The sequence below is a fragment of the Dipodomys spectabilis genome, unplaced genomic scaffold (assembly GCF_019054845.1).
Source record: "Dipodomys spectabilis isolate Male_0828 unplaced genomic scaffold, ASM1905484v1 ptg000178l, whole genome shotgun sequence".
Lineage (NCBI taxonomy): Eukaryota > Metazoa > Chordata > Mammalia > Rodentia > Heteromyidae > Dipodomys > Dipodomys spectabilis.
Genome location: NW_024870855.1, coordinates 11,288,515 through 11,432,693, shown reverse-complemented (window position 1 = coordinate 11,432,693; position 144,179 = coordinate 11,288,515). Strand labels below are relative to the sequence as shown.

The 144,179-nt window shown below is 42.4% G+C and overlaps 1 protein-coding gene across 1 annotated transcript; it reads left to right on the top strand.

Moving 5' to 3' along the window:
* Positions 1–32,390: 32,390 nt before the first annotated feature.
* Positions 32,391–128,429, top strand: Npsr1 (neuropeptide S receptor 1). Its single transcript, XM_042695134.1, has 9 exons — positions 32,391–32,537; positions 52,833–52,965; positions 88,128–88,231; positions 103,561–103,654; positions 105,391–105,592; positions 112,181–112,257; positions 123,340–123,426; positions 127,227–127,407; positions 128,339–128,429. The coding sequence occupies exons 1-9, from the start codon at positions 32,391–32,393 to the stop codon at positions 128,427–128,429; spliced, it is 1,116 nt and encodes a 371-aa protein (XP_042551068.1).
* Positions 128,430–144,179: the final 15,750 nt, after the last annotated feature.

Below are 144,179 nucleotides of genomic sequence, written 5' to 3'. Positions count from 1 at the left end.
ACTTATATACCATATATGTGGTCAGTAGCATAGTAATGATTCAACCAAATGAGTGGGAGTCCTTTGTTTCTCCAATCTTGTTTACTTTGTCGTATCTCCTCACTTTTGGGATTTAACATCTACTTATCAGGGAGACCATGTGCCATTTGTCTCTTTGCTCTTGGCTTACCTCACTCAACATGATTTTTTCCAGTTCCATCCATTTCCCTGTGAATGCCATTATTTTGTCCATTCTAATGGCTGCATAATATTCCATCGTATATAAGTACCACAGTTTGGGATCTATTCATCTGTAGTGGGGCATCTGGGTGTTTCCATATCCTAGCTATTGTAAACAGTGCTGCAATGAACATGCAGGTGCATGTGTCATTGTATCCTGGTTCTTGTTGTTCAGGCTAGATGCCTAGAAGTGGTATGGTTGGGTCATAGGGAGGTCTAGATTTAGTTTCTGAGGACCCTCCAGACTGCTTTCCAAAGTGGTTGTATAAGTGTACATTCCCACCAGCAGTGTAATAGGGTTCCTCTTTCTCTGCATCCCCTCCAGTATTTGTCATTGGCTGACTTGAGGATGTGGGCCATTCTGACTGGGGTAAGGTGGTATCTCAGGGTTGCTTTTATTTGCATTTCCTTTACAACCAGTGACGGTGAACATTTCCTCATGTGTTTCATTGCCATTTTTATTTCTTCTTCTGAGAAGTCTCTCTTTAGTTCCCTTGCCCATTTAGTAATTGGTTTGTTAGGTTTGGGAGGGATTAGTTTCTTGAGTTATCTGTATACACTGGATATTAGCCCCTTGTCTGATATATTGCTGGTAAATATTTTTTCCCAGTTAGTTGGCTGTCTTTTGGTTTGGTTTAGTTGCTATGTCTTTAGTTGTGCAGAAACTTTTTATTTTAAGGTAGTCCCATTTGTCGAGTCTCTCTTCAATTTGTTATGACCCTGGAACTCTGTTCAGGAAGTTCCTGCCTGTGCCTATAAGTTCAAGTGTCCCTCCTTCTCCGTCCTGCAGTAGTTTCAGAGTTTCAGGTTTGATGTTAAGGTCTTTAATCCATTTTGAGTTGATGCTAGTGCATGGTGACAGGCTGGGGTCCACTTTTAGTTTCCACAGCACTTTAAATGAGCCCAAGGAGCAATTTCTGTACAAATCATAGCTCACAAGCACGTTAAGGTAAGTCCAAAGCCAGCTTCTACATCAGTATTAGGGAAAGTAAATTCTATATCAGTGGTAAGAAGAAAATTAAATGCATTTGGGTAGAAGAAACAAGCAAGTATTGTTGAAGAAAACCAAAGAAGTACAATCCCTGAGCCGATTTCTCACTTTACATTTTTCTCCTGCATGTTTACTTTTTTTTTTTTTCCCAATAAGCTGGTTCTTAAATCTATCTCATTAAGATATGGGAAATCCTGGGCTAAAGGAAAGTACAAACCACAGCGAGAGTCAAGAAAACATGAACAGAATGTCAACAGTGAGAGCTTCCATGAGGGGTCTCTCAAAGACCTCTTCTTCCCAGCATTAACAAAGGTAAGCTTTCAGTGGCGTGAGGGAAAATACTGTCACCCCAGGATAACAGGTGGCAAAAGGGAAGTACACCAAGGTGAAAAACCAGAGACGCACACAACTGGTTGGTAGCAGAACCATGCAAGGCTCGATGCATGAGGTAATTTATTTCAACTCATTGAACTATTTTTGTATGGTAGAGAGAAGCCTATAATTAATTTTTTTAAAAGACCACATTAATTACCTCAGAAGATTGTAACTGAGGTGTAAAACGTGAGAGCCAGTCTCGGAGGACAGGGCCAGATGCCATCCGGGCTACAGGAGGAAGTGAGTAACTGAGGCAGAACTAATTTTTATTCATTTGGAAGTCATGAATAAACGAGTTTGAGATGTTGGGACAGCAAGAAGTTATAGGGATGGTTTTTCCCCTTTATTCTTTCATTAGGACAAGATTCCTTCCACTTCTTCCAACCTATTTTTTAAAAATAAATGGTAACTCAGAGGACTGCCTGTGACATTTCTATTTTGTCAGATCAGGAAGACTGTGCAACTTTTCCATCCTCCCTTTCCAGCACATGAAAATTAAAGCTTTAAGAATTGTATTAACAGCCAGGCACTTGTGGCTTACGCCTGTAATCCTACCTACTCAGGAGGCTGAGATCTGAGGGTCGTGGTTCATAGCCAGCCTGGCTATGAACTCTTATCTCCAATAAGCCACCAGAAAACCAGAATTGGCGCTGTGGCTCAAGTGGTAGAGTGCTTGCCTTGAGCTGAAGAGCTGAGGGACAGTGCCCGGGCCCAGAGTTCAAGCCCCACGACCACAAAAACAAAAAAAGAAAAAAAAAGAATCTTATTAACACCTATCAACTATACATGTTAATGAGATTCTGTATGGTATTTTAACACAAGCTCACAGGGTGCACTGTTCAACTCTTACTTCCCCCCCATCCCCTTCCCTCTTTCTCAGCCTCTAGTCAATCAGTGCTGTACATCCAGGCTGACCTTTTTGAACTTCCACCTAGGAGAGATAAGGTGATCCTTCTCTTTTTGTGTCTGTCTGTTTGATCTCAACAGACACTCTTCAACAGACACTCTTCCTTTCCATGCATTTTACTGCTAATAACAAGATTTTATTTTTCTTCATGCTGAAGAACATAATCTTCTAATAGAAGTACATACCACTCTTTCTTTCCTTCCTTCCTTCCTTCCTTCCTTCCTTCCTTCCTTCCTTCCTTCCTTCCTTCCTTCCTTCCTTTCTTTCTCTTTCTTTCTTTCTTTCTTCTTCTTTCTTTCTTTCTTTCTTTCTTTCTTTCTTTCTTCTTTCTTTCTTTCTTTCTTTCTTTCTTTCTTTCTTTCTTTCTTTTCCTTCCTTCCCTCCTTCCTTCCTTTCTTCTCTCCCTCCCTCCTTCCTTTATTTTTTTCTTTCTTCTTTCTTTTCCAGTGTTATTGGGGATTGAACTCAAGGCTTCATACTTGCTAGGCACTCTACCACTTGAACCTTGCTGCCAATCCTTTTGTCCCTGACTATTTTGGGGGTTGGATTACAATCTTCCTGTTTATCATCTCCACCACAGTTGGGATGACAGGTAGATGGTGCCACCACAGCTAGTTGTTGTTTTTTCTGTTTACAATGGGTATTGTAAATTTTTTGGCTGATGCTGGCTATGAACCATGATCCTTCCAATCTCAGCCTCCCATAAAAAATAATGCCAAGCATTAAGCACAAACACCTAGAACATACTTCATTTTCTCTATTCACCTGTTAATGGACACCTAAGTTGACTGCACTTCTTATCATGTCTAAAGAGTGAAGTGATAAACATGAATATGCTGATTTCCTTTCTTTTGGATATATTCCCAGAAATAGAGTAGCTAGAGCACATGGCACATCTTTTTTGGGGGGGAAGGGGAGGGTCCGGTCGTGGGGCCTGAACTCTGTGCCTGGGTGCTGTCCCTCAGCTCTTCAGCTCAAGGCTAGCACGCTACCACTTGAGCCATAGCACCACTTCTGGCTTTTTTTTCTGCTTATGTGGTGCTGAGGAATCCCAGGGCCTCAGGCATGCAAGGCAAGCGCTCTACCACTGAGCCACCTTCCCAGCCCACAGGCACATCTATTTTTAAAGGACTTCTACACTGTTCTTCATACTGGCTGCCACAGCAGTATATTTTCGACTTCCTTGTTTACATTTGTTAATTTTGATGTGTTTTGTTTGTGTGTTTGTCAATTCTTGATTTTCATAATAACCATTTATCTGAGGTAAGATGAAAGAAACATCACTGTAGTTTTGATTGGTGTTTTCCTGATGGCTAAGGATATTAAGCATTTCTCAGATATTTCTTTGATTGGGACAGAGCCATTCAGATCAATTTCTACTTTTAAAATTATATTGCTTAGTTTCATGTTTTCTTCTTGAGTTCCTTCTATGTCCTGGATGTTAATCTCTGGTCACATTCATAGTTGGCAAATATTTTTTCCTCTTCTGCACATCCCCTCTTACATCATTGGTCATTTCCTTTTCTGTGCAGAAGCCTTTTCCTTCCCTGCAATCCCACTCGACTCCTTTGGCTTCAGCTTCATATGCTCTTGAAGTCATAGCCAAAAATTATTTCCTAGCCACTATCATGAAGTATTTTTTCCCGTTTTCTTTCCAGTGTTTCATAGTTCCAGGTCTTATAAAAAAGACCTCTGATGCCTTTTGAGTTGTTTTATTTTGTGAATTTCAGTCTCCTATCTGTGGAGATCCCATTTTCCCAGCTCCATTTTGGAAGAGTCTATCCTCTCTCCATTTCGGGGTTCTGGAGCCTGTCTCCAGAATCCATTGTCTGAGAAGTGGGCTTGTTTCTGGAATCTCAGTTCTGTTCTGTTGGCCTGTGTGTCTGTTTCGTGCCAGTGCAATGCTGCTGTGTCTACTCTGGCTCTGTAGGCTGTCTTGAAATCAAGCATGGTGACGATTCTACTATTCTTTCTATTCAAATTGACTTCACTATTTGGGGTCTTAATTTTAGCATTTATTAGAAAATAGAGGAGCCAAGAGATAGCACCACCGGGAAACAATGAGAATTTGGGAGGGCTGTACAAGATAGTTGGCCTGTGCTCATCAACAAGGACAAAATCATGGGAGCAGGGACGGGCATAGATTTAAAGAAAGTAAAGAGTTTATAGCCTCAGGAATAAAAATTTCTTGGTGTTTAGGTGGTCATTTCTGCTTAGAAGCTACATCATAGACTCTAGTACCAGCAGAGTCATCAGAACTAAAGTTGAAGAAGTCTAGTGACCAAACATTAGATCAAAGTCAAAGCCATGAGAGCTCTCAGGAGGTGAGCATCATCAGACGGAATGGTATCTGAGCACTCAGAGTACCACTTAGCAACGGAGAAGGTAGCCGGCCTGCATAACCTCTGTGTGCACCATCTATAGGGGGGGAAGTGTGCAGGGAGCTGCTGTGTCTCCTGCCAATGCTCCCACTGCAGTCTAGTTTACATTTCACAGGCATCCTGTGCCTTTCCTCACAGTGTGATGTAGAGCTTAAGGACTGCCTTTCCCCTCCAGCTAAAAATAGCTGGCTGCAGCCACGTGGGCTCCAAACACAGAAACAAAGTTCACATTCCATGGCTGCAAAAGAATTATTAAATACAGAACACTCTGCAAATTAATAAAGGAAAAAAACTGCAAAATACCTAGAGACAAAGAGGAAAAGACAACCATTTAAAATGCATGACTCAGCGAAAAAATCATAGCTACAGGTTATAACAATTGCATACTTTTTTCATTAGCTCATGGTACTGTCAAATCATAGTGTAGGACTTTAAGACGTCTTTAAAAATACAAAAAAATAACCAATAATTGTTCACATCTTATCAGATCAAATGGGATTAAACTAGAAATGAAGAAGAGAAGAAACTACAATTTTGTTTGCTTGTTTGTTTGAAAACTTTGTAGCCCAGGTTGGCTTTGAACTCATTAGGTACCCCAAAGTGGCCTCAAAGCCACAATCATCCAACCTCAGCTTCACACCAAGTCCTAGGATTACAAGTGAATGAATTCCAGAAAGCTCACAAACAGCACACACTTGAATGATCAGCGAGTCCTTGGGGGAATTGGAGACGAAATTTCAAATTTCCTAGAATCAAAGAAGAATAGAAATACAACCATTCAGAAAATGAAGAGTCAAACAAAGATAGCTTTTAAGAGGAAGGCTTATAACCATCAGTGCTTACCTTTAGAAAATCAAAGTTCTTATAGACCCATTTCTTTGATGAACATTGATGCAAAACTTCTCAACAAAATTTTGGCCAACCGACTTCAACAATTCATCCAAAAAATCATACACCACGATCAAACAGGATTCATTTCAGGGATGCAAAGCTGGTTCAATATACGCAAATCAATTAATATTATTCATCACATCAACAGGAGCAAGAATAAGAACCACATGGTTATCTCAATAGACGCAGAAAAAGCATTCGACAAGATCCAACACCCCTTTATGATGAAGGTTTTGGAAAAATTAGGAATCCATGGAACATTCCTCAATACAATAAAGGCTGTATATGACAAACCTACAGCCAGCATTATACTCAATGGTGAAAAACTAAAGCCATTTCCTCTTAACTCAGGAACAAGACAAGGATGCCCACTCTCTCCACTTCTCTTCAATCTAGTATTAGAATGCCTAGCTACAGCAATAAGACAAGATGCAGACATAAAGGGGATCCAAATAGGGAAAGAAGAAATAAAACTCTCCCTCTTTGCAGATGACATGATCTTGTATTTAAAGAATCCCATAGACTCCACTCCCAAATTACTCAAGCTGATTCAAAACTTTGGCAAAGTAGCAGGTTATAAAATTAACCCCCAAAAATCAATGGCTTTTCTGTATGCCAACAATGAGAAAAGTGTGGCTGAAATTAGGAAAGCAACTCCATTTGTAATAGCCCCACAAAAAATAAAATACCTAGGAATTAACTTAACTAAAGAAGTGAAGGACCTCTATGATGAAAACTTTAAAATCTTGAAAAAGGAAATCAACACAGAACTTAAAAAATGGCAAAACCTCCCATGCTCCTGGATTGGAAAGATTAACATCGTGAAAATGGCAATACTCCCCAAGGCTATCTACAAATTCAACGCAATACCTATCAAAATTCCACCCTCATTCTTCAAGGAAATAGAAGAGGCAATCCAAAAATTCATATGGAACAATAAAAGACCCCGAATAGCAAAAACGCTCCTCAACGGAAAGAACACTGCTGGAGGAATATCAGTACCAAATTTCAAACTCTACTATAAAGCCATAGTAATCAAAACAGCTTGGTATTGGCATAAGAACAGACCTCAGGACCAATGGAATAGAATTGAAAACCCAGAAATGAACCTACAGACCTATAGCCATCTAATCTTCGATAAGGGAGCTAAAACAATAGAATGGAAGACAGACAGCCTCTTCAGTAAATGGTGCTGGCAAAACTGGTTAACTACATGTAGAAAACTAAAGCTAGATCCTTATATATCACCCTGCACCAGAATCAACTCCAAATGGATCAAAGACCTTGAACTCAAAGCAGACACTCTGAAAACATTACAGGATGGAATAGGAGAAACCCTGGGTCTCCTTGGCACAGGCCGAAATTTTCTGAATAAAGACCCGGAAACACAACAAATCAAAGAAAGGCTGGACAAATGGGATTGTATAAGGTTGCAGAGCTTCTGCAGGGCAAATGACATAGCTAGCAAGATCAATAGAAAGCCCACGGACTGGGAGAAGATCTTTACTAGCCATACAACGGACAAGGGTCTCATATCTAAAATATACTTGGAACTCAAAAAATTAAACCACCCAACAACAAATCCTCAAAGAAACAACTGCCCAATAAGTAAGTGGGCGAAAGACTTAAAGAGAAGCTTCTCTGAAGAAGAAAGAAGGATGGCCAATAGACACATGAAGAAATGTTCAACATCCCTAGCCATAAAAGAAATGCAAATCAAAACAACATTGAGATATCACCTCACTCCAGTTAGAACAGCAAAAATCAAGAACTCTAACAACAACAGATGCTGGAGGGGATGTGGACAGAAAGGAACCTTACTTCATTGTTGGTGGGAATGTAAACTTGTTCAACCACTTTGGAAAGCAGTATGGAGGTTCCTCAAAAGACTCCACATAGAGCTCCCCAATGACCCAGCAATCCCACTTTTGGGCATTTACCCAAATGATCACAAACAAGGCCACACTAAAGCTACCAGCACAACTATGTTTATTGCAGCATTATTTACCATAGCTAAGACATGGAACCAACCCAGATGCCCCTCAGTAGATGAATGGATCAAGAAGATGTGGTATATATACACAATGGAATTCTATGCCTCCATCAGAAAGAATGACATTTCCCCATTTGTTAGGAAATGGAAAGGCTTGGAAAAAATTATATTAAGTGAAGTAAGCCAGGCCCAAAGAAACATAGGTCCCATGGTTTCCCTTGTTTGCAATATCTAGTATAGGTATGAGTCAAGCGGAAAAAGTCAAATAATGTGATGTTAGGAAAACGAAACCTCAAATATGTATTTTAATGTTTTTGTTTCTTTCATGCATGTGTTTCTAACGCATTTATAATATTATCTCTTTGTTGCTTTGTATGTCCCTCCCCCACAGTGTAACCCCCGCTTTCACTATATTTGATGTCAGTATAACATGTGGAGGAGATGGGGACAAACAAGTCGTTTAAGGATTCAGGTGGACCTGTTGCAACAATGAGAAGTACAAAATGTCATGTCAAAACCAGCTTTACAATGTCGGGGGGGGGGGAGGGGGGGTATGATTGGGTGGGAGGGAGGGGGGAGGCTGGGAAGGGAGGTGAAGGGTAAACAAAGGAGGAGGCTGCAATGCTTGGTAAGAAATGTATGCATTATCCTGCCCATGTAATTGTAACCCCTCTGTACAGTATGTTCTCAAATAAAATAAAATTAAATTAAAAAATAAAAAAAAAAAAAAAGAAAATCAAAGTTCTCAGATAAATAACTCAATGATAGATCTAACTACTTTTAAAGTAGAAGTAATGCAAAACCAGAAGAAGGAAAGAAATAAATATGAAACATGAAGTTAATAAGATTGACACTAAGAGAATGCTACACAGAATGACAGAATAAAGAGACAGAAAAGATAGAAAAGATAAACAAGATGGCCAACCCTTGGACAAACTACCAAAACAAGGAGGTGGAGGAGAGAGAGAAGGAGAGAGAGAAGACCCTAATTAGTAGAATTAGAGATAAAAAGGGAGAAATATCATGACAAATATCTCTGAAATCCAGATAACCACTAAGATATGTTTTGAACATTTATACTCCCATAAATTGGAAAATCTAGAATAGATGCATTTCTAGACACATATCCAATCAAAGTGAACCAAGATGATACAAAAATTCTAAGCATACCCATAACAAGTTATGAGATTGATGCAACAGTCACAAGTGTCCCAAGAAGAAAATTCTGGAACCAGACCAGTTCACAGATGAATTTTACCAGAGCTTTAAAGAACTGAAACTAATTCTTCTCAATCTGTTCCATAAAACATAAAAGGAAGGGTCACTACCAAGCAAATTCTATGTGGCTTGTATTACTCTGATACCAAAACTAGGTAAAAATTTGATAACACAAGAAAAGCAAACTATAAAGATTCTTGATGAGCTTGGCACCAGTGGTTCACAGCCGTAACCCTAGCTACTCAGGAAGCTGAGATCTGAGAATCAATGTTAGAAGCCAGCATGGGCAGACAAGTCCATGAGGACTTAACAGGCAAAAAAGACAGAAGTGTAAGCACAGCTCACATGGTAGAGCACCAACCAGATAAGAAAAACCTAAGTGAGAATCCTGAATTCAAGCTCCTGTGCTGGCATATATATATATGTATATATATATATATATATATATATATATATATATATATATATATATATATATATATACACACACACACACACACACACACACATACATATATATACACACATATATGTATATATATATATATATATTTGATGAATATGGATGCAGATTTAATTCTTTGCAATTCAGAAGACAGTAGGAAAGCATGGGAAATGAATTCAAGAATTTGAGATGAGACAGGTCTGAAGCCGCTTTATGTGGGAATTTACAGATGAGGAAAACATACTCATGATGTACTTGAGTAAAAAATAGGTTATTCAAGATGTATGCTGTCTAACCAGACAAACATACATCTATATGAAAGCACAGAAAAAAGTGTCTGGCAAATACACACTAGAAAATTGGTGTTCACATTGTCTGGATAATAGGGCCTTAAGCTTATCTGTATCTTGCAGTCATTCTAATATAAACATATGTCACTAGTAGCTTTCTGTCTTTTGTTGGTTGTGGGGCTTGAACTCAGGACCTGGGAGCTACCCTTGAGCCTTTATGTGTTCGAGATTGGTGCTCTACCACTTGAGCCACAGCACCACTTACAGTTTTTGAGTGGTTAATTGGAGATAAGAGTCTCATGAGGATTTTTCTTCCCAGGCTGGTTTTGAACTACGATCCTCAGATCTCAGCCTTCTGATTAGCTAGGATTACAGCTACTGGCATCCAGTTATCACTAGTAGCTTTAAACAATAAAAGAATAATTATGCATCTGTGTTTAAGAAAATAAGAACTAGATTGTTGCTCCTCAAATGTAGAATATAAAATAAGCTATAATTCTCATGTTTAGAGCTTTTATTTTAAAGTAAAAAATAACTTAAAAATTTGGCCAAGAATAGTGTCTCATCCCTGTAATCCCTGCTTCTTGGGAAAAAGGGATGATGAGGATCCCAGCTCAATGCCAGCTTGAGCAAAGAGTTAGTAAGATCCCATTTCAACAAACAAACTGGGTCTGGCAGTGTATATGTGTAATCCTAACTTTGAAAGAGGTGTAAATAAGAGACTTGTGGTCAAAGACCAGCCTGAAAACAAACTTCAAGGCAATACTTGGGGGGGGGGGGGCGGGGGAATGACTAAAGCACAAAAAGCACAAAGTTACTAAAGCAGTAGAAAGCTTTCCTAGCAAGTACAAGGCTCTGAGTTCAAATCTCAGTGCCACCAAAACAACAACAAAAAGATTTAAATTTGTCCTCCAATATGAAATATACATAGGCATCTGTTAAAGCCAGCCATGAGACAAAATGCTCAATGCTTTTACTTTTGCTCTCTGTATAATTGAAATGAAAAGTCATATTACATCTGCTTCTTTTTCATCTCCTTAAATAATATATTATGAACCATGTCCTTGAATGATTGCTTTCTTTTATTATTTTGTTAACGTTTCTAGTTTACTGACAGTTTTACTTTATGACTTTCATAGTTCAATATATTTTACTTTGTAACAGGTATTTGTAAGTTTTTCTTCTTTTACTTTTCTAAACACTGCTTATGGAACTTGAGTAATATTACAGTGTACATCTTGTTTGTGACAATTGTTTGGATGTCATCTTGAAAGGAATTTTTAAAAAGTTGGCCTGCCTTCCTTCCTTCCTTTCTTTCTTTCTTTTTCTTATTTTGTTGTTGGTCCTGGGCCTGAACTCTGTCCCTCAGTTCTTCAGCTTGAGGCTAGCTCTCTACCACTGGAGCCACAGCACCACTTCCTACCCATCCTTTCTTTCTCCTTCCTTCCTTTCTTCCTTCCTTCCTTTCTTCCTTCCTTCCTTCCATCCATCCTTCCCTTCTTCCTTTCCTTCCTTCCTTTGTTCCTTCCTTCCTTCCCTTCCTTTCCCTTCCTTCCCTTCCTTTCCCTTCCTTCCTTCCTTCCTTCCTCCCTCCCTCCCTCCCTCCCTCCCTCCCTCCCTTCTTTCTTTCTTTCTTTCTTTCTTATTTTGTTGTTGGTCCTGGGCCTGAACTCTGTCCCTCAGTTCTTCAGCTCGAGGCTAGTTCTCTACCACTGGAGCCACAGCACCACTTCCCACCCATCCTTTCTTTCTCCTTCCTTCTTTCCTTCCTTCCTTCCTTCCATCCTTCCCTTCTTCCTTTCCTTCCTTCCTTCCTTCCTTCTCTTCCTTTCCCTTCCTTCCTTCCTTTCCCTTCCTTCCTTCCTTCCTTCCTTCCTTCCTCCCTCCCTCCCTCCCTCCCTCCCTCCTTTCTTTCTTTCTTTCTTTCTTTTTCTTTCTCTTTCCTCCCTCCCTCCCTCCCTCCCTTCCTCCTTCCCTCCCTCTCTCCCTTCTTCCTTCTTTCCTTCTTTCCTTTCTTCCTTCCTTCCTTCCTTCCTTCCTTCTTTCCTTCTTTTTTTTCTGGTCATGGAGCTTGAACTGAGGGTCTGGGCACTGTCTCTGAACTCATTTTGATGGCTCTCTACTACTTGAACACAGCACCACTTCCGGCTGTTTCTTTGATTAATTGGAGATAAGAGTTTCATAGACTTTCCTGCCCAGTCTGGCTTCAAACGACATCATCAGATCTCAGCCTCCTGAGCAGCTAGGATTATAGGTGTTATCCTAGCTGGAGCCCCCAATACCCAGCTAACCCTTATTTCTTTATGGTTATCCATCTCAGCTTATCCCAGTCAGTATCTGGCCAAGAGAGAATTTAATGTGAAGAACAATTAATCCAGACTGTGAAGGTTAAATATACAAATACGTGGCTATGAGGTATTACAGAGAGTCTATAACTGTAAGAAGTAGACAGTACTCCAGGGTTGAGAGGACAAAAGGACAAAGGGAAGATGAGGCCTTCTGGATGGGCACTCACCATCTGGCTGGTGCTGGTAAGAGGCTCTGGGTGGAGCTGACTTGAGGCTTTGAGTAGCCACTACCCAGCCTTGCTAGTGCTCACAAGGCTGGTCCTGATGACCAGGTCAATAGCCACTGCTGCCAGGACTTACTGTGCCCCATGGTGATCACCCACTGCCATGCTGTAGCTGAGATGACCAGGAAGCAGACCTCAAAGAGACAAGTCCTTTCTCCCAGTTCACCTGCCCATCCACCCTCCATCTCCCCCTAGTGGCCAAGCTTACAAGGACCTCCTGCTAAAATAAAACCAGAGTTGGCTGCCTTCTAGCCGAGGGACCAATACTGGATATAGAAGAATGTTTTGGAGCTGAGAGATAATAGAATATTACTTAGATTATTTAGCTATTAGAATATTACTTAGATTAATATTAGATATTAGATATTACAGCAGATATCAAGAGGGCACTTGACTCTGCCTACTGACAGCATGCAGGAAGACTGGGGACCAAAGAAGAGTGGAGTCTTAGGAATGAGACTTAGAACTTATTTTCCTAATGAGCCAGTGCTCAAGCAAAGCAAGTCGTGGGCTGTCTGATCCCTAGAGAACTTCATCCTCCACTACCACATCCATTTGGCTGACTACAGCTGAACTGGCCACTCCTGGGCATTCTTGCCTCATTTCCTATTATTAGTCCCCTTTGGACCAGATAATGAGATTGCATTTCTGAATTCTGATCCTCAAACTCTCTTTCAGGTACAACAGATAGCTAGGTAGATGGATAGATAGATAGGTAGGCAGGTAGGTAGGTAGATAGGTAGATAGATAGATAGATAGATAGATAGATAGATAGATAGATAGATAGATAGATAGATAGATAGATAGATAGATAGATAGATAGATAGATAGATAGATAGATAGATAGATAGATAGATAGATAGATAGATAGATGGATAGATAGATAGATAGATAGATAGATAGATAGATAGATAGATAGATAGATAAGAGAGACAGATAGATGATAGATAATCTATCGATATATATGCAAATTAATATATAGATGTAGATACTTAATATATTTACACTCTAATCTTTTAAGTGGTATCTCTGTCCAATAACTCAGTGTCCCATAATAATCCACTTTTAATTCACCCATTTCTACAAATCTTAGAGAGCCCAGTCTTAGAGAGCCCAGTCCATGCAGCCATTCATCAACAAGGATTTCCTTAGCATCTTCAGTAGTGGGCATTATTCTAAATTCTGAGGAAATGCAGTACACAGAACAGACTGGACTTTGTTCTGATGAAGTTTATATTCCAACAGGAAGACAGTCGGAGATTCAGGAAAAAGGCAACCAATGCAAAATCTTGTACATGTTAAAGGTTCCAGAATAATGAGTTCTATAGGGAACCAAAGGGGGAGAAGGGGAGACATGGGGGATTGGCAAGTAATGGGAAAGAATTCTGAAAAAGTAGTTCTGGAATAGAAATAAAAATGGCTTGAGTCTGAAAAATGACCCTGCAAAGTAATTCTGGGTCAAGGAAGGAAAGACTGAGAGGGAAGGAAGGAGAGAATGAGCAAAAGCCTACTTAGCATGTTGGAGAACAAAACCAAAAACAAAGGAAACAGGAAGATGCTGGCATGGGGTCAGATGGAAGGCTGAAGACCACCCAGCACGTCAGGGTAAGGACCTGCAGAATCCTCCACATAAAGCAAGAAGCTACTTAAATGAGTTACACAGAAGGAAAAAAAATCATTTTTTTTAAAAAAATCACCCTGGTTACTATGTAGGTAATGATTCATAGACTCTGAGAACAAATCAATTAGAAGAGACCTTATTATACCATGAAGAAATGAGTAGCGCTGTTAATTAAACCACAAAAAGGCTTTCTCAAGACTCAGGAAATATTTATCCTTGTCAAATGAACTGTTTTACATTCATCCAGTCACAGAATTATATTATCTGTCACTCATGTGCAAATGTAAAGGAAAATAAAGATAAAAATAATTGGCTGAAGAATGCTAAGCCTTCTACATATTAGGAATCCAGCGATTCCAAAATTGCTTTCAATTCAAAGCCACAAAGGAAGCAACACGGTCACTCATCCATCAATTGACTCCCTCCCCCATTTTCCCATCTATCCATTCAACAGGTGCAATTCAGCTCACATGACATGTTGAAACTATAAGAGAGGTGACCACTAAATCACCTGTCCTACAGTACAGTGAGACACAGAGTCAGAAAGAAACAAGGCAGTAAAGAGAGGAGAAGGTGCCCCCTGTAAATGCCCATCATCAGACAGCTTTATTTATGACATGAACTTAAGGTCAGCAAAACCGGGTGTGAATCCTGTCCTCCTTTAGCTATTTATCGGTTCTTCAATAAATTAATCACTTTGGTTATTGATTTCCTCCTAATAATATCTACCTTCTAGAGTTGTTTGGAGAAAAACAAAATTATATATATATATATATATATATATATATATATATATAAATTTTAGCAGAGAATTGTCTCAAATTATAGAATGTATTTTTAGTACATGAGCATGTATGTTCTTTTATGTTAAAATGTCTGCTATGAAACTCTCAGTCTCTGAAACCAACTTTACACTCATTCACAAACTGGGGAGAGACACAATAAAGAGAACTAGAGACCTAACACTTCAAAGAGAGACAGATAGACACACACACACACACACACACACACACACACAACCAATATAATGTTGATGATAGAATTGGAAAAGCTCATACACCATGACCAGGTTAGTTTCATTGCAGATATACAAGGTTAGTTCAACATATGTAAGTCAATAAAAGTAATATACTGTGGTGACAGAATTAAGGACAAGAATTAGATAATCATCTCAACTGAGTCAGGAAAGGCCTCTGATAAAATTCAACATCATTCTATGATAGGAGCTCTGTAGAAATTTGCAATTGGAGGAATAAATATTAACACAATAAAACCTATGTGCAACACACCTACAGCCAACATCATACTAAATGGGAAAAATTAAGATAATAACATCTGAAATCAGGAATGCTTTTTTCAGTACATTATTCAAATTCTTCACCAGAGCAATAAGATGGGAGAAAGAAATAAGAAGGGATTCAAACAGGAAAGGAAGAAGTCAAGTTGTTCTTATGGCAGATGACATGAATCTAAACATAAAAGACCCTGAAGTTGCCGGGCACTGGTGGTTCACACCTGTAATCCTAACTGCTCAGGAATCTGAGATCTGAGGATTGCAGTTCAAAGCTAGCCCAAACAGAAAAGTCTGTGAGACTCTTTTCTCCAATTAACCAGAAAACCAGAAGTGGCACTGTAGCTCAAAGTGGTAGAGTGCTAGTCCTGAAGACAAAAGATCAGGGACAGCACCCCCTGAGTTCAAGACCCACAACTAATAAAAAAAAAAAAAAGACCGGGGGGGGGGGGGAGGGGGCATTGATGTAGTTATCATAGTACTGGACTTCATATTACAGTACAGAGCCATCAGAACAAAAACAGCACAGTTCTGGCACAAAATAAATAGACCCAAAGACCAGTGGAACAGATGAGAAGATCTAGAAATGAATCCACACACCTATAGTCATCTGATATTCAACAAAGGAGCACAAAGTATACATCGGAGAAAAGATAGCTAGGGAAACTGTAATTTCTTGAATAGGAATTAGAATAACAGCAAATAAAATGGGATTGCCTCAAACTAAAAAGTTCCTATGTAGCAAATGATGTCGGCATCAGGCTGAAAAGACAGCTGATAGAATGGGAGAAAATATTGACCTGCTATCTATCTTACCTGATGAGGCCTGGTAACCAGAATATACAATGAGCTTTAAAAACTAAGCTCCTGATGGAAGTATAGAATTCCATTGTTTTATATATATATATCACATTTTCTTGATCCATTCATCTATTGAGGGGCATCTGGGTTGGTTTCATATCTTAGCTATGGTGAATAATGTGATAAACATAGTTGTGAAAAAATCATGTTAAGTGAAGTAAGTCAAACACAAAGAAACATAGGTCCCATGGTTTCCCTTATTTGCAGTAATTAGTATACGTCTAGGATAATCTTAGAAGATGAGCAAAATAGCTCAGTAGCTATGTACATATGACCATATAAGCTGATGCTAAGTAAAATGAACTCCGAGACATGGACACAAGAGGTTTTTCTTTGGTGTTGTTTTTAATGTACTATGTGACTTTTTGTTTCTTTTGTATGTTCTTCCCCTATAGCATATCCCCTGTCATCGCTGTCTTTGATTTTGGTATCCTGGTATTGTATATACTTTTATCTGAATTAGGGAAGGAAAGGGGAACAACAGAATGGTGAGACAAAGGACAAGGGGGACCATGAAACACCGATATACACGTGGAAACGATCTGTACTTGGGGGGGGTAGGAGGAGGGAAAGTAGGAGAAAATTGAGGGAAGGGGTAACAAGGTTGACAAGAAATGTACTCATTACCTTACTTATGTAACTGAAACCCCTCTGTACATCACCTTGACAATTAAAAAAACTAAACTCCCCAAGAATCAACAATGCAATTAGTAAGCGGACAAATGAAGTAGGAAATACTTCTCAAGAAGTACCAATGGCTTGAAATACTATCATTATCTATCTGTGCTAAGCATTGCAAACACCTGAACAAGTTAAAGAAAGTACAGACCTAGGTACATGCAGGAGGTTCCCCCCCACACCCCCGCCCACCCCTGCCCCGTGTGAAGCCAGATCCCCTGGGCATGTCTCCCGTAAGTACTTCTCTGTCAAATCTCTGATGGCCCTGAGCACACTTGTGGTGACCTCTTCATGACCCTGCGTTTTGTTATTTTCCTACCAAGATATTGGTGGTCTGGCCAACTGCTGGCCACCTGGTCAGAGAACTCATTTACATCTTCAATGATGCAATCTGTGTGTAGACATTTTCTTGGCAAAGCTTCTTCTACAGAAAGTGTATAATTTATCTCCAAAATGTAGCTCTATTCTCTTTACCTTTTACACTTTAGAGCTGTGGCATCTGGCTCAAGGGTAGGAATTCCCAAAAGGCTGCATTTATGAATTAGAAACACCTTGTGCATGTGCCCTTGTGCTAACATGGTGACTGTGATCAGCAATATCTCCACTTGGGTGGAAGGTTTCCCCTCCTCTCTGGAAGGGGGCTAGACAGCAGTTCTCTACCAGGTGTATGAAAATCTTGCCTCCTTTCCACCAATACTCTCACGCGCAGAGCAGGAAGGTGGCTAGGCACCAGATAAGAAAACAGAGCTCCAAAACAATTATAAAACCATAAAATGCCCTTGGGGTTCTTTGTGTACTTTAAAATAAAGGCTAAACAGGTAGGATTTGAATGGCTCTCTCCCCAAAGATATTCTAATTGCAACAAGCAAATGAGGCCATCAGAATATAGACAATAGTCACAAAGGGTTAATGATGCGAGACCCATTCAAGGCAAATCACTGAAAAACCATGAAGACATGAATGAATTCTCAGCCAAGACTCAGATGGTCTGCAGCTACACCAGACACAGGAATTTGTTCTCTGTTTATAAATTTCTAATTTATCGAATGGCTCCAAGCGGCTCAAATTAATTTTCAGCATATGTTGCTTCTTAGAACACACAGCATTTCATTTTATTTCCACAAAATAAATTTTCTTTCCACTTGAAGTTTTAATTGATGTGGATAATTGATTGTCAGCCATGGACAGGAGCTCATTTCACCCAAATTATGGCTAACATCATTCTAACTCACTGGTGTTTATTTCTTGTAGAAGTCTCCCTTCATCCTACTTTTTGCACAGTTCCGTTTGAAACCTCATCTATTTTATAGATAATTTTCCTCCATATTCTAATTTCCCAAAATTAACCATGGAGCCAGAATGGGGAGGGGGCATGAGGTTCCCTTGTGATTTACCCTCTCCCCTGAAACTTTCCATGTTCCCTGGGTTCGGTCTTAAGGATGATGGTGATTGGTGGTGACACCAACAGGACATTTCCTTCAACCAATAACATCCAATGGCCTTCACTCTAATCCCACCCTCTCTCCTTTCCCCTTTCACACAATATCATTTCACAACATTGCAGTGATTGAGGACTGGTGCTCAAATAGTAGCTGGACCTCCCTAATCCACAGCATACATGCTTTCCAGGGGACATTTCAGTGGATTGACTAATAACATCAGTTTCCCATTCTTCTTAGCGAAGTGAATGCAATTTTAGATACACAGCCTCAGCTTCTCTCTGAATTTGTTTTCTTATTAGCAAGATGTCAATAACATATAACTTACAATACAACAGGCATACAAATCTTGGTTCACTCCCAAGCTTGCAGTAAGTAGCTCAGAAGAGTCTACACTGAGTTCATGGCCCTTGTTTCCTGTATGCAATTTCCTCCTTCCCAGCAGGGTAAAGTCACCACTCACTGCAAACAGGACAATTGATGAGAGAGAGCAGATGAAACAAAAATACTTACAGTGTCTAATGATTAACACTGCTTATGCACTAGAACTGTTGGTTGTAACGTGCTTAATATATGAAGCTAAGTACTCTTGTTATTTCCTTTTATTTTTTGTTGAACTCAGGTTTAAATTCAGGACTTGGTGCTTGCTAGATAGACAGACCCTCTTCTATACCCCTTCTTGTTTTTCAGGTTGCACAGGCCAACCTCAAACAGTGACCTTGCTATAGGACTTTCGTGAAGCTGCGGTAATAAACGTACTCTAGCGTGTCTGGCTTTTGTGTTGAGACAGAATCTGCCAAACTTTTTGCCTAGGCTGGCTTCAAACAGTGATCCTCTTGATTGCCACCTCCCAAGTAGTGGGGAGCCACCACACCCAGTCTATTATTTCCATTTTATACATGAAAAAATGGGAGTGTGGTTACATTAAGTATCTTTCCAATATCATGCAACTTGAACCAACAAATATTGAACTTGAACCACTAAATCTTATCCCAGAGTCCTCTCAGTGCAGCAATCCCAAGGCCTGCTATGACCATGGAATGTGTATGGAATAATGCAGCCAAGAGCACTGAACAGCACAGCCAGTGTTCACAGAAAAGATGTGGTCAGCCGCGTGCATGGAGCAATTAGACTTCTCTTATATAGGTGACAGGAGACTGGGTTCAGGCTACTGGAAACTCTTGCAGAAAATGTACCAGAGCATTTTTAGTATGACAATGTAGAGCATGATATTTGGATGGGAGACTGCCATATATATATATATATAATGGACAGCCATGGACAGGAGCTCATTTCACCCAAATATAACGGGAGAAGAAGAAAGGCTGGAAGTAGCCAGTAAGATCACATGACTGAGAGGCTTTTACATGACTGAGAGTGGAGATGGAGATCATTGGCACACGAGAGCACTGGGAGGCCTGTACTCTGGGACCGAAGCTCCCCCTCCATGCCTGGCCTCACTCCATCGGCCAGGGCTGGAGATACAAACCTTCCCTGTCTGACTTTGCCCTAGCCCTGCAGTAGCAGCTGTCAGACTTTCCCACATAGGAGCTGACATGGCTGCCTTGGGGCAGCAATAGCTCTCTTGTCACAGACCCTAGTGAATGCATTCCTAAGGACAATTTGGGGCGGGGCCAGTGCTGGAGTTGGAACTCAAGATGTACTCAGTAGACAGGCACTCTACCACTTGACCTCCGGGTACCCCACCAGGCTTTGTTGCTTTTGTTGTCTTTCAGATGGGGTCTCAAGGTTTTCCCCCTTGGGCCAGCCTGGACTTGATCCCTTGTGTACCTGGAATGACAGGTAAGCACACTCATATTTTATAATGAGATAAGACTTTCCCTAACTTTTGCCACATGAAGGTCCTCAAACTTTATCCTTCTGACCTCTGCCTTCCTAAGAGCTGAAATTACAAGTGTAAACCACCATGTCCATTCCCCAGGGACATCTCGGGCATAGCCCCTGGAGGCTGTATCTAATCATGATGTTCTCTTACTAAAGTGCTGTGTATCTTTCCTAAGCGATAGGGTGCTGGGTCACAGGATGGGGAAATAACATGAGCCTCGAGAAATTTGTTCTTAATGTTGACTTTTGTATAATCAATGTATGGTAATAAAAAAAAAATACGAGAGAGAAAAAAAATAGAAAACCAACTTAGCCTTAAAAACAAAATGCAAGAATTTTAGGCAGACCAAAACTGTTATTGATATGTGCTGCTAAATTTTACAGCACAGATAATCAGAAAAATCCCCAGACTTAGGGACTAAAATACGTTATACAATTAAAGTCTCAAGTACTTATGAATTACTGTTCTACATTATTATGCTTCAGACTGCAACTTTTGTTTGCTATGTATAATACAGCCCAATGACCAAAAAAAAAAAGGTGAAATCAAAACATAATAGATTAAGAAATTTCTACCACACATAATTTTGTGTCACAGTAGACTTAATATAAAAATGTACACATGGGGGCAGAGCAATATTCTGACTTCCTTGCACACAGAAGAGACACTATCTATCTCCAAGGCCCAGACAATAAAATGGAAGTGGAAGCTGAGGTCAAAGGGCAAGCAGCTAGTCCCTTGTTCACTTTTCACCCTTCCTTCTTTAGATGGCCTGCTAACCTGATAGGCTGGATCGTCCATCCGTTAGCCATGGCAGGAGGGCACAGGGGCCTGGGCACGGTACCAGCAGTGGTACCACATCACCCTTCATCTTCCATACCTTCCCCATGCAGGTTGGGGGAGGAAGATTCTTTCTCAGGTTTTTGTTACCTAGTGCCCAATGGAATTCTTTCTCTCTTTTATTCAGTGGTACTGAGGCTTGAACTCAGGTCCTTGTGGTTGCTAACAGGTACTCTACCATTTGACCCACACTTTAAGTCCATTTTTGTCTTATTTATTGTTTTCAAGTTAGGTCTTGTGGTCTTGCACAGGATGGCCTATATCACGTTTCTACCATTTACTTGTAGCTGGGATGTCAGGCATGTGCCACTACACCAGACTTAAGATTGAGACAAGGACTCACTAACTTTGTGCAGTCTGGCCTCAATTGACCATCCTCCCAATTTCTGCCTCCTGCATAGCTGTACTTAGCCTTGTAATTCTCCATCAATACCAAACTACAATATAAAAAAGCCAGAAATAAAGATGAAAAAAATGACTGTGACAGAGAATTGTTATATCATTCACCATGAATATGCATGACATCAATCTTTCTGTGAAAATAATTCTATCAAAATGTTTGGAGTAGGAATGCAAGCAGACATACAATCTCAAACTATAACAGGAAACATAAACTTCTCTTTATGGTGCACTAGTGCCTTGAACGCAGGCCCTTATCATTTGATTTTTTCCCTCAAGGCTGGTGCTCTACCCCTTAAGCCACAATTCTGGCTTTTTGCATATGAATTAGGGGCTAGAGTCCCTTGGATTTATCTGACTGGTGCTGGCCTTGAGATTTGATCCTCATATCTCAGCCTCCTGAGTATCTAGGATTACAGGCAAGCCACCACGACCTGGCATGAACTTGTTGGGCTCACAAATCAAATACACAAACACTAACAGCTAAGGAAGTGAGTCCCTAAAAATACAGTGACATGAGCAAGTTTCTTCATCAATGTGCAAATGGAACACTTGTGCATGTGTGCAATTTTCTTATAACTAAACCTCCAGGCAACTAAAGTAAGTGTAAATTTATACACACACACACACACACACACACACACACACACACACACACACACACACACACACACACACACACACACCTTATCTTCAAAGTGTTAAAAGCCAACTGAATCATGACACTGACTTGACATGAACAAGAATATAAAACTTTGAAGGCACTAATTCTTTAGTCTAAGAAGGAATCAAACACATACTTCATTTGTGGTAGGTATTAGTAGCAATAAGGATATTGTATGTCAGAAGTTGTAATACACAGCTAAAGTAGAGTCAGAAGGAAAGTCATAGCCTTAAACACTCCAATTTCTAACTTGCAGGATGACCACAAATATAAAGCATCTTACCCAAGAATTCACAGTAAAAAAAAAAAGGCAAAATTAACAAAAATGTATCTGAGAGAAAGAGAACAGTTCTGCCTCAAGAAAGACTCAGGCTGGGAATGTGGCTTAGTGGTAGACTGCTTGTCTAGCATGTATGAAGCCCTGGGTTTGACTCCTCAGTACCACATGAACAGAAAAAGCCAGAAGTGGTGCTGTGGTTCAAGTGGTAGAGTGCTAGCCTTGAGCCAAAGAAGCTCAAGGACAGTGCCCAGGCCCTTAGTTCAAGCCATGGAGGAAAAAAAAGAAAAAAAAAAAAAGACTTCGAGAAAATGCTTGTACAAATCTCAGATATGTGATCACTGCTGTTTCTGAAAAAGCACAGGTAATGGCTATTATGGGATGGTGAAATAAATTATGGTGCCTCACACCATATTAGAACAACAACTACAATGAAATAACAGTTTATTTCTTGTTAGAAAAAATAACTTAGGTGAGAGCAAAATTGAAAGGGCATGATGGTCACAGAGGAGCATTGATTCTACTAAAGCAACTGGTATCTATGCAAGTTCAGGTATTTATTTAGAGTAGGCATATTTTACTGCACTAATTAGAAAAAATACAACTCTCAAAGTGTGAACTTCTAAATCATATTTCTTCCAATGTCCTCTTTCCTGTAGAACATTGAATTCCATTTATTCAAAGAATGGATTGCTTAATCACTGTAATATCTGTGGCCTCTTGTGTAAGCAGTATGAGCAATTAGTATCTCTAATACGCTTTTATTGCTTTGCAGGGATCCAAAGCATTTCTTTCCCCTTTCAAAGTAATTTTCTATAGCTATGAGCAGAGATACTTATATTTCGTGCTAATGATTTAGAGCTCCCTTGACCACATCAGATTGCCAGGCCAAAAACCAGAAACAAAGAAAAGTTTCAAGGAAAAGTTAACCAGCAAGCCAGCATTAAGAATCAATTAATCAAGAATTAATTCTTCCAAGTTCTCTCCTAAGAGCTATTGTATCTTTAAATGAGACAGCAAACACCCTCTTTGAGAGAATGTTCTGTGACACCTGTCAGGTTGTCAGCTAGCTCAATGGTGCAATGGAACTCCCCCTTTTCTCCCCTCAACTACCTGCTGCTACTTTATAACAAATCTCCCCAGCCTGTCCACCTTTCCATCACTTCTAGAAGATGCCCTTATACCGTGTTGTGGCTATTTTGAAGTCAAAATACTTCATTACTTTGAAGGAGAAGTCAGGGTGAGGTGTCTGAGAAACTTAATCTCAGCTGCTCATGTATATTTGATCCAAAGATCAAAACTCAGCAGAAGTTAAGGAAGTCCCTTTGAGCCACACCTACCCACTTTCCCACAGATGAGAAAGTGGAGACCTTCACTCAAAGCAGCTAAACACTCCCCCAGTTTAAATGGCAGAACTCCACTCTGCTCCCTCTCTGTTGATCACTGCTCAGATTATCCAGACTGCCATTGCCTCTGGCTGCCATTTTGCTATTTTACTTTCCTGTTACCTCACAAGTTGGTTTTCCCCAGGCAAACCAGGGATCTGTTCTCCGACACAAATTCTTTATCTCACAGTGGTTTTATTACACAGTGATGATTTAATTTTTAAATAATAACACATTCGGACTCAATATGACATACAGTTTTTAGGTACTCAGAGGTGTCACAAAACAGCTCAAGAAAAAACTTAGTGAGACCACATCTCAATCAACAAGCCAGACTTGGTGACAGGTGACTGCCATCTCAATTCCCCAGGAGGTCACAGGTAGGAGGATCTTGGTGTGAGGTTGGCCCTAGACAAAAACTTGAGACCTTACCTGAAAAACAACTAAAGCAAAAAGCATCAGGGGCTGTAGCTCAAGTGGCAGAACACCTACCTAGCAAGTGTAAGGCCTTGAGAGTCCAAACGCCAATAGCGCCAATATAAATATATATGTATTTGTGTGTTTGTATAAATACACATATATATTTGTGTGTATCTATATGTTTTACATATATTACCTGTACATATGTCTTTATATACATACCTGTTTATATGTATACATATGTGTCTGTATGCATGTTTATATATCCAAAACAAGTTCAAATGTTTTGCCAATATTTTTTAATCCCAAAGTGTCTGAGCTCTTTCCCTTTGAGCCCTATGAAAAGCAATGCATTTTTAAAAAGATGTATATAGGGTAACCAGTATGTCCATAATTAATGCATGAAGCAGGAAGCTGGGGGGAATCAAGTAATCTCTTCCAAGTCCCTCCATGGAGTCTGTTTGCTAAAATAAAAATAAATGACTGTGTCAGGGGAAAGGATTTCCATCCCACCACATTACCTCAGGACATTTGTGGCTGAGAAGAGACTAATTTTAAGCAGAAGATTTTCTTGTGGAAATGAAGAAGCAAGCCAGGACCAGAGCTGAGGTGTGGGACCTCCGTCATACTTGGAGGACAGGGTATGTGCATCCTTACATCTCTCAACAGCTGCTAAAGGATGAAGCAATGAAGAAGGAGGTAGCCATGTCTGTGAGTACCTCAAGTCGCTTCAACTCATGATGGGCAAATACAGGAGATGCAAGACACAAGGGAGGAATCATTTAGGACACCCCAGGAATGCATATCCTTCTCACATACACAGCGTATCTCCTCATCCTGATAACCCTAGCTCTTAGCTTCTGTTAAATGCTCCAAAGTCCAGGCTGTGCACCTGGGGTCCAAAACAAGTTTACTCCCAAACTACAGTAGCCTGTATCCACACAGCTCAGACAAGCCCATTCCAGAAGGGAAAAGATACCGCAAAGAAGGACAATGTGCAAGTCCCATTTCTAAGAAGACAGACATCAGGTCTTAAAGGTGACAACCATAGTTCAGTCCAGTGCCCCCTTCTGACACATGGCAGTAGGTTTGGGCCCCTAAGGTCCTGAGAAGCCCCCAGTTCATCTGCAGGGCCAACCTGGGAAAACAGCCATGTGGGCTGAGCTCTTCACAGCTGGAATTACACTTACCAAACTTGTTCCTCATTTTCATGAGGGCTGCAGGGTCTAGCCCAGGTTGCATTCTCATATAAAGGATGACATCACCTTGTCGATTTCTATTGAGAATCTTGATTGGATTGAGACTAGAAGTTCCTTGAATCTATGGAGCAACTTGACTTGAATTGACGACCCTAACAATACAAAGTCTGACAGTTCCCGGACAGATGGGCCTCTCTATTTTCTCAATGTCTTCATGCATTCCTTTCAGCAGTCCTTCATGGAGTGTTGGTTTGTTTGCTTGTTTTTCCTCTTTTGCTCCATGCCAGATAAGGAATTTTTTTTTTTTTGGCCACAGAACCACTTCTGGTTTTTTTCTGTGATTAATTGAAAATAAGTCTTTCCTGCCTGAGCTGGCTTCCAACCATGATCCTCAGATCTCAGCTTCCTGAGTAGCTAGGATTATAGGTATGAGCCACCAGAGCCCAGAAAGAATTTTTAATCCCTAAACTTACAAACTTCCCCTAAATTGTCCAGTGAGATTCTTTCATAAATTTCATTTCCCCATGTTGGTAATACTCCCTCCTCCGACTCCGGGGACTCATTACATCTATGTTCACACATTTCTACTGTGTGTATTCCTTAACCATTCTCCTCTCACTCTTCTCATGATCACACAAACTTTACAATCTCCTCTGCGTTTTCCACCAGCCTTTTAGCCCATTGTTTCTTCCTGCCGTTCACCAGGTGTATTTAAGTTCTTATTCCCAGTGACTTGTTTTTACAAATAAATTTACTGTATCCAAATGTATCCCTTAAGCTGTTTGCTCTGGTTTACTCTGGCCTCCTAAGCTCCTCTCCCAGTTGTAAATGCCTGGCCATGGTGTGGAAGGACCAGAGACTCACACCTTCCTGTAATCCCCTCCTGTTGGGGATGGACAAGTTCTGGGTCTTGATTCTCTTTCCCATGCTGTAAGAACTTCTTCGTATTGTTACCTGAGAAAGGTGTAGTGGCGAGCTTGCGTGATGTCATACCTCTGAGGACATAACTCAGTAGTTTCTGCTGGCTCACTCTCCAGCTTGCTCTACTATGGAGTTAAACCACATCTCTTGCATATATGTCAATACAAAGAAATCACTGATCAGCTGCATTGCAGGCTTGGGTGCTGCCACCAAACCCCAAAGCCAGTGCAGAATGCCAGCCACGACCTGGGAGAAGCGGTGGTCATGCAGCCCCAGTGGACACACGGCCTTTGTGCCTTTATCAGAGGCTCATTTCCTTTCAAGTAACACAAAGTGTTGTTCACACTGCTGAGGTGCTGGATTAAGGGATAAATGCATCAAATCCATAGAAGCAATAAGATTCGTGATTCTTCTGCCAGAATTCGGTGATGGATAACTTTGAAGTCCTGTTTTTAGCCGGTAATAAGTTTTAATTCCCTGGTTGATGGCAGGACAACTATCTTATCTTGCTCACTGGGTATGCTGTGTGGCAGTGCAAGGTGCTGACCCCAGACAGGGAGTTCTGATTCTAAATGGCTCAGGAGCGTGTGGGAACTTAAGAAAGCTTCTCAAACTCTCTGAGCCTCAGTTCCTCCTCCCTTCTCCCCCGGAGAACTAGAAGTTCGGTGCTCTCAGCCAGTCTTTAGTGAACACACAATTCATCTCTTTTTATTTCAATTTCCCATTTGTCCAAACAAAAGGAAACAGAAACAAAGCAGACTAAAAGGCAAGTTCCTCCAATATCAAAGCAATTAGCAGAAGCCAGTAAAGAAAAGCAAGGAATTCCCTGGGCTTGAATGAAACAGGATGCTCGGGAAAGACCCTCAAGTACACAGGTATAAGAAAGAACCAAATAGAAAAGGACTCGTGTTGGAGAGGACCCCAGATGGAATGGCGCAAAAATCAATCAAATGAAATGCCATCAAGGTCACAGCTGGCCAAGCCTGCAAACTCCTCAGTTCAGCCCGGCCCTCATGTCCCTCTTCCTGTTCTGGGAGAGGAGGAATGCGATTATGTCAGACCATTGCACTCACCATGTCAGAACTCACACCCTGTGCTGGCTTTGAGGATACAGGCTTACATGAGTGCCTAGCTACACACAAGAAATGCTGTCAATGACCTGATAGAAACTAGAGGTAGATATTTTTTTTTTCTTTCCCAGTGGAGCTTCTGATGAGACTCTAATCCCAGCTGAACACCTCCACTACAGCCTGCCAGAGATGGGCAGGAAGAAATGCTGACAGGTACAGCTGTCCATCTGTGTATGATGTCCACCCCTCCTGCAGCATCCTCACCCAACCTGGCCAGGCTCCAGACTTGCTGCTACTGTTTCTATGCTGTTTCACCACTGTCCAAGCACGGATACACCTGGGAACTGCGTGCAGAGAAAAGGAACTCAACCACAAAGCACTCTCTCAGCCTATCTCCTGCTCCTGGCCTACTCCAGGCGGCCTTTGCCCCTCTGCCCACCTCCAATCTCGTCACCTGGTACCCCCACTGGCCTTTGGTGGTCTCTGCAGTCTTCCCTCAGCTTCTATTTCACAAGCACAGAAGCAAAGCGTGCGACTGGGGGCTGTCTTTCCAAACAGAACACCCTCACGGAGATACCACCCCAGTCTAGAAACAGGCCACCACCATGGATCTCCATACTGTGCGCTTGCCATCCATTGATTTCCTTTTCCTCTTTTCTGTTGGTGAATGTTATGTATTGTTTCTGGTTGGGGGTAACCATGAACATGGATAACTCTATTCACTGTCACCTTTTTGGTGGATTTTTGTGCTCATTCACACACAAGGTGTTATTTATACCAGCAGTGAGGTTGCTGGCTCCAAAGTTCTTGTGCCCAATTATGTCCCTGCCTTTTTCCTTAGCATATGTTAATTGTTCGACACCAGGGGTTTTGCAGTGACAGTTCTACATGTGTGTTCAGTGTGCTATTAGTTCATTTATGCCCCTGCTACCTTTCTTCACTTCCTTCCCTCTTTCTCCTTCCACAGCCCTAAAATCCCCCTTGTACTTTATCTCTCCTCCCCACCCCCACAGATGCCACAATGAGATGTCACCTGGCATGCTTGTCTTTCCAATTAATGCCACTCAGCCTGATGGGCTCCAGTTCCATCCAGTTCCCAGCAAATGACATCATCCTATTCCTTATAAAACTCCTCATCTTCTGGAGCCATTCTTCAGCTGTTCTGCGAACACCTAGCTGTCTCTATAGCTGGGCTTTTGTGAACAGTGTGGTCACAGGCAAGGGTATCCCGGTGTCTCTACAGTAAGCTGATCCCCTGGTGTACATACCAGGAGCAGTTATAGTTTTAGTTTGTTGGGGAGCTCCACACAGTGTTTGGAACAAATTTCTGTGCATAAAAGATATGGGAGCGCCTCTTCACACACATGCTGAGCAACACAGCAGCATCCTCCCCGGCATATAGATAAAGAGCTGCCTCTTGTACTTATTTCATTAACACCTTGCCAAGGAGAGGAGCGACAAGCCATGTACATGCATCAAACTTTCCAAGGAAAACAGAAACAATAGAGTTTGACACTGGTGTTTGGGACTCATGAGATTTAAGGCCAGAAAATCCCAACACCCCAGATTGGATGGGTCAGGAGGGACTCCTCCCCTGCAAGAGGATCAGTCTTCTGTTCTGTCCATGTCTCAAGTTGAGAGAATGAGGCCCACGGTAGAGAGGATGCCTGCTTGTCCCAGCTGACCAATTCAAACATTACTGCATTCAAATCCACCCTCCCAGACATACCCAGACCATAGGTATACCCTACAGTGAGCTAAACTGACACAAAAAATGATCTTTTATTAGCTGAGTGTCAGTGGCTCATATCTAAAATCCTAGAGGCTGAGATCTGGAGGATTGCAATTCATGCCCAGGTAGAAAAGGTAAGGAGAATCTATCTCCAACTAATCAGCAAAAAGCAGGACTGGAAGTGTGATTCAAGTGATAGAGCACTAGCCAAACAAGCTTCAGTCTCTGAGTTCAAGCTCAGTATTGATGAGAGAAACATATAAATGAACTATTGAACCATGTTAGTTTGTTACCCAGTCTGCAACCATTCCTTTTAACTATTGCATGGTATTCTATTGTGTGTCCACACATAATACATTTAAGCTTTTTTTTTTTTTTTTTGGTCAGTCATGGGGCTTGAACTCTGGGCCTGGGCACTGTCCCTGAGCTCTTCGGCTCAAGGCAAGCGCTCTACCACTTGAGCCACAGCACCACTTCCAGTTTTCTAGTGGTTTATTGGAGATAAGAGTCTCAGGGACTTTCCTCCCCGGGCTGGCTTTGAACTGTGATCCTCAGATCTCAGCCTCCTGAGTAGCTAGGATTATAGGCTGAGCCATCGGTGCCCAGCTACCTTTAGGCTTTATAAAAAAGAAAACAAGTATTTGTGTTACTCTGCTCAGCACTATGTTTATGAGCTTCATCCATGTGTTGTTTGTGATTGCAGGTCTTCTGTTCTCCATCCATGGTTGTGGAAAGTTACTCACCCAGTTAACAGGTGTGGGGTACTAACTCCTTACAGGTATCTTCACAAATGTGTGCTTTGCATCCTGTATGTCTGCAGGCAGTGTTGCAGCAGTATCTTTGGGGAGTGTAGAACAACAGCTTGAAATCACGGCTTTGGGCTTTTAAGGCAGGCGCTCTATTACTTAAAGCATGCCTCTGGTCCTTTTGCTCTAGTGACTTTTGAGATAATGCCTTGATTTTTGTCCAGGCTGGTCTGGAACACCCATCTCTCCTTCCTGCCATACCTGAAATGACTGGTGTATAGTGACACACCCGGCTTTTGCTGTTAACTTATGGACATTTTTGCCCTGGCTAGCCTGGATCCTAACCTCTCTTGTAGTGAGATGACAGGTACACATCACCACACCCAGCTATTGGTTGGGATGAGGTCTTATCAACCTTCTCTTCTGGGTTGAGGAGACATTCTCTTGGGGAGCCACAGGTCAAGCCATTGTTTGCTTGGGCTCTGAGTGGAGTGCTGAGTGGAGAGGCCTGTGTGGAGAGGCCTGTATGGATTGACAGTCCTGCATGGAGAAGGCCCACTCTACCCATTTTCTTTCTCTTTACTTCACCGCTCTATGACTTGTTTCTGCCATCTCCCAAAAGTTTCCTTTTTCTTTTCTTTGTTTTTCACAGACTATAATTTCTAAATATATTTGAGGGAACACAGCCCCACAGAAAAGTGTAAACATTTCAAGAGTTCCAGTAGAATGAATTTTCCCCCAAATTAGACACAAGGAAATAACCCAGAGAGAGATGGAAAATTACTGGCCACCAGAGATGAGAGGATGCTTTAGAGTACATATCATTCCGGTTTGATTAGAGCTGCCCGATTGCTCTTCGCCGTAACCAGGCCAACTGGCTCCCGGCAGAATTGAGACATATGTCTGCTTTGCCTTGATCATGTCACCACGCTGTCCCTTCCTAGCTTTCCCTATGCTCAGTGTTCTTTTCCTTAACTGATGGCGTGGTGGATCATCTGACTGTGTGTATAGGCCAGTGGCAATACTTGCCCACTGGAGTTATTTTACTATTTTGTTCTTTTGCTGTTGTTGGTTTTTTTCAGAGGAGCTACTACTGGGTTTGAACTTGGGACCTCAGGCTTGCTAGGCAGGCACCTCAACACTCAAGCCACACCCTTTGTTTTTTCTTTTCAATTATTTTTCAGATAATTTTTGCCCAAGGTTGGTCTCAGATCACAATCTTCTTACCTGTGTCCCCCACAGAGCTAAGATTATAGGTGTGAATGACCACAACTGTGTGTTGAATTAGAACCTCAGTATCTTTTGTGCCCTGGCTGGCCATGAGCCACCATCTTCCTGATCTCCATCTTCTGACTAGCAGGGATTATAGATGTGAGCCACCAGGACACCAGGCCCAATGTTGTGTTTAGACTCTGCCCTCATGAACTCATACTTAACACAGCTCTCTCCTCTCAGCTGCATTCATGACAAACTCCATGTCCTTCTGTTGGAGTGCACTGACCGCTGCCTTGGCCTGGATGGATCACGGGACATCTTTCTCCAGAGAGTTCATGAGCTCTTTCTGCTGATTTCAACACCTGCTACCTCCTAGGTATCAGGGACAATGAACTGCAACACCAGCCATTGGCCTGTTGGCTTACATGATGTTTTCAATGCAAGCCATCAGGCTCTGTAACTGGCACAGGATACAAGCAACTTAGTGCCTGTGGATTCACACCTGGCCAAGAACATGAGACTCAATGTGAATCAGTCTGTGGTATGGGAATTCAACATGGTTACCACAGCAACTCACCCTGGTGCAGGAACTCACGCCATCTGGGAAACTCAGAGCCCTCCTGGAGTCTGGGGGGGAAAAGGGGCAGAAGTCATGGCCCTCCTCAAAGGTGAACATGCAAAGGGGAAATGCAGAGCCTTCCCTGTCCACTGTGGAGCTGTCCTGGAAATCAAAGGAAAAAGAGCGAAGGCACCATATGAATTAATGAAGTACATGCTGATGTTATTTTCCTTGCCAACCCTTCTGCAAATGCCCACTGCACCTGTGCCCCGAGTGAGGCCTCTGGATCCTGTCTAGCTGTGTGGCGTTGCTGACAGACACAGACCCATGACTTTTCTGCAAACCCTCCTGTGCAGGCTGAGGTTAGAAACGTGGATATGAAATGAGTATGTGCTACTCCACTGCAGTGGCAAAAATAATGTGCGTGCTCCCAGTGATCTCCTGCCCAGGAAAAAAATGCTAGGTCTGAAAGCAACCTCGGCCCTGACAAATGTGTAATTATGATTGATTTCAAGGATGTAAACATGATCTGAATTAATAAACCCTCTGAGTCATCCAGATCCTCCTGTTGAAGTGGGAGCAGATGTGGGGCTTTCTAAGGTAGGCAAAGTGGGGAGATCCTGCCAGGAAGCCCCATGGGGGTGGCTCACTCTTGGGGTACAGCTGTAGCCCAGGCCAACGGCAGGGTGAGGAGGGCTGGGCTGGCTCCCGCACTGTGACAGTGCACGTGGCTCTTCCCTGTCATCAGATAGAGCTTTCAGCAAGGTGGGCTCCGGGCAGGCTCCTAGTCACAGCCTCCGCTCAGCCCAGCTCCAGCAAGAAGCTCTGGTTAAGAAGATGAGGTGCAGGCAGGGGCCGTAACTGCCCTGTGCTCAGGACGCTGGCTGGCCTCTCCTCTCCCCAGCTGCAGGTACAGGCACAGCCAGGTCCCTTCCTGCTCCAGCTATGCCAGCCAGCTTCCCAGAGGGCAGCTCCTTGTCCACCTGGACGGTGCCAGGCCCAGATCCTTCCTTGATGGCTTGCACCGGGACAGTGGCCTTCACAGAGGAGGTGGAACATGAGGAAGGGGGCTCCATCTACTCCTCCTTTAGGGTAAGTATCCCAGCTCCCATCCCAAATCCTGACTTTAAAGTCAGGAGCAGGTAGCACAGAGAAGACCCTGTTGTGTCATAGGTGGTTGTGTGGTGAGTGGCTGTCATTCATTTTCTTTATGGGAAAAAAAAGGAGGAAAAGCCTCTAACCTGATGAGCTTAAGCATTAAGATGTTCAGTGAACAGGTGTGTTTATTTTCTGCTATTATTATTTGCTGGTGAATCGCGGGAAATGTTTAAGAGTGAGTGGTTCTGGTTTTTCATTTTACTTTTGTTCTGTTTTAATGTTAGGTGGAAGAAATTTTAGTTAACACTGTAACTCTGTAGTGGAATTTGAAATGTCTACTTCTAACAGAAATGGTAACTTTACTACAGCAGCCATTTCCAGTTACTCTCTGCTTGCTCACTGGTACAGCTAGGGATTTCCAGCTAGGATGGGGAAGTGTGGACAGCTCACATGCTCTGGGGACCGAGACAGATGTCCTGAGAGTCTTGGTGTGGAGTGAGGCAGGAGGTGCTATTGATTGTGGACACTTCTCAGGGAACATTCCTGAGAATTCTACCACTCACTGCAGTAGTTGGAGCCAGAGTTTGCAACAAGTTGCCTCCCAGAACAAATGAAAACTATCAGCTCTGTACCGAACATCTCATTGATCCTCACAAAGTCTTTCTGGCTTTACAAAAAGACCTGGTGGATGGAAACAAATCAGGTATCTAGAAAAGCCAAGATTCCTGCTTCTTGCATGGAAAGTTGGGTAGCCAAGTTATTGGACATGCTGCTAGCCTCATCCAGTGTTGAGTCATTGGACTGAGACATCACTCTCAAACTGGCCCTTTTGGCACCAGGGGAGATAAGGCATGCAGAATCCCATTGTCTCTCAGTTGATACGGTTTTTTAATTCTCTGGGTATTCTTGAAATGATGGGGATTTTACACAAAAGGTAGAATGACTGTAAGATCCATCTGTTTTCTGTAGGTTTGCAGCTGCTCGGCAAATAACTTTGAATAAAACTTTCACCAAGGAGCTAGTTGTGTGGTGAGCCAGCTTCACACTCAGGGGCGGAGAGGCCCTGCAGTAAGACAGGATCTGAACAAATCATTGTTGCCAGCTTCTCTCAAAGTCCCCTCGTCAAGCATGCACAGACACAGCCCGGCTACCGGGCTCCAAGACACAGCACAGAAAATAAAACAGGACTTACTGTGGACTGAATAATTCTCTTTATGAAATCATACTCTGAGATTCTACCTTGGCAGGCTTTGTGCAGGCAGGAAACACCAGTGCTACTCAGCTACCATCTCTGTCGCCTTTGATACTTGTGAAATGTGACTGTGAAGAAGGAGAAGAGAGACTAGCCTTACAAAATAGATCATCATCATTAAGATAGCTGTTGCTTACTCTGAGACTCAGGCAATAATTGCTCTCAGCCCAAGCTTTTACTAGTTGTTGTTGTTTTTTAATCACCACCCGATGGGATGTTTTGAATACACAAACAAACAACAAAGCCTTGCTCTGGCTGGCACTCATGTTTGCACTTTGGGTCCCAGCCATGACCTCTCTGGGCACTAAAGAGAATCCCATTGTCTGTCATCTGCATCTCTTTCTTGCCCTTGAGTTTGTCACAAAACAGGATGAAGAAAAGCAGAGAGCAGAATTATGTCTCAACGGAAGCTTTAAATGTTTAGATTTGTTTGCTAAGCGATCCATTCATTGAGAATGAAGCAGAGGTTTTTAGATACACAGCAATCAGTGGTAGAGTCCAGATGATATTTCTTAGTGAGACTTTTCCCCCGTGATCTCCTGTGAGTGAAGCAGTTTGCATGCAGTGTTGATACCGACCTCTTCCCAAGCAAACCACAGGTCACTGTGACTCCTTTTATCTAAAGCTCTTCTGAAGGAAAATATCAAAGCTGTTCCCCCTTTACTATTTCCCAAGTGAGTCCTATAACTTCCCATCACCTTTGTAAACAGAAGGAAAAGTCACACACACACCGGTGAAAGTAGCAGAAGTCATTTGTGGTGGATTATTTTTGCCAAGAGCTCACTGTGTGACTTAGGTAAAACGTCTTATTTAATTCTCAGGATGTTCCTTCTTTCTTCACCTTTATCTAAGTCATTTCAATGTTTTTTTTTTTTAATTTTTGGTGATGCTATTGAACCTGACGCATGCTGTTTGATAGGGAGGTACTCTACTACGTGGGTCACACCCAAGAACAGCGATATGCACAATCAAGTTGATGACTATAACCTGGAAAAATCACCCAGTATAACCCACTAAATACCCGGCAGTTGAACCATGTTGGTAGGATGAGGGTGAGGGGCAAGGGCAAGGAGAGGATTTTGATGAATGGAAAGAGAAGATAAATATAGTCATACTGTTCCAATGGGAGAAAGGAAGAGGGAAATCTGAGGTGACTGGTGGGGGAAGGGATAGACAGTAGTAGGGAATGATGGAAGGAATGATTCTGAGACATTGGACATAAAAACTGGCATGGTGAATTGTGACCCCCCCCCCCCAGCCTCTATAACCATTTGTAGATTTAAAAATATATTATAAAATAACAAGTATTTGTTGTTTATGCCTAAAACTAGAGCCACTATTATAAAGCTGGTGTGTGTGTGTGTGTGTGTGTGTGTGTGTGTGTATTCAGAACATATCTCATCAAATAAATCGCATTAGGGGACGTCTGTGAAATAAAACCTGCTAAAAATCATATAAGGGATCCTCTATAAGCATGAACTTCTCAAAAGACATGTTTGGAGCCAGCAGAAGCTGCCATCCTTGCCTCTACTTACACAGAAGGACTCAGCCAACACCAGAATTTCCCCTTCCAAGAATCTCCTGGAGGGCCTTTCATGTCAACCAGCCATCTGCTTTCTATTTCTTTATATATGCTTTTATAGTTCTTTAAAATCTCTTGGCTTTGGTTATTGTTTGGATTCTTTGGCTCACATGACTCCACTTGGATTTTGACACCTTTGCTTGCTTTTCTGAGCAGTTTTCCTCTAAACGGTTTGTCTCTGAAGTCTCCTCTGCCGATGCGGCTGCTGAGCTACCCCACAGATTAGCCTTTGCCCAGATGGGCTAGTCTAGTCTCAGGCCCATGGGGGAGGAATAAGCCCCGTGCACTTCAGTGCCAGTAAGACTCTTTGGGCCAAATTTAGGGCAACAAAGAGATTTAGGAAAAAGTGGCTGTTGTGTTGAGCTTTCCTGACACTTTTGTTAAGTTTAATTCTGTCTTCCTGTAGGAGCCATCCCAGTGTCTCAAAAATGCGGCTCAGGTTGCTGCTGTTAGAAGCTGTACACTTGTGCAGAATGTCCACAGACAACAACTTGGAAGTTTTACTAGAAAAAAAAATACCAAATAAAAGCAACACAAGAAAATATTTAACAATATTTGGCAAGTCAGGACTTGCCAAGATTCATTTTCCCTGGGTCTGATCACAAAGGCTTCAGCAGTATCACACTGTAGGTAGCAAAATCTTTAGAAGCACCATGGTTAAAAGTGTGAATCAACAGCCTAACCGTCAACAGACCCTCTCATGTATCTTACACGTGGGACTCCCAGGAAATCAGAAAGGAGATCTGTGTGAGTTCAGGTGTCCTGAGCTCTAGCGACGGCTTTGTATAATTGGCCTCGTGGGGTTGTGGTTCACTACTCCCCACAGAGGCTTTGGTTTGCTTCATCACTTCTGATTTCTGCTTTCAAGTTGACTCACTGTATGAAAAATACACTGACCTATCAAGATCTGAATGGTTCATGTGGCCTTGCACAACCACATGCCTGGTGAGAAGACGCACGTAGGGCACGTTGCCTGCCTCCTGTAGGCAGGCCTCTCCCTAGGCTCTTCATTGGCTGAGCACTGTGGGTGCACAGTCTTCAGGATGTTGCCTAAGTGCCCCTGGTTTTTAACAAGGCCTTCTTCTGTCGCTCTTGATTCCTTGGTCACAAGAAGCCTAGTGGAAAGTCAAGGGGAGGAGATCATCTGTGGCGAAGGAAATTACCTCAGTGATAAAAGACTACAAATGCAGCTCAGGCTTGTTACTCCTAGATAAGGAGAGAATGAAAACTGAGAATGCCAAGTGTCCTAATCATGATTTCACTCTGAATTGACTGCAGGGGGTGGTGAAGAGCGATCCACCAGGAGAAGAGCTATTATTTATATGTAAATGTTTGCTTTTAGGTGCTAGGGGGTGATTGGACACAGCGTGTTCCCTTTGTTTGAAGGGCCTTCCTGCCGTGCTGTGCACTGTTCGCTTTCTAAACACACTCTGCTCCATGGATATAACCAAGGCAAACTTCAGCTCCCCTGGAACCCACTTATCTCCCACAAAGCTTGTCCAAGAGCTCAGTTCAAGCAGCTCTGGATGCATGCATAGACATGTGCACACGTATAGACAATGCGTTCCTAAGACCTCGCTGTACCTCCTCTCCCGTGTGCTGGTCTTCTCACCTCTGATCATCGACTCTTCTCCACCCAGGTACTTGCTTTCTTCGACCCCAGCCTTCACCCTCATGGTTCTGCAGGACTTTCTGGCCTGCCTTTCTGCCCCAGTACCCAGACTGAGTGGTGCCTTTGCAAGGATCAGAAGCCTACTCCCTGCCCTTTGTGGTGAAAGGTCTTCATTTACATTGAAGGCTTTAGTCTCTTATTGGTTTCACTCCCTCTGTAATGTGCAGTTCTGCAGTTGAATCCTACAGCCTTTCCTAAAGGCCTTCCTCATTCCAATGCTTATTAAAGGTTGAATCCCTTCCTGGGTCCTTCTGCTTTTCAGAGCTCAGTCCTCCAGAGGGTGAACTCCATCCGCTCAGCAACACATCTGTCTCACTCTGTGCTGCTGACACAGGCGCCAGCCATAGTTCATTGGCTTCACAGGGATAATGAACAATCTCCAAGCTATGTATGAGTATGAAAAAAAAGTAATGTTGCTCAATCACTTTCCCTCTGTATTACTAACACATAGGGGGCCAAGAGACACCGTCATTGCTCAGTCAGCATGGTCATGCAGTTGTTCAGGATAGGCAGGCTTTCCTGTGGGCTTAGTGGGCTTTCCTGTGGACCCCTAGTTCTAGGAGCCAGGACTCTGTTGCAGTAATCTGTGTGTGTGTGTGTGTGTGTGTGTGTGTGTGTGTGTATGTGTGGGGGGGGGGGGAATTCTGCTGGCAGGGGTAGGTAAATGGGTATCAACTGTAACCAAGAGTCCTACCTGCATCTCACAAGGAGGCATCCTAGATCTGTGCCCTGTCCAAACCCCCAACTGTCCCAGGGCAGTCCTGAGCTACTTTCTGCAGAAGGGTCCCTTTGTCACAGTCCAAGTCACAATCCTGGAGTCTCCCTATCTCCTTTTCTCTATGCTGCCTAATATTCCACATCCTCACTGGAAATGGAAATTGTGTCAGCTTGCTGGGCTGTGTCTCAGGTTCTATCACCCCCATGTAGTCTTCTAGACAGCGCAACTCCTGCAACATGATGATACCTAGAAAAATCTGGAGCCGGCCATCCCCTGGTCTCTACCCAGCAAATGGACCATGGCAGCCAGATAAACTTGTCATCCCAGGGACTCTTTCTTTTTGGAGAGAGAGAGAGAGAGAGCTCGAGAGAGGAGGGGGAGAGAGAATACAATACTTTCCTGTCCCTGTCCAAGTTTCCCATCTCCACTGTTATACCATTGAAAGTTCCCCATGGCCCTTAGTATCTTTTCTGCCATGGGAAATCGCTACACTGGGCTCTTCAGATTTGCTATTTTTGCTATGAATGCTCAAAAGATGAATCTTCATATGATGGTAGCTCTTGCATCCCTTCAAGTTACATACAAGAATAATCTTTGTGATGGAATGCAAGCTCAGACTAGGCTCACTTCTGGCTCTCTGAATGGAGGCAATCAAAATTGTTCCCTGAGCACAGTACGGGACAGCACCAGATTGTCCAGGATGGAGAAGAGTTTATGGAGTAGATGGAAAGAAGTGCAAATGGAAAGTTTATCGTTCGTGTTTGAAAATGTCACATTGTCACCAGGAGATGACTTCCTGTGTGTGTGTGCCATGTAAGAATGTGTTCATGTGCATCCACAATATCTTTGTTTTTCTTTAGCTAAACTTAGTTTCTCTCCTAGTCCCCGGGATGGCAGAAAGAAGTACTTGGTTACCACCAGGTGAAGAAAGTGCTCCTTTTTTTTCTACCCTTTCATTGGGGTGCTGGGGCTCATAGCATGTTCCTGAGGCTGCTTCCCAAGGCCTACCCACCCCCATGACTAACTACACCACTACATTCGCTATCCAATTAGTGACGATCTCATTGATGGTCTTGCCAAAGGTAGTTGTGTAAAGCTGAATGACAAAATGCTTTTGTCAGAGTGGGGTCAGCTCTATGTTCAAGAGGTCTACAGACCAGTTTCATGATATGATTAGCCTTCTGGGAAAGCATCATTGTACTCTTCCCTTGAGACCATACACTTGGATATGAGGACACACTGTCATCCACATGGGAGTGGTTCTGGGGTGCTGGGAGAAGACACCACTGCAGGTTCAAACACCTGGGGACAGATTTTCTACCCATTTTGGCAGACAATGGTGGTGAATTGAGTTGTTCCTTTGCTTATTGTCTTTACTCAGACAACCAAAGAAAAAAAGAACATAAGCTTTTAAGAAAGCTTTCTTTTTTTCCTCTCTTATTGTATCATCATAGTAATACATCTAACGTTTATCCAGGCCCACCTAATGGTCCATTCCATGGAGGGCTATTTGCAGAGATAAGAAATTAGACTCCATTTAGAGAAAGAACAGATGTAACAGGATAGAAGGACTTTGCAGATTAAAGGAGAGCAAACCACTGAAGGTCATGATGCAGTGGGTTCTTGTTATCCCCTTCAGCAGTATTGATGTTTGCTTAAAAATAACAGGCCTCGCTGGGTGCTGGTGGCTCACACCAGTAATCCTAGATACTCAGAAGGTGGAGACTTGGATGAGCATAATGCAAAAGTCTTCAAGATTTCATTTCCAATTAACCAGCAAAAATAGGTCTAGAGATATAGCTCAAGTGGTAGAAGCCAGTCAAGCAAGTAAGACAAGTGAGTATAAGTTCAAATCCCAGACTATGAGTAAGTCTGTGTGTGAATAGTGCTATTTGAAATCCCTGGAAACTAAAGGAAAAATACCAAAATTCCCCAGGATAGGAAAGAAAGAAACCTTAATACATCCATACAATGGGCTATTACCCATCAGTGAAAAGAGAATAGGTTTCGTTCTTCACAACATGAATTTCAAATACCTTGAAAGGTGGTATTCTCATAATGCTATTTACTATAGTAATTTCACTTATATGTTGTTGTGGGTTTTTTTTTCCTGAGGCCAAACTTCTAACAACAGAAAACAAACCAGTGGTCACTGTGCGTTGGAAGTGAGGGACAGAATTTGGCCAGGAAAGTCTCCAGGAGAACCATCTTGAATGACAGAACCATTCTATGCTCTGACTGCAAAGATAATGACAGCCATTCAAGGTCACAAACTGTACCCTAAAAGGCTGAATGTTCCTCTGTAGAAATCATACCTCAATAAAAAGTTATTCTATAGAGATTTCCATCATAAGTTTTATTTCCAAGCAAGCATGCTTCATGTAAAGCCCTACTTTCTAGGTGACAGCACCGCGGAGGTATAGATGGGGCCTTGAACCCTGTCTCAGTAGAGTGGCACAAAACAGAGTGACAAGGGCCTCATTTCTGATGGGTGATACCCAAATGTCACTTCCTCAATCCTCCACTGCCATGTCACGCTTGCTCTCTTCTTGTAGCATCTGGGAACCGAACTCCAAGAAGACAGGAGGTGGACCTCACCCCAAGTGTCCCCCACCTCCTGCACTGGTGCAGACCAGAGTCTCTTAGAGTCTGGAGGTGGGCAGAGTCCTCTCTCTGCTGAGCTAGGCTCAGTACACACTGACATGGAATTCACAGTGTCACACTGCAGTTTTCTGCAGAATTCTCTCCATGGTTCTTTTCAGCACAAGCTGGCCAATGCTCATGGATGGTGAATCTCCACCTCGGTGTTGTTTTGGTAAGGAATGATGCGAATGCTACCAAAGTTTGGAATCTGTCATCAGGATCAGGGAGCAGCTGGAGGCCTCCTTCCTCCAGAGAAGCTGCTGTGTTGACCCAGCTGTTAACCCGGACTCCTAGTCTTCCAGCTCACTCCTCCCAGACCTAGATTCCTTCACAGTCAAAGGTGAAACATGGTCTGAGAAATCTGATTAGAAGTCTCTGGTAAAAATCTTCTTGTTCTTTTTGCTTGTCTGTTTGTTTGTTTTCCTTTCCTTGTAAAGTAGAAATATGACTAGCATTATACTCCCTTCTCCCTCTTGCTCCCTTGAACTCAGAAACAATGCATGGAGTTTCAGCAGCCATTCTGCCATTACAAGAGAATAACCAAAAGCAATGCCAGTGAATGCAGTTCCGCAGCAATCTAGCTTCAGGTTTGTTATCAGATCTGTATTTGTTTACACTATTTGTTAGTGGGCTTTTTAAAAAAAATGTTTGAGCTTAACTGATGTGAATTCGAAATGTAATGGGGATGCTAGAAGTTCCAAAAGACAAATCACAGAGGGCCAGGCAGGACTTCCCATCGCGTGGCCTTGGAGCTGAGAAGCTGGCCCCACCAGTGGATTTGTCCTGATGTTATCTGGGTTATAAAAGGATTGACTACTTTCCCTAAATACTGTTGGAGCCTAGATACTTTGTTCTGAGTGAGTGGCAGGGAAGGTGACTACCTCTCCTGTCCCCAAAGAGAAGGACTTTTTCCCATGAGTCTCAGTCTAGATAACAACAGTGTTATGTACTTACATAATGCAATGGAAAAATACAAAAAAAAGCACTTTAAAAATATTAACTCCAAAAAGTACCTAAAACACTGGCCCAGTAGTTTATTCCATTATAGCTCAAGACGTTTATAGCTCAATGGTTTTGTTTTGTGTCTTTCTTAGAACTTACCTTGAAAACAGCGGAAGTGTGACACCTCCAGGTGTGTGACCTGGAGCACAGGCCACAGCACCTCTGCCACAGCAGCTCTGATCCATGGCTCTGTCCCATGGCTCTGTGGAGAAAAGCAGGATGGTGAAGTCAGGGTGGGGGTCGGCTCTGGGTTCAAGGCCACACAGTGGGTAGGAGGAAGGAGGGTCCTGGGGGAGCCGCTCCCCAGTCTCCTGTGTCCCTTGACTTAGAGCACTGGGAGGAAATGAGCTCAGGGTGTCCTTGGCTCCTCAGGGACCAGCCTCACACAACCACCTAGGAAACATCAGCGCCCATGGCTACAGAGGAGACCACCAGCCTCCTCCCCATTTTCAGCCCTCAATTTGCAGGGGGAATGAGTGTTTGGAAAGGAACAAGAAGTGAGACTGACCTTCAGACTCCCAGGACCCCAGCTAAGACCTCCTGCCCCTCACAGAAGGAGGATGGGTGGAGGGGAAGGAAGGAGGGGAAAGCAGTAAAGAGGAGGGAGAGGAAGGGGGGGGGGGAGAAGGGGAGGAGAAAAAGAGGAGGAGGAGGATGGAAGAGTGGGAGGAAGGGAAGGAAGGGAAGGAAGGAGCAGGGAGGGAGAAGAGGAAAGGAGAAATAGTAAGAGGGGGAGATAGACATGAGGGAGAAGAGGAGGGAAGAGGAGGGGAGGAGAGGAGAGGGGGCAGAGGGGAGGGGAAGCGGAAGAAGAAAGGAGGGGGCAAGAGGAGGGGGAGGATGGGGAGAGAAAGAGGGAAGGAAGAAGATGAAGAGGATGAAAAGGAGGAGGAAGAGGAGGGGGAGGAAAAGGAGGAGGAGGAGGAGGAGGAGGAGGAGGAGGAGGAAGAGGAGGGACTTGAGAATCTGTGGGCTTTGGTATGGAAGCAGTGGTCCTGAAGCCAGTTCTCTGCTTGTTGTGAAAGATGGCTGTTCTTTAGTTTCTACTAAATTGTAGAGATTGGACCTAATTTATCCAAATATTAGTTCTTTATTATCTCAAGAGTCTAGAGCTTAAATAGCAATTTAAATGTTAATCCAAGTTCGTGGCTATCTAGAATTCACTTCATTTGTTTATTCAGCATTATTAATTACTCCACAGACTGGCAGTCTGGGGGTGGGGGGCAGGTTTCAGATGGTTTCCAACAGCTGTGGCCTGGCATAGTCTGGGAATTAAATGAAATCTCAAAATACATGGTCTCAAACCTCCCAGGATGTGTGGTGAATCCTGTGATCCAGGAGTCCCAAGAAAGAACTCGTGCTGGAATGAGTGGCACATTGGCCCTTCGCTTCTGGGTGGAGACTTGACTGTTCCCAAGAAGCTGAGCCCCAGTGTCAACAGTGCAACCCACAGTCCTCACTGACACCAGGGCCATGAGACAGTGGGAAATGATCATCGCGAATTCACTATCATGACTGGCATGAAGTAAAAACACTGCAGACCTCAGCCTGGCGTGTCTGGGCCAAGGAGACATGGGTGACACAGGGCACTGCACAGAGCTACTGTAAGCAGTGGCTCAGAGACTGTTGAAGTGCTATCTTGTCTTCTGGAGGAGAGTCTCAGACCACAGTGTGTGATGAAGGTGTCCCATGGCGGGCAAGGCAATGAAGACATAATAACAGAGGGCCTAAGACAGGGATCTTTCTTCCAGGCAGCAAGATCTTCTAATTCAGGGTGATGATCCAGGGGAGAACATGTCCCAGTTTTGAAAGGGCTGCTTTGCAGAGCCCCACACCTCTTTCTCATGGTTAACCTTCCTCTGCTGGGCCATCCTCTGCCATTCTTCCTCTCTTTCTCTGCCATTAGGCGTGACCACACCCACTGGGCTTCATGGCCTTCACTTTTGGCCTTCATTCTTCTACTTCTTTGCTTGGCTAATTCTACTCCATATTTCAGACTCAATTCACACATCTATTTCTCTGGGATTTACCCTTTGATCAACCACTGGCAGCCCCTAATACATATTACATGTCTTTTAAAATATAGATTCTACGGTATATCTCCTTTATAGAAGTCCCTAGTGGCTTTTGTTGTTGTGTTTGTTGTCATTTGTGTACCCGCGTTGTCCATCTGACTATTAATGATAAAGTTAGTTGAACTTTTCTCGACATCTCAAAAAATACGGACTGAGCTTGATCGTGCAGACTATAAATCAATTTAATCGTGTTTATAAATCTTTGATTTTCTGAGTTTCCCACTTCTGGCTTGAGTCACATTTCTACTCTGCTATGTGCCAGCCACAGCTCCCCACACAGGATAAATGCCACCTTACCCTACAAGAGGGCTCAAAGCACGACTCGAAGCTCACAACTGCTTGAGACAGGGGTGTCCCACAGCCCTGCTATCCACCTGAACAGCTCTAGGTTTCAACCTAGAGCTCCCACTGTGCTCCACTCCTTCTTCTTCTTGCAGGAGATCTCCTGCCAGCCTATCTAGCCAGCCCTGGGACAGAGATTACAGAGCGTACAGCATCCATTCCTGCTCTGGACCCCTGTGAAAGTAACAAGGAAAGACTTCCAAAGGAACAGAATAAACACACACACACACACACATGTATGTATACATAGCTCTGTCAAGGTATACTAGGTTTTGTTTTCTTCGCTGATTACAGTATTAGTAATAAAGACTGGCTGGGGGTAATCTGAAGTAGACTCCAGAGAAATGCTAGAATCTGCAGCTGCAGAGGCATGGCTGTGGTGTGGGGCACACCGTCACCCTGGATTTGCAGGGTGTCTCCCACTGGGCTGCTGGAAGGAATTCAGACTTCCCTTGCTGAGGAGAAGGAAAATGTTCTAAAAGGGACAGCTTTCAGAAGGAGTGAGCCCATCCTACCTCTGTGGCCCCCGTGGGCCTGTCCTGGCAGGGCTCTGCAGCAGTAGGTGTGGTAAGAGGTGGAGGGATGTGGGAAGAACTGCTGGGTGAGCAGTTGCTAATTGCCTAGTAGCTGCCCACAGCCTCTAGAGCTTTTAGCAGATCTCTCCTTTCAAGTTTAATTATGAAACCACAGCTTTGCAGGCTGTGTCTTCTCCCATCTTACCTGGACTGGCAGGCTATGGTGTGGTGTGGTGGTGGTGGTGGCGTGTGTGTGTGTGTGTGTGTGTGTGTGTGTGTGTGTCTGTATTGCACTGCATGACACATCCTGGGAACTGAACTGACTCATTGGGCCTTTTCTTTTTGAGACTTTATTTCCTATCTTGGAAAGTGACAGATATTTGCTCCTTCCTGTATTTGAGATGGCTATCTTTAAACATCACACAAATAACAGTAGTCACAAAATTAAAACATGGCAATTTCAGGGTACAGAAAGCTCTGTGACTCCCCTCCCTTGCTCTGCACTGGGATTTATGATGTAGCTGCAACTTCTGTGACATTTGTGTGACATTTGGGATTACTGTTGTGTGGAAGTGGCTTAATGGCAGAGAGTCTGACACGGGCAATCAGCGCCGACGTGGGTTCCCAGCAGAGGATGAAGTCAACTCTGACTCAGCCTGGAAACCCAGATCCACCCAAGCTCTTACACAGCAAGGAAAAATGGAGACGTGTTTCCCTTTTTAAAATTGAAGAAGTAAATACGATCACTTCACTATCTCAGACATGGCAGAAGCCCATTTCAGTGAGCAGGGCATGGATTTTTCAGACAAACAGAGCTGTGTCCACATCTTGATTACCATCATCTCTGAGCTGCGTAACTGAGTAACCTCACTCAGCCTTGTCCCTTACTTACAGCCCTGAGAATAGACATACCTCAGCAGTCAGGTTGTAACAGTGAGTGGCCAACTGGGAAGACCTGTCACGTGACTCCTGTCATGTGACTGCCAATTTATTGTCTCCCCACTGTTCATGACAAGCTAAGGGATCCACCCCACCAATTTAGTTCTCATTCCCCTTATAGATCTGAAAAAAAACAACTCACGCACGCGAGCATGCGCGCGCGTGCGTGCGTGAGTGCGCGCGCCCATACACACACACACACACACACACACACACACACACACACACACTATAGGAGTTTTGTCTTCCAGCTTCCAAGCCAGTACTTCACTGGGAAAATTAATTCCTCCTTAGAAAAGTTGTCTCTTCCACTTCAAGAAAGCCTAACAAACCCTACTAGAGTACATGAATGTCTTGAATCCCCTGAGCTCTTTCTCCTTTCAAATGAGATTCTCTGGGATCCTTGTAAGTTTCTTTTCCTTGTCAATCACTACACATCATCCAAGCAACACTGGTTAAACATTTTCTGTGGGCCAACCAGCTGTCAAGGAACGGAGCTACTGGTCCAGAACACTATAGGCTTTTTGATGGTTGAAAAACTTCTAAATCCAGTTGTTATTTCAACCTAGCATTTGGCTGGGTCTTGTCTCCCAAAACCACCAGGGAGCAGTAATCCTCAAAGGATTACTGCAATAGATTTGAGAATCGTGTAGGGTAGCCATGTATGGTGGAAGGCGTGGCGGGTGTCGAAGTGGGGTTCCTATTAGGCTTAGGTGACACTGAGTATACTGTTACCTTAACTTAGGAAGAGCAAGGTTACATCAAGATCATGGTGGAAAGGTAGCAGACCACATCTCATGCTCCAACAGAAAACAGAAAAGGTGGACCCGCTTGCTTGTCCACTGGAGGGATTTCTCCTTCTAAGGCAGGGTGGGCAGATCCCCGAGTATCTCACTGGAAACAGAGTCTCCCTGGGAATTAGAGGAGTTGGCCCCTGAGAGCCCCCAAAGTACTGATCAGCACTTGAGGCTGGGAGCTCCAGGAGGCAGATTTCTGTAGGAAATGCAGCACTCACAGAAGAACATGGCTTCCTCCAACCAAGGAACAAGGACACCCCCGGAGTAGCTCTCAGTCAGGGCTGTGGTGCTGAAGTGGACAGCTCTCCTTACCTAAACCTGCTGGATCACTCTCACCGCCCCCCACCCCAATCCTGCCATCTAAGTTTCCTTTCCTGAAGCTAAAAGTGTTCAACGAATCACTCCTGGACAAGTGAAGAAAACGCTCACTTCTCATCATTCCCCAGGCTGGGCACGCACACAACTGTATAATTTGCTAAACACATAGCTTGAGGTTATCAGAATGTCTCTTCCTAGGAAAGTGATTTCCAGGTGTGTGGAGGAGAAGGAGGAGGAGGAGGAGGACGAGAAGGAGGAGGAGGAAGGAAGGAGAAGGAAGGAAGGAAGGAAGGAAGGAAGGAAGGAAGGAAGGAAGGAAGGAAGGAAGGAAGGAAGGAAGGAAGGAAGGAAGGAAGGGAGGGAGGGAGGGAGGGAGGGAGGGAGGGGAGCAAGGGAGAGGAGGAAGAGAAGAAGAAAATTAAAAGAATAGAAGGAAATCTCGGAGATACTCTTGTATCAACAGAGCCAGAAGGGACATTTTGTTAAAAAAAAAAAAAACATATTGTTTTATCATGAAAATACCATTGCTTCAAGGAATTGAGAATTAAAAAGATAACTCGGTTGGTGCACTGTCAGACTACTTAAGAAATTCTCGAAAACTCACAGTGATTAATGGCAGGTTAAACAAAAAACAAACAGAAAGGAGAAATGCAGAAAAATTCCATGAGATTCATACCAGCAAAGAGTGAAAGCAAGAGGTGGGAGAAGGAGAAAACAAAAACAATAAGAGAAGATAGCATATCTGGCTTTTCAATAGAATCTCGTCAGGCAAAAAGAAATCACAGTAAAAGAAGATCTAACCCAAATAACTTTGTATCTAAATTACCAGACTATTGAAGGGGGAAATGCCAATAACCTAACCAGAAAAACATCTTACAGGTATCAGAGGCCACATCTATGGCATGTCTGCAGAACTGAAGTAAAAAACAAAACAAAAAAAAAAAAAACAAAAAAAAAAAACACATTCCAAAGACTAAACATTGTACTATTGTAGAGCACAACAGAATTTCCCCCGCCTTGCAAATATTCAGAACCCATTCGAAAATAAAAACAAATGTGAGGGGCTGGGAAGGTGGCTCAGTGGTGGAGCACTTGCCTTGCATGCATGAGGCCCTGGGTTCGATTCCTCAGCACCATATAAGCAAAAAGAAAAAAGCCGGAAGTGGCACTGTGGCTCAAGTGGTAGAGCGCTAGCTTTGAGCTGAAGAGCTGAGGGACAGCGCCCAGGCCCAGAGTTCAGGCCCCACGACTGGGAAAAAAAAAAAAAAAAAACAAATGTGAATGCTCTGCTATGGGTAGGAATTCAGCCACCCAAAACCTTGAGCATGAAAGAGATGAGGGAAGGTGTGACTTGATGATGGCCAGGCTGACTAGGGAAAGATAAAATCTTGATGTTGTTTTGATTTGCATGTATTTGATGGCCTGTAACGTTGGACCCTTCCTCTTACTTTCAAACATAAAGTGTCTATTCAGTTTATTCACTGTCCATTGGTTAATGGTCTTGTTGATTCTTTGGGACTTGAGTTTTTTGAGCTCCCTGACTGCTGAGTAGCTGTCAAAGATTTTCTCCCATTCTGAGGGCTGTCCCCTCAGTCCACTGGCTGTCCCCTGGGCATGCAGTAGCTCATTAACCTGCCTAAACATTGTAGAAATGCATATGTGAATGGAGAAAACTAAACAAAGGTTGGTGGAAGATGTTGAAAACCGGATAGTGTTGGGGAGTAAGAGTAAAAGAGAGTTAAAGTACTGGCTATCGACGTGTGAAACATTAAGCTGAAATTGTTTTAATGACAAGAATACAAAACAGGCCTGTCCGGGGTGTGGTTACTAGGGAAGGGTAGAGGGAGGCCAAATGTAGATGGTGAAGGGGGTGAATATGGTCAGAATTCTCTATGCACATGCGTGAAAATGGACCAGTGCAGCTTGTGGAGACTGGATTGGGAGGGGACATGGAGTGGAGGAGATTGGAGATTGGATTTGGGTAGAGGAGGGTGAAGGAGAGGTGAAGTCTGATCAGGTACATTGTGCATAGATCTGTCACAAGGAAACCTCTGTGTACAGCTGACTGTGCTTTTAAAAGTGTGGGGAGGGAGATATTATATAACATAATTAATAGCTTCTTGGAGCCATGCTTATAAAACTTGAATGTGGTGGTAAAAAAAAAAATCACTCTTAGGAGGAAAACCACATTATATTAAAATTTACTAGTAATCTGAATTTCAAACACCATAGTTTGTTTCCGCAGAGCCCAGGGACTTGAGAGGAAATGAAAGAAAAAGAATTTACACATCGGGTTGCTTCAAATAGACACATGAAGGCAAGTTACTTTCATAGACACCAACAATCAGTTGGGAAAATTTAATGGAGTTAATAAAAGGCACCATTTATAACAGCAAAGTGTAATTATATATAAACTATCTCTGTAATTTAGACTATCTACAAATGAACAATGTGAAGGGATTGAAATTTTACACTCAGACAACCAAGAAAGTTTTTGGGTATTATCTGGTCAATGGAAGATGTGTTGCTGGTTAGTCCCAGAACGTTTAGGCTAGAAATAGACTGAGAATACTGTGAGCATTGTTTTGCGTAGCTCCAAACCTGACACCATTCAAAAGTTCATCCAGGCAAATGAGATATATGAATTGGAAGATCATCACACAATGGAATATTATAACAGGAATGAAATTTAAAAAAAGAAAACTACAGCTCTATTCAACAGTATGGGAGATTCTGAGACTCTGACACCACAGAAAAAGATGTTACAGTTTGGATAGAGGTGGTTTGAATGTGACCACCGGACACAGGGAAGTTAGGCTCCATACATATTCATATATGTATGGGTGTGTATATGCGTACATGCATGTGCATATATGTCTATATACATATAAATGTTTATGTTGTATATACACACATAACATATATGGTACATTTTTGTTGCATATTGTGTAGGCAAATATCACAAAACAAAACACAGTTGAAACAAATTTGATAGATCAAATCATGGTTGTTGATGTTACTAGGAGATTATATCCTGTACATGAAAATGATCCTTTAGAAACACATCTAAAATAATGACAAAGTGGCCTGTGTTTCTAAATATATAGTTTATAACCTAAGAAATGGTCAGTAACTAGATGCACAGAGTAATTTGTTATAAGAGTGTTATGAACGTTTGCCACTCGACCAAGAAGCCATTTTTTTTTAAAAAGTAGCCCTGTTATTCTGAGAGTATAGATGCTCATTAATACTCATTGCATGTGCTGGTAGTGTGGGTAAGAGCTGGCCTGCACATTGCTCAGTAGAAATCAATATGGCTGCAAGAGCATCACGATCTATCTACATCCTCAACTTCATCCTTTCACATCTAGGAATTTTTACTCAGAAACGAGTCAGATATGGACCATGCGTGTTTGCCACAGTGTTATTTAAGATTAAAAAAATTACTAGCTGGGTAGGACTGCTCATCCCTACAGTCTCAGTACTCAAGGTGCGAGATTGGGAGGATCGCAGTTCAAAGATCTCATTGTAAGTAACAAGCCAGGAATGGTGGCTCACACCTGTAATCCAGACTTTGTGAGAAGCATCAGGTAGAAGCATTGTAGTACAGGGCAACTTAGGCAACACCAGGAGATTGAACTGAAAGTAAAATACTAAAAGGCAAAAGAGGGCTAGGATGTGTCACAAGTGATAGAGTGATAGAGAGCCTATCTAGCAAGTGTAAGGTCTTGAATCCAAATACCAGCACCACCAAAAAAAATAAAATAAAGTAATAAGTAGCTGGAATCCCATGTCCCAAAAGGAAGTGTCAGTTCAATAGTTTATGGATACTCAAATACTGGAAAGCAGTAACTTTCTGCATGAAAATGCTGGCTTCATTCTGATCACCAGTAACCATACAGGCTGGAGAAATACCTTTGAGAATGTTGTTGCATCTCAGGGAAGGTTCTGGTCACTACCTGAGTATCTAGTATATAGTATCTGCCAAGAGTATACAGTTAGGAAGCCACAAGCCAAGAGAACCTGAGCCACCTCATCAGCCCTCTGCTCCTCCATTTCTTTCCTCATCCTTTCTGCCCCTGCCTGTATCCCGATCTGCTAGCTTTAACTCATTTCTTGCAACCGAAGCATTTTACTGTTCTATGAAATATTCTTCTAATTGATTTAAAACGAAACAAAACACAGAGCTATAAACATGCTGAGGATAGTAAATAAAATAATCTAATATTCACACAAAATACTATTTGATCTGAATTTGAAGGATATATATCATCATCAAAATTATATTACTTTCTAGAATAAGGAGTTGACAAAGATGGAGAGATGGCCAGAGAGCATTTGGCCTTACTTACATTGTTGTAGTTTCATGTGATTCCGAATTAATACATTACAGTAGAAAAGGTGACACTGTTACTGTGGTAGGTACTTGGGAAATGTATGCCCAAGAGCTCTCCAGAGATGCAGAAGCAATCGGAATACATATGCACACATATGTATTCGCACATGTGCATGTGTACACAGATAGGTAGATAATACTAGATAGATAGATAGATAGATAGATAGATAGATAGATAGATAGATAGATAGATAGATAGATAGATAGATAGATAGATAGCAGTCCCTGCCTTAATAGTGATTCAGTTCCAAATACTTTGACTTTACAAGGGGTCAAAAGAAAATGCCTTCATTTGCGGAGGAGAAGGGAAAAAACAAATTGTTTAAGCAGGGATACAGGTTGACCCATTACAACAATGAGATGTACAAGATGCTATGTTGAAAAATGAACTTTACAATTTAGGTGGCGGGGGTTGGGGGGTGGGAGAGTGGAGGGGGGTGTAGCTGTAGAGATGGGAGGGGAAAAACAAAGGAGGAGGCAACAATGCTTGATAAGAAATGTACTCATTACCTTGCTCATGTAATTGTAACCCCTCTGTACAGTATTTTCATAATAAAACCTTACTTAAAAAAAAGAAAATGCCTTCAAGATAAACCATACTTCAAATTTCAAATTTCAGTCTTTCCCAGGCTAGCTCAACATGCAGTACAATATTCTCCTGTGATGCTAGGCAGAGACACTGAATCAAAATTCCAGTCAGCTACACAATCAAAGCCAAACTGATATTCTGTGTTGAGCCTTGTCTCCACCATAGTCAATAAATTACCTGAGATAGCACACTTGGTTCTAGCAAGACAGAGTGTTACTTACTTTTGTCTAGGTGTGGGTTAATGTAAGCATTCTGAGCACATGAAGGTTGGCTAAGCTAACTATGATATTCCATTTGTCAGATGTATTAAGTATAATGATGACACAATATTTTCCATTTAGAGTATTGCAGATGAGCAGGAGGTTAATTCATTATAATGGCATTCTCCACATCATAGAGGATAGTCTGCTTCACTTAAAAGAAACTGATAACGGCCTTCCCTGAGCCATCTTGGACCAGCGCTCAATGGAATACATGAATCCATAGCCTGCCTAGATTGCACACCACACCAGTCAGCACAGGATTTCTTCAAGCTCCCTTTCTTACCTGTGTGGAGGAGAGGCTCAGAGCTCACACCTGTACATCTTTTAGGGCCTGGTGTATACCTCCGGGGCTGAGGACTCTGTAGGGCCTGTGTAGGGCTTTGTATTTCAAGCTTTCCCTGCACTGCACTGAGTATGGCTTATGGCTTCTCCCAATGTCCTGGATCTCTGCTTATTCTGTGCCCTGGATATCAAACAGACACAGAGCTCCAGTTGAAGCAATTGTGGAAAAGATTGTTTTTTTTTATAATTTCAGATGAGTGGTATTCCTGCTCTTTTCTGTTTCTTGCTAATTATATATTATTCAGCAGAACTTTAATATTGCCATCTTATGAAATTCTGTCAAAGAAGAAAGAGAAAAGATAACCCATAATCATCCTACCCTAAAATAACCAGTTTTAACATTTGGGTGCCCTGCTGTCTTTTTCCTCCACGTGTAATTTGGCAGAGCTGTAATCATACCCAGTACACCATTGTACAGTGCCTCCTCCTCTGACTCTTTCACAGTATTTTTAATGTTACTACATAGTCTTCATGACTTTAATATTCATCGCTGCACAATAGTTCACCGAGTTCGAGTGTTTGATGTACTGAAGTATCTTGTGATCTTTAGACAATTTCCAGTTTCTCTTGGCAACAAGTATGCATGTTTTTGTGGCGATAGTAGATTTTTTTTTCACACCTTGAAGTCTCATCTAGATGTCAACTTAGTCAGCTGAGGTTAAGACTTCTTGTTTTGTCTCAACATCTGTTTTTGAATGTAACTAGGTTTAGGGAGTGCATCTATTCACTCTGCTTCTGGTGTGAGTGAAGAGAGTTGAACTCCTTCAAGTGGAGAAAGGAACCAGGAGGACTCAGCCCTGGTTCTCACCTGCTCAACTGTCCTACGTTGCTGTGTGTCTTACAGACGGAGCAGCTGCTAACCCTGTGGGTGCTGTTTATCATCACCATCGTGGGGAACTCTGTAGTGCTGTACTCCACGTGGAGGAAGAAGAGGAAGTCCAGGATGACCTTCTTCGTGACTCAGCTGGCCATCACAGGTAGGCCACTGTTCAGGTGGGAGGGAAGGCATTCTGTGCAAAATCACTTAGGGCTCCTGCCTTCAATTTTCCCACCCACAGAAATGTGGTCTCCGCAATTCAAAAGCATCATCAGCAAATTTAGGGGTCATTTCTACAGGGACCTACAACTCACACCTGAATATTTACATGTACCCCCCATGAAATCCCATTATAAAAACAACAGCTTACAGACTCGGAAACATCATTCTCCTCAGTATAACTGTGTGCTTCTGTAGGGTTTTCCTGCCCTTCTACACAATGGCCTCCAGGTTTGCTGAGGTCATGGAACCATGACCATGTTCAGAGCTTAAAGAATATCTCCTAACAACAGACCAGAACCATCTATATTCAGTCATAAAATGTGGAGCCTCAAGTTCTTGCAAGCTCACCTCTGTGGACATTGCTTTCCAAATGCTCATGAGGTATAACCCTTCTGCTAGAGGGAGCCTAAGAAAGTGATGGGTAATTCAGGATTTGGATGTTTCAGTGTGAGCTAAGGAATGGCTGATGCAGCTGTATGAGCCCAGCACATCTGGAAGGAGACTGGAGAGATTACAGATAGACAGACCAATGACAGATGGAAGGGAGGAAGGGAAGAAGGAAGGAAGGAAGGGAGGAAGGGAGGAAGGGAAGAAGGAAAGAAGGAGGGAGGGAAGGAAGAAAGGAAGGAAGGAAGGAGAGAAGGAAGGAAGGAAGGAAGAAAGGAAGGAGAGAAGGAAGGAAGGAGGGAAGGAAGGAGGGAAGGAAGAAAGGAGGGAAGGAAGGAAGGAGGGAAGGAAGGCAGGAAGGAAGGAAGGAGGGAGGGAGGGAGGGAGAGAGGAAGGCAGGAAGGCAGGAAGGAAGGAAGGGAGGAAGGGAGGAAGGAAGGAAGAAAGGAGGGAAGAAAGGATGGAAGAAGGGAAGGAGAGAAGGGACACTCGATGGAGCCCATGTTCAGAAGAAAAACATAGCCAGAGAGAAAGCACAGAAGGCAAAGGGGGAGCACAAAGAATCCAGCCTAAGCCAGGACAGGAGTCCTAAGCCCTGGGTCTAAGATGGCTGCTTTGAGCATTTAGTCTTGAGCTACAATAACATGACATGAACTTACAAGAGAATCTTGACTAAACCTTGATAACTTGCAATCTCCTTGGCTGTCCCTAACAACAGGTAGCTCTGTCTGACCTGTGGCAAGAAAAGGGTCCATTGTAAAACATGTATATGTATATGTGTACATATGCGTAAATGTGCACGTGCATATAAATGTGTGTGCATGTATGTGTATGTAAATGTGCATGTGTGTATATATGTATATGTGCATATTATGTATTATGCACATATGTGTATATGTAAATGTGTGTAAATGCTTATGTAAATGTATGTATGTATCCATCTGCCTAAGAATATGTGTATGTAAATGTCATGTGTATATGATTATGCATATATGTAAATGTATAGGTAGAGGTATTATAAATATATGTGTGTATGTATAAGTGTATCTTCCAGAGTCATAGGGTATGGCCAGTGGTGGGGAAGCTCCTCCAATCTCTCCTACAAACAGGACCCTCACTTCCCTCCCTTATGGTGGGTGACAGGAATAGAGGCTAACCACTGCCTTCACAAATGCTGAGGTACAAAAATCTTGACCGAGGGCATCCTAGCTTCTTTTATCCTATTTCTTTGATTACTACTTTCCATGGAACTATGAATTCTATTCAGCATATGAGAAGTTAGAGATCATAAGGATCTCAACTTGGAATTGAAATTTTTGCCCCAGAAAATAAATAATTGATGGAAGCTTCATTTTTTTGCCACCAATAACAAATGAATAATTGAAATTCTATTATCTAATGTCAGAGAGAAAAGTGGCATGGTCTATTTTTATTCATAATCTAATTAACCTGCATTTAACTTCTCACAAATGTTCCAGATAGAAGGTTGCTACTTGTTGATAACTTTCTGGATAAACTGAAGGAGTCAGGTCAGAAGTATTTCAGGTGAAGTATACTTCTTCATGAGAGAGGTATTAATAGGGCTGAGAGTCAGGGAGCTAAAATTAGACTCCTACAAGATATCAAAATGTCTTGCATACACATTTCCCCAGGGCCTCGGGTCTCATGGTGAGGTAGGAGATGATACATATAGAAGCTGGAAAATGCTAATAAAATAATTCAACATCGGTCTGTTCATTGAGATTTACATACATCTGGTTTGAGCCCCTAGTCCCTACCTACGGTGGTTTCAATCTTTCTGGGCTCTATATTCTTATCGCTTCAGGTTCTTGCTTTCTGCTATGGGACTATGAGTTCTCTTAAGAATGTGAGAACTTGGAGATAGAAAAGGATAACAATTTAAAATATTATTTTCAGTAAAACTTTAAACTTCTTTGGGAACGTTTATGCTCCTGGCTGTGGCAGTTTCCATTCGGTGGTTGATTTCACCTCCAAACTCCATGGCAAATTTTCCTCTTTTATTCAGGATGTGGCTCAGGTGTGATTTGGCTTTGGAGCAGTGCTTTTATAGAACGACCAACTTTTTTTTTTATCCAATGTATTGTTGAAGTAGTTCAGAACACCCAGCTTGGGAATATTGACTAGAGCCAAAGGTCCTATAAAAGCAGCGTCTGAACAAGAGGTTTTCTCTCAGCTGCTCTTATCTGCCTAAAGGCAGATCCTCCAGGAAGAACTTGGCTGCCGAAATCCCCTCCCTGGGATCTCATTAACCCGAGGAGATTGATTCTAATCCCCAGGAGAGAATGCAAGTTGCCACCACACCCAGGTAAATGATTTCAATCTCCCATCTATCCTTCTAAGGGCCCCTTGAGACATCCCCAAATCCCTTATTCTCCCCTCAGTGGCCATATCAGCTCTCCCTCTCTCCCCTAAGATAGCATGCAAGCTCTCAAATCCCACTGCTTCTGGACATAATTAGTCACTCCAGTCCCCATCTCAAAAATAGCTAAAGCAAGAAGAGCTGTAAGCATGGCTCAAGTGGTAGAGTAACAGCCTATTAAGTGTGGTACTCTGAATTCAAGCCACAATACCACACACACACACACACACACACACACACACAAGCAATTAACTTGCATACTTTTTCTCCTATTGATCTGCCAAATACATAACCTAGCTATTGAATCTGGGCAGTCTTTCCTTCTTTAGCTTCTGAAATCACCAGATGCAACTGCAGTCATCAGTGACTGGATCTGGAAAGCTAATGTCCAAGCAAAGTTGTTCCTGCTTCCTCCTCTCTTCCCTCTCCCCCTTCCCCTCCTCCCTCTCCTCTTCCTCTCTCTCCTCTTCCTCCCCCTCCTTCTTCTCCACCTCCTCCTCTTCCTCCTCATCCTCTTCATTATTATTGTGGTAGTACTCAGGATTTCAAGCTTTCACTTGGCTTTTTATTTTTAACTGAAGGCTAGCACTCTACCATTTGAGCCACAGCTCTATTTCCAGTCTTTTGCTGATTGACTGAAGATAAAAGTCTCATGAACTGTTCTGCCAGGGTAGCTTTGAACTCAAATTCTTAGCTTTGAACTCAAATACTGCCATCTGAGTAGCTAGGATGATAGGTGTGAGCCACCAGTGCTCAGTATCCCTGGCTCTTTTAGGGGTGGTGTGGGGGAGGAAGGCAGAAAGCCTTCTAAGATGTTGTCAAATAAGGCCAGACTAAGTAAATTCTCCATTAGATAGCATTTGCTACCTTGTCAGCCATCTTGAAAACAATCTCCTACTTATATACTGAAAGTTTTGAATGATTCTTTTTTAGTGTGTGCCAGTCCTGGGACTTGAACTCAGGGCCTGAGCACTGTCCCTGAGCTTCTTTTGCTCAAGGCTAGCACTCTACCACTTGAGCCACAGCACCACTTCTGGCTTCTTCTGTTTATGTGGTGCTGAGGAATTGAACCCAGGACTTCATGCATGATAGGCAAGCACTCTACTGAGTGATTCTTTTTTTTAGGGGGGGGGGGCGTCCGGTCATGGGGCCTGAACTCTGGGCCTGGGTGCTGTCCCTCAGCTCTTCAGCTCAAGGCTAGCGCTTTACCACTTGAGCCACAGTGCCACTTCCGGCTTCTTTCTTTTTTGCTTATGTGGTGCTGAGGAATCGAACCCAGGGCCTCATGCATGCAAGGCAAGCGCTCTACCACTGAGCTGCCTTCCCAGCCCTACTGAGTGATTCTTTAAAAACACTTTACTTCCATTTTGTCTTTTCTGTATTTTTTTTGGCATGTCAGTTGGAGTCAGGTTCAGTTGCACATGAATAAAATCTAGATAAAAAAGGCTTACATTTATGAGGATTTATTTTTATCTTATGTAAAGTTCAGAGCTAGCTAAACCAGAGCTCGACTTTTCTTATCATGGAAGAACAGGCTCCTTTATAATTCTATTCTATTAAAGGACTTTCACCCTCAAAGTCATCCCCTCCTGGGATGTATGGTTGGATCTTGGCTTGAGACAGCTGTTAGAATTCCTGCCATTTCAACATGTCCAAATTCTAGTCAGTAAGGAAGGAAGCGGGGAGGGGCTCAAGGCAGCCACCAGTCCTGTTTTTTTGTTTTTTTTTTGTTGTTGTTTTTTTTTTTGGGTCTGGTCATGGGGCCTGAACTCTGGGCCTGGGCGCTGTCCCTCAGCTCTTCAGCTCAAGGCTAGCGCTCTACCACTTGAGCCACAGCGCCACTTCCGGCTTTTTTCTTTTTGCTTATGTGGTGCTGAGGAATTGAACCCAGGGCCTCTGGCATGCAAGGCATGCGCTCTACCACTGAGCCACCTTCCCAGCCCACCAGTCCTGTTTTTAACTGGTATTCCCATCTAGAGGTTACCTAAAGGCAGGCAACCATCTTTTAACCATAAGCATACGAATAGACAGATCACTTTAAAGATGGAAAGGACTTCAGCAGCCACATGCCAGGAAACAGGACAGGAACTGAATAACTATGTATTTGTATTTCAAAAGCACAATTGTGCTCTCTCTCCTCCTAAGCTGTTATCTTGGCTGTTATCTATATTCCATGGCTAGTTCTTTAGGGAGAAAACTTCCTATGTTACTATGTTTTTGTTACCCAGCAGTAGGCTATCTACAGTTCTTCAATGAACATTGTCATAAGTAATTTTTGGTTCATATTCTTTCTTATTTGTTTAGACAATCGTATGAAAGGGGATTTACAACATCAAAGAAAGAAACACACCTAATTTTCAAATTGGCCTAGGTCCTTATAGGTCAGGCAAGTTGAAAAGCATCTACTAGAAACCTTGGCTGTTAGCACAATCTTCAACTTGGAAGGAAAACAGAAGATCTTAAAGCTGCTATTTGGACTCGTTTTTGTTGTTTGGGTTTTGGGGAGTTTTTTTGCCACTTTTTGTACATCCATCCTAATAACTTTCTGGGTGAATTTAATGACTATTTGTATTTTAGGAACTAAAGTGCTAATTAAAGTTTACTAGTCATTTATCATCTTCACCGTTTATTTGTCTGTGTTGCTCAGATGCACCAGAGAAGAAAAGCTAATGCGTTACTCTCATTGAGTGCTCAACCAAGGGAAGAAGGAAAACATTTTTTTTGGCATGCTTTCAAAAAAAATCTTTTTTGAATAGGATTGAATTCTCTACATATTGGAAGAGGACATTCATTAGAGAGCAATTTACTCCTAAATTTAGGTTTTCTCTACCTTTTCTCCCCTGCCTGAGAGCAAACTGTGAGTTTCAAAAGCAAGAGAGTTAACAGGCACAGAGTACTGAAGTATCCTGGGACATTGGGGGAGTCGGTGCTGGGTTTGGTGTTTCTTTGTTGGTGTCACATTTGCTGGATTTCTGGTTATCTGGGTAGCCTTGTGGTGGTGTCCACACATTTAAAGGAGCAAAAACTCCTTGACATCTTTAGACTCTGAAGAATGATTTCAACAAGTTAAAGTCTTTTCCTGTTTGGTCTCTGGATGTTGAGATTTCCTCTGCCTCTGCCCTCCAGTTGTGTGGGCTTGGATGGGGATGGTGTGGGTTCATGCTGGATTTGCAGTGGGGACCAATTCCTAGTTTTCTAGGCAGGCACACAGACCCCCTATTACCCAGGGGTTTCAGTCAGACTCTTTAGTAACAGCTGAGACAGACAGGCAAGCAAACCCAAGAGTTCCTTGGACAAGGGAGTGTCTCTAGGATTGCAGAAGAAAAGGACTAGTGCCACCCCACCCCAAGACAGCTGCAGGATGAGGTGGGGAGGAGGCTGGGCACCAGGTGCTATGATATAGACAGGTAGGTGTTCAAGGCTTCCTGCAGACAGGACAGTCTCCTGGGGTGTGGCCGTCAGGGTCTGCTGGGGAAGGAAGCTCACAATTCTAATCTTGGGGCTCAGACGTGGCCCTCGTCAGTTCTCTCTGCATATCAGAGCTGATCCTGAACTCTGGCCAGAGCAGGGAAAAGCCAAGATGGAGCCCTTTGAGCATCTACTGTGGGACAAAGGCCTGCCAGCCTGCTCTGCTGGCATGATTGCCTGGGTTTCTCTCTCTGGGCTCTATGAGAGTCCTGAGCATGGACGGTGGCTATAGGAGGCAGGGTTTGAGTTCAGGTTAACCCTGGGCCTTCTGCTTAGATGGAAGGTGGCAGGAGGCAGGCCTGACTGCAGGCGGTGCGCACAGCTTCTACTGGATAGCTCAATCGATAGTGCCCCGGCGGAATCAATGCTCCCTGAAGTCAAAGCCAGGCACTTCGGGAACTGGGGCAGTTTCTGAGTTTGAACTTCAATGTCTCTTCACACCAAATGACCCTCCTGCCCTGGGCAACACTCAGGCCCCCAAACACCCACTGAGAGACTCTTGTCTGTGGTGACTGCACAACATGTGTGTTTGTCAGGGAAACATGGTATGATCTGTCATCATCCTAATAGCTCTATTGCTTTTCATTGTTTCAAAAGTATCTTAAGATTTGCTTTGGCTGGACAAGTTTCAAAACATTCTTTCTCTGTATTATCTAGAAGCTTTTTTGTTTCTTTCTCTTTTTTTTCTGGTCATGGGGCTTGAACTCTGGGTTTGGATGCTGTCCTTGCGCTCTTCAGCTCAAGGCGAGAGCGCTACCACTTGAGCCACAGCACCACATCCAGTTTTCTAGTGGTTTATTGGAGATAAGAGTCTCATGGACTTTCCTGCCCTGGCTGGCTTTGAATCACGATGCTCAGATCTCAGCCTCCTGAGTAGCTAGGATTACAGGCGTGAGCCACTGGCACCCAATTTAGAAGCTATTCTCCCAGCTTCTCTGTACATCTTTTTCAAAACTTAGTGTCATATTATTTTGTCTTTCACCTTTTATTTCATAATGTCAAAACATTCCCCCAAGTGTAAAAAAAAATGAAAAAAAACCCCAGAAAATTCCTGAAATTTAAGTTCCTTAAAGTTTTTTGGAATGAATGCATATTCTTTTTGCTCATAGGCCTGTGTCCTTTCCTACAAATGTAAAACTATAAAATTTCTCTGTCATATCACTTGATCATTTCACCAGAGGCATTTTAATTGGCTAACATTTGAATAAGGAGGCAGAATTTAGGTAATTCGTAGAATAGTACAACACCATCATCATTGTCTACTTGAAGAAGAGCTGGTCTAGTGTCACAAAGAAAATTACCTTTTCTCAAGCAGGAAAAAGAAAAAGAGATTTTTTTTCCTGCCACTGTAGAAATAATGTAATTAAAAGATGCAAACTCTTCCCTTAGTAAAGATTTTCTTCTTTAGCAAAATTGAACCTTGGTTCCAGGTTAGGAAGTGTGTGGGTAAAGTGGGGAGGGGCATTTCCCCTAGGTAGGCAGGGGCCTGGGGGAGGCCTGGCTCTGCAGGTCCTAATCTGAGTTTTAGGGCTGGAGTGCAAGCACTCACATTGTCCCAGAAATCATCCCCCATTCTCACCTTCATCCAGGGTCCATTTTTCCATTATGACTCAGCTGCATTTCTCCACACCCTAGCCTCAAAATCCTTCACAATATTACATTTTATATATATATAATAATATATAATACAAAATGTTTAAGGTGGTATAATATATAAGTAAGCATATAAAGGCAGTAATATTTCCCAAGCCAGTGGTGTTCTTCAAATAAGCAGATAGGATTGTAATTCTAGAAAGTTCTTCTTAAGAGTATTACTACATTCATTTCCTGAACTTCTCTCCTGGGTGAGATCATTAAGATGTGTTTAGGCCAAATATATATAAATAGATTATATGTTAACATTATAAAATAGTAATACTATGTGTTACATATCACTGTATTATAATGTCTCTATATTATAATATTAAATTACACATTATATTATGATTATTATGTAATACAATAATCATATAATTATATAGTACAACAATTAATTCTAATTATGCTTGTTATATTATATATCATTATATATTATTATATCACTATTGTATTATATATAATAATACAATTATATTGTTATCTAATTATAATTATAACAACATAACATATTATCTTCTTATATAATTTGTTATATATCTATTATATTGTAATCATCATACTATATTGTTATAATTATTAACATAGTTTAAATTATTGTAGCATAGTATAATTATACATTGTGATACTAATTATTATATTATATCTCATATACCTATTGTGTATTATGTAGCTTTTACAGATGTGCAATGATGTAATTACCATAGTACACCTTTGACTTTTGCACATGAGTTTTGATGTTGAGCACATACAATGTTTCCTGATGATGGAAAGAGGGACGACCAGTTATGAGCTTCTACCTCCAAGCAGCTGAAGGCCGGGGTCAGAGCATCCAGGACCCCCCAGCAACAGGACTCAGAATGTAATAAAAGAGGATTCTGGATCATCTCTGGAATCTCTGAGCAGAGGAGCAAACTGAACAGAGACATGTTCAAGCTTATAAGTCAAAATACCACTTGTGGATTTAGGAGCTAGACTTAATTACTTCTTAGAAAACTCCTTTATTCCTCTCTCAACAAGCTTATGTAATCATCTTGGATCTGTCTCTGCTTTCCTTCCTTCCATAATTATTTTTCTCATTTACTTTTCCTGATAGTCTTATACTCACTTGGGTATCTGTCAAAAGGCTACGTTTGAGTATATTAAATCATGCTGAATGGTGGGGCTTGAATTCCATCTGCTAGTTTTATGAAAATCTAACCAGAAAAAAGAAAAAAAAATCCTTTTCCATTATGTAGGCGATTTGTGTGCGTGGCCTGGCCCCATGAGCTATGAGCTGGGGCAGATTTTAAATTGCAGGGTTGTGGGGACCCAACCCCTGGGTGCTGGTTAGAAAGATCACAGACAGGGCGACAGAGGCGCTACCTGGATCAGTGGGCATTATTGCTGTTCCCTCAGTGAAGAGAATTTTGACAGAGCCACTCGGTGCAGTGATAATGCAGACAACTGAACTGATGCAGGAATATTTAGGCCTACCACAGCAGGGCTGAGCTCCCAGCTGAACCTAATGTTAAACTTACCCTGTGGGATCCATAGGGTTATATCCACTCCGTGCAGTCAAATGCTGTCCCGCCCCAGGGGTGTGTTGAGGAGAGCCATAGATTGTTAAATTATTTAGAGAGGTATAAGACCACATATTCACATCTAAGAAATTATTCACAAGCCAGGGGCTGGGGGCTCACACCTCTCAGAATGCTGAGATCTGAGGGTCATGGTTCAAAGACAGCCTGGGCAGAAAAGTCCATGAGACAACCAACAAAAATAAAAAAGTGGGGGTGTAGGCTCAAGTGGTAGAGCCCCAATCTTGAGCAGAAAAGTGAAAGAATGAGCCCCTGAGTTCAAGCTCCAGTATCAGGATACAAACATGTGCACATGCGTGTGTATGTGCGCGCGCGCACACACACACACACACACACATACCACAAACATCCCCAAACCAAAAAAAAAAAAAAAAGGAAAAAAAAGGAAGACACAAAGGGAATAGAATAGAATAGAATACTGTGCCCAACTCCCACATCTCCCTTCTCAGGCTGGCAGCAGAGATCTCTGAAAAGAGTTATTATCAGGGCATTGCAGGCTGATAAAATTTTAAAGATTTAGATATGTGCTGAGATGCACAAATGACAGTGCGTTGTATGCCCTGATCCCAGGGAGGTTCATGGAGGGTGTCCAGTGTGCGAGAGAGCAGGAAGGAGGCAGGTGTCCACAGCAGCAGGACCTCCTCTACTTAGTTGATGCTGCAGAGCACCGCAGGTACCATGGCTGCTTGAAAGGGAGTGAAGAAAGAACATTAAATTTATTATAGCCAGGAAGCACATGCATGTAAAGACAGTGATATTTCCCAAGCCAGTGGAGCTCTTCAAATAAGCAGATAGGATTGTTATTATGCTAGTAAGTTCTTCTCCTAAAGAAATCTTAAGAGTGTTACTACATTCCTTTCCTGAACTTCTCTCCTGAGTGAAGTCATTGAGATGTGTTCAGGCCAAAGAAATGGGACTAGCCTTAATTGGCAGAGCCCATTTCTTTGGGCTCAAGCCTGTAATCCTAACTACTCATAAGACTGAGATCTGGAGGATCAAAGTCCAAAGCCAGCTTGAGCAAATGAATCTGACACAATCTGTCTCCAAAATAACCAGCAAATAGGTTGGAGGCATGGTTCAAGTGGTAGAGTGCCAGCCAAGCAAGCAAGCTAGGTGGTTGTGAGGTTCTGGGTTCAAACCCCAGTACCACCAAAACTTTACTATTTAAGTCGAGATAGGAGTCTCTGTGGATGTTTCTTACCTAGCTGGCTTTCAACTATGATCCTCAGATCTCAGCCTCCTGGTTAGATAGGGTTCCAGGTAGAGCCACAGGTGCTCAGCCCAGAGGCAGTTTTTATGACAGAGCAAACCTGGCCCTTTCCTGATCTAGCTCACTCTCTTTTTCTCTCTTTCTCTCTCTGTCTCTCTCTCTTTCTCTCTCTGGCCACCTGCTGCTTTTGCACAAGCACCCCACTGTGTGACCTCATCCACTATTTTGTGACAAAGCCTGAAATCCTTCCTGGATGCACCCAAGCAATCTTCCATGGAGAACTGTGAGCCAAAACAAACCTTCGTTCTTGTATAATGCACCCAGGCTCAGGTGGGTTGATGTGGCAACACACCATAGTCTAAGTCAATATACAAGTTGTACATGAATGCTTATCTCCTACTGTTGCATGTGGGAGATTTATACAAGTGGATAACAGAATTTTGGTTTGGCTGTTGTGGAAGGGGCAAATAGAATGACAGCTTGTCTCCCTCCTCCCTCCCTCCCCCTTCCATCTCTTCCTCTCCCTCTCTGTCTCTTTCTGTTCCTCTCTGTTTCTCTGTCTCTCTTTTTTTCTCTCTCTCTGTTTTGTGCAAGCTATACCTCAAAGTGAAAGATGAGAGGGAAACCTCGTTCTCTATTTCCATTGAGATGCTAATTACTTATCAAATGCTTTTCTCTCTCAGGACTTGGTCAGAGAAAGAAAGGAGGGGGGTCAGCATGCCAGATTGTTGGGGCCTTGATGAAGCAGCAGGTGACCTAGAAAAGATTATTCCTCAGAGAAGAAAAAGCCCAGCACAGTGTCCCTGGATAATGATGACATTCTGTTGCTATGCACTGTTAAGGAGTTTCAAAATTGTTGGTAGAAATCAGAAAGGACTTTCTCATCCAGCTGACAGCTTGCTAAATAAATGTAGATAGATTTCATACCTGTCCATTTTAATGAGCATTCAAAATATAGTCAGGTATGGCTGCCAGTGTGTCCCTAAATTGCTTTCCATTCTCAAATGCAAATAGGTGGATGGACTTCCAGTTCATGGCCATCTCTGGCTAACAGCCCTCAATGCAACCTGTCCCATTTTCTCACTTTAAAAATGTGAAGGGACGGGGGCGGGAGGAGGAGGGAAAGGGGGGAAGAAGGAAAACTCTCATTACTGCAGGCAACCACCAGTGATAGACAATGGAACCTCAGCATCAGAGAGGAACTGGCAGTAATTACAAGGCAGATGGGCGAGCATTCAGAAACTGGGAGAGCCCCGTAGCCTGGAGCCACGCCCAACTTCGAGTCACAAAACACAGCCAGAAAAAGGTTAGGCACCAAACACAGCCAGAAAAATGTTGGCGCAGGGGGGCAGGAGGGGTGCTGCCAGGTACCTATGCTGGCACCTAAATCACCGACAAGGGGCCCCTAATCCTTTGATGTTATATCCACAATTAGTGTGTGTGTGTCTGTGTGTGTGTGTGTGTGTGTGTGTGTGTGTGTGTGTGTGTGTGTGTGTGTGTGTGTGTGTGAATCAAGAGAAGGAAAGAACAAGACAAATGGGAGAAAACATTTGCTAACAACGATTATCCAAGATATACACAGAACTCTTAAACGTATCTAAATTTTCTTAGGAGTATCTTCATTTCCCCTTCAGTTTTAAAAGACAACGTTGCTGGGCATACAATTTGGAATTGGTAGGGTGAGTTTTGTTTTTGTTGTTGTTCAGTACTTTAAATATATGGCACCCTTGCCTTCTACCCTTCAGGACATCTCAAGAGAAACTTGTGGTTCATCTTCTGGCTGTCTCCTGTAATGTGCTAGGTCATTTCTGATTGCTTTCAATATTCTTAGCCTTTGTCTTTTTTTAAAAAAAAGGGTAAATATAATATGTTCATTTGTTTATTTAGATGAATTTCATTGCATTAGATTGCATTCATGTACACTGGCATTTTCTTTTAAATCTGGCTAGGTTTTTTTTCTTCTTTCTTTCTTTATTTTTAATTGTGAAAATACCATACAGAGGGGTTACAATTACATGAGCAAGGTAATGAGTACATTTCTTATCAAGCATTGTTGCCTCCTCCTTTGTTTCCCCTTCCCATCCCCTCGCACCCCCCACCCCTCACCTCCCCCATCTACTCACCCCCCAAAGTCTGGGACGGTTTTGAGCATTATTTCTTCAAACATTCTTTCTGTCTCTTCTCTCTCTGAGATATGTAGAGGTGAAAACCTGGAACCTTTTTATACTTTTTCCTTTTTAAAAATCTTTTTAAAAAATTGTATTTTATTATCTCTCTTTTTTTTGTGTGTGGGGCTTGCTTGAACTCTGGACCTAGGCATTGTCCCTGAGTTCTTTTGCTCAAGACTAGAGCTCTACCACTTTTAGCCACAATGCCACTTGCTTTTATCAATCTCTTTTGTACAAAAGAGTTACCATTCAACAAATCAGTTGATAAATATAATGCATCTTGATGGGTGTCACTCCTTCCATGGTCCTCCCTTTTCCCTCCCAGTTCAACCCCTCCCCTCATCTTTCTCAACTGTGACTGCATTCTTCCAACTCTGAGCCTTCCTAGGAACTCATCCACCTGGGCACACAGATGCTTCAGAGTCAGCATCCATGCACATATCTTCTTCCCCAACCTCATCCACCCAGGACTTTTTGACTTATTGTTTTTTATGATAGCTATCCCTTGCTCAGACATCTATGATCAGTTCTTTGGCCTTTATGGATTGGGGGGGGGGGCAGGTGAAACAAAGGCATGGTTTGCAGCAGTCCTTCGGACTCGAAACCTTTGAAATTAAGGTCTATGTTTTCTCCACTGGATCAGTCGCATAGTGTCCTTTTACTGTGTCTTCCTGGGTGTATTGACTTGAGAGAGAGTGTGGCAAGAAGGCAAAGTAAAACACCATAACATTGTCTTGCTGCAGTGCAGATCTTTTTTTTCCTACAATAAGCTTTCCTGCTATTATCGAAAACCTCAACTACATCCCACAGTTCTATGAAACTTAATTCTGGCAAGATTGGGGGTTTTTTGCTTTAGGGTTGTTTTTTTTTTTTGACAGTTTATGACTTCTACCTCTTCTGACCTGTTTAAATTAGGGGCTTTGGTGCTTTATTTTCACATTTTTTTCTTTTCTATCATTTAGGGCCCATAAAGTGTTTCTCAAGGTTTCTTTAACTTCATCTCACTAGTTCTGATGTGGTATTTTCATTACCACTATAATAATTATAGATTCATGAGTCATAGATAATAACCATAGTACCATTATGATTCATTAATCTATTGTTTTGCATTATGATTTCTTTGGTGACCAGTTCAGAAATTTTCTTTTTTTTTTGGAGGGTGGGGGTCCGGTCATGGGGCCTGAACTCTGGGCCTGGGCGCTGTCCCTCAGCTTTTCAGCTCAAGGCTAGCACTCTACCACTTGAGCCACAGCACCACTTCCAGCTTTTTTCTTTTTCTGCTTATGTGGTGTTGAAGAATCAAACCCAGGGCCTCATGCATGCAAGGCAAGCGCTCTACTACTGAGCCACCTTCCCAGCCCCGGAAGTTCAGAAATTTTCTTTAAAAAGAAAAATTCAAATGTCCTACGCTTCCTGAGTTCTGCTTTTATAATTATTTTCTCTAACTTCTCTGCTTGTCTTAGATTTCCTATAACTCAATATATTATTTAATCTGTAATGTTTTTAGGCTTCTCCACTGGTCCTTGAAAATAGGTGTTTTCCAGATTTGAGAAGTATTATTTTATATATTTGCATTAGATCAAGTTTGTTTACTGTGTGGATCAAATCTTTCTTAACCTTACTGATTTTCTTTTCAGTTTAGTTGATCTATAAATAGCTAGGAGAATTTGCTAAGCCTGCAGTTATGGTATTGGATTTGTGCAGCTTTTCTTCTAGGTTTATTAATTTTTTTCCCTTTATTTACTCACAGGTTAAGAATAGCTACAGCTTCCTGGTGAATTACACTTTTAATCAATAATCAGTAACCATCTTTCTCTCTCATAATGCTTTTTTAACTTTAGAGACTATTTTATCATCTTATAGTAATATGTTCACACCAATCTTCCTTTATTTAATGCTTGGCTGGTATTTCTTTTTTAGAAATTTTTATATTTTAGGCCTTAAGTTTTAGGTGCTTTGGTTTTTGTTCTTTATCAGAGCAAGCATTTATGTGTCTGTTCCTGTGTCCAGCTGACTATTGACTACAAAGGTGGCCATAGGCCTCAAGTCAGGAGCTGGAGGAGAGCAGAAGAGACAGAAGCAGCTCAGAGGCCCTTCAGGCATGGGTCCAGGGACAGCAGCTGTCCTCTGAGCTGTCAGACTGTCACAGTCAGCTTCTTCAGAAGCCCGTGGAATCTTCCTGTATCTTCCTTATACTTGAAGCTGCCAGTGACCCACTGGGAAGCCTTGTGCTCCTAAGGAAGTCACCATGGGCTCATGCCCAACAACAATGTCCATCATGCCTTTGAAGTCATCTCCTCATCCCAAAGCTGTCATATCAGATACTGAAGCCAGCACTTGGTCATGTTCCCTGTATCTGTATATTATTATAGAAAATTCATAGTCACTACCTAATGCTTCTTTTTCTTTCTCTCCAGGAGCTCCCAATGAGATTTTTTTTTAATTTTCTCATTGCAAGCTTCTTAACTTCCCTCTGATCTGCCTTTTTCTTTTCTCTTGCTTGCCTCTGGGTAATATCTTCTACCCAATATTCGAATTTACCAATTCTTTTTTTTTCTTTTTAAATCTGGTTCCAATCTTCTAATTAACATGTTTATTGAAGGTCTAATTTTACTTACGATATAATTTTTCTTAATTTTTAAAAACTTTTTCATTCTCTTTTATTACTTATATCTGGTAAATTAGAGACATCTTTTACCACCCTCAAGTTTATAGTCCCCTTTCTTGTAGTATATTTTGAAATATGAACAAACTTTGTTCACGTAGCATTCCCAGCGCATGGAATCCATGTGCCTGGAATCTGTGTGCACCAGTGTTTGTGTTTGCTTAGGAGTTTCTCAAAGACCTCAGTTTATTCATAAGAGAATAGAAGTGAAAAGGGTAAACTGAATCTTAGTACTGTCATGACAATAGTTTTGACCCAACAGAGCCAAAGTGTCAATGATCCAGAGAGTTGGTCCAACCGCATTTGGACCATCCATGCATGTGATGGATTACTGGTTGCCAGTCTTGGGAAATACTGGGAAAATGAAAAGTCAATTCATTTTCCACAAGGCTGCATCTCCTGTGCAAAATTAAGAAGACAGAAAGCAATTTAAAAAAAAACCCTTCAGATAGCCATATAATACTTTTACTGATTAGCCAACATGCTCCCCTTCTCAGTGAGCATTTCTGTCACTGGGACATCTGCATCACAGGCTTTAATGGCCACAAGCACATTAATTAAGGAAGGGGGCGGGGAGAGAGAGAGAGAAGCTGATTACTCAGTTTTTGAGTTTCAAGTAATTTGGATGAAAACAGGAAAAGCCAGACTGCCTGGATCTAAGAATGAAAAGGCCAAAGGGCATGCAAGGAGGAGACAGATGTTCCCAGAGCCTGGTAGACATGGAGCAGGATAGGGGCCTGGGATTGGAACAAGTCAGGAGCCAAGGAGTTCCTACCAACATGGTACAGAAAGCAAAGAAGAAATTTACCTCCTGCCCCTTCCAAAGCTAAAGCAAAGGCTAATGCATGAGTCTTAAAGGGTCCACAGCACATGCAAGGACCCACATATCACCCACCTTCTAGTGTCCCAAGACCTAAGTATCTCTGGAAGAGAAGCCAGCCTGACCACTATGCCATCACCAAGTTCTCTGACTGCTAATCCACCATAGTGAAGGAAACACTCACGGTCACTGTGGATGTTAGGGTCAGGCAGTGGTCACTGTGGATGTCAGGGTCAGGCAGTGGGTCAAGCCAGCAGTGGAGAAACTCTTTGTCATTGGCATGGCCAGGTTCAATACTCCAATGAATAATAATGTTTAACCAGCTCCTGACTTATAATGCTTTGAGTCCAGCTGAGTAATACTAAATATATATTTTTGAAACATTAAAAACAAAAGAAAGAGCCAAAGGACAAAGGTATCCGTAATCCTCTCTGTCCATTTCCTCAAGAGACAGTACTGGAGATGAATGAGGCAGGTCCCCCCTCCCTCCACCCCTGACCATCAGAGGGGAGGACAGTGTGAGGGGGGCAGCACAAGACGAACTGTACATTGGGCTCTGGGCTCTGCAGGCTGGTGTGGAGACCAGGTAAATAGACATAGGTTTGCAGTGGAGCCAGCATGTGGCCTGGAGAGGTCCTGGCCTGGGAAGATGCCAGGTGATCAGAAGACAGCTGCAGGCATGCTTGGGTCACAGGCTTCTCCTTGGACACCCACGTGATGACTGTCCCATGTGCTCATGTGCACACAAACACACACACACACACACACACACACACACACACACACACACAATTGGATCCAGATCTTTCCAGAGCTTAAAGAGGAGAAGAGTAAACACTTAATTGACTGTAGGTAAGTTTCTGCTATCCAGCAGAGTAGAAAGGCATACTAGCAATTTATTTTAGTTTGAGAACAATACAGCACATTGTTTTTCTGGTACAACAGCACAACTGTAGTGAGTGCTTAGATTCCAAGATGACTGAGCTGGGGGACAGGCAGGACGAGGTGACAGAGGGATGGGAAGGAACAATCTAGGTACCAATGTCCTACCACCCTCTTTTGGTCAGGACCACATCACAAACGAGGCCTGTCATGGCCCCGGGCATGTTTACTGCCTAGTTCTGTGTAGTGAAGCTCCTGGTCGGAGAGAATAATTGATGTGCACAGAGTTGGAGCTCTTGCCAGTTTGTGGAGAAAGGACCTCTAATTCAGAGAAAAGAGTTGGGCCTCTGCCAGTCAAACACCTTTTAGGCTTTCATACAGGCATCAATCAGACCCTGATTTCAGTCTGACAAACGAGGGAAAATAAAACTGTCAGAATGGAGGCCAGCTCTTTACTGGGGCAGTTAGCCTGGTAATGGAGGAGAATATTACTGCTTCAGGCATTTGCATAGTATCTACTGATCAGACCTCTCCAAGGTTCTGTTTGTGCCAGACCCTGGCAGGGAGGAAAGTCTGTCTCGTCATCTCTTTTTGTTAAATTAACACTTTTAATTAAGATTTGTTATTAGCATATATTGGTTGTTCAAGGGAGGAGAGCTCACTGTGACATTACCGTATATAAATATGATGCTGCCCATCAACCTTGCCCCCTGTGCCCGTCTCCTTTATCCTCTCCACCTCCTTCATTTCAACAGGTTTCATTGTTCTGTTTTCCTACAAGCATAGACTAAAGTGCTTTGGCCACATGCACTCTCATTCAGCCTGCCCTGTCCAGATGCCTGCCTCCAGACTGAGTCTGGTCTACTCTCCTGTCATTTATTTCTTGTTAGTGTATGTTCACAGTACCAAGGGATTTCACCCTGGCCCTTCATAGGTACCCATATTATATTTTAACCTGAATGACCCTCTCCATTGCTCTCTTTTTCCTCATTCCCACAACCTCTACGATCCCACTCTAACTAGGCCATTCATACAGCCTCAGCTTCAAGCAGGGGCAAGATGAAACTGGAGAAGCTGGGTTTCATTCACACCTTGCCGTGCCACCCAGGCAAGCTGCCATCCCATTCTCTTCCTCGCTGCATTCCATACTACCTTACTGTCACTCAGGGACCAAGGTCAGATGTCCCCATTAAAATGAAAATGCAGCCAGGAGACTAAGTGACTTTTCATCATCAGCTCTGAAGAATTAGCTCATCAGTGAGATTTCCTTTACACCTGAGAGCTGCTCATTTTGGTGAAATGGTACTGGGAGAAACTTTACCAGCAATCAGAGAATCTCCTGCTAGGAGGGAGGGAAGGAGAGAAGTAAGCAAGTAGGGAGGGGGGAGGGAGGGAGAGAGAGAGGCAAAGCCAAATCAATCATTGTAGAATCCTACAACAGATAGACTTGGGTGACCCAGCACAGGTCACCACATCCTTCTTCCCCCAGTGCCAAATCCCTGAGAATGGGCCCAGGCTCTTTGCTTAATCACATCTAGGGTTGAGGAAACAGCCTCCTTCTTAGATAAACTACTTAGAATTTCCAAGACACCACTGGGAAAATACCCTAAGTCCAGTCCCATGGAAGTCCGAAGTCTAGCCTCTTCCTGGGGAACAGGCACTGTGCCCAGATCTTCCCCTGTGTCTCATAGATGATGTCCACTCGTTTCTCTGCAACATGTGCAGATGTGGAGCATAGCTTCTTCTCCTGGGGATGGTCCTAGTCTGACAAGGAGCTTGTGGATAAAAACTCCAAATTCCGTTTTAATCCCTAGGAATGGGGGGAATTTTGAAAAGCTGAATGGAACATGCACCAAAGCAAACTCCTCTATGAATTCCATGTAGCTCCCAACAAGACTCCCTCAGTTGCTCAAAACGCTTCATTTATCTACTAGGCTCTTTCTGCCCCCCACCCAAAATATCTACTTTAAACTTCTCAGGAAAAGAGGAAGGAAGTAGAAAAGAAAGGGAGGAGAAAAAGGAGGGAGAACTTGGGAAGCAATCATGTTCCAAGCCCTTCCAATATTTAATGCTAACAAATAAGACTACTAACCATAGTTTGCTAAGGTGGCAGTCAATATCCAAGATGTCTAAGAAAGGTCACAGAATAATGACAAGGCCAACAATTGCTTCCGATGGTAACAATTTCTCAGGCCAGGCCAGGTAACCCTCACAATAGTTCCTATCTTCCTGAGAAGCAAGACTGGTGACTGACCCAGGGACTGGCTGTGAAATATGGCAGAAAAGCACAGAACAGACATTGGCTCTGATTGTAACAAAGGCTACAATGGAAATACAGGTTCAGACCCCTGGAAGCGTCCTTGATAGCTCAAGTCTGGCAGGATGTTCCCATTCTATACATGAGATCCTGTTGGATGTCTGAGCCTCAGGCACAAAAGTAGCATGGCACTGGCACAAAAACCCACACACCTTACAACTATCTCACTTTTTTTTTTGACAAAGGAGTCCCAAAAATGGTGCTGAAAAAACTGGATCCCACGAGCACCTGCAAGTGGACTCTAGCTTTCACACTCTGTTAAAACCAGTTCTGGGGGGATCAAGTACCTCCTCCCCACCCCCACAAATTGCAGTCACCCATCCCCAGACAGCCAGCCCTGAGACACAGATACATGTCCCATCTTTTTCACATCTCAACAAATGCAGTCTCACAGTGGATGTGATTTTCGCATCTGGCTTCTTTTGCTCACATGGAGCTCATGAGATTCTTCACCATCATTCGCCATAGTTGTAGACTATTTCCTGTCCTAATCGACTGGCCAGCCTCCCGCTGCAAGCATATATCACACAATTGATTTCTCCATTTGGCTGTTCAGAGCATCTCTAGTTTATTATGAACAGGACTGTCTCTAACATTCCAGCACACGTAGTTTCCTGAGATGCCTGCTTTTATAGTTTGTGCTACTTGAGTTCTGTAGAGTGTGCCTGAGTTATCTTTTTGTATAAGTCTTAAATATGTTACCTAGGATTTTTAAACTAGAACCAGAGACTTCACTCCTTCCCTGCTGACATGTAGGCAGAAAAAGAAAATAATAGTACAGTACGAGCTAATATTTATTGAATGCTCTCTGAGTCAACTCTTTAGGGGGGGACAAAAAACTCTTTTCATATATCTTCTCATTTGACCTTCAAATTATCCAGAGCTCTAGGTGGACTCATTATTCCCACGTTAGACTTATGGGAACTGAAACTGAGAAAGGTTAAATCATGTCACCCGGGTAGACCTGTAGAGAACCGAGGAACAGACACAGATCTCTAATCTAAAGCTTATCCCTCCTACCTCCAGCTGCGCAGCTTCCTATTAGCCAGTGCCACTGCACATGAGGATGGAGGAGCTCAGCCCAGCCCAATGGCAATGATTATTTCTATTCCTTATTCTTCTCCTAATTAATCAAATCCTCTTGAACATGAAAGGGAGTGAGATTGGATTTTTGATAAGCTAAGTGAAAAGAATCCGTTCCCATCTGGTGCCTCCAAAACTCTCCCATTTAAGCCAACAGGAGCCCCCTCCATGCCTCCTGCCTGGCATTTTAATAATTCTCCAATAATACTAGAAGAGTTGATAGTGTCACCACTAATGTATGTCCAAGGGTGCTTGAATAATAGAAAGTGCAAGGTCAAAGTGCAAGAGCAAAGGCAGGCCAACTTTCTTCACAGCTAGCTCACTATTAAGCATTTTAAGCTTTGAGGGGGGCATACACATGTCCTGTCCTGATTCTTCCACTCTGCCACTGTTCCCAGACAACATAGCAGGGACAATAGGAAGATGTATGAATATGGCTATGTTCTAATAAAACTTTATTTGTAGACATTGAAAGTTGAGTTTCTTTTAATTTTCAGGCACCAAGAAATGTTTTTTTTTTTTTTTTTTTAATCTCATGCTATTCTTTTCAACCAGAGAAACATGTAAGAGTCTGTCTTAGCTTGAAAGTTATACAAAAGTAGGACGAAGAGTCTAGGGACCTGGGTTTAAAATCCTGGCTCTGCTACTTCTGATTTCTGTGGTTTTCAACAATTACTTAATTTCTCCAATTTCTCTTCTGTCAATGAAACAAAGCTGGTTACTATAGACAAAGTCCTTCCTCATGGCTGGTATTGAGGCAGAGGTTTTTTATGTTATACTTAATCATTATTATGACCACAAGAAGCTAATTGGTTGGTGATAAAGCTCAGTGGTAGTGAGAGTGCTTAGCATTCAAAACTCTGGGTGGCAAAGAACGGAGGGAACAACTATTAGAGGTGGAACTTACTCAGGAGGCTGACATCCGAGGACCATGGTTCAAGGTTAGCCCAGGCAGGAAAGTCCGTAAGACTCATATCCAATTAACCACCAGAAAGCGGAGAGTGGTGCTGTGGCTCAAAGTAATAGAGCACTAGACTTGAGCAAAAAGAACTCAGGGACAGTGTCCAGGCCCTGAGTTCAAGCCCCATGGTTGACAAAAAGGGGGGGGGCTGAACTTACAATATTGATTTTCTCTGGGAAGTCACCTTGATTTAGAGTCCATACATACTTGTATCTTATCTGGTTTTCCTTGTTCGATGAAGTTGATTCTTTGTATTGTATAAACACTCTAGGTTGTTCCAGAGTGTTCCTCCTTCTTCTAAATGCTCTGATATTTTTTATAGTACATGGATTTGTAGTTCAGTTAGAGTGCATCATTATCTAATTATACTACTCTATTCAATTAGAATTACATAGAAATCCAATATACACTCCAGGTTTCAGTGAATTAGATGGGGAATGCACATTCTGAATGGCCACTCCTTCTATTTGTGTGCAGAATGGACACCTTGGCCACTCGTTCAAAACACTCAATGAGACCTTATGTGTTAAGTGCCTAGCATAGAGCCTAACACTCAGCTGTCAGCTAGCCTTTGCTCCTGCCTGCCTTAGTGCTGAATATGAGACTTAGAAGGAGACTTGGAGAGAGGTGGGTGTTCCCTGGAAAGATGTGGCATTGTGAGGCACACAGGAACAAACCAACTTTTCCAAGGAAACAAATCTATACTTCCCTGTGTGTTGTTTCCAGCGCTGAAGCTCCCAGTATGGTTACCCCATTTCTGCCTTAATCACTCACTAGGCTTAACAACGCTCCCTCTCCGTCTCCATCTCCGTCTCTGTCTCCTTCCCTGTCTCTCCCTCTCCCTCTATCTCTCCCTCGCCTTCTCCCTCCCTCTGATGACTGGAGATTCTGTCCTGACTCAAGTCCCCCAGCATTATTTTAGTAGTGTAATTTCATGTCGTCATTCTGTTCTGCATACCCCTCTACTGTTGCTGTTTCCCATGACAGGGATTTCCTCCCCTCAACATGGACAACGTGCTCTGTCCTTAAATGTCATAGCAACTCAGACCCTTCTAGACAACTCCCTACCTAGAAACCTCAGCATGCTTTATAAGAACTTTCTGGAAAGAATAGTTTCACTTCAGAGCCCCTTAAGAGACAGAGCTGTAGAACTGTGAAGACACAATCTGGCCTTCTTGAGTGCTCAACAGTCTGTCTACACCTCTGTTTCTTCATGGTAAGGGGGTGGGGGGACATAATAACACCATTTATCTCATAAGATTGTAGTAGCACTTAATTTACTGTTTCTAAATCAAATGTTCAGAGAAATACCCAACACCTTGTGAGAACTGTTTGCTGTTGCAATTGGCTTTTAATAGCTTCTGCCTTGCTTGGTCCTAGATCTTCCCACCACCAGAGTATGAAGTTGGAACAACTATTAGCCTACAGGTAAAATATCTCTCGGAATAATTAACTAACATGTTCATAGCACAGTAGCATGTCAGGACAAACTACACTGAGAATGAGGAGAAAGTCAGCAAACAATTCTAAGACTCACTTTAATTATAACAACACTTTTTTTTTCTTGGCTTGGTTCCCATATCTCCAATGCTGTGTAGAACCCATAGAAATTGCATCCTGCCAGCCCTACACCTGGGGGTGGAGTAGCCATGTCACCAGAACAAATTTTAGCTTGATGTTTTGGTATAATTTTAGGCTTAGAAGAAATCAAGGATAGTAAAAAGTATCCCCATGTATGTTGTACTCATATGCCTGAAATACTGTATTTTTCCATATTTGCTGCATCATAATCTCAATTTGTACAACTATCCATCCATCCACCCTTCCGTCCATCTATCCACCTGTTCATCCATCTACCCATCTATCCACCTAGCCACCTATTCATTCACCTATCTGTGTACCCATCCATCCATCCACTAACCCAACCATCTATCCATCTATCCATCATCCATCTAACTATCCATCTACCCACCCATCCTTGTACCCATCCAGCCATCTATACACCTATCCCATCTATCTACCCTTTCATCTACTCATCCATCCATCTATCTGCCCATCCATCCTTCTATCCACCCACCATCTATCTATCCATTCATCCATCTATCCACCCACCCATCCATCCATCCAAATACAACTAGTATATAATCTCCAGATTTGCTTTATGTTTCACCAGTTGTCCCAAGTACATTTTTATAGAAGAGAATCTTGAGTCGTACATTGTATTGAGTCATTATGGATCTATAGTGCCTTTTCATTTGGAACAGTTTCCTTGGTCTTTGTGTTTTTTAACATAAATATCTTAAAATAGTGCAGCGTGGGTAGTAGGTTATCTTTCTTCCAGTCTGAGTTTATATGGTGCCTTCTGTTGATTGAGTTTAGCTTACATTTAGAGATGCACCACAAAGTGATGCCAAGTTCTTCTTAGTGAAGAGACCAGCAGGCACTGGATCTCAATTTGCTCCCTTACTAATGATATTGCCTTCATATTGTTCCACTCCAACTATACTATTTTCCCTGTGAAAAGAATAAGCATTATAAAATGACATGATTTTCCCATTATTCCTTACAACCAGGCTTCTACAGCAGATTTTTATCTGAGTCAATGCTATAAAGATTTCCAGATGATGATTTTCTAATTACATTATTCCTTACACATTTATTAGTTGGACATCAAGCTTAAGGGATCAATCCTTTGCCCTACATTTATTTATTTGGCTTCAATATAGCAATATGGGTTCTTAATTTATTCAATAGAATAACTTTCACTATGATTATTTTCATGCTCAGATTGTTAATTATCCAGGAAGAAGTTAGGCTCCTGTTCTTATCTGAAATGTTTCTCAGCATTCATTAGGCACCTTCTTAATTTACAATACAGTATAATGTTCCAGGCTTACCTTGCCCTTTTCCCAGTCATTGCCTGAGATCAGCCACTGATCCAGAGTCACATAGACCAGGACATGTTTGAGTGGGAGAACCACAGGTGAGTTGTGACTGATAGAAATGAGCTATTCTGGGAGCCCAGGTCATATTCTCAATCAGCCTCTAGATGTCCTGCACACTTGTGTGGTTTTGAACCACAGACAGTCCTAAAGTGGGGCTGTTTAAAGCCATCAAAAGATTGGTGTACTTATCAAACTTAACCAGAAATACCAAATTTCTTGCAGTATTTAAGACCATCAGGGCAAAGAATTGACCCCTCCCTCCCAAAAAAGCACAAATAGCCGTCAATCCCCTGAACCACTCTTAAATTCTGTTTCTCCAAGGATAGATTTGAGCCTTTCTACTTTGTCAGTTTATTTACTTACCACTGTTTCCTAGTGGAGGCTAAATGACTTGGATCAAGTAGCATGCATCATCACGAATCAAGCAACCAATCTTTACTCTGTGTCTATGGAAGCAGAGCCTCTACCTCTTATTTACCATGTTTTTCAGAAATTGTGTAGGAAACTGAGCCATCCTCAACTCACATGGCCCTGGGCCTCATCATCAGTCCTACAACTTGCCTTAACACCAAAAATCCCCAAGATTTCTAAGCACTGTGCCTGTATTTAAGCTTTAAAATAACCCTATATTGAGTGTCTCATTATCCTGATTGTACAAAAAGCCAGGATTCAGGGAGGTCACTAAGGTCCCCAAAACTGCACAGCAGAGTCAGCATTCAACGTTCCACTGTCAGATTCCAGCACCCAACTGGCATATACCTCCTCCTCGTGTAAAAACAGCCTAAGAAAATGAAAAACAGAAAATGAATTAGGATGCTCATGGAAAACATAGGACCCTATTTATGCACTGAGTCCCTGCAAAGTCAGATTTCCTGATGAAGAAATCAATTCTATATACAGGACTTCCACGTGGCAGTAAAATGTGCTGAGCAATGTCCCCACAATACGAGAGCCAGTGATTCGTACAGGCTTTGCAGAAGCCCAAGCACTGTGCCCAAGCACGGACATGGAGACTGTATGGCAGATAGGTTCTGCCTACCAATTGTGGTGACACAGTACTTGCCAGCCTCCTGGAAGCTTTTCCCAATGGCTTTATTCTATATTTTTACTAATATATTCATTTGGGGCAGTATTGAACTCAGGGCCTTAGGTTTGCTAGGCAGACGACACTATACTATTTGAGCCATATTCCCAATCCTTTCCTTTGGTTCTTCTTTTGTTGTACTTTTTGCTCAGACCAGCTTAGACCATGATTCTCCTATTTAGTTTTCCCTCTGTAGCTGGAATGACAGGTGCATGCCTGGCAGCTTTGGGGTTTGAACTCAGCGTCTATCTGTCTCTCTTTCTTTCTGTTGTTCGGTCAGCTGGCACTCTAACCACTTAAGCCATGCCTCCAGCCTTACTTTTTGCTGGTTATTTTGGAGAGAAAGTCTTGTGGGCTTTCTTGCCAGGGCTGGCCTTACTACCGTCCAAATCTCAGGCTCCTGAGTGACTCAGATTTCAGGTGTGAGCCACCTGCATGTAGTAGCCCAGATTTATTGTTGTTGTTGTTGAGATTGGGTTTGGTAAACCGTTGTTAGTTTTTGTTTTTGTCAAGGCTGGCCTCAAAATTTGATCTTTTCAATCTCTGCCTGTCACGTAGTGAGGATTATAGACTCAAGCTCCTATATGTAGTTTGAACGGCTTCATTCTTGAACAAAAAGGCTATTTGCTAAGGCCTGAGATAATGCATCAAAGGGAATCATCCCTGAATGACTATGGCCTCACTACCTTATCACTGTGATGAGGTTGGACCTCTCCTCTGCTTCTCTTGAGCTTCTTAATACCCCATGCCCTTGACTTGAATTCTTATTACTAGGAAAACAGAATCTCCTTAAAGGGGAAAGCAAGTCTTTCTCTTCATTGCTCCCCAGTGTAAGTTCCCTTAGTTTCAAAGAAGCATCTGCTCGAACTTGGCACCTGCACAGATGAGCAGAAGGCTTCATCCTCTGTGAACTACCCAGCTCTCCAGACAGGCAGCCAGCCTCCCTTGGTAAGATTCTTGGGTTTTGCCCATCACAAGCCCAAGCATTTGAGAAGGATTTAGATTTCTCCAATTAAACGCAAGACTTTAATTTGCTTAGGGGTACTAACAAGGGAAAAGGAGACATTCATGACATCTCTGTCTTGGTATGACTTTGAAAATTCCAGGAATGAAGCTTTCTGTGAAGACCCATCATGAATAAGAATAATGGAGTGATGGATTTCTTACTTAATTGAGCAGTAATGACAGAAGTGTAGGTCACCTCCCTGAGATTCATACAAAGCCAAGAAGTTGACAATTTAGGCCATTAAGCTCCCTTGGTATTTAATCTTGGCAAAGGGCACAGTGCCAAGCTCATATGAATTTTGTAAAAATAAGTCCAAAACAAAGACTATGGATTTACTTTTGTGAGAAGTTGTTTTAGCCAGCAATTAAATACTTGACATGAGGTTGAGTGAGGCAAGTTCTAAATAAGCTTTCTTATGAAGTCTTCAAGTGTTATTTCATTTAGAGTAGTTGGTTGTCAAAAGAGAAAAGCAAGGAAGAGACGCTGGCAATGCCCAGAATAGTTTCTTACACTATCACAAGTAAACACACTATTATCTCCCACACACACCCAACCTCATTCTTAAAGTGCCACTAACCATGTTGGCTGAGTTGATGGGGAAGCATTGCGTGTTCTGGAGATGCACAACTGATATTGTTTCCCATGATATCCCTCCTGGAAACCAGTGCCTCATATCTAGAAGGCCCCAGTGGGAGCTAAAGTATGGGAAGGATCTTGTATTGTGAGAAATGACATTGCCATTGAGTTTGTGATCCATTCCCTCCTTATCCACTGGGCCAATGTTACATGTGCCCCTTACTTGTCAAGAAGAGTTGCTCAATGGGCTAGGAATGTGGCTTAGTGGCAGAGTACTTGCCTAGCATGCATGAAGCCCTGGGTTTGAGTTCTCAGGACCACATAAACAGAAAAGGCCGGGAGTGGTGCTGTGGCTCAAGTGATAGAGCCTTAAACAAAAAATGCTAAGGGACAGTGCCCAGGCCCTGAATTCAAGCCCTAAGACTGGCAAAAAAAAAAAAAGAAAGAAAAGAAAAAAGACTCATTCAAGCCAGGTACAATGGCTCCAGCCTATAATCCTAGCTATTTGGGAGGCCAAGATTGGTCTCACCATTTGAGGCTAGCCTAGTCAAAAAGATGTTGAAGAGACTCCATTTCAACCAGTGGTGGCATGAATCTGTCATCCCCAGTGACACAGGGAAGTACAAGTAGAAAGACTGTGGTTAAGACCAGTGTAGGCATGAAGCAAGTCCCTACCCAAAGCACTGAATAGCTCAAGTGGTAGGGTACCTGCCTAGCAAGCATAAGGCCCTAAGTTCAATATCCAATACTGCCAAGAAGAGCCAATCATTTGCTGAGGATTCATTATCCTGGTCTCAGCTCTGTGGGAAAGCCCAGCCTACTTGAGGGAAAGGAAGTCTAAGGAATGGAAACTTGACTTGCACTCCATGGAGAATGGATCTCACAGGACTTACTTTTGGTTTGTAAGAAGTTGGGCAAGTTATCAAGTTTTCCAACCTTTCCTCATTTACCTACAAGTACTGAATATCTTGCCAGTCAATAAACATGGCCACTTACAATTTGGCCACATACAATTTGGTCATTTACAATTCCAGCAAGATTTTGAAGAAATCTGTTTTGGGATCAAATTTTCCAATCAGCCTCCTCCTCCTGGCATATGAATTCTATAATCCTTATTTCAGCCTTCATTGAAGGAAATGGTGGGTGTGAATTAATATGCTCTATGAAATCCTCTCTGCATCAGATAGCACACTGAGCAGTGACAGTCATAATCTATTCATTTATTAAATGGACATTTACCACCCTATTACTATATTATGCCATAATTCTAGGACCTGAAGACATGGGGCTGAGTAAAAATTATCTCTGCTCTTCGATAGGATAGTAGAATATGAAATAGACATAAAAATGAATGCATTAATATATTAGAGGAGTTATCAAAGTAGGACAAGGCATCATAAAGGAACTATCCTGGAGCCTTGAGGAATCAGACCTACTTTTCAAGTAGGGGAGCATAAGGAGGATCCCAAGCTACCAGAGCCACACAGAGGGAGGCTATGCAGGGGGAAGGACTGGGGACAGTCAGGGCACAGTGAGCAGGTCCCAATAGCTGCTCCCTCACCTTCGGCTTCCAAACTATCTCCCCACTTTTATCAATACGTTCCATTCTTTCAGCAAAGCATCCTGTCAGCCTGTCCTGTCCATTTCTGCTTTCATGCCTTATGGTGTGTGTGTGTGTGTGTGTGTGTGTGTGTGTGTGTGTGTGTGTGTGTGTGTGTGTGTGTGTGTGTGTGGTGTGGAGTGAGATTACCCCAAATCAGATTATGCCAATGATACCCATTGTAAATGTATCATTTAGCTAACATTACAGAGCTATTGCTTCTGTGAACATTAAGATAGATACCCTGGAAAGATGACTTTTTTCCCTTTAGGTGAGTCACTATAAAAGCTGCAGTAGAAGGTAGCTCAGGAGATGCAAGTCTAAAAGATAAGGGAGGATGATTTTTTAAAATCCCTGCAATAAGATGCTGCTTCATATGGCTCTGAGCATATCTCAGCTTTTCAGTCCAATTTAAACAAACCAAAATTGGAAATCATAAAAGATGTGCTATGAGTATATTTTATATAGAAAAAAAGATGGTGCATAAAATCAAATAATAGTCTCAGCCTTATATTAAAGATGGGACAAATACATGTACATCTGTGTTTTATATTAAAATGCTTTAAACTAGGCTTGTATGTATAGCTTATTTCTTTATTTTTTTATTGTGAAAATACCGTACAGAGAGGTTACAATTACATGAGCAAGCTAATGAGTACATTTCTTATCAAGCATTGTAGCCTCCTCCTTTTTGTTTCCCCTTCCCATCCCTTCCCATCTCCGCCCCCCACCACCCGCTCCAAAGTTGTAAAGTTCATTTTTCAACATAACGTCTTGTACATCTTATTGTTGCAATGGTTCCACTGTACCCCTATTTAAACAATTGGTTTTTTCTCTTCTTCTCCACAAATTGTACCAACATCAAATACAGTGAAAAAAAGGGTTATACTGTGGGGGAGGAACATACAAAGTAACAAAGAAATCATCTTATAAATATGTTAGAAACAATAGCAAGAAAGAAAAACCATTTGAGTCCTTATCTTGGGGTTCATTTCGCCTAACATCAACTTATCTATTTCTGCTTGTCTCAGACATATACTAGTTATTGCAAATAAGGGAAACCATGAGACCTATGTTTCTTTGGGCCTGGCTTACTTCACTTAATATAATTTTTCCAAGTCTTTCCATTTCCTAACAAATGGGGGCAATGTCATTCTTTCTGATGGAGGCATAGAATTCCATTGTGTATATATATACCACATTTTCTTTTTTTATTATTGTGAGAATACCGTACAGAGGAGTTACCACATTTTCTTGATCCATTCATCTACTGAGGGGCATCTGGGTTGGTTCCATATCTTAGCTATGGTAAATAATGCTGCAATAAACATAGTTGTGCTGGTAGCTTTAGTCTGGTCTTGTTTGTTATCACTGGGGTAAATGCCCAAAAGTGGGATTGCTGGATCATAGTGGAGCTCTATGTGGAGTCTTTTTTTTTTTTTTTGGTACTGGGGATCAAACCCAGGATGTTGCACTTGCTAGACAAGTGCTTTGCCACTGAGCTACATCCCAGCCCTCTAGGTGGAGTCTTTTGAGGAATCTCCATACTACTTTCCAAAGTGGTTGAACAAGTTTACACTCCCACCAACAATGCAGTAGGGTTCCCTTCTGTCCACATCCCCTCCAGCATCCGTTGTTGTTAGAGTTCTTGATGATAGCCATTCTAACTGGGGTGAGGTGGTATCTCAGTGTTGTTTTGATTTGCATTTCTTTTATGGCTAGGGAGGTTGAGCATTTCTTCATGTGTCTATTGGCCATCCTTCTTTCCTCTTCAGAAAAGGTTCTCTGTACGTCTTTAGCCCACTTATTTATTAGGCAGTTGTTTCTTTGAGGATTTCTTGTTGGGAGATTTAATTTTTTGAATTCCAGGTATATTTTAGATACGAGACCCTTGTCCGTTGTATGGCTAGTGGAGATCTTCTCCTAATCCGTGGGCTTTTTTCTTTAGTCAATGTTTTGATCCATTGATCAGTTGCTGGTATCAATGGGCTAATTGAGAAGGTTTCTCCCCATAGAATGAAATTGTAATCAGATGAGAAAATGATCAGACTAAATGGAAGACAGGAAGCTGCCAGACATCAGAAGAAGCCATTTAAAGTTTGTGCTAAAGACCAGGAAATGATAGACCACAGCCTGTAATGCAGCCTGTAACCTACTTTTTTTCTTTTTTCTCTTTTTGGTCAGTCATTTGGTTTAAACTCAGGACTTGGGGGCTGTCCCTGAGTTTTTGTGCTGAAGGCTAGCATTCTACCACTTTCAGAACACAGCTTCACTCCCAGTTTTATGGTGGTTCACTGGAGATAAGAGTCTCATAGACTTTTCTGCCCTGGCTGGCTTTGATCTTCAAATCTCAGCCTCCTGAGTAGCAAGGATTATAGGCCTGAGCCACCAGTACCTGGCTTCTGCAACCTATTTTTACAAATAAAGTCTTATTAGCACACAGCCAAACATATTCAGTCCAGACTCGTCTCTAACTGCTTCAAAAACATGATGGCAGAATTGACTAATTGTTGCAGATACTGTATGCAGATAGATAGGAAGGTTGAGTCCCTGCCTGAAGAAATGCCATAGGAACCTTTCTTCCAGCCTATATTCTTCTCTCAACAGAAACATTAGCTACTATGAGGCCAAGCATTGGCCCCCAGAGCACAGGTTAAAGGTTATAACAACAAAAACAGCAATAATAATAATAATAACAACAACAATAATGATAGAAATCCCTTGCATCTTGAGGAAAGACACAAGAGATGGCCATTTCGGTACAATTAAAAGTTTCCTATTGCTAGAAGAGGGTCTGAACATGCCCCATAGGCAGGACCCATTACAGACCCAATGCAGAAGTTTTATTTTCATGGGAGGAAGATTTAGCATAGTTAAGAATGGCAGCATCTCTGGGCGCCGGTGGCTCAGGCCTGTAATCCTAGCTACTGAGGAGGCTGAGATCTGAGGATTGTGGTTCAAAGCCAGCCTGGGCAGGAAAGTCCGTGAGACTCTTATCTCCAATAAACCACTAGAAAACTGGAAGTGGTGCTGTGGCTCAAGTGGTAGAGCTCTGGCCTTGAGCTGAAGAGCACAGGGACAGCGCCCAAGCCCAGAGTTCAAACCCCATGACCGACCAAAATAAAGAATGGCAGCATCCACAGTGACCAGAAACACAGGTCTGCATATGACTAAGGTTGAGATGGAACAGAAGACAAACCTTACACCATCACCTTAGCAAGCACAGAGTGATTTAGACACAGCTGGAAGCAGAGAGTGAAGGGTTAAAGCTTTCTGGCATCTCCCCTTTAACAGAACATCCAAAAGTTTGCTTAGATGGCAGACACAGAATTGTATATAGAAGCTCCTAAGAGATGAATAAAAAATAGTATTTTTTCCCTCAAAGTGACCATACCTCTCTATGACTATTCAAGTGAAGTATTGAATCAATCTGCTCCTGAACTGAACCAGGTTTAGTTTTGCCTCAGTTCCTTGTTGACTTTCAATAAGATGTAAATTGTCTAAAACCCCAATTAAAATCTAAGCTCATCGGGGTCTCATTTTAGCTAACTTTAATGGCTTGTACTCTAAGAGCCAGTCATCTACCAGGGACATTCAACCATTGAACTTCTCTGTTTCATCTTAATGAAGCACAGCTCAATTCTGCATCATTCTCTATCTTCCTGATCTCCTGTTTACATACACTAGAAACTCATTATCTCTTTCTCAACTCTGCTCAGTTCCCTAAATAATATAAATGACAAGTTCAGTATTGGACCTACCAATTAATCCTCTCCACAGTGACTAAAGACATTGACTTAGAATTCACATTGGAAGACATAAATGTTCCCTATCTCTTATGGAATAAAGAAAAGAATGTAGGCTCCTTAAAAGGTCCAGATTCTTGGTGGGTCTTCACATCATCTCCTGCTACCTCTGGTTCCTGTTCTTGGTACTAGCAATGACAGACAAATGTTGTTTTCCACACACAGCCTTATCTATCATTTTCTTACCTGTATAGCTTTGCTCCTACCCTTACCTGCAGCTATGATCAAGATCCTTCACCTCCTTCTCCCTCAACCCACCCTTACTGGTCCTTTCAACTTTTTCTCTGCTGTCTCCTTATTCTTGGCTTCTTCCCCCTCCACTCATGTTTATCATCCAAGCAAGAATGCACATTCTCTTGTGTAAGACACCCTCAAAGAAACAACAAAGCCTGCTGGCTAGTAGTCTGCTTTGGCTTTTCTGAGTGTTACCACATCCTAGGCTCATTTACAGAGCAAATTTTTAAAAGCAGGAGTAATATATGGATGTGTTTAGACCTTTAAAGTGTGCCCTTTGTTCCCAAAGCCCTCTTAATTACCACTTAGGAGCAGTTTATTTGCAGTGTACATCATTACTTAGGTAACTAAATGGCTTTTTACTGATCAGATCTATCTAGCATCATTTGCTTAATAGCAACTAACAAACCCAATTGCATAACTCCTCAGATGGTTTGCTCCCAGAAATAAGCTTATTTAGGAGGATGCTTATGGAGGAGGAGTTGTTCATTTGACTACTTAGGTCTTGAGAAACGTCAGTCTGTTTTCCTTTATTTTTCAATTAAACAGTGAGCAAATCACAAGGGAATACCCACGTGCCTTCTCACCCCCATATCCTGCTCATTCAGTCAGCCCATTCTCCCAGTAAAAGCATCCTGCAGCTCCTATTTGACCAGCCACAACCCACAATGCTCAAGACCCCGCCCACATCTGCCTTTCTCATTTGTCACCTGCCAGAACTGCTATGGGATTTGTCTTCTCCAAGCTTTTGATCCATCTGTTGTATGCAATTCTCTGGTGCTGGTGCTGGCTGAAACTTCTTAACATTGTTTCCTATACAGAAACAAGAGCAGGCAGACACAGGTTGGGTGCCTTATCAGCTGAGGCCATTCCTTCCTCTAGCTCTTATCTCTGGGACCTATACACCAGCACCACAGAAGGATCTGATTCCTTCCACTTCACTGTGAAGGGTGGACTGCTGTCCTGTCATTCTAGCATTGCCTTTAAGCCGCACTTGCTCTGATCCTAAGGAAGCTACACCAGGGTTCTGGAAGAAGAGCATCTTCATGGTAGTATGTTATGTGGCACGAACAACGGGTTCCAGGGTCCTGAGTTCAATCCCACACTCCCTTCTCTGTGATGGTTTTTTCCACTATCAGATAACACACTGTGTGTTTCCATCCCAGTTAGGAAACTGGTGTTGTGAGTGATGTTGGTGCTAGCTTGTAGTCGGATAAGTATACAATTGGTAGGATGTACAGCTATTCCATGCAGAACAGAGAGGAAACAATGTTAACTTGACCCAAAGAATCCAGTTGGTGTCCTCAAGAAACAGTCCCTGCTAAGGGCCAGTGACTCATGCCTGTAATCCTAGCTACTCAGGAGGTTGAGATCTGAGGATGGCGGTTCAAAGTCAGCTGGGGCAGGAATGTCCATGAGACTCTTATCTTTAATTAACCACCAGAAAATGAAAAGTGTCGCTGTGGCTCAAGTGGTAGAGTGCTATCCTTGAGCTGAAGAGCTCAGAGACAGCCCAGACCCAGAGTTCAAGACCCACAACCAAGAGAGGGAGAGAGAGAGAGAGAGAGAGAGAGAGAGAGAGAGAAACAATCCCTTGCTGAGCGCTCATTGCTGACTCTGCTGTTGGCACTCTGACTACACTAGGTATAGCCAGTGTTGGCCATGAGTGGCTCTCCTCTTTGTCACTTCATCCCCATCCACATGCTCACTATGTCACCACAGGGCTGAGCAGTGACAAGACCCAGATAATGCCACCTGGACAAGTCATTCTGTTCACATGGCTGTGCAGTGCTTCTAGGAGCTTTCTGATAAAGATTAACATGTGACATCAACATCACACATTGTGCCCACTCCCACTTAATCAAATTCATAGGTGGTGTGCTTGACTGTTTCCAAGGGCAGATGTTGAGAGAAGAGAAATTTGAGGAAAAGGAGACTAGAATTGCGGATAGAGAGATTAGAGATCCAACCTGTAAAGTAAAAGGTAGAAGAGGAATTCTGAGTTAGCCTTTAGTGTCTTCAATTTTGCCTTCTTTACCACAGCTCTCCTCTTCTGTGATCTCAAAGGTCAGCTGTATGATGAGTTTGATTCCACCTAAGTCACCACTGAAATCCTTCCTAGGTGGTTACAGCTCCAATATTATCAGCCCAAGGACCCTTGCTTTGCTTCCCTATTCCTCAGTGGCCAGGGACAAAACAAGACAAAATAAAATCTCTCCCAGAGTCATCTCTACAGCACCAATACCCACATCTTGATGAGAGACTGAGATTAAGCAGTATGTATTTTTGCTAGACTCTTTCACAGGGCTGGTCAACATCCTGACAGATATTATTTGGCGGTTCACTGGAGATTTCATGGCGCCTGACCTGGTCTGCCGAGTGGTCCGATACTTGCAGGTATGTGACACCTTCTAGAACCCATGAGCCCTATGGCCACACGGCCATTACCGCTGGCGCTTAGCCTTTTCCATGAAGAAAATGGTATCAAACTCCTCACTCCTCTGCAACCAGCTACCCAATTCTTTCCTGTGAAAGGACCAACAGAGTTTGTACCGTTCCCAAAATGTAATTGTACTGTTAAAAATGATGCATTCATGATTATTAATAATAAGACAATACAAAGAAGCAATTACAAAGAGCTCATATTTCAAGCATGAAGTAGAACTTATTTATAAGTCAATAGCTAAAAAAATTGCCAATAAAACTTCCAATAAAATTATTGCCGATAAAATTGTTCTCCAAAAGAAATTGCCAATCAAATTCACCTCACCTTTTACCTCTCAAATTAACCCAGCACTGTGGTTTTTGTTGTTAGAAAACGTGGACAAATTGTTAGAAAATAAGTATTAGCTTTTTGATTCCCACCTAAACTGCACTTTTTTTCAAAGATCTATTGACACTTGAATTTCTTCTTCTCTACATTATTATCCTCATTCAATTACTGCAGATGGATGCTATCTTATGAGTTTTCCTAAGAGCTACTTTTTGATTGAAGGTAATTATTCCATGTAGCCTGTCAATAAAATTCAATGGAAATCACATCTTTTAAATGTTTGAAATATGGCTTTGTAATTTAAATAAGTTATTTAAATTTTAAATAATTTAAATAAATAATTGTAAATAAGTCATATTTGAAATATGTCTATGTGGCCTAAAGTATTACATTTATCATATACTTCTACTGTTGACCCATCATCACATATTGATATATCATATATTCATTGACAGATTATTTATGTATATTATATAAATTAAAATAATTTAGCTATATATTGAAAGATTGGGCCAGTGGATAATCAATGTTAGGACTGATGTACTCTGAGATCTTAACATTGTTTTCCATTAATATAGTTCTATTAAAATAGTGTCAGGCCCAAACTACTGTAACTTTATAGAAGTAGAATGCATTTCCGGAAACTTCCACCCTGCTAGATTACCATTGTTATTAGGAACTTTTTTTAGGATCTTTGTATCTACATTCAGAGCAAAGATCATGCTTTTCACTTGTCTTATCATTTGGTGTTCTATCTTCAGAATTCAAAATTCTTTTCTGATATAAATACAGCCTTAAAAGTCTGTTGGGTGTGAAAGACCCCCTACAACCACATAGGGAAATTATTTTCTCATGAGTAGGTTTTTCTTTTCTGTTTGATTTGTTGTTTACAACATATTCCAATTTCTTCTTGGGGGTTTTGGTAGATAAATGCTTTCAGTTGCTTACTATATTAGTAATCAATTACTGAGAAGCAAATTACAGTAAAAGTGCTTGAAACAATGAAATGTTTAAAACCACTAAGCATCTCCCCATTTCTATTAGCCATGAATTCAGGAGTAGCTTGGCTGGGCAGCTTGGGTAAAGGCTTATCATGTCCAAGGTTCCATCAAGTGTTTCAAGGCCCTGGAGTTAATGGAGAGCCAGCCTGGGCAAGGCAACTCACGTGCAAGGTGATTGCTCAGAAAGCTGGCCCTTAGTCCTGTCAGGATTCCCAAATCTCCAATCAGTCTCTCAAAGGACTTCTTGAGTATTATCCCAGCATGGAAGGAGGATTTCCTATGAATAATCTCTTTGTGTAATTGCAATGGTCATTGAGTGAGCACAATGGAAGAGGCAATGTACATCCTGAAGTAGCCTTAGAAATGACATACCACAGCTTCCATGTTGTTCCTTCTGGTCACACAAGCCAGCTCTGACTGATACACAGAGCAGCAACAACACACAGCCTGCACCAGGAAGCAAGGATTCTTAGGGACATGTTTAAGGCTAGCAACTGCATACACCTTTATATTTTTCAAGAGCCATGATGTCCTAATTGTCAACTTAAGCATCTTAATCACCCCAAAACATTCAGGTCAGTACATTTGTTTTAATCACATTTACAATGAATATTAAGATATTACTATACATAAAATATGGGGCTGGGAAGGTGGCTCAGTGGTAGAGTGCTTGACCTGCATGCATGAGGCCCTGGGTTCGATTCCTCAGCACCACATAAGCAGAAAAAGCCAGAAGTGGTGCTGTGGCTCAGGTGGTAGAGCGCTAGACTTGAGCTGAAGAGCTGAGAGACAATGCCTAGGCCCAGAGTTCAGGCCCCATGACTGACAAAAAAATCTTAGAGACAGCAGAAATGGTTAAGAAAAAAACACTAAGAATTCCTCAATAAAGATGGTAAGAGTGCTTGCAAAAAATAAAAATTTAAGCCAGAGTTAAATATTGTAGGCCTCTAGAAATTAACCAAAGGCTTGTAACAATTGAGGGAACATGTATGCAAGAAAGTGGGTAAATCTCAGTCGGAGAAAATGAGCCTTGTGCTGTTTTAGCTTGCATTATTCTCATCCCTCAGGATCTAGCTCTGTGGTCGCCTTGAATTAACAGCTCTTGTTCACAGTAAAAATAGTCTGGCAGCCACCGGAGAGAGTAGAAAGGGGCAGAGCTCTTTCAAAGCCTCATTCCCAGAAATCTGCCATTATTTGGCACGACTGACAGTTCCTTGGAAGATCCCACTTGCAAAGCTGTCTGTATTTTAATTTATTCAGAACTTGCCAACTGTGAAAACCAAAATAAATACAGGCCAATGATTAAGTTCACAGATGCCTGAGTTATAGTTGAGGAAAACAATGGGCTAAGCAACTCATAAAAATGAAATCTGGGACATGAGAAGTTTGTGGAGATTTTGAAAATGTCTGAGACATTATTCCTGGCACTTCAAAGACCAAGAATTTGAGCATGACTAAACATGTTCAAGAAGAAATACAGAAGCCTCAAAGCTATTGCCCTTGACTGCCCTTGAGGTCTTTCACACACTCTAACATTCTTTGTGATATAAAAAAATTTTTTTTTTGTTTCGTTTTGTTTTTTGCCAGTTGTGGGACCTGAACTCTGGGCCTGGGCACTGTCCCTCAGCTCTTCAGCTCAAGGCTAGCGCTCTACCACTTGGGCCACAGTGCCACTTCTGGCTTTTTCTGCTTATGTGGTGCTGAGGAATGGAACCCAGGGCCCCATGCATGCAAGGCAAGTGCTCCACGACTGAGCCAACTTCTCAGCCCTATAAAATGTTTTTTTAAAAAAATTGGTACGATTTTAGTTTTCTATAGGTGTTTAACCAATTTTGCCAGCACCATTTACTGAAGAGGCTGTCTTTATTCCATTCTATCTTTTTGGCTCCCTTATTGAAGATTAGGTGGCTATTGATCTGTGGGTTCATTTCTGGGTCTTGGATTCTATTCCATTGTTCTTCAGGTCTGTTCTTGTGCCAGTACCAAGCTGTTTTGATTACTATGGCCCTGTAGTAGAGTTTGAAGTCTGGAATTGTTATTCCTCCAGCACTGTTCTTTCTGCTAAGGATTATTGTTGCTATTTGGAGTCTTTTATAAACAACTGTAGGAAACTAAAATTAGATCCTTATATATCATCTTGCACCAGAATCAACTTCAAATGGTTCAAAGACTTCAAAGTAAAAGCAGATACCCTGAAAACATTGCAAGAAGGAATAGGAGAAACTCTAGGGCTCCTTGGCACGGGCTGGAATTTTCTTAATAAAGACCCAGAAACACAACAAATCACAGAAAGGTTGGACAAATGGGATTGCATGAAACTGCAGAGCTTCTGCATGGCAAAGGACATAGCTAGCAAGATCAATAGAAAACCCACGGACTTGGGAGAAGACCTTCACTAGCTATACAACAGATAAGGGCCTCATATCTAAAATATACTTGGAACTCAAAAAATTAAATCCCTCAACAACAAATCCTCAAAGTTACAACCACCCCATTGTAACAAGTGGGCTAAAGACTTAAAGAGAGACTTCTCTGAAGAGGAAATAAGAATAGCCAATAGACACATGAAGAAATGTTCAACTTCTCTGACCATAAAAGAAATGCAAATCAAAACAAAAATTGAGATTCAACTTCACCCCAGTTAGAATGGCTATAATCAAGAAATCTAATAACAACAGATGCTGGAGGGGATGTGACCAAAAGGGAACACTACTGCATTGTTGGTGGGAGTGAAAACTTGTTCAACCACTCTGGAAAGCAGTATGGAGGTTCTCAGAAGACTCCACATAGAGCTCCCCTATGACCCAGCAATCCCACTTTTGAGCATTTACCCAAACGATCACAAACAAGGCCATACTAAAGCTACCAGCACAACTATGTTTATCACAGTATTACTCACCATAGCTAAGATATGGAACCAATCCAGATGCCCTCAGTAGATGAGTGGATCAAGAAAATGTGGCATGTGTAGATTGATAGATAGATAGACAGATCTTATATCTACATATATATATACACTCTATGCTTCCATCAGAAAGAGCAATGCCAGCCCATTTGTTAGAAAATGGAAAGACTTGGGAAAAAAAATCATATTAAGTGAAGTAAGCCAGTCCCAAAGAAATTTAGGTCCCATGTTTCCTTTATTTGCAATAATGAGTATACATATAGGATAATCTTATCAAAGGAGCTGAAAAGCTCAAAAGCTATGTACATATGTCCATATAAGATGATGCTAAGTGAAATGAACCCCAAGACAAGAGGTCTGCCTTTGTTGTTATTGTTTTAAATGTTCTATGGGATTCTTTTTTGTTTCCTTTGTATGCTATTGCCCCTATGGTATATCCTCTGTTGTCATTGTATTTTATTTTTGTACCCTGTATCTTGTATATATAGTTGTCTAATCTGGGGAGGGGAAGGAGAATAACAAAATGCTGAAACAAGGACACAGGATGACCCACTGCAACAATGATACCCACAGGACAGTATATTGGAAATGAACTTTACAACTTTGGGCAGGGGGGTGGGATGGGGTGGGGAGGAGTGTGGGAAGTTGGGGAGGGAAAGGATAATGGGACAAGAAGGAAAGGGGTAACAACGATTGGCAAGTTATGTACTCATTGCCTTACTCATGTAACTGTAAACCCTCTGTACAGCATCTTTACAATAAAATAAAATTTTAAACAAGAACAAAGAAAAAAAACTATTAAAGAAAAACCATATCCTAACCACATGCATATATTCTGTATGTAATATTTTAGAATTATAGATATCCTGTGTTTAGTGTTTAATTTGTTCCCATATATAAATATTTTATATGTATTTCAAAAATTGATATGAAAAGAAAGCACAGCAATTCAATAAGTCTATATCAAGTCTACAGCCAACATCAGACTCCACTGTGAAACATGGAGTGCTCGCTCTCTGAAGTCAGGAACAAAGACGCCACTCTCATGACTTCTATTCAACATCAGAATGGGAGTCCTCGCAGGAGAGAGAAAGAAATAAAGGACTTCCAAAGCAGAAATGAAGAAGCAAAATTGCCTGTTTGTAGGTAAGATGATCTTACAAATAGAAAAATCTGAAGACTACACAAATTAGTTATTAATAAGTTCACAGAATATAAAGAAGAATTTCCATATACAAATAACAAAAAAGAAATCAATGAAAAAAATGAAATCAAATGAAAAAAAGAAATCAAGAAAACAATCCTATTTCTAACACCTATAAAAGCACATAAGAAATTATTTATAAATAAATTTAACAGGGAAGTGACAGATCTAAATACTGATTATACTAAAATATTGACTAAAGGAGTTAAAGATGATACAGGTAGATAGAGATATAGTTCACATCCGTAGATTAGAAGAATTCATATTGTAAAAATGTTACTGAACATGATTTATGGATTCAGTGCAATTGCACCAAAATTCCAATGGCACTTTTTCAGGCTGGGCATTGGCTCATGCCCATAATCCTAGTGACTCAGGAGGATGAGTTATGAGGATTTCGGTTCAAAGGCAGCCCAGGCCGGAAAGTCCATGAAATTCTTATCTCCAATTAGCACTAAAAAGCCAGAAATGGCACTGTTGTTCAAAGTGGCAAAGTGCTAGCCTTGAGAACAAAAACTCAGGGACAGCGCCCAGGGCCTGAGTTCAAGCCCCAGGACTGGCAGGAAGAAGGAAAAAAAAGAAAAGAAAAGAGAAAAGAGAAAAGAAAAGAAAATAAGGAAGGAAGAGAAAACACAGTCTTAAAATACATATAGAACCCAGCCCAATCAGTACTAGACAAGGAGAATAAAGCAGGAGGCATAACAATACTTGACTTCAAAGTACATGCAAACACTAAAGCTACTGGTACAATCATGTTCAGTGCAGCCATTATTTACCATAAGTCAAGGTATGGAATCAGCCCAGATGCCCCTCAACGGATGAACAGATCAAGAAAATGTGGTATATGTACACAATGGAATTCTACTCATCCATCAAAAAGAATGATATTGTACCATTCATAAAGAAATGGAAAGACCTGGAAAAATTACATTAAGCAAAGTATGCCCGACCTAGAGAAACATAAGTTGCATGGTTACTCTCATTTGTGGTAGCCAGCACGTGCCTGTAAATCTACAAGTAAACACACTGGGTAGTAAGCCAGGGGTTACACATTAATTAACTGAATACTAAATCAAAGCCCACCAAAATAAGTACCAGGAAATGAGTACATGCAAGAGGGTAGGATGGGGCCGAGAGGAGCTTCAAAGAATGAAGTGGGAGAGGGAAGAGAGCGCAGGCAAGAATTCATCGTGTATATACCACAGGATTGAGAAATATTAGGAAAGGAGTGGGTCAGTGAGGGGTCTACATTTTGAAGAGATGTCACAGATCAAGATGCAGCAGTACACATAAACTGCTATGTTAAAGGGCAAAAAAGTAAACATATAACCTAAAACTAAGGTAAGTAAGGCAAGGAGTAGGCAAGAATGTTGAAAGGGGTGGCAGTAACCAAAATACACTGTATTCATACACTGCTTTGGTCAATGGCAGCTCCTTTGTAAAACTACTAAAAGATAATAAAAATATTCAAAAAATAAATTTAAAAATACAGTACAGATCTGTAAGAATCAAAACAGCATGATACTTGCATAAAAATACAATAAAACAATAGAACAAAAAAGATACCCCAAATAAATACATTTATCGAGTTTCATTTAATTCCCAACAAACATGAGAAGAACACACAATAGGAAAAGGGTGGTCTGTTCACTGATAGCACTGGGAAATCTGGATATTCACATAAAGAAGAATGACATTAAAGCCCAACCACATTGACTCATACCTGTAAACTTAACTGTTCAGGAGGTGGAAGTTGGGTTGATCTCAGTTCCAGGCCAACTTGGTTGAAAACTTAGCAAGCTTCCACCTTAACAAACAAGCTGGAAGTGGCACTGTAGCTCAAGCGGTAGAGTGCTCGTCTTAAGTTGAAGAGCGCAAGGACAGCACCCAAGCCCAGAGTTCAAGCCCCACGACCGACCAAAACAACAAGCTGAGTATCTTGCTTCCAATCTGAATCCCAACCAGGCATAAGACAGAACACAGCTAGAGACCATAAACTGGCAAAAATGCATTGTAAAAGCTTATTTATTTTTTTAAAAAGCCCCAAAACTAAAGCAAATATAGGGTTAGGGTGTGGCTCAAGTAGTAGAATATCAACTTAATTGCGAGTGCTTGGGTTTAAAACCCTGTATGGCAATAAATAAATTCATTAAATGAAATGAAATGAGACCTTTATTGCCCACCATACATAAGAATAAATTCTGAATAGACTAAACACTTACAAAATAGCTAACATAATAAAACTACTAGGAAAAAAACAAAACAAGGAAATCTTGACATTTGTCTAGGCAAGGATATTTGAGCTATATGTAATTCTAAAAGCTCAGGTAAACAAGAGGCACAAATGGGATTGCATCGACCTGAGCAAGCTTCCTTCACAGCAAAGGGTACAATAAAGGATGAGAGAGCACATTAGCAAGCCCTGTATCTAACAAATGTGTTGGTATCAAAATACGTATGGAATTCCACCCACTCAATAGTACTACAGTTTGAGTGTGGTTGAATTTTGCCCTTCCAAGGATTGACAGAATTAGAAACTTGGACCTAACGCAGGCAGTACAGGGAGCAGCAGGCCCTGTGGGAGTTGCTATAGCATTATACCTGAGGCTGGATCACTGATAAGCTTACCTGGGGGGGGGGGGGGGGGTGTTGGGAATGTGGGAAGGGAAGGCATGGTAGGGGAAAAACAAAGGAGGGGTAACAATGCTTGATGGGGAAATGTACTCATTACCTTACTCATGTAACTATAACCCCTCTGTACAATATCTTTACAATTTTATATATACATATATATGCATGTATGTGTGTGTGTGTGTGTGTGTGTGTGTGTATGCTTACTTGGTTCCTGCGGCTGGAAGGTCAAACAGCATGGGGCCTAGTGCTCTGTTAAAACCTTCTTTTGCCCTCTTCCCTTCTCCTTCTTCCTTCCTTCCTCCCTTCATCCTCCTCCCTCTCCTGTCCACTTCCCCTTCTACCACCCCTGCTGCATCACAATATGAGGAAAGGGAAGAAATAAAAATGGCCACATGCAGAAGGCAACAGAGTGTCTAACCTCTCTTTAAGGGTAATAAATTAGGAGTTTTTCTCTTAAAACTGGAAATGGAAGAGGCATGCCCCTCTTGTTGCTCTTGCTCAACTCAGTATTAGAAGCTCTGCTAATTCAGTGGGCTACGAAGAAGAAGAGGAAATAAAGAAAACACTTACAGATTGGAAACGATGTAGTTAAAAATGCCTTCAATCTTAAATCAACATTTTGAAAGCAGGCAGGCAAACAACAACCATAAAAACCAGCAGGACTATAGGCAATATAGAATGGCTAAGAAAATATAATGTTAATATTCAACCGACAATGTTTATATCAATAAAAATTCAACTTGAAATTAAAAACACAACACCAAGTGGGCACTAGTGGCTCATACCTGTAATCCTAGCTACTAAAGAAACTGAGATCCAGATAGAACTAGCCTAGGCTGGCATCAGGGTAGGAAAGTCCATGAGGCTCTGTGTCTAATCAGAAAAATGATGGCCTCGAAGTGTGGCTCAGGTGGTGGAGCGCTAGCCAAGCAAGTATGTCAAGCAAGTGCAAAGCTTTAAAAACCTCTTGGAAAAATAACTCAGATATCTAAATAAATGGAGTGTCTCATCTTCATGGATAGGAAGACAATATTTTTTTCTATTCTGCCTCTATATGATCTGTAAATTCATTATTAACCAAATTATTGTATGGACATAGATAAACCCCAAAGCTGAGGAACACTAGAAACACTGGACTTTATTTTTTTTTTAAACTTATCAACTAGCTGAGTGCCAGTGGCTCACACCTGTAATCCTAGCTACTCAGGAGGCTGAAATCTAATGATCACGGTTCAAAGCCAGCTAGGGCAGGAAAGTCTATGAGACTCATCTCTAATTAGCCATCAGAAAACCAGAAGTGGTGCTGTGGCTCAGGTGATACAGCGCTAGCCTTGAGCTGAAGAGCTCAGGGATAGCATCCATGCCTAGAGTTCAAGCCTCCTGACTGACAAAAAAAAAACCCAAATAAACAAAAATAACTATCAACTTGTCTACACAGAACACTGCTTAAAAGAATTAAGAGACACCTGTTTCCAGGTCCCATTGCTCACAGTCCTAGTGGCTTTTCCTTTGTCTTTACTAAACAAATTCTTTACAACTGTGAAGGGGAAACATAATTCAATCTATAGAATGGAAAATTTTTTTAAATATGTTTTGCAGAGAATTTATATCCAAAATGCACAAAAAACTCTTAAAACACAAACTACCCTTACAAATAGGTAAAAGATCTGAAGACACCTCTGTAAAAATAACAAATGGCTGGGTATGGGTGGCTCACGCCTGTAATCCTAGCTACTCAGGAGGCTGAGATCTGAGGATCAAAGTTCAAAGCCAGCCCTGGGAAGAAAGACCATGAAACTCTCAACTCCAATTAGTAAAGAAATGAAGAAATCTGGAAGTAAGGCTGTAGATTAAGTGATAGAGTGCTAGTCTTGACCACAAAAGCTTGGGGACAGGACCTAAGGCCTGAGCTCAAGAACCAGGAATGTCATACACACAAAAAGATGGCAAATGTATACAGAATATTCAACATTATAAATAATGAATTACATATTAAAACAAAGATTTGCAACTAAGTATCTGTTAGATAAATAATCATTCAAAATAATCTGTCAGTAGCAAATGTAGGTGAGAATGTAGATTAATGGGAGCACTTCTTTGTTACTGATAGAATTTCAAAACTGATACAGCCAATTTGGGAGATAATTTTGAAGTTTCTTACAGTCAAGTGTCCTCTTACCACCCATTCCAGCAGCTGTGATCCTAGTCATTTGTGCAATTGCCTTCCACAATTTATGTCCACACAGAAACATGTGCATGAATATACAAAGAAGACATTTATAGCAGTAATTCAACTGTCCCTCAAACCGTTGAATGAATAAACAGTTAGACACCTACAATGTAGAATTACAAAATGAACATATATTCATTGCTGCCTGAATCCAGTCTTCACCTTTTTATACACAGTGATTCTAACTATATTACATTCTCAAAAAAAAAAAAAAAAAAAAAGCGCCAAGCACTGGTAGCTCACACCTATAATCCTAGCTATACAGAAGGCTGAAATTCAAGGATAACAGGTCAAAGCCAGCCTTGGCAGCAAAGTCCATGAGACTTTTATTTCCAATTAACCCCACAAGAAAACCGGAAGTTGTGCTGTGACTCAAGTGGTAGATTGCTAGCCTTGAGCTGAAGAGCTGAGGGACAGCCCCCAGGCCCAGAGTTCAAGCCCCACAATGACAAAAAAAAAAAAAATTAAAAAGTGGCTCCTGGGAATATGGAGGAAGAAATTAGGCAAAGATAAAACACAGGGGATTTTTAAGTCAGAGAAATTCTTCTGCATAACAATGTAATGAAAGAAACATGACATTATGCATACCTAGACCCACAGAATCATACAAGACAGTGAACCTTAATGTAAACCAGGATGTGTAGTTAATAGTAATGACTCAATATTGACTGGTCAGTTTTGGTTATTGTTGTTTTTCTTTTTGTGCCAGTCCTGGGGCTTGAAGTAAGGGCATGTGCACTGTCCTTGAGCTTTTTGGGTTTTTTTTTTTTTTTTCTCAAGGAAAGCATTCTACCATTTGAATTACAGCTCCACTTCTGGATTTTTTTTGTTTGTTTTGATTGGTAATGAGAGATAAGACTCTTACAGACTTTCCTGCCCAGGCTGGCTTCGAACCATGATCTTCAGATCTCATCCTCCTGAGTAGCTAGGATTACAGTTATGGGCCACTGGTGCATGGCTTGACTGGTCAGTATTCATAAATGTAACATTCTGACACCACACTAATACCAAATAACATAGAAATTCTATGTACTATTTGCAAGCATTTTAAAATAAATATAACTGTTCTAAAAAGCTAAGTATGTATTTTTTTTAAGTCAGTCCAAGAATTCTACTTCATTTGACTCCAATCTGGCATTTTTCTAAGTAAAATTTCTTTGTTTCCAGCATTTAAATCTCACTTAGATGTTCTTGGGTTTTGTATTTGCTAGGTCATTTCTGTCAGAATTAAGGGGTGGGTAGTGAGAATTCAGACATATGTCCCAAGGCTGCCATCTGCTCTGCGAATGGAGTCCCATATGTTGTTGACGTGTAGAATTTTCATTGTTGACATTTATGAATTGGCTATAATTGTACTTTGATTTCCTTCTTGACTTGAGTTAATTATGAGGATGTATAAATTTCCAAGTGGTATTTAAAAAAAAAAACATGGTACTAATTTCAGCTTCATGGCTTGTTTAAAGTATGTGAATTTTTAAATAAGTTTTCTTTCTAGTCTACTGAGGGATTCTCTTTCTTGGTAGATTTTAGCATATAACCATTTAAAAAACATTGTCAAGGTATATTTACAATAATGGGTGATATTTTTATAAAGTTTAGTTTTTCTGACATACTTATTTGTGTGCATATTTTTCTTCTGTAAAGTTCTAGAGCTTGGAACAATTTTATTACACATTTAGTGATATGTTATATGTTGCATATACCTTTATAAATATTTTATTTCCGTTATTTATTGTGTTTTATCAACATAAAGAATCTGTCACATGTAATTCTATTTGTCTTCAATTTAATTTTTATTATAGAAGTATTGCAATAAATACCTCATTTTAGTTTTTAATTGTTTGATATATCTTTGTATTTATCACCATTTTTTTCTGATAGTGCAGGGTTTGGCTCAGGGCCTTGTTCTTATTAGTTAGGTGCTCTACCACTTGAACCATGCCTTTCTGCTTTAGTTATTTTTCCAGTAGCCTTTGCATTCACATTTGAGCCAGCCTGGATTGCAATCTTCCTATTTATACTTACTGAATAGCTGGGTTGAAAGGTGAGTACCACCACACTCAACTTTTTTTGGGGGGGGTTTGGGGGGGTCACAGGGCTTGAACTCTGGGCCTGGGCACTGCCCCTACACTCTTCAGCTCAAGGCTAAAGCCTTGAGCCACAGCACCACTTCTGGTTTTCTGGTGGTTTACTGGAGATAAGAGTCTCACGGACTCTCCTGCCCAGCTGGTTTGAACTGTGATCCTCAGATCTCTCCTGAGTAGCTAGGATTACAGGTGTGAGCCACCAGTGCCCAGCCACACTCAACTTTTTATTAGTAGAGATATGAATCTCATGAACTTTTTGCCCAGGCTGGCCTCAAACCATGATTCTCCCATCTTAGCCACCCAAGTACTTAGTAATAGGTGTGAGCCAATGCAGCCAGCAACATCTCTCAATTTGTAAACTTTGAAACCTGTTATATGAGCACAGGTGGCTCACACCTGTAATCCTAGCTACTCAGGAGGCTGAGCTCTGAGGATTGCAGTGTGAAGCCAGCCTGGGCAGGCAAGTCCACGAGACTCTTATCTCCAATAAACTATCAAAAAAATGTGAAAGTAGAGCTGTGGCTCAAGTGCTAGAGCACTAGCCTTAAGCAAAAGGTGCTTAGGACAGCGCCTAGGCTCTGAGTTCAAGCCCTAGCCTTGAGCAAAAGGTGCTTAGGACAGCGCCTAGGCTCTGAGTTCAAGCCCTAGCACTAGCACACACACATAAAAATTTAAAAGAATAAGGACATAAGAACAGGGCACTAAATTGCCAGTGCCATGACTTCATAGCAAACAGAAAGGCCATCCACCAATCAGAAAGACATCTCCAAGGAGCCCAATTCTCCCTATTTTACCCAAAGCCAATGTCTGCAACTGTGAAGATGGCACAAGATGGCTGCAATGGGCTGACCTTCCTGTGGCATGTCTGTGCCCCATGCTTTCTCCCTCGGCCATATGTCCTTTCCAATAAACATTCCTATCACCTTCGCTACTATGTTCACATCATGCCTGAATTTCTCACTTGCTACATGAAAGAACTGAGGTCAGACTTAGGTGCCCCAAATTTCTGACCAATATATTTGGTGGCTTGGCCAGGAATTCAGAGATTGTGTGTCATCTTCTGACTTGGCTTCATCCACAGGTAACAATGCCTTCCCCTCGGTCATCTGTGGTCAGACGTAATCCTTCTGAATTCATGGATCACAAGCTGAAACCTAATTTTTCTCCCACGGATTGACCTTTCCTTTTCACTTAGCCATCTATCCTCTCTTTCTCTTTTTGTCAACTTTTGTTCAACAGAGAATTTGCTTTCTGTCCTTCAAGGTTTAATCCCCAATCTATTGTTCTTCACAACTGTTCCCTGTATCTCCTACATTAGAGATGAGAAGCATTTGTGATGATGTAAATAGAGAATGGAATTGTCCAGATGGTCCCTGGTTTCTGATGAGTTTTAGAGTTTATGATCGTGTGGAAGCATAGCCAGTCTGTTTATCATTTAGTCCAGTGTTCAATAAATTGCATGAGATGCTCAATACTTTATTATAGAATATGCATTGTGGTTGGGAGTTTCACCATCTTCAGGCCGATGTACATGTTCTAAGCACATTTATGGCATGTTAAGCTGGGATGTTCCCTGGGTTGGACTTATTAAATGCATTATCAAATTAATATATTCTCAATTTAAATGAGTTTGTTGGGACACAACCCCATTGCACGTTAAGATGCAGATGTAGTTGGTTGCTAGGTATTGGCCAGTGAGAAAAGAAATCAGAACAGCCAGGTACAAATTAAAACCAGGTGAATACCAAGAAGAAAGCCTGGCAGTCACTCTTTGCTTCTATCTTTAGGTTCCTCTCTGGTCCACTGTAGATTTAATCCTAAATTTGCAAAGCAAAGTTACAGCTGGAGTCTATAGAAATACCACTTCAAGGTAACTGAAAAAAAATTCCACCCCGGTTATTCCATTTAATTGCATTCTAAATATGTCCCATATAGGAGAGAAGTTAACGTCTTAGCATTTCTACTTCCTCTTCTGCAGAATAGGCAAATAATACAGTATACAAAATAACTAGAGGGTCTAGCTAAGGTTGCTAAATGAGTAGGGTGGAAGAGAGGACTCCGGAACACCTGACCCTCAGGTACATCTCTGCTAGGGAAGTGGAGGTTGAGAGGAGAGTTTCTCACTGCACTTGAGCAGATTTGATCATAAATGACTCATTTTGGTCTCATAAGTGACTCATTTGGCCATACTCACACTGACAAAAGGCAAAGGAACTTTTGTTTCTAGTTATTCTGAAATATCAATTGTGGCCAAGATAACTAGTTTAACTTTAAAAGTTAATTGCAAACAAGTATGTTGCAAATGTCAAGAGGGACTGAGCCTGAACCCTGGAATTCCTAGGAAGCCAGCTGAATGAGGAGGGAGTTCTCACCAATGAGTAGTAGCAATGCAAATACCAGCACAAAGAATTGCAGTCTTGGGCTGGGAAGATGGCTCAGTGGTAGAGCGCTTGCCTTGCATGCCTGAGGCCCTGGGTTCGATTCCTCAGCACCACATAAGCAAAAAGAAAAAAGCCGGAAGTGGTGCTGTGGCTCAAGTGGTAGAGCGCTAGCCTTGAGCTGAAGAGCTGAGGGACAGCACCCAGGCCCAGAGTTCAGGCCCCATGACCGGACCCAAAAAAAAAAAAAAAAGAATTGCAGTCTGCTCTTCCTAATTCCACACTCATTCCTACCTCCAGTCAATCCCAAAGGTTTTTATTTTGTTTTTGTATTTTCTGTTATTGTGATATACAGTGGAGTTGCAGTTACACGAATAAAGTAATGTGTAGATTTCTTGCCGAACATTATTACCCTCGCCCTCATTTTCTCCCACTTTTCCCTCCCACAAGACACTGTGCATTTTGTGATATACTTTCTCATCTGCACCAAGTCCTGAGTTTCCTCTGCCTTTAGGTTGTGCTGCTCTACGCTTCTACCTATGTGCTGGTGTCCCTCAGCATAGACAGATACCATGCCATTGTCCACCCCATGAAGTTTCTGCAAGGAGGTGAGCAAGAGCTCTCTCACAGCATCATCCTTGAACGGAGGGGCAGGGGCGGGGGCTGTTCATTGATATGGTATTCTTAACTGCTCTTCCTTCTCCCCTTTCTTCTCTGTCTCCTCCCCATTTTGTTCTCCTCTATGTCTTTCCACACAACCTGGATTTGATTGCTCAAAAACAGATATAGGAAAGAAATCTTAGGTACTGAGAAAAGGTACTTGTTATTTCCAGGTATAGCTCAAACAGCTGAGGGATGGAGTTGGCTGGACTCGTAGTGTGACATTGATCTTGAAGCAAGGTGTCACCTCGTGCCATTACAGCCATGCTGACAAGTGTACCTGCACTAAGAAACAAACTCTCCGGCCAATGTGTTCATATTCCAGAAACAGACACCTCGATATGTAATCATGGAGTAGCTAGCTGTCTTGCTACTAAGATAAATATGAAATCACCACATGTCACAGCTAGTTATAAAGAATTTCTACTTGGATTGGAAAAGTAAATATTGTCTATATTAAAACAGGTTATATACCACATTCTCTTGATCCATTCATCTACTGAGGGGCAACAATGCGATGCTGAGCTATACAAGTCATTATGTAGAAAAACGAACTTTACAACTTTGGGGGGGGGCAGTAGAGGGAGGAGAGGGGGTTGGGGGGGAGAGATGGGAAGGGATAGGAAGAGGAAACAAAGGAGGAGGCAACAATGCTTGATAAGAAATGTACTCATTATCTTACCCATGTAATTGTAACTCTTCTATACGGTATTTTCATAATAATAATAAAAAAATCCTTAAAAAAAAAACAGGTTGAGAATTAGTCAATGGTAGAGCATTTGTCTAGAATACATCAGACCCTCCCTGTGTTTGATCCCAGCGCTGACAAAAGAAAAAGAGGGGGTTGTGGGGAAGGGAAGGAGATAGAGACAGAAGGAGGAAGGAGAGGAAAGAAGGAAGGAAGGAAGGAAGGAAGGAAGGAAGGAAGGAAGGAAGGAAGGAAGGAAGGAAGGAAGGAAAGAAGGAAGGAAGGAAGGAAGGAAGGAAGGAAGGAAGGAAGGAAGGAAGGAAGGAAGGAAGGAAGGAAGAGGGAGGGAGGGAGGCAGGCAAGCAGGTAAAACAAAACTTTTAGTAAATAAAACCTTTATAATCTTAAAAGGCAAAAGTCTTTCTAGAAATCATACCAATGGCACAAATGAAAGAAAATAGTTTTTTGCTGCATCAAAAATGTGTAATTAGTCCTATAAATAATAAGAATCATAAAGGAAGAGGAAGAGAACAAATGGAAGAGATTTCTGTGCCACACCTCAGGCAAAGATCTAAAACCCTTTCAAGGGAGAACTTTAGCAAGAAAAAGTCAGGAGGCTCTCACTCAGAAAACAGGTGAAGGACAAAAGAATCCAAAAGCAAAGCAATACACATACACAGAAGGCGCAGAGAAAAGCTCACCTTTTTTTTTACTTCTGATTAAAGATTGCAAGTCTAAACACATGGATAGGTAATTTTACCAACCAGATAGCAAAGGTACAGGGAGGATCTGTCAGGGTTGGGGAAATTCAAGGAGATGGTCACTTTTGGTGGGAGCTGTACGCAGACACCCCCCCCCCCATTTTACACATGAAGAAACTGAGACAGGAGAGGCTCTGGGAGATCCCTGCAGCTCATCTTTTCTTCAATATACCCCAAGTGCACACCCAGATACTATTTCCAGGTGCCCAGGCTTCTTTTCCTTTCTTTTGAGCAGAAAAACAAGCCAAGGTCCTCATTGGGGTTGCCTGGGTCCTCTCCTTCCTGTTCTCCATCCCTACCCTGATCATCTTTGGGAAAAGGACACTGTCCAATGGAGAAGTGCAGTGCTGGGCCCTGTGGCCAGATGACTCCTACTGGACTCCATACATGACCATCGTGGCTTTCCTCGTGTACTTCATTCCTCTGGTGATCATCAGGTAAGGGGCAGTAGGCCGGGCCCACAGGGAACTGCCCTGATCTGCCAACCTTCCCTCCTCCCTGGTGACCAGGACATTATATTTTATCTTAAGCCACTAGGGCAGGCTTGAGGCCTCCAAAGGAGAGTCAAGAGGAGAAAGCTGACCCCTACAGGGAATGCATTGTAGGGCTGCTGCCTGCCGCCCCATGTTTGTTGGTAGAACAGTCCTGAGGAATGAGGACTGTTGCTTCCATTTCATGAAAGACAAAACTCAAGCTCAAAGAGGTGAAGTCACTGACCCCCTGTCACCCATTATTGAAATCTAGGATTAATTTCATACCCTGTTCTTTCGTCTATATCTCACATCCTTCTAAATACAAGACATTACCAACATCTGGAATCTGACAAATGGAATGACAGACATGTCTAAAATGCATCACCACCACCACCACCAACAACAACAAAACCCTTGAGTGTACATGCATAGATATACTAAAAAAAAATAAAAAATAAGAATAGGGGAAGAGTAGGGTCAGGTAAAGGCGAAAAATGTTTCTTGGAATCCACCACTGAAGGGGAGAATAGAAAAGACCAGCACATGTAGAGGGAGAGGGCAGTAAAGAGGGGGGGAGAGGGCAGTAAAGAGGGGGGGAGAGGGCAGTAAAGAGGGGGGGAAAGGGAGGGAGGGAGAGGGAGAGACAGACTGAGACAGAGACACAGAGCCAGAGAGATCCCAGATTCCCACCCCCACCTCCCCTCTTTTCTCTGGAGAACAAGGTATCCTCTATCTTGTTTGTTTGTTTGTTTGGTGGTGCTAAGGATTGAACAGGGGCCTTGTTGGGTAAGCACTCTAACCCTGAGCTACATCCTCATTCCTCCCTCATCTCTTCAGCTAGGCCCAGCCTCAGGTAGGATTTTTGTTAGGCTTGGAAAACCAAGTTTGTTGTTTTAGTCTGCCTTTCTTTAGCCACTAAGCTGTTTGAATAGTTTTCAAGCATTTCCTGACGTTCTGGCAATCACCTCTTTGTACTTGCTGCTTCTCTTTGGCCTGGTGAACACGGGGAATGCTGTCCATGGTGGTTGAGCTCCTGAATGGTCCACAAGAGTGGATTGAGACATGAACAAAGAAAAGCAACCTGCTCCTGCTCAAGAGGTGTATAGGGCAGGAGATGTGACAGCATGGGTCACGGCTGGCCAGACCTCTGCCTTCTGAGGCTTTCTGAATAACGCTGATGAATCTGCAAATTAACATCCACCTTTATTTCAACTTTCTGCCCTTCTCTTGGCCTCGGGGCATGTGGGACAAGGCTGGGAGGGAGAGTGAAGGGATTTTAGACAACTAGAGAAAGGCAAGTCTTGGCAGCAAGGTTGGGAGGCCCAGGGAGGGGAGGGCAGGAGGGGAGGCTCTGGCAGGAGCCACGCCCGTGGCTGGCAACATCGTGAGGCATCAGTGAGTCCTGTGGTCTTCCTCCTTGATTTCCCATCAGTCCCAGCTACCCTTCCCAACAAAGCCCCTGCTGTGCCACGCAGAGCTCCCGCCACCCAGGGGCAGGATCTACCATTGTGTCTCTCTGTCAGAATCCTCTCCTCCTCCTCCACATTCACTTGGGTTTGTTTTTTGTGCCAGCTCCTCCAAGCCTCATGCTGCAGCTTGACCTCCACGTCCTTGAAAAGGCAAAGCTAAATTTGTTGGCAATGAAATTTAGGAATGATTTCAAAAGTGAGTTCCATTCAGCGGGCATCTCGCCTGGGCCTACTTGCTCATCACCCAGGCACCCAGGAATCCCAAAAGCTCCACTATGACCTTCTTCATCCTGGAGCATCCCCCAAGCATTCCCTACCTGACAGGAAGCCCCTCGCTCATGCATTCTACTTATTCTCCCCCACCGGGCTCATCTCTTGGGGGAAAAAGACATCTTCTAGCTCCTATTTCTGTTTCCTTGCTGGGGATTGAACCTGGGACCTCAAGCATACTGAGAAAACACTGTAGCTACCCCTGAGCTACATTTCCCTCTTCCCCTTCTTTAACCAAGACCAGCCCCACTGTGAGGGATTTTTCTGACTAGCTCCTGGTAGAGTTGGTGAAATTTCATCTCTCAGACCTAAAGGTCCTTCTTATCTCTCTTTGTCTCTCCCTGTCTCGTTGTCTCTCTTTCTGTCTGTCTTTGCTTCTCTGACTCTATTTCTGTCTTTCACAACACACACACACACACACACACACACACACCTCTCACATATGACTTTCTGCCTAATATAGGGCCTAGATTTGTTTTTGGCATACAGTAGTGCATCCACAGGCATATTTGGAAGGGAAGGAAGGAAAGAAGCGATGGAGGAAGAAAGTCTGAGAAGGAGGCACTGTGCTGCCAGTGACGAGTCTCCTGAGAGCTGAGCGTGAATAAAGATGTCACCCTTCCATCTTCAGAGATACCAGGCCCCTCAGACGTGAAGTGGCAGTGAATGACAGCACAGGCGACGCACTGTTTTTCTGGGTCACAACAACCGCAGGTTCATAATTCACTTGACAGAACTGTCTAATTGTTGCAGAGAGGTTATTAGCCAGGTCTAATTGCTTTACTTTTGCTGTGCTTATGTTCTTCCAACCTAATTTGATTCCCCATCCTTCTATCATTTCTGTATCTGTGGGATAAAGGTATAAAGAGAAGACCCCGTGGCCAACACATGAAAAAGAATAAATGGACATGTGTCATGGAACATTGATATGTGGTTGTGCTATGCAACAAACATCTATTTCTTTTGCTTGAGGAATGGGGCACAGACTGTGCAGAGCCCTGGGTTGGTCCCCTGTGAGGAACAAAGCTCTGGGGAGGAGAGGGCCAAAGGTCCCCAGAGGCCTGCCCAGCACCACCCATGGACATGAGGCTCAAGCCCAAGGAAAAGGATGGGACCGACCTTGTCGAAAAAGGAAGCTACATCTTCTGTATTATTATCTTGGAAGCATTGTTTTTAATTTTTCAGTATCTTTATGTAGCTGTACAAAGGAAGTGCCACTTAACAAAGCAATGTATGAATGCAATGCAACTTGGTCAGTGTCAACCCCTTCAATATTCTTACCCCACTTCGACCCAACCCTTCCCTTACTTTTCTTAATTTTGTGTTATACACAATGAATTCTTGACTGCACTCTTCCCCTGTCTCCCCTTCATTCGTCTAACTCTCCTGGCCCCACCCCCTTTTGCATGTACCCATTTCCTGGTATTGATTTTGGTGGGCTTTGACTTAGTCATTCTAAAAGCTTATACTTATTTGGACCCTCCATATAGTCTATTTAAAACCCTTTCTCACAAGTTTGTTCCCTTTGTTGGTGGATGTCTCTGGCTGCATTTCCAAATTTCATTCCACTCTTGTTCTTTAGGATGAAGTCGAGAAAGAAGAGCTTCTCTTCCTATTTTACTTTGTTATGATTTCTGGGGCTAATGGGAAGACATCTATGCTGAAAAGAGGGAAGGAGGGAAGGCCCTCCAATTTGTAAAGTTCAGTGAGCCTTGAGTTTGAGGTTGCAGTTATGAGAAATGAGAAATATTCTTGCACAAGGTGATTTGGACAGGAAGCTCTCTGTAACTCTCCACCCTGTGCATCCTGACTGCCACCCAGCTGCTCTTTACTGCTGGCTGCAGAGGTCAGGTTGTTCACTGACCTCTCAGGAAATAAGAAAGAAAGAAAAGAATGAATGCAGAGATTTCTTTCTCTGATGCATGACCACTATATTCTAAAAAGTAGCTTGGTTTGACAGTAACTGACAGGTACACCCAGGTGATGACATGTTTGCCCAGCTCACAATAAAACTGATCCTAGCTTTCTACTTACCTGACTTGTTAATCGGCCCTAAATATAGAAACAGGGAAACTTGAGACCAAACCCTAACTCATAAGATGCTTCTATTGTATATATAGTTGATAGTCAACTATTGGTTGAATTATTGATTGATTAAATATTAGGATTATAAGCCAAGTACTGGTGGCTCACACTTATAATCCTAGCTACTCAGGAGGCTAGGATCTGAGGATCACAGTTGGAAGCCAACCCAGGCATGAAAATCCATGAGACTTTTATCTCTAATTAACCAGCAAAAAGCTGGAAGTCAAGCTATGGCTCAAGTGATAGATTGCTAGCCTTGAATAGGAAAGCTCAGTGCTCAAGCCCTGAGTTCCAGCCTCAGGACCAGCTGTGTGTGTGTGTGTGTGTGTGTGTGTGTGTGTGTGTGTGTGTGTGTGTGTGTGTGTGTGTGTTGTTATAATGGCCAAGCACTGCTAACATTTTGTGGTAGAGGGAAACTTTCCTTGTAGTTCTTTGACTCAGGAAAGGAGTTCCTTGACCTAACAAATACTCAATTTAGGGTAAAGAGACTCACTGATAAATTTTGTCTCCTATTTTTCTTTAGTAAAAGCACATAAATTCCAGAAATATTCCTTGGCAAGATCACAAGAAGAAATGGCATATTCTCCAAAGGTCCACAGGGCTCTGGAGTTCCCAGAGAACCTTACTGAGCAAAAATAAAAAAACAGCAATACAGAACAGAGGGTCGAACTCAGTCATTAATTAAGTTGGAGTCTAAAGATCATTAAAAGCAATTACTGCTTTGTCAGCGACTACAAACTGGAACTCTGTTCTTTTTTTTTTTTTTTTTAACTGTGGTTTACAAGAGGAATGACTATGCAGTTTTGAAGCAGACCAGTGCTGTATCTCAAAGGATTTTTTTGTTGAGGTACTTAATAAATTTGAAATGTCAAATAGCATTAAAAAGAGTCTTAAGCAGGATACCAGTGGTCTCATGCTTGTAATCCTAGCTACTTAGGAGGCTGAGCTCTGAGGATTGCAGGCCAAAACTTTTGCTGGAAAGTTCGTGAGACTCTTATCTCCAATTAACTATGAAATGTGAAATCAGAAACAGAAAAAAATTATTGATTATTAAAATAGGGCCAAATATTAAAGGCAGAACCCCTCTGTAGAGAGAAACTCTAGGTCAAATGGCCAGCAGTCAGCCTAAGCCTTTCCCATCCTTGCTTTTTAAAAAGTAAAAGAACATCTCTCCCTCTCTCAAGTTTCCCAGGATGACAACTTGGCAATTTATCACAAACTTTGCTGAAGGCCACTGACAACCTTGAGGTTTGTCACCAGCTGTACTGAATTGCTGTATTAGCCAAAAGCTTACCCCTACTCAAGGTTATGTTTTAGATTTTGTAATTAAGTAATGGTCATGCTGACCAGCTCAAGATTATGTTTTGCTTCTGCTTCTGCAGCTCAAGGTTATGTTTTGCTTCTGTAAATCTGCTTGTTTGCTTTGGCACACACCCCCACCCCTGCATATGTTTTTTCCTTTAAAAGACCCTCATGGGAAAAAGCCCTCATTGCATCCTACTACCCAAATAGTGGGGTGGAGTTGCTGGATGGCTAATAAAGACTCCTTGCCCTGTTAACTGAGTTGGTGGCCTTATTTCCAGATTTGGAATTCTTCATTAACCATCAAAATGTTGGAAATGAAGTGGTGGCTCAAGCAGTAGAGGGTTAGTTTTAAGCTAAAGAATTCAGAGACAATGCCTAAGCCCTGAGTTTGAGCCCCAGGACCAGCACCACATAAAAAGAAAAAGAAAGTCTAAGGAGACTCAGAGTTCAAGACATACTGACAATGGATTTCAGTCACTAACTCTGCTAGGCACAGGTTGCACCATTTAGAGTGGAGAATGATAAGTGTGAAAAACAGGCCAAAAATTAAAAATGAGGGAAAGGAAATTCTTGATTTTTAAGCAGCATGCTTATCCCTTCAGATCCATACTTGACAATCAAAAATGCAAGAGGTTGGTGTTAATAACCACATTTCACAGAATGTTTACTAGGTACTAATGACTTTGCAACAAATTTTCCAAAATCTAGTGATTTAAAACAGTATTCATCTGTCAATGGCTCATACCTGTAATCCTAGTCAGGGAGGAGGCTGAAGTCAGGAGAATCAAAACCAGACTGGGCAGAAAAGACTGCAAGATTCCATTTCCAACTAACCAATAAAATGCCAGAGTTGAGTTGTGTTTCAATCAGTAGATCTCCAGACATGATCAAGAGAGCCAAGCCAGAATGAATGGCTGTGAGTTCAAGCCCCTTAATGGGAGGAGAGAGAGAGAAAGAGAGACAGAGAGACAGAGAGAGACAGAGACAGAAATAGAAAGACAGGAAGGAAGGAAGGAAGGAAGGAAGGAAGGAAGGAAGGAAGGAAGGAAGGAAGGAAGGAAGGAAGGAAGGAAGGAAGGAAGGAAGGAAGGAGAGAGAGGGCGGGAAATAGTGAAAGAACAGCTTTGCCGTAAGTAGATGAAGAGACCTGGGTCCTTCTGTCTCCAAAGACTTTACTTGGAGTCTAATCACTGGCTGTACCTCCAACCACCTGGACCCTTAACTTCCTTGAGTCCTTGCCTAAAAAGTAAGTTACTCCATCCAATAGACCTTGTCTTTGCTCCAGTTTCAGAATGAGTAGGGAGCAAGCCAAGGTAGGAGACCCCTCCCTCCAGCCTTTATCCTCAGGGAAGTGGGAGGGCCATCTTCTGCACCCCCATTGTAGAAACCAATGTTAATATTGCCTTGGTTGTTTTTCTTCCAGTGTCATCTATGGCATTGTGATCCGAACTATTTGGATTAAAAGCAAAGCCCAAGAGATGGTGATTTCCAACTGCTCAGGTAGGTCTTTCTCTACCCTACATCTCCCAGCCCTTGACTAATTAGACCCTGAACTGCAAATATGGGCTGAAGTTTCCTGGATGTACAGTCAAGCCCCACATTCACACCAGACCCATCAAAGGTTACTACCACTAAAGTGTCTTCCACCCTGCCTCTCTGAAACCCAGAGAAGGAAAGAGCATCTTGGGTCTGGCTAGGTTGTGTAGACAGCATGTCCCCCTAAGCAGCCTTGAAGCTGGTGGTCAGACCAGGTAGGAAGCCCCAGAGGGCATGGAGATGAATGAATTTGAGACCAGCACTACAACCAACACAAGATGGGGATTTCCCTACTTGGCATAAATTTAAAGGTGGGGAAAATTGCTTTCTGTCCACTTGGGCCCTAAGCCAGACAGGTCGCAGTCCATACTGTCCCTGTCACATTGGGCTGTGTGGCCTTCAGGATCTCCCTTTTCTATGAAGCTGGATGCATTCATCTCCAGTGTAACAGCTCTTAAGACCCCAAGGCTACCTCTGCTGCCTGGCAAGGTGACTAGGCCTGACTCAGTCACACTGGCCAGGACAACAGCAAACAAGTGGGCCAGAAGGGTGGGCAAGGTGACATTGTCCTAAGGTGATAGTTCAACAATAGAGTGGTACTGGCTGTGCGTAGGTACCATGCTCTTTGTATCCCTAATGTATTCATGCATATACATCAAAATACATACAAATGTATCAGCTTTGCACCCTCAGGTTCATACTAACATAGCCTTCTGCACGCAGCCACATGCACTCAGCCAGAGGGTGCATCTGGAATGACAAGAGCTGGGTTTCACTCCAGATGCATTATGAAGAGTCATGCCACCTTGTTAAGTCTCATAACCTCTCTGAGTTCCAAGAAGATAACGTGACACACACAGAGTAGACTTTAAGTCCCCACTTCTTGGTCATGGGGCTAGCACCTATCTTAGAGCTACACTGATCTTTGACCCCTCTTCAAGCTCCTTTTCCCCTGGGATGTGGGATGGTCCAGAGCATCACTGGGCATGCTGACTGGCTGTCTTCTCTAGGAGGATGAATGGAGAAGTTCCACTGGTGTTTCCCATGAATCCAGTTCTAACTGGCCATGTCCTGCTACTTGCCAGGAATGGGCCAGGAGCCTGGGAATGCCAGGTGGTCAATAACATGGCTCCTGAGTGCAGGCAGGCACTACACTGTCCTTTCCCCCTTCACAACCTCTGAGGCTGTATTGTCCAGATGAAAATTCAGGCTCAAAGGCCAAGGGAACTAAGTTTCTGCTAGTAGCAGACAAACAGGACCCAGATTCAAGTGGCATATGCGATGGACAGAAAGCCTATATTCAATACCCCCAAATCAGGGCGCCTCCCAGAAGGAAGAGATCACAAAACAAAAAGAGGTAAATGAGTGAAGAAGAGCTCAAAGTTAAAAAAAACAGATGAAAAGAAAAAGAAGTATCTTTTAATTAAAAATCCAAACACAAGGTCTTTGGCGTGGCACCCCATTCCTGCCCCCCCCACAGGTTTGCCTTTATCACTCTCTCCCAGAGCCACTTCGGGAGCTTTTGTGCCAATAGATTTTAAAATCAACAAGGTGCAGCATGAGCTGTAGGTTAGGGGCTCAGTTTTGCTGAGGTAGCCCAGGTTACCCCTGTTCACGATTTCTATGCAATCAGGAAGCGAATGAGCGTCTCCCTGCCTGTACCCCTTGCTCTCGCCCCCTGAAGAGCTTCTCTTTCCCCACTGTCTTCGACCAGTGAGCCACGGAGCTCACCTGACTTCCATGAGTTCACCCCTCATAGGGCGACGAGGGCAGATGCCACTGGAGACGGGAAATGATAGAGGGTCTCCACATTCTGCCAGCTACCTGCCCTTTCTCCCTTGTTGTAGGTGAGCTCCCGTCTCTCCCCAGAGCTGCCAGTTTTTGACATTGCCCACTCTTGACACCCAGGGGCTCCCCCATCCTCCAATACTGAGATGGTACCAATGGCCATTTTAGAGACTGATACGCACTGTGACATTGCCTTCCCCCGAGGTAGGAAGAGCTGTCATTAGTTTTTACTCAGAAATACAATTCTATGTCTCCTTTACACGATTCTTAGTTCTCCCCATCTTCTCTGACCATCTGTGTCCTCCTTCTGGAATCAGGCCAGCTGGTTTTCTCAAAAGATCATATGTTGTCTGTATCGTATTCATCAATGGAGCCCACTTGACTTCCTATCTGTCAGCACAGGCATGTTGTTGTGGAGCTGGCTGGTGAACGAGATCTCCAGTGGTGCTGGCATGCCAGGATTATTACTCACCAACAAGGGGACATTAGCTATGATTGCGTGAACAGAAGCTCACTTTGTAAACACTGGCCGCAAAACTCAAGCCATCTCTACTGCAAGAACCATTCTTTTTGCTCACACAAGTGTCTATTTTCTTCCCCTCACTCAAAGGTTGACTAGAAAAGAAAATCCTTTGTAAGAGACCTAAAGACATTCCCACAAACAAGTATAAAGGGCATTGGGTAGAGTAGATTTCCAAAGCTGCCCATTACCTTTCCTAAATTAGCATGCTCTCCATGTTCAGGGTACCTGCACCTCCGTGTGGTGTGGGAACTTGGGGAGGGGCACCCAAAGACACATATAGTCTATCTGGAGAGCACTGGCTCTCTTTAGCTTGTCAGGTATAAATTGAGCCATGCTGTATCCAAATTAAACATTTCCAATTAGATGAAGCTGAATGGGATGGAGAAAAATGGGCATGGATTAGGAACTAGGCTAAAGCCTTTTCATCTTCTAACTTAATTAATTTAAGGTAAGCCCATTAACAGGAATCAATAGTGGTGTCTTTATTAGTAATTATGGATACAGTGGCTTTTCTACAAATAAAAAAATACATGCAAGGAGAATATAAAGCTACATATAGAAATTGTAATGTGCTTGTGAATATTATGTTGTAATATCATAAAAATGTTGACCTTCAGCCAGGCATTGACGGCTCACATCTGTAATCCTAGCTATTCAGGAAGCTGAGATCTGAGCATCACAGTTTAAAGCTAGCTGGGCAGAGGAAAGCTCTTGAGACTCTTATCTCCAATTAACCACCAGAAAACTGGAAGTGGTGCTGTGGCTCAAAATGGTAGAGTGCTTGCCTTGAGCACTCAGGGACAGTGCCCAGGCCCTGAGTTCAACCTCCACTACCAACCAAAAAAAAAATGTTGACTTTCCCAGATGATCTGCTAGTCAATATGGTGCCAACCCAAAATGAATGCAACATCTCATTGAACCTGACAAGCTGCTATTAAAATATATATGGGAACAATCAGAAGCCAAGGCTAGCCAGACCATTCCTGGAGAAGTAAAACAAGTGGCAGTTTGCTGACCAAATACTAAAAATTATTATAAAGGCAAAGTTGTGCATAGAGTATGGTATTGGTCCAATATGATATACAAGTAGAAAATTAAACAGCCCCCAAACACACTCCACATACATAACAACTTCATAGATGTCAGAAGACCACAAGGAAAGAAATGAAATTTCCATCTGTACTCCAATCCATAGGCAAACACTAATTCCCCAGAGATCTGAGTCTTAAATGTAAAAATTAAAAAGGATTTTTCAGAATGAAAGGTATATGATATCTTTGTAACAATGGGGAAAGAAGGCTAGCTTTTCTTTTTTTCTAAATTTCACCTAGCATATCGAAAGAGGCAGCATGTCTTTAATGGAGCTGGGTGGCATTATGGACAAAGGAACCTAGCATCTGCAGTACAGCCCTGGACTCAGCACACGTGGCTTCGCCTCAGTGGTCATCTCTTAGGAACCACAAGTCTGTAGATACCAGGGAACTACTGCCGTTCTCCAAATTGGCATATATACATCTCATGGTATATGATTCACTTGGCAGTATAGTTCTTCAAAAATGTAACAGGCTTCCAATCTATTTGTTTCCAATCAGTCATACATTAGCCACCATAGTCTAAAATCACTTTAACATAATTTTCTCATCTGTTTGTACAAAGGGTGATTTTTTTTTTTGGTTGGTTGTGGAGTTTGAACTTACTCAGGGCCTGGTTGCTGTCCCTGAGCTCTTTCGCACAAGGCTAGTGCTCTACCACTTTGAGCCACATCTCCACCTCCAGCTTTTGAGAGGTTAATTGGAGATAAGAGTCTCATGGAGACTTCTCTGCCCGGGCTGGCTGTGAACCATGATCCTTAGATCTCAGCCTCCTAAGTAGGTGTGAGCCACTGGCACCCAGCTGTATAAGCATGATGCTTAGACATACACACAATGTAGCTTGATCAGACTCATCCTCCTCCATCATCACTGTCCTTCATCTCTCACCCTTCCCAAACCATCCCAATAAGCTTCATTGTTCATTTTCACACAGGCATATAAAGTATGTTGACCCTATTCACCCTCCTTCATAACTATGATGCATGATACATTAAATTGCAAAAGAACAATGCATCAATTTGACTCCATTAACATTTTTAAAGAATCAATCCACAAATGGAAAGAAGCTATTTAGACCACATATACCTGGAAAAATATTAGCATATAAAATAAATGAAGGGTTAAAAACTAATTTTAAAAAGACATACTTTGAAGACAAATAGGTTTTTAAAATGAGCACTACATTAACAGGCATTTCACAGAAAGGGAAACAGGAGTGGCTGCAAAATCATATCACAACCTCTTGGGTCATCCGGACAGTACACTGAAATTTCAAGTAGATACAATCATCTACTCTCAGAACTGGTAAAATTATAAAAATCATATATAGGCCAAACACAGGATATATATATATATATATATACCACTTTCTCAATCCAAAGAACATTTAAAAACCAAGATTATAAATTTCCCATTTGTGCAGTACACAGCTCAGTTAATGTTGAGCTCTGTCAGTCTGGCATTTTCATCAGTCAGTTCTGTCTCAATCATGGTCTGGTCTCTTTAGTATCTTCCTGCCCTTAACTTTGGGAAAATCTGCTTTTCAAAAGGCAAATAGCATCCAAATAGCAAAGGGAAAGCAGCTTATGTGCTTTACTGGAATTACCTAGTAACGTGGAGATTTGTTGAAAGAGGCAGCATGTCTTCAATGGAGCTGGGTGGCATTATGGACAAAGGAACCTAGCATCTCCAGTACAGCCCTGGACTCTGAACACACGTGGCTTTGCCTCAGTGGTCATCTCTTTGGAACCACAAGCCTGTAGATACCAGGGAACTACTGCTATTCTTCATATTGGCATACATACATCTCATGACAATATAGTTCTTCAAAAGTGTAACAGGCTTCCAATCTATTTGTTTCCAATCAATCATACATTGGCCACCCTAGTCTAAAATCACTTTAACATAATTTTCTGATCTGTTTTGTTACTTTCTCGCCTAGTCCCTATTGCTCAGCCCCCTGAAAGCTAGATTGCCAAGAGAGACCTCACCTCAGTCTGATCTGTGCCTCAGAATCACTCCAAGAAGATATTACTACTTGGTTTAAATGTTTCAGTGCCATATAGCTTCATAGGCAGAGCAGGGCCAGCTTTATTAGCTGGGACCCACATACTTAGAAAAGGCTTGGTTTAGTTTCCTTCCCAGCCTGCATTTCCTTTTGCCAGTTCCTTCCTGATCACAGCTAGTAAGCATCACTACACACTTTCCCCCGTTTACCTTCTCATCTCCTGGGCCCCAGGCCCAGAGGCTCCTGGTTGGCCTTCACAGGCCTCCAGTGTCGCCTCCAGTAAATGGTGCTGGGGGGTCCCGCTTCCCACTGTCCACCGGCTGAGCCACTGCCATGTGTTTCAGGTTTTTATAAACACAGTGTTACATAAAAGGTGCTAATTTCTGCCTTCGCTAGGAAAACACTAGCAGCTGTGCAAACTCCAAAGTATCAGTAGCCTTAACAAAACAGAAGTTTATATATATATTTTTTTTGCTCAATTAAAAACTCATTTGGCAGTAGAGGCGGATGGAAAGGGCACTGTCTAACACAGTCCCCCAGAGATTTAATTAGGTAGAAATTCTGCCACGTTTCATAAAGTGCTATTCATGTAGCTCTCGATATCCAGTAAGAGAGTGAACAGGTACCTAGATGATTTGTTTGACCCAGGGTCAGGTCTGGGGAGTAAAGACCTCAGTTCTTCCCAAGTCCCCTTCCATTAAACTTAGCCACATGGCTGAACCTTACCATAAGGGAGACTGGGAAATGTAGTTTAGCTGGGGGCAGGAAAGGATTTGATGGCCAGCTTACCTGTTGTTGTTTTTTTACTTTACTTTATTTTATTTTATGTTGTGAGTATACCATACAGAGGTGTTACAATTACATGGGCAAGATAACGAATACATACCTGTTTGAGTGTAATTGTTTTAGGCCTGTCAAAGTTCCTGGTTTTGTCTGAGCTGAGGTTCAGCAAAGGCTGAGTTAGGTAATCATTCCTCTGACCTCACTGAGAGAGCTCCTGAGACCCAGCAATTGGCTAAAACCCTCCTGAAGATAGGACTTAGAATGCCTCCATCTTGAAGGTTCAGATGTATGTGATATGGCCAGCCCATAGGGAAAGAGGTAATATCTCATGATCACAAAGGGACAATAAGTTCCCTTTCAGGTCAAAGTAAAATGTAAGGGCCACACCATGTAGGGGTATTCTACCCGAAGCTGTCACCGTGGACATCTAGTGAGGAAAAGTTGCATGGAAACTGAGGAGAGATTCTTAAACCCCCTCACCCTACCTCCACCACCAGGAGCTCAATGGATTCTGCTGCAGGCCCCTGCAGTCACAGAACAAACACATCCTTGTTTCTTGATAGAAGAACTTAAGAGCAGGCATCACAGGGAAGGGCAAAGATTCTAAAAAACTCCAAAGCCCACTGGCACCACTGAGACCTACAGAAGAGGAGCAGCAAGCAAAGCAATCACCCAAGGGCACAAACAGCAGTGAAAGAGTGCACAGGGGTGGCTTAGTGACAGATGTCACCCAGCCAGAGCCCTCAGAGGAAGAGAGGTCTGTGGAATGGCATGGGACCTCCCAGGTCAGCAACAGGGGCCATAGAAAACAGGATGCAGCCCACAGTGCCTGAGGAGGCACGGGTGGTGGCCAGGAAGAATCAAGAACACTCTAGATGCCCCTTGGGCTGTACCAGAAAAAGTAGAATTTAAAAAAAAAAAAAATCCTTGGAAGGAAATAACCAGTCATGCAGATAAGCAAGAGGCGGTGTGACGTGTTAAAAATACTCGATGATTCCTGCCGATATTTAGGTTACGTGTGTAGATATAAAACAAACGTTAAGTCTGAAAACCTTTAGTGATCAGGAAGAACTGCTAAAATTCTATTTCTTTTTTTTAAGCAACCCGAAATACACACAGTTTTTTTCCAACACACGAAGCACACTTACTTTAAAATATTGCCGGTTAGATTTCCTTGTTTCTAAACAAATCACCTGCACGTATTACAAACCCACAGATGGCGCTCCCCACGCTCCCCAGGGAGCAGCAGGAATGCATTTTGCTGCTAGTTAAAAATCCCTAGGGACCAATTATTCCAGCATTCAGTGCTAGGGACCCCCATGAACCAGGGCAACTCTGTGGGAGCCCCAAGTCTTACGAAGAGCAAGAGCCGGAACTGGCTATTTGGAGGCTAAGTTCCCCGCCTGACCCCCGATTAAGGATGCACCCTGGCATCACACAGTCTCTTGTCTGTCTGCTTCTTCCAGCAGCAAATGTACCAAGCTCACCAATTCCAGGCTGTGGAGCCACTAATGCATGTTGACAGGTGAAGTCCACTGCTTTTCACTCCTGCTCGGTGCCGAGGACAGAGTAAAACTAATCCTTTTATCTCCCAATAAAGGAGAATTACTTGCATTCTGTAGCTGAGCTCTCTTTGGAGAGCTCGCTTTAGAGCTGGAGGGCCTGCCTTTCCTCCAGTGGTCACATTAAAGACGATTTTCACTGATCCCATTGGGAGATCAGAGGGCAGGCAGTTGATTATATTGTCACCTACCTGTCTTGTGGAAACTATTGCGACTTTCCATTTTAGACAGATTTCAGAGCATAAATGCCATCCTCAGAAACTCTTCTGAAAGACCAACTAAGTCCTCAGAGCTGCACTGGTTAGGGGCTAGCTGTTACCCAGGTCAAGCAAGTGGGGACATTATGAACAGGCTATAATGTGATCTGCTATGGTCTCTTCCTGCCCCATGGATAAAATCCCCTCTGTCTCCAGATCACAATTTTGTATAAAATCTTGTGAGTTTTCTGGAGTTTTCTCCCACAAACACAGCTCCTCTTCCCCCTTGGGAAAACTGCATTCATCCCATGCAACAAGGTAACTAGCACACTACCATGGAGCTTAGTACCTAAAAACCTGTGAATTTTGTGTTTTGTTTATTGGTTTTTGTCTATCTTGGGGCTTGAACTCAGGGCCTGGTTGCTGTCCCTGAGCTCTTTTGCTCAGGCCTGGCCCTCTACCACTTAGAGATAGGAGTTTCATGGACTTTTCTGCCTGGGCTGGCTTTGAATTGTGCTGCTCAGACTCAGCCTCCTGAGTAGCTAGGATTACAGGTGTGAGCTGCCAGCATCCAGCTTTGAGTGCGGTGTTTTGTGCTTTTTTTTTTCTTCTTCAAAATCATGAGACTAAGTCTGGGAGCCTGGGGCAATTTGTTTAAGTGATCAAGAAGGTAGGTGTGTTCTTGCCCTATGGTGATGACTATGCCCTTCTCAGGTTCATACCTGATTCCAGGGCTGTGTCCTTCCCAAGACACCACACTGGATATTCAGGATCTCCACTCTGGGAATGGCAGATGGGCCCGGTGAGGAGGGGTCTGCTGTGTGCTGGAGGATAGCAGCATTCCTGGGCTCGATCTATTAGATGGGTTGCACCCCCACACCAGCACAGTTGAGACAGCCAGATGGTATCAAGGCACTGCAGAATCCCCACAAGACCCCGTCCTCACAAGGAAGACCACCACTGTGAACACTGTGTCACATGTTCCCTCCCGAAAAGGAGGCTCTGTGCTTCAGGGAAGTGCACAGGATAATTTAAAGACCCTAATAGTATAGTAAAGTACCTAACAGTCTCCAGAAAGAAAGAAAGAAAGGAAGAAGAATCCATTATAATTAGTGTGTCAGTTCTTTGCACCTGAGAATCCCCAGGCCTGTTTTTATTGGCAATAGATTGTCCTCTTCCATGAGGAAATCTGCAAACTACTCCCAAGCTCCTGGGGGCTGCTGCTGCCTGAGGAATTCAGCCCAGACTCCTGACAAAGAGATTGGAGGACTCCACGCCTGTCCTTAGCTCTCCTCTCCACCCTCAAACTCATGCTTCAGCAGGCTACGTCTAAACAAGATGATTCACCATGGTCCCAACACATCCTCCGCCTTCTTGTTCCGTATCTCAGCTGGGGATGTTCCCTCTGCTTCCCACATCTCTGCAGTCCCACATGCACCCTTGGCTGTGGATTCCCTCCTGCCCCTTGGGTTTTCTGGCTGCTCCCTTCATCCCCCACAGTCCCCACCCCTGGCCCAGCTGGGGTGGGGTGGGCCTGTGTTCCCCTCCACTCACTGATCCCTTGTGGAACATGTGTGAGTTTTCCTGCTGGACTGAAAGTTCCTGGAGAAGCAGAAGTAGATTTCAGGCTTCCCATTCTGCAACATCTCGTGCTTATTAGAGCAGGCTGGATTCGATGGCGAATAGGCTTGCACGAAGAGAACAAAGATTAGCCATGACTAGTCTCCCCCCGGCCCCCTCTCAGGATTAAAATGACTCTCAAACCAGATTCTGAGCAAGGGGTAAGACTGGCCTCTTTAGGGCACATCTGCCCTCAGCATGCCACGTGGGCACACTGTGGTCTTCTGAACCGGACCTCCACTACAGTTGAAAACACTGAAACCAATTCAGTGAGAGGAGCTGAATTCACAAATAGGGGTTGAAGCCCTGATGGTAATAAAAAAATAAAAACAAAAACTCTTCCATAGTCAAAGGACACGGTGGCCAAGATTTCATCCTCAAATTTGCCATCCCTCCACCACTTTGGTTATTAAGGGCTATTGCACTAAACCTGCCCATGATAATCTCTCTTTTATCATCAGTACTTCTTGACTATGAAAGGGTAGTATTGATTTATTGAACAGTTATTAAGCACTCAGTATGATAATAGGCTACAAGAATGGAGAAAATACATTCCTTGTCCACATGTAGCTTCTATTTCTCATGGATTTGTGGTGTGTGTGTGTGTGTGTGTGTGTGTGTGTGTGTGTGTGTGTGTGTGTGTGTGTGTGTGTGTGTGTGTGACTGGAAATGGAACTAAGGGCATCATGCATGTGAACAAAGCACTCTACCTCTTGAACTCCACCTCTTCAGCCTTTCCAGTGGACTCTTACATTCACCCCTCAAGTGTTTTTATCATCAGGTAATAGCACTTACAGGTAGGCCTTGGTATATGGGTGCTTCAACATTTGTCTGATAGGAAAGAAACACGTAAGACTCACCAGCACTTCTGTCCATTCTCCAAGGATGAATGTTACGTTCTAATCCTTAATGAATATAGTTGGCCAATACCATGGGTTGGGGAACTTGGGAGTCCATCTGATTAGACCTAAAGTTATATCCAGATTTGGTTATGATAGTTTTGTTGGTATCCCTGGCTTGAGCTTTGGTGAAGAAGAGAGTTTCTGAGTTAGATGAATGAATCGGTCTAGAACAACCTTTCTAGGAAAATGATTTTTCCCCAGGTTTCTGCAGGGAACAATGTGGGTGTTTCATCATAGTCTGGGGTTTAGAGATCAGCTCTCCACAAAGAAGGACTTGGCCCCTGTGGTCAACCGGTTCCGTTCCAGTTGCCATTTGGCCATATCTCTTAAAAGTCTAAGTTGCCCCATAGCAATTGCATATGGCACAGGGTCACAAGAAGAGCAGTTTTCAGAGGCATTATAGTTGGAAAATGCCCCAGGAAGTCCTTCTAGATATAGTCAAACAAGAAATAAGTGATCTTCCCATACAAATACTGCAGGTCTGACCTTCAAGTTTCTATCAGAGGGGAAAAAAAGCAGAAACTGTCACATCATGGGCCACTAAATTTTGCCATTCTCTTGTGTATCTGCAGATGGAAAACTCTGCACCAGCTACAGAGGAGGGGTCATCTCAAAGGCAAAAATCAAGGCCATCAAGTATAGCATCGTCATTATTCTCGGTAAGCAGTATCTCTTCTGGTATCACAGAACTGTGTAAACACTCCAAAGACAAACTTGTGCCAGAAGGCCCATGCCAGACAGGCCAGAACACCCATGCCAGACAGGCCAGAACACCCATGCCAGACAGGCCAGAAGGCCCATGCCAGACAGGCATCTATGTATGAGCACTTTGCCTCTTTCACCAGTACTCCTGTCCCTTCTTCAAGGGCCAATATCTGTGTTCTAGCCCCTGATGAATGCAGTTGCCCACCAATACTGTGGATGGAGCAACTTGTAGTCCATCTGATTAGACCTACATACCTGTACCTCATGCTCAGATCCCCTGTCACTCAGCGACTTCCTTCAAGACACACCCTCCCCTCCCACAGGGCTGGCGTTCACAAAACAAGGGAAGATGGTATGTTTCGTTTTCTGTGGGTCTTTTAATTTTAGAGTCACTGCGGACACTTCCCACACAGCCGCCTTTACTGACCTTCCGGCCAGCCTACCTTCTGCCCTTCTCTTTTCTTTCTACTCTTTATACACATGAAGCCAACTTCCTGCCTGAAATGGTCTCCTCTCAGACAGATGCATGGTTAACTTCCATACCTCATTTTGTTCCCCAAGAGTGGTACTTCCTTCTGCCTTCTTTAGTTTGAACCCTTCTTTAATCTGAACCTACCTGCTTTGCAGTTTTACTTCTACCTGAACATATATGTGTGTGTGTATATATATATATATATATATATATATATATATATATACACATATATATATATAGAGAGAGAGAGAGAGAGATTCTTATTTTCTCCTGCTGTAGCAACAAATCCATGTAAGCAATGTCACGCTTTTGTGTTACATTATTATCACCAGGTCTACAATAGGGTCCCCATATACGTTTTAATATTTGTTGAAGGAGTAAATGAATGAGGATCTATAAGAAGGAAAGGGATTTGTTGTCTCTCCTTCTTAGTCAGTTCGTCCACCCTTTCCCTGACTCTCTGGCAGATCTTAAGAGGCTCCAAGAAAGCATTAGCTGCATATTGAATCACCAGAACAGCTCTTCTTTCCTTTCTAAAACATGAATGCAAAATGCCAAACAGAGCACCCAATGTATGACTCAGCCAGCAGAGTATAGGCACACAAGAAGATTGCAAGCAGAACTGAGGGAAAGCCTAAACAACTAGCCAGGGCTCTGAGAAACCCTTTCTCAGAAGCTGCTGAAGCAGATCAGAGACCCCTATGCTTTTCCAGCCAGAATCACAGATGCACTCTCTGACTGTTGAACCAGGAAATGTGTGCTTAAACATGCATTCCAGAGCCAACACAACCCTGTACATTCAGAAATTATACTGCTGGGCTTTGAGTCTGTGAGCAGCAATATAAGTAGACTTTGTAAAGCCACCTTGGTAACAACTGTTTTGAAAGACCCTTTATCATCCTAAGATGATACTCATAATACTGCATTCCTACAATAATTTTTAAAAGTCAATCTAATGTTCCAAAAGTTACCTAAAGTAAGAACAAAAAGTTGTGATGTGTGTGTGTGTGTGTGTGTGTGTGTGTATGCTCACATGGTTACACTGGAAAATAATGAAGTAATCAGGCATAACAAGAGCCAACTCATACAGATGGATTTTCATGGGGACACAAGAAAATGGAATCAGGTTTACTGTCATAGACTTGATTTTGTGAGTAGGCAAAAAATATTTCCCTGGTAGCATTCCAAATTTAAAGTAAGCTTCCATTTCCTCAGGAGTTACGTTTCTGAAAATCATCTGTATTATTAAAAATATACATGTGTGTATATACAAACAGTAGGTTTCTAGAGTGGGCCATGACAGACAGGATCCCTCCCTACATGAGTGTTCAATTGGACATTCAAAAAGTGGTTGAGACATGAGGAGTTTTGCTGACCAGGCTGCTGCCGGGAGTGTACAGGATGACAGGCACACCTATGTACACACACATATGTACACAAACTATACATTCACACCGCACACAAAAGCCTGTTTCCCTTGATGCCCCAATACCACTCTCTCTACTGGGGTGAGCCACCCTGCGTCCCAAATGCTTAACTGCACCTGTGTAACACATTGCCTCCATCTGGAAACAAAGACATTACAAGTTAATACCTTGAAAGTGGCACTGTGGCTCAAAGTGGTAGAGTGCTAGCCTTAGGTAAAAAAAAAAAAAGCTCAGGGACAACACCCAGCTCCTGAGTTCAAGACCCATGACTGCCTCCCCTCTCCAAAAATTAACAAAACAAATAAACAAGTTAATCCCTCATTCCAAAACTCCCCAGCAAGTCACAGAATCTCTATCAAACAATTATGGAGGAAAGCTTGCCCCCCGCATACAGACAGCTAAGGAAGACACATTCCTAATACTCTAAGAAAATTTCTGAGAGTGGGAAAAGGTGAGAGGGGAGTGATAAGGATGTGGAGAGGAGTGGGTAGGTGTTCAGACAAGCCATAGGTATGTAGCTCCATAGCAGTCTGAGCTCTCAAGAAAAACAGGAGATAGCTAGATGACAGACAGACAGACAGACATAGACCCACAGACACAGACAGACAGGCAGGCAGACGGATGGACAGACAGACAGACAGACAGACAGACAGACAGACAGACAGACAGACAGACAGACAGACAGACAGATAGATAGATAGATAGATAGATAGATAGATAGATAGATAGATAGATAGATAGATAGATAGATAGATAGATAGATAGACGGATGGATGGATGGATGGATGGATGGATGGATGGATGGATGGATGGATGGATGGATGGATGGATGGATGGATAGGGTTGTCTGACATGATCATAGAGGCTGAGAAATCTCAGGATCCACACACAATTGGCAAGCTGGAGACCAAGACGGCAAATGGAACAAGTATTAATCCAAGTTTGAGTCCAAAGGCTTGGGCCCAGAAAAATGGTTTATGTAAGTATCTGTCTGACTCCAAGTGTAAAGACAGAAGATCATTGTCTCCAGCTAGTCAAGGAAAGATCAAATTCTTTCCCACTCAGTCTCATCATTAGATACAAATCTTCAACCTATTGATTGGGTTATACACACCCTGAGGAGGGCATCTGCTTTTATTAGTTTACTCATTCATTCTCATAGATTTAGCCAGAGTAATAGTTAACCAAATATCTGGGCACTCTGGAGCTCAGTCAAGTGAACAAATAAAATTAACTCTTCCACTCTGGATCCCCATGCCGCACCCATTTCCTTTGAGGATTTGAAAACCCCAGGTCTCATACAGACGTGAATTGATTGGGACAGGGATATTGGATGGGTGTTTTCTGAGAGGGTAACTTAGAGATGAATAAAAAACCGAGAACACTGATAAAAACTGAGCTGTTGTTTGAAAATAACAAAACTACTCTGTCATAATCTAGAATGTGGAGTCACTGTATGGTCCCTGTGCTTCATGTTCTCCTGATGACCACAGAGGATCTCCAGGTGCTTTTGCTGGGTTTCCTTCCACACTGTGTTGGAGAAGAGGCTGCAGCCATATCCATCAGTTCTCCAGCTCTCAGTGACCAATTTGAAACTGTGGAGATCAGACCATCTCCCTCTACAGAGAGAGAGAAGATCCAGGAAATCTCCTAAGGCTAAGAATGTCATCCATAGAACATGTTCATACATATGCGTACATGTGTACATGTTTGATAGACATGACAGCCAGTGTAGACAGCATTCTATTTCTGAGGAATCCCAGCCAACACAGAACCTTCCAGTTAAGCTCCAGTCAGAGATGAGCAAGAGACCCTCAGTGGTGGCTTCTGCTAATGGCTCTCTTCTCCCCAGCGTTCATCTGCTGTTGGAGCCCTTACTTCCTCTTTGACATTTTGGACAACTTCAACCTCCTCCCAGACACTAAGGAGCGTTTCTTCGCCTCTGTGATCATTCAGAACCTGCCGGCCTTGAACAGCGCCATCAACCCCCTCATCTACTGCGCCTTCAGCGGCTCCCCCTGTGGCCCCTGCAGGTAAAGGAGGGCTCTGGACCAGCCACACAACTGATGGCCATCTTATCCAGATGCTGGTGTGAGTGTGAGTGTGGGTACACGCGCGTGCATGCGTGCACACACACACACGGGTGCGCCCTTCATTCCAAAGCACCCACACATTTCAGAATCCCCATATCTATTTGAGATGCTGGAGCCCAGAACAGCTCTTCTTGTGGGAAAAACATTGAGCCACACCAGGCCATGGCCAGTGCTAATAGTTCTTTTATACTGAATCACATTTTGTAACAAGTGCTTTCCTTTATCACAACACATGGAGATATATTTCTCATTCAAAACTCCTCATATGTGCTACCTCCATATAAGCCTATGTGGTAACGAGATATTTTTTTAATTATCATTTTATAGCTAAACAAAGTAAGGCTTGCAAGACTCAGTGACCTTATTGAGATGATATGCATTAGTACCAGAGCTGAAATTAAAGCCCTCTTGTAACTACTGTTGTTCTCCTGTTTTTCGCCTTTTATTTTGAATAAGCTGCTAAGAGTAGGTGGAGAAATCCACAGGAGACAGAAAATTAGAAAAGCTTGAGAATTGGGCTTAATGCCAGAGACTGAGGTTCAAATCCTGCTTATTCATAGCTAAGTGTGACGCTAGGCAGGTTTTGTTTGTTTGTTTGTTTTAACTTCCTTATATTAGTTTTAGCTTCTTCCCCTGTGCAATGGGTTAATAGAAGTGTGCAGGACTTTGTTGCTGTCGCTGTCCACTGAACTCTGGTGCTGACGAATGGAAAGATGGCAATGAATAGTGGAGAGAGAGATTTGGGCATTAGAGAACCTGGAAAGTCCTAGCTGCTGCCTGATCTTTAATAACCCCCACCACTAGTATCTCAGCCTCCATTTTCATCCTGCAAGATCATTTTCCCTCATTGCTTTATTTGGACTTTGCCTAGGGATCAAAGGTCACAAGATTCCAGAATAACATGCCGAGAGAAAAGCGAGAGGCACGAAATGAAGATTCTGTCCAAGCCAGAATTCCTCTAGATCCTGGGGCAGTGGCAGCACCAGGCCAAAATCCATCCTTCCCCTTGGGTCCTTACCACCAGTTCATGCATGTGCCTGGATCTCAGCAGATCCCTCCAGCCTGCTCCTGCCCTCACTTCCAATGAAGGTATGTCACCTGCAGTGTGAACAGTGGCCAACATAAACACACCAACGGTTCCTACCAGCCAGGAAAGACACCTCTTACCTCTGCCTTCCTCCCAACTCCCAGCCCTCTTCTCCTTCGATCAGAACTAAATACAGTGGATAGAGATAGCACTGGCTCAGGGTTGTGACCTGGTTGCCATTTTAAAAAATGATGATTTTAATTGATTAAAATTAATTTAAAATGACTTTTTCCTCCAGTGTTTGCATTGGATGTTTGATGGTCATTGCCAAGAAAGATGTTTGTCCCTGAAATGTCAACCAGTTCATGTACAGGGCCTGTATACAGAGGCTGGCATCAGCCGAGCTTGCATGTTCATTATATCAACAAAGGACTTGTGGAAAGAACACACTACTGGGATCTAGACCCAAATCATCAAGGAAGCACCTTCTCTAGGAAAAATAAATGAACTGCCATGTGCCCTTGACCTTCAGTCTCTGGGAACTGAGACTTGGAAACTCCTGTCTTGAAACTCTTAGAAGGCTCCTCCCACTGCAGCCAGCATTTGGGCCACCTTCACACCTCAGGGACCCTGCTTCTTGCTGTGACAGCCCAGATTCTTCCCTGGGAGCTGGGGACTGAGTTCCCAAGGCTACTGCAGGTGTGATGTTTCTGTAAGTTCTTTATTTTTCTTGCAACTCTCAGCCTTTGTCTACCTAACATCTTTGCCAGGAAGTGCTGTTAGGGCTTATTTTGACAGGTCTGGAGTTTGGTATTTATAAGCATAATCCAAGTGAAATATGACTAAATGTTTTCTAGTCGATTTTTTTCTTCCCTTTAGAGTTTGCCATAAGTGGAAATGAAATAATTTAATTTGATTATGTATACATCCCCGCCCACGGCTCTGGAATGGCTCTGAGCACCTTATTTTTAGCATCTCTTGACATTACAGTCTCCTTGGCAAAATCCTCCCTTCCAGAGTTTAAGTCTTTTTTTTTCCTCTCTCACTCTTTTTTTTTTTAGCTGACTGCTAGTAGAGTCATTAAGATGTTCAGTATATTTTAATAGCACTCCATTTTTCATAATGATATCAACTCAAAGGCTGAGTGTTTAAGGTCATGGTGGCAATTTCTCCATAAATTCTCTTCTGAATCCCATGTGACCTTAGGGAAAGTATCTCCTTAGACAGAAATCAGACACTTTAGTCACCATCTCTCTAAAGATTATCCTCTGAATTTCAGGAGCCTGATTATCCACACAACAGATTTGAAGGCTGTTTTTCTCTCTTGTCCCATCAACTAAACTTGAGTAACCCTGGAAACTTTGGGAGGTGGAGGAATGTTTTTAATATTTCTCTTTAAATCAAGATCTGCCATGGGAAGTCTCCTGGGCTTCAATAGCTGCCTGCACAGAAGCCAATTAGCAGGGCTGACTGGTGGGCATCTGGACGGCAAAACAGGAGGCCCAGCTCTCCTGGCAGATGCTTTCAGTCTCTGTCATGCTCAGGTCTGAAGAAGACATCATGTACCTACCTCACCCACCCATCGATTCTAAAGGCTAAGGAGAGAGTACAGGGAGGGCTTTGCACTCTGGACCAGACTCTGAATGTGGTGGTTTTGCGCCTTTAGGTAACATGTCTCTCATACCCCAAAGAAGCTGGTTGCTATAGAATGACCTCCCATTAAAACCAAACTTGCTTTGCTCTCATATGGATTCTGGAATCTTTTTTGGCATGTATTTGCTGGACTGGGGAAAACATAGTTTAAACATTGCAAAAACAGTGGTAATCAGTAGCCTTATTCGCTTGGACTGGTCACTTCATGTCTCTGGGCTCTATTGCCTCATCTGTAAGATGAGGCCAGAATAAGGTTAGAACAGAAGAACTTGGGGTTCTCACAGGCCAGGCTCTGGGGTGCTTGGGGATTAAGTTTCATCTGTACAGAGAACATCTAGAGTTTCTCCCCAGGGACCAATGACTCCATGACCCAGTGCCAAGTCATTTGTCCTCTGGAGGTGTACCTTGTCTCTGACTTATAAACTCAGGTCACCATTTTCAAACCAGGAAATACAGTCTGAATTCTTGGAAAAGATGAGAAATATAGCATGTTGTGATGTTGCTGTTTATGAGCTTGATGCTCACCTGGTTCCAAGAAGCCAGTAAGGTGATTTATCAAATAGAAGAGTGACTCCCTACACCATGTCAAAAAACAAAACAAAACAAAAAAAACTCTTGGGTTACCCTATCAGATAGCTCCAGGGACAGGTGAAAACTTGGGATAGCAAGAAGAGATCTACTTGATATAGCCAGACACACTGTAGAAAATCAGTCTATTTATATTATATATGAATGGGAAATGCTGCTCCACTTTCAGAGAATACGAGAATTGAAGCTTCATTCACCAAGCAGCACCTTCCAAGTTTCCCCCCAGAAAATGGTAGTAACTTTCTATTACTTTCTTTTGTTAATTATTAGTTTTAAATGGTTGTACAAACAAGTTGCCATTCCACAAAACAGTGTATGAACACAATGCCTATTGTTCAATGTTGCCCCTTCCATCATTCTCACCCATCCACCCCTTTTCTCAACTTTCCTGACTCTAGGATATGCCTTGAGAGTTATGATTTCATCCTCTGCACCTGTTTGAGTATCCATTTCCTGGTGCTTATTTTGTTGGACTGTGAGTTAGCCATTCTGAAGAATTACACTGTTTCGGTTCTCCTCTGAAGCTACCATATTTCAGAGAATGCATTTATGTATACTTGCACATCACCCCCTAAGTGTTTACTTATACATTTATAAATTAATCCCAGCTTCCATATATGAGATAAGACATGTGTCTTTTGTCTCTCTGGGCCTGACTTATTTCACTTAACATGATTTTTCCCCAGTTCCTTCCATTTCTTTGCAAATGTTGCAATATCATTCTTTCAGATGAATGAGTATTACATTGTGTGTGTGTGGATAGATAGATAGATAGGTAGGTAGGTAGATAGATCACATTTTCTTGTTCTATTCACCCATTGAGGGGCATCTGGGCTATTTACCATGGTATTTTCTTTGTTCTCCCTTATTAGTTGCATAGGAACCTTATGGGTGTACAAACTTCACAATTCCCTCTATGCAAACAAGCTCTTAGTAATTTGTAACTCAGGATCCTATCAGATACCTAGCTTTGAAAATAGGTCACTGAAAAAACTAAAGCCATTTCCTCTTAACTCAGGAACAAGACAAGGATGTCCACTCTCACCACTTCTCTTCAATCTAGTATTAGAATGCCTAGCTACAGCAATAAGACAAGATGCAAACATAAAGGGGATCCAAATAGGGAAAGAAGAAATAAAACTCTCCCTCTTTGCAGATGACATGATCTTGTATTTAAAGAATCCCATAGGCTCCACTCCCAAATTACTCAAGCTGATTCAAAACTTTGGCAAAGTAGCAGGTTATAAAATTAACCCCCAAAAATCAATGGCTTTTCTGTATGCCAACAATGAGAAAAGTGTGGCTGAAATTAGGAAAGCAACTCCATTTGTAATAGCCCCACAAAAAATAAAATACCTAGGAATTAACTTAACCAAAGAAGTGAAGGACCTCTATGATGAAAACTTTAAAATCTTGAAAAAAGAAATCAAAACAGAACTTAGAAAATGGCAAAACCTCCCATGCTCCTGGATTGGAAAGATTAACATCGTGAAAATGGCAATACTTCCCAAGGCTATCTACAAATTCAATGTGATACCTATCAAAATTCCACCCTCATTCTTCAAGGAAATAGAAGAGGCAATCCAAAAATTCATATGGAACAATAAAAGACCCCGAATAGCAAAAACGCTCCTCAACGGAAAGAACACTGCTGGAGGAATATCAATACCAAATTTCAAACTCTACTATAAAGCCATAGTAATCAAAACAACTTGGTTTTGGCATAAGAACAGACCTCAGGACCAATGGAATAGAATTGAAAACCCAGAAATGAACCTACAGACCTATAGCCATCTAATCTTCGATAAAGGAGCTAAAACAATAGAATGGAAGAAGACAGCCTCTTCAGTAAATGGTGCTGGCAAAATTGGTTAACTACTTGTAGAAAACTAAAGCTAGATCCTTATATATCACCCTGCACCAGAATCAACTCCAAATGGATCAAGGACCTCAGAGTCAAAGCAGACACTCTGAAAACATTACAGGATGGAATAGGAGAAACCCTAGGTCTCCTTGGCACAGGCCCAAATTTTCTTAATAGAGACCCGGAAACACAACAAATCAAAGAAAGGTTGGACAAATGGGATTGCATGAAGTTGCAGAGCTTCTGCATGGCAAAGGCCATACCTAGCAAGATCAATAGAAAGCCCACAGATTGGGAGAAGATCTTCACTAGCCATACAATGGACAAGGGTCTCATATCTAAAATATACTTGGAACTCAAAAAACTAAATCCCCCAACAACAAATCCTCAAAGAAACAACTGCCCAATAAATAAGTGGGCTAAAGACTTAAAGAGAAACTTCTCTGAAGAAGAAAGAAGGATGGCCAATAGACACATGAAGAAATGTTCAACCTCCATAGCCATAAAAGAAATGCAAATCAAAACAACATTGAGATACCATCTCACCCCAGTTAGAATGGCAAAAATCAAGAACTCTAATAACAACAGATGCTGGAGGGGATGTGGACAGAAGGGAACCTTACTTCATTGTTGGTGGGAGTGTAAACTTGTTCAACCACTTTGGAAAGCAGTATGGAGGTTCCTCAAAAGACTTCACATAGAGCTCCCCTATGACCCAGTAATCCCACTTTTGGGCATTTACCCAAATGTTTACAAACAAGACCACACTAAAGCTACCAGCACAACTATGTTTATTGCAGCATTATTTACCATAGCTAAGATATGGAACCAACCCAGATACCCCTCAGTAGATGAATGGATCAAGAAAATGTGGTATATATACACAGTGGAATTCTATGCCTCCATCAGAAAGAATGACATTGCCCCATTTGTTAGGAAATGGAAATGCTTGGAAAAAATTATATTAAGTGAAGTAAGCCAAGCCCAAAGAAACATAGGTCCCATGGTTTCCCTTACTTGCAATATCTAGTATATGTATGAGTCAAGCAGAAAAGGTCAGATAATGTGATGTTAGGAAAATGAACCCTTAGATATGTATTTAAATGCTTTTTTCTTTCATGCATTTATTTCTAACGCATTTATAAGATTATTTCTTTGTTGCTTTGTATGTCCCTCCCCCACAGTATAACCCCTACTTTCACTATATTTGATGTCGGTATAATTTGTGGAGGAGATGGGGAAAATCAAGTCATTTAAGTCGTTTAAGGATACAGGTGGACCCGTTGCAACAATGAGAAGTACAAGTTGTCATGTCGAAACGAATTTTACAACTTTGGTGCAGGGGGGGGAGATTGGGTGGAGGGGCGGGGGGAGGCTGGGAAGGGATGTGAAGGATTAAACAAAGGAGGAGGTTGCAATGCTTGATAAGAAATGTACTCATTATCTTGCCCATGTAATTGTAACCCCTCTGTACAGTATGTTCACAAAAAATAAAAATTTTAAAAAAAAGAAAATAGGTCACTGATAATTATTATGCCTTATACTCATGGAGTTAGAAAAATGCATCAAAATAGATCTAAGACAAGTAGAGGAAGAAAATAATGAATCAAAGTAAAATTAAGGAAATGAAAAACAAATATAAGAAAAAGACTCAACAAAGATGTAATTCTGTTCTTGTCTAAATAAATTAATAAGCAGCTGATGAGTCTCACCAAATGGGAGTAGGGGAAGAGGACACAAATAATGTCTCCTTTTTTTGTGTGCTGGGATTTGAACTCAGGGGATGGGCGCTGTCCCTAAGCTTCTTTGCTCTACCACTTGAGCCACACCTCTACTTGGAGTTTTTGGTGATTAATTGGAGATAAGATTTCACAGACTTTCCTGCCTGTGGCTTTACAGCACAATCTATAGATCTCAGCCTCCTGAATAGCTAGGATTACAGGCATGAGCCATGAGAACCCAGCACAAATAGTGTCTTCTAACACTATTTCTGTAGTTCATAGAATCAGTAAAATGATAAGAAGACACTATGTTCAAGCTTCTGTCAAAACACATAAGAAATATGGGACAATGAGACAGCTTACTTGTAGGCTGTAAATAACACAAGAAGAAAAAGAAATGCAGTAGCATTCAAACTACGAAGGTATGCCTTCCTAAGTGAGTTCCACACATACGTAAGCACAAAACAACTCTTTTTATACACTCTCCAGAAGACCGGAAATAAAAATTTGACATTTGAAATTATTTATGAGACTGGACAGACCCAAGATCAAAGCTCTACAAAGACATTAGAAGAAAAGTATGAATTGGGAATTTCAAACAAAACATTAGCAAACAAATTCAGCAAAAAATAACAAGGCTAAATATTGACAAAAGTGTATTCATCCCAGGAATGCAGTTTGTATTAATATTAGAAAACAGCCAGCTCATTACACTAATGGTTTACAAGACAGAAAATATATTATCCACGTAATAAATACTGAAATGTTAGCTAAAATTATGTGATTTTCAGATATGATTTTTTAAAACTTAATAAGATAGTCCTTAAACCTCTAAAGTTTATGTTAAAAAACATGTAGGGAAGATCTTACTTACTGATAGGTATTTAAAGTTATTAGCTTTGGGATAAAGAATGAATGAGAAATCCCAGCATCAACATTTTTGACCAACACTTACTGAGAGTCTGGCCATGGCAGTTAAGCCAAACCGAAAGGAAATAAAAAGTATATGAATTGGCAATAAATAGTGAAAACTGACTTTACTGATAGAAATACATGAAAGTATTTAAATCAGTCAGAAGGTTTGGTAAGGTCACAAAATAACAAAATCAATACACCAAAATCAATATGGCCTTCCTACAATGACAAGAGAAAATTAACAACTTTAAGTTGTTATTTATAATATCCTTAAAAGGTGACTTTCCTGACAATAAACTCATAAAAGCTCTGGAAATCTTTTTGGAGAAATCATAAAACTATCAAGAGATGTTAAAGAAAAACTAATTAAATGTAGAACTGTATCATGGTGAGTGCTTGGAAGATTGCCTATCATAAAACTGATCAATTCCCCCAAAATTGGTCTATAAAGACTCAGTGGGATGCCCATTAAAATCCCAAGGAAATTTTATAGAAGTCAACACAGTGACTCTAAAATGTATATGGAAATGAAAAGAGCCAAGAATATTCAAGAAGAAAAATAAAAGAACTTCATTGGCCGCATATCAAACTTATCATGAAGCTGTAACAATGAAAACCATGTTGTCTCTCAGGTAGACAAATGAGCCTATGGTTGAGAAAAAGAAGCCTTCGTACCGCACAAGTGCATCACAGCTGGCACTGCAGGAATGGGGAACATGTTTCCTCTTGACTGACTGGGGCTGGAAACACTGGCTGTTTATAGGAGAAAAAAAATAAAAAACAGAAACTTTACTGATTATCTGTAACATAGCTTCTCTGTAGATTGCAGATCTAAATGCATGAGACACAGCAACTCTGAAGAAATGGTACATGAAAATTCCTTTAAGGTCTTAGGGGATCGAAAGAGCTCTTATAACATGAAGTTTTGATCCACAAAGCAAAGTACTAAAATCTTGGATTGCTTAAAATGGGAAATTTAAGTTATCCAGACATCACTTTAAAAGGGGTGTGTGGGGGGGAGAAAAGATGATTGATCCTTTCAACCTATATAACTGATTATTTGTAATTATTTCTAAGAAACAAACAACCCAGCCCGCATTACAGTGGTGGGTCTGTGTACAGTATATGAGGCTGAGACGGAGCTTCTCAAATTTGATGCTAGTCTAGGCTGAACAGAAGAGCCTGTCACCACCACCACCACCCCCACACACACACACAAGTGATTCTGCATGTATGAAAATAGAATGATGAAACCTTTGGAAACTGTTTTAAGAAGGAGAGGGGATCAGGGGATAAGGTGATGTATCGGGGTATATTGTTTGATTACCTTGCTCATGTAACTGTAACCCTTCTGTACAGTATTTTCGCACAAAAAAAACTTATAAAAATTTTAAATAAAATAAAATAAAATGGGCATGACTTGGATTCAGAAAAGAAGTTACCTAAAGGGCAAAAAAGCATGAGATTAGGCACTGGATCTCATAAAAAAAGAAAAGAAAAGAAAACAGAGCAAAGTAAAGTAAACCATTATGTGATTTGAGTATACTCTACCAGGTTGGCAAAAGCTAAAAAGGTGGCATTGTCAAGAGTTGATGAGAAAGGGAACATTACACAGATAACAGAATAAACAGCACCGCCAGTCTGGAAAACCATGACCTTTCAATTAGTAAAAGGAAGATGCACATTTCTTGAGGCCTTGACATTTTATTCTGGGTGCATGCTACAGAAATGTATCATTGTGAGACCCTCGGTAAAGAATATTCTGATGATCAGAGCCCCAAATCTAAAGACAAACAAACATCCATCACCGGTAGGATGAATGAACAAATTACAGTAATCTTCCTACGATAGAATGCTTTCCAGCCTCTGCAAAACGAAGAAGTCACAACTACTTCCCACAACATGAAATAAATGCCTTTGGAAGAATGTAAAAGTAAGGAGAAAGACACCAATACATACCACATGATCCCATTTATATACAGACAGAGAAAGTAGACAAAATTACACCCTATGATCGGTGATTCAGATACAGGTGTTAAAAGTCAAATGAAAAGCAAGAAAGTCACTTTTTATGAAGTCCAGACTTGGTGGACTTGGTGGGAAGGGAGGGGTGCATGGGAGACATGGGAGAGGGGTCTGCGGGGATGGGGGAGGGGACTGGCAGGAGAGGAGGCTGCAGGACTCTGTTGTTCTGCTCTAGACAGCAGATTCAAGGGTGCTGGCTCACTTCATTCTGGAAGGGGTGTGGTGAAGGGAGCCAGAAGGATCTGGGCCTCCATTGCATGCAAAAACAACTAGCAGAGAGAGCTAGAAGTCCTTCTCTGTGTTCTGAGCCATCATCTATCATTAGTATCCAGCCAGAACGGCCACACCAATGCCAACATTTTTCACAGTCTGCAGAAACAACTTGGCTCCTTCACAGAGCACTGGAGGTCAGTTCACAGAAATCAATATCCATCTTCTGTTTCCCTGTCTGTCAAGGCAGCCTGGAGCCCTTAAACCTATGCCCCTGGCCTCTACCTCCACATGTGTCCAAGAGTCTGTCCTTGTTCCCAATCTTCCAACCCTCCCTGTCTGACCTTCAGGCAGAGAGAATCCTGGGATGTTAATCCTGCTGGGTTTTGAGGAATGGACCGGGAAGGGTGAGGTTGGGCTATGGAGGGTGAATGAGAATGAATGTAGGAGTATGTTGTTTACATAAAAGTAGAACCATGAACAACATTAAAAGCGTAATGAGGGGCTGGGAAGGTGGCTTAGTGGTAGAGCGCTTGCCTTGCATGCATGAGGCCCTGGGTTCAATTCCTCAGCACCACATAAGCAAAAAGAAAAAAGCTGGAAGTGGCACTGTGGCTCAAGTGGTAGAGCGCTAGCCTTGAGCTGAAGAGCTGAGGGACAGCGCCCAGGCCCAGAGTTCAGGCCCCACGACCGGACCCAAAAAAAAAAAAAAGCGTAATGATTTCCAAAGGTACCATGACTCACCCCAGGAGTTAAAACTAAAATGCAGAGTTTGGAACCCCCAGGTGCAGAGCACATATGTTTCTGGGTTGTAGGTAGAACATGGAGAACTCTTCTTACAAGGGACCACCCAAGTGATGCCATGGAGGTGGCAACAGTGCTGCCCTTTGGTGGTCTGATGATCACACAGGTAGCCGTGGTGCCATTCTGTGGTGGACTTGTGCTCAGAAGCTTCCAGGTGGGTAGAGCCTGCCACCGAGAGCCATCCATTCCCTGGGTCCCTCCTGACCATAATTTCGTTCTCCTAAGAGGCTAACTTCAGCTCTTGCAACTATCCAGACAATTATTTATAAACGTCAGACACCTCTAATTATTCTTCATTGCACTCTACCTTAAATGCACTTTTGTATGTGTGTGCCAGTACTAGGGCTTGAACTCTGGGCCAGGGTGCTCTCCTTTAGTGTTTTTGTCCATGGATGGCACTCTGCTACTTGAACCACATCTCCACTTCACTTTTTGCTAATTAATTGACAGTAAGCTTCTCACAGACTTCATTCTGCCTAGGCTGGCTGTGAACTGTAATCATACAATCTCAGGCTCTTTGAGTAGCTGGGATTACAGCCATGAGCCACTGTTGCCTAGCTGAAGGCATCTTTATGCATGAAGCTAGACCCTAATCTAAAAGTAGTTCTGTATGTCTGTAGATCCTCAAAAAAAAGCCACGCTAGGAAATGTGTCCATGTGCTTAGAAGAGGACATCGAGGTTGGAGTGTGGCATACCACTATGCTAGCACTGCTTGGAAACCCACAGAATACATGCAAATGTGGAGCCTGAAAACATCCAACAAGCCCTCCATACTTATTTACATATATTATATTGATTGATGTTTGTTGGATCAAAACTTCAAATAGGAAACAAATTCATATTTGTTTAGGCACCATTTACACAGATTAAGATGGACTGTATTCATAAACAGCTTTGTTAGATGGCAAAAAAATTCAATACATATCCAACAAAATTAAGAACAGTGGGGGAGACGGTGGGATGGGAGGGATGGGTGAGAATATTGAAGGGGGTGGTATTGATCAAGATGCACTGAACTCAGAATCTGCTTTGTTACATGGTAACCGCTTTGTACAATTACTTAAAGATAATAACAATATTTTAATGTGTATATTAAGTAAGTGTGTCTGATATGAAAGGTCACTCCATTAAAATATATATATATATATATATATATATATATATATATATATAGTCAGAAGACTGACATGGCTTTAACTTTTGCCAATCTCTTTTAGTTTGGCTTGGTAGAAGACAGCTGGTTGTTCCTATCTTCTGCATTCAATCTGCTGCAATATGTTATTTTGATGGAAATATATAAAGAAAATCAGATTTTACAGAAATATGTAGTTAGAGGAGGAAAAGCATATTTCAATCTGCTTCTGCACTTGATATGTTTTTCTCTAACCTGCTGCATAACATCTGGAAAATTCCGCTCTCCTCATGAGAAGACAGAAATAAAAATGTGCAGGAACATTGTTAGTGCCGTGAAAATAGTTTAATTTCCATGGACTCCTTGAAGGGGGTCTCAAAGACTTTTCCACCCTTGTGAGCTCTGAGCCACATTTCAGAGACTCCTTTGAAAAAGAACAATGAACTTGTGTTTGTTCATACCCAGTCTTTGTTCTAATTCTATTTTCTGGAATGAAGAAGGGGGTTGGGCTAAAGGATGCTGCATCTGTTTGCAAAGCCAGGAGAGCAGCGATGTCAGCCAAAGCAGCATGAGGAAACTTGACTATCATAAGGAGAACTTACCCTGGCCCTGCCTCTGCTTCCGGTGAGAGCCCACAGCCACTCTTACCTGCAGTGACGCAGGGCATGTCCAGCACTGGGATCAGGTGAGGAAGAAGATGGACAGTTCGTAGTGTTTCTAGTCCTCTGCGCCTTGCCTCCCTCTCCTGCTTTGTGTGGCCTTCCTTCTACCCCTTAGACATCACCTCTTCCTCCCGCCTGTCATGTGGGTTTGCAATGGCAGAGCTCAGTCTGGGCTCGCCACACGCAGAACTATCCAACAAAGCCCAGCCTTCTCCCACCATAGGAATGAGAGAGCTTTGTCCCAAAGTCAAAAATATTCACCCCCCCCCCCCCGGAACAAAGCAACTCCCATCTCCTCTCTCCTTGATCTCTAGAAATCTTTCCCCTTTGCTGTCTGTGTTAGTCAGACTTCTGGTTATATAGTGAATACCTCCCAAGACAACAGGTTTCTTTTGGTGCATGGCTTCAAAGCCTTCCGTGTAAGGTCAATGGGGCTCCATTGTTTCTGAGCTGTGGTAAGGCAGAGCATCATGGGAGGAGGTGAAGGGACAAGGCTGCTCACTTAATGGCAGCCATGAAGTGGAGCAGGAGAGACAGAGAAGGGTCTGGGGGGAAGATACAGCATCTACCCCTCCCCGTTAGGCTCCACCTGCTCAAGTTTCCAGAACCTCCCAAATAGTTCCAACAGGTGGTAACCAACCATTCAGTGTATCAGGCTCTCAGGTTGTAGGGGAGAGAGTTGGGGGAACACTTCAAGTACATTCCATAACACTCCCCATTCAGATCTTGTCGTCTCTGTGCCAACACTCATCCTCTCCTAGCCTAGCTTTCCTCAGTTGTAAAGGAAGAAGGAGTTACCTTGGTGTTCCTCTCTGACCAATCTGTGGGAGGCCAGAACAAGTCAGTTCTGAATGGGAATTATCGGGGAAACCACCCTTCCAATGGCTCTACAACCCACAGACTTCAGAGGCTCATCCTCTGCAGACATAATAGGAGATGCTTGTTTCATTCTTCAAAACCAAACCATAAAGGCATGACATATCCTCACAGTCACCAGCCTCTTCCCTAAGGTAAGTTTGCCCCAAGTCTAACTTTCAGAGTCTACCTCCCCGCCGGGGTCGCTCTTCCTTCTCCTGGCCACTATGGTCATATGTTCTTCATTACAAGAATAACAAGGGCACAGAACCCCCTTCCCTGTGGGCACAGACCCCCACAGTGTCCCTCCATAGTAGCAGCACGCTGCATAGACTCAAGTGTTAATTCTGCATGGGATCCTAAGCAACCCAGCACTACTGTCCAAAGCAGATTACTCAGAACTGGACACCTCATCCACAAACTAGTCAGAAAATGGTGGCCAAGGGTTTTGCCAATTAATGGGAACGGAGGCCCATTCATGCAGAGGGTTCCCTTCGTTATAAAGACCCATGAGGAAGCCAAGGGAGTGGGCTGATGGAGCAAGGGCACTGGGGAGTTGAGCAGAAAAACACAGAGGCTGGGAGGGAGGAAAGGAAGGAGGGACAGAGAAAGAGAACAGGAGAGGATTCAATTGAGATCGTTCTCTTGGACCCTGACCGCTGTTCAGTTCATTCCATTTGCTGTACAGTTGATCCAGTCTATCATTAAGGGACCCCTTTCCTGCCCTCACCTCAGTGGGCCACTGTGCCTTGCTTACTAAAGCAACTTAGCTACATAATCAGACCACTATGGTAGTATAGATTCTCCCTCTGCCCATCTCAATGACCAAACACCTTAGCTACGAAAAGTGTAAATGGCATGGAAGAAAGGAGAGAAGCTAGTGGTTCTTTGGGTGGTGTTAGGACATTTGGAAGAAATGCCATCTGCAGCCAACTCCATACCAGATTGGAAAGTCTTCCAGGCCACCTGGCGACACAACAGGGGTTTTGCCACAAATATGGTTCTGCTAGTGAACACTGAGTTTAGCTTTCTCTTCCACTGGCAGTGGGGAAAGCAAACTTCCAATCAGGAGGAAGAATGGGTCCTTCCATTGTGGAATGATGGAGTTTGAGGTGAGCCTTCCAGGCTAAGATAAAAGAACTTGTAAATAAAGAACCCAGTGAGACAGGATGCTTGAAAGTAGAAGCCAAGAACCCAATTGTCAGGACCCACCAGAGTCCTCAAGAAAGAGCCCTTGCTCTGATGAGCTGTGAGGGCTGTGCAGGCCCAGGGCAGGGTGATGGAAGGAAGGCCAGAAGAGGACACATTCCCAAGCCAAGCTCCGGACAGGACAGGGAAGTGGCAGTGGAGAGACGTGGAGACGTGGACTTATAGAGGACAGGCCATCCCAGAAGTCAGCGTGCTGACTCCCCTTGTACCTTGTGACCTTCCCTTCAATAAAGCTTGGGACTCCTTGAGTCCCCCCAAAAATGAGTTAGAGGAAACATGTGATCAGTCCTGGAAATACAAGCCAGAGGCCAAGGGCCATGCACCAGTAACATCAGAGAGCCTGGGAGAGAGACACCCAGCCTCCAGGACCCAGAGCAGACACAGCTCCCAGTAGCCACTTTCTTCCTGGATATTTCCCCCATTGCCTGAGGAAAATGGGTTTTCCTCTGGGAATGAGAATAACTGGAGACATTAATGGAATGGTCTTCTTCAATAAGCGGTATCATTCAAGTAATTATAAAGCAAGAGACACATCCTCATGAGTTCAGCCTAAACTTTCAGGGTAAGTTCAACTCATCCTGGCATTTGGGAAGAAAGTCTTGGAGAAAAGAGGTCATAAGATCTGCATAAAGAATAAGCTAGTGAGGGTGTGCCCACTTTCAATGGAGAAAGTTCAGTCTATCAAAAATTTCCAGCCTTGTTAGGAGCGATGGGTGACAATGTTGTCAGACTCCTTGTATGCATATACTGTTTTGTAGAATGGGAGCTTCCTTGTACAACTACTTAAAGATAATAATAATAATAATAATGTTTAAAAATTCCAGCCTTTAAAATCAACATGAGAAGCTATAATTTGTTGAATTTCCTCAGCCTCTTCAAAAACAAAACAAAAGGAATTAGTGAGCAACTAGAAAGTAACGAATCCCAGACTGAAAGTTCCACTTGGCAAAGAGCCAAATTATCTGGCAGCTGTAATAGAATATGGAGTGCCATTAATTAATCCCAAGCTTCTTTTATTCAAGAGCAAGGAGTCTGGAGGAGAAAGGCAGGTTCCAGAACCACAAGGAAACTTCACTTCTTTTGACTCTGGCTGGAAGAAAAAGTGGGGTGTAACCTAGAACCCCTGTTTCTTCTCTGCTAAAGAGTCAGCCCTGGGAGCAAGGGACTTGCACACCACAGTGCTCCCTCCAGCCATCTGGCCCCTTGGGGTGTCTGACCTTCAGCCTCATCGAAGCAGTTCTGACCCCAGTGAAGTTAGGGGCATCCCTGACCAATGAAGGGTGGGGATCACCCATCAACTCGGAGCTCCATATTGAACTGGGGCCCTCAGCTTCTTTGAACAGCACTATGACTTGCCCAACAGGCAGAGCTGGGGCCTTGCTCACTGGGTGCTGGCATGGAAGAAGGCGGGCGTGCACCTGCTTGTCCTCTGGTGCTCACAGGACTTTGGCCACTCTGGCAGTGCTGTGGGATGACTCAGTTGTGTTTGTCCTCAAAACCAGTTTGCATGGACTCAGCTAAACAGGGGCAGGGCAAGCTGGAGGCTGGTGGCTCACACCTGTCATCCTAGCAACTCAGGAGGCTGAGATCTGCCCGAGCAGCAAAGTCTGTGAGACTCTTTTCTCCAATAAACCACCAGAAAACCAGAAGTGGCACTGTGGCTCAAGTGGTAGAGCACTAGCCTTCAGCTGAAGAGCTGAGGGACAGGGCCCAGGCCCAGAGTTCAAGCCCCACAGCTTACCAAAAAACAAACAAACAAACAAACCAGGGGCAGAGCTGTCAGGCTGCAGAGCTTCTTCTTCCCTCTCTGTCAAAATATAACACAGACAGAGAAAGAGGGGTCGTTGACCCGCAAATCACCCAAATCCTAGATGGCGTGGTCCAGATTAAAAGGCAATCCCCACGTGTAACCACAAGCCTTCTGGAAGGAGGTGTGGGCTCTGGATGGGAAGAAGGAAATGAAGATGCCACATGCACAGCTTGCCAGTTTAGCAGGAAGGCTAGGGTTTAGAGGAGATGGGCCCCCTGTTCCCCATTCCCCGCTTC

Coding starts and splice junctions, on each gene's coding strand:
- Npsr1 (XM_042695134.1), top strand. CDS start 32,391: ATGCCAGCCAGCTTCCCAGAGGGCAGCTCCTTGTCCACCTGGACGGTG. Junction 32,538..52,832: donor CCATCTACTCCTCCTTTAGG/GTAAGTATCCCA, acceptor TGTGTCTTACAG/ACGGAGCAGCTGCTAACCCT. Junction 112,258..123,339: donor GGTGATTTCCAACTGCTCAG/GTAGGTCTTTCT, acceptor GTGTATCTGCAG/ATGGAAAACTCTGCACCAGC.